The sequence below is a fragment of the Mustela nigripes genome, chromosome 3, assembly GCF_022355385.1.
Source record: "Mustela nigripes isolate SB6536 chromosome 3, MUSNIG.SB6536, whole genome shotgun sequence".
Lineage (NCBI taxonomy): Eukaryota > Metazoa > Chordata > Mammalia > Carnivora > Mustelidae > Mustela > Mustela nigripes.
In genome coordinates, this window is record NC_081559.1 from 181221790 (window position 1) to 181364998 (window position 143209).

The following is a 143209-nucleotide window of genomic DNA, read 5'->3' on the forward strand; positions in this document are numbered from 1 at the left end:
TTAAGTGAATAAACACATTTACTCTTCCTCGTCTGCACAGATAGCTAAGTTGGTTTTGATGTGGATCTTGAGTTCCTATCTAATAGTTCATCATGGCTCTCATATTTTCTCCAAGCAAAAACCAACTGCAATAGGTTATGGTTAAAATGCAGGTGAGAAATCAAGTGAATGCTGTCCTAAACATTAACAATGGAAGCTAAGTTCTTTAAAATCATAGGAGAAATTTTACCATTTTGGAGCCAGGATTGAAACAACCATGAACAAAAGCATTATGTGCTTTGTTGTTTTTAGTTTAAAGAAAAAGTCAGTAAACTTTGCCCCTCAGTGTCCTGGCTGAATCCTGCCTGCCACCTGTTTTGGTAAGTAAAGAATTATTGAAATACAGCCAAGTTTTTTTTTTTTTTTTTTTTAAATTGTCTGTGACTGCTTTTGTGCTCCAACGGCAGAATCGAGTAGTTGTGACAGACTACGTATCCTCTCAAAGTCTAAAATATTTACTATCTGGCCTTTCACAGAAAAAGTTTGCCAACCTACGGTGAAGGGCTTGTCTTGTTCCATTTGGTGCCATGAGAAAATACCATAAACTGGGTGACTAAAAAGCAACAAACATTTATTTCTCATAGTTCTGGAGTCTGGTATTTAGGTGCCAGTGTGGTTGGGTTTGGGCTATCTTCCAGGTTACCGATTCCCATTGTATCTATGGAAGATACAAGAAGACGGAAATTGGACGAGGGACTGATGTGGGGTCTCTTTTATAAGACAGTCCCATTCATGAAGGTTCCACACTAGGATCTTATCACCTCCCAAAGGCCTTGCTTTCCAGTATTATCACATTGGGCCTTAGAATTTCAACATGTGAATTCTGGAGGTGGGGGCAGGGACATTCAGACCACTGGAACCTTCAGACCTTTGTAGGTCTCTTCTTGATTCCCTTGATCTTGGATCTTGGTTATTTTACTTGGAAATGTTGAAGGAATCTTATCGCCACATTTCTATATTTCTAGATGTTTTTTTCCCAACCGAAAAGAACTCTTCCCCAGCTTGTCCATGGTGGGGTCTCCAGTGTTGCTGAACTTTTAGATAAAAACAAAGTAGAAGTTCTTTACTTGAGCAATTAATAAGAATAGATCTTAAACCAGCAAAAGGAGCAGAAGAATTTTAATCTAAGAGAATGGGTTTGGGACCCATCAAAGTAAGCCCTGTAGTAGACATTTATTATTATTTTTAAATATTTTATTTATTTATTTGACAGAGATCACAAGTGGGCAGAGAGGGAAGCAGAGAAAGGGGGAGGGAAGCAGGCTCCCTGCTGAGCAGAGAGCCCGATGCGGGGATCAATCCCAGGACCTGAGATCATGACCTGAGCTGAAGGCAGAGCTTAACCCATTAACCCACTGAGCCACCCAAGGGCCCCTGTAGTAGAAATTTATTGTTCTTTTGTTGTCTAGGTTGCATTCCTCTTTTCTTTGGGTAGTAGCAATTTACTGACTTCTGGGTAATTACTTCTTCCTACAAAGTGTTGTCTTGATTGACTCAAGGTAACTTGCCCTGCCCTACCCAAGGTTAGACATATGACTCAACCTAGGACTCTTTGACCCAAAGAGTGAACTGTCCAAAAATGGACAGAATGTCAAAATCGACTCATCCTAGTAATGGTGGCCTGCATGACTATCCTTCTCTTCCTGTTGCTGAAAGTCCTGGGGATGCTCTTGTCCCTGCCAGTTTACCAAACTTTCCTTTAATTCTCTGAGCCACCTGTATTTTTTCAATACTTCCCTCTCTAATCAAAATTAGTCAAATTCTCTTTCTTACAACAAAAGACTCTAAATAATATAAATGCATAATAATAAGCATATGAAAAAAAGAAATGTTCCAAGAAATACAAGTCAAAATAAATATTTATAGCCTGTAAAATTAAAAAGAGACTCAAACAATGATGATATCCAGTTGTATCAAGGATATAGTAAGACAGGAACACACAAATTTCTCTGAGATTGTAATTGATGTTAACTTTCTGGCAATTATTTTTTTACGATATGAGTCAAGAGAATTAAAAAAGTTTATACCTTTTGACCTAGCAATTCTGCCTCTTGGCATTTGTTCCAACAAAAGAACAAGAAACGGTGATATAGATTTATGTAGAAAGCATTCAGTGTTATTTTTAATAACAAAAGATGGGAATTTACTTAAATATTCAATATATTAGAATGGTCAAGTAAATGGAAGAGGTGGTAACATGTTGTAGTTGAAAGTATGGGCTCTGAAATTGGCCAACCTGGCCTTAAGTCTGGCTTTAAGTCTGTTAAGTTGTGCAGCCTTGGACAAATTATTTAGATTTTCATCCATAAAGTCTAAACAAAATGATATATCTAACTGTGGTAGCCAGCCTTCCAAGATGGTCCCCTTGATCGCTGCTTCCTGGTATTTGTATCCTTGTGTGGTTTCCTCTCGCACTGGAGAGGTTGGCTGGTATCAGCAGTAGGATATTGTGAAAATGATAGAATATGCTATCTGAGTCCAGGCCGTAAAAGCTACGTGGCTTCCATCTTTCTCTCTTTTGGATTACCTGCTATGGAGAAATTTAGTCACCATGTTGGGAGGGCATTGAAGCAACCCTATAGAAAGGTCCATGTGACAAGGATCTGGGGCCTCCTGCTGACAGTCATGTGAGTGAGCTGTCTTGGAAGTGGATTCTTCAGCCTTGTCAAACCTTCAGAAAAAATATGCTGGATAACTGGCTGACATCTTAATTGCAATTTCATGAGAGCCCTATAGCCAAAACCACTCGACTGAGTTACTTTCAAATCCCTGGCCCACAGAAACTGTGAAATAGCAAAAGTTTATTGTTTTAAACCACTAAATTTTGGCATAAATTGTTATCCAGCAATAAATAACAGTTAATTTTGCTGATCCTCAGTTTATTCATTTGATAACTGGGGACAATACTGCCTGCCCTAGATTTTTGTGCAGAATAAATATGATTCATGAAAAATTACAGGTCTACCATCATTACCTGAAATCTTAGGAGCAAGATATGTTTGGGTATTAAGAATTTTTCAGCTTCTATTAAAGTAATAAGATGCATAATATACTATATATTTTGAAACACTCCATTGGTATCTAATTCAGTACCTCATAATCAAACAGTAATACTCTGGTATGAAAATGTATGAATATGCACCTGAAATGGATAAATAAAGGCTAAAAATAGTCTCATGTCAGTTTTTCCTGTCAGGATTTGCTGCCAAATAAATTTGCTGCCAATATGCAAAAGGACCAAAGAGGCAAAATTGGCTTTCAGAGCTTTTTGGATTTCAGAATTATGGCCAGAGATTGTGGATTTTTTTTTTAAGATTTTATTTATTTATTTGACAGACAGAGATCACAAGTAGGCAGAGAGGCAGGCAGAGAGAGAAGAGGAAGGAGGCTCCCTGCAGAGCAGACAGCCCGATGCGGGGCTTGATCCCAGGACCCTGGGGTCATGACCCGAGCCGAAGGCAGAGGCTTTAACCCACTGAGCCACCCAGGCGCCCCGAGATTGTGGATTTATATGGATTTTATCATCCCAGGTTGAATTCTTTCCAAACACCAGCTCCTTATCTTATTTAGTTAGTCTCTGGTTATCTTTCTCCATTTATTTAGATTAATGAGGAAGAGACTAATGTGGCCTCCATTACTCTTTGGAAACCCAAAGAGTGTTGGTTGACACACTGAAAAAAGGATATTTCCCCTTATGAATTTAGTTCTCATTTCTGGGTGAACACCTGATAGTCATGACCCCAGAGGATACCAGTGAATCATCCAGTCATGGGGTTTAGAGATGATTCAGCAAGATTGAAGTGGTATCAGGAGTGCTTTTGGCTGAAGATCTGGAAGGTACTGATTACACATCCAATTATGCAACTGGTCCTGAGGCTCGCATTGTAGTAAAACTGATTCTCATCCAAACTAAGCATGAAACAGGGCCCTCACCTGGTAGGGCATGAGCTCCTGCCCTGGGAGATTTCAGGCCCTGGGAGTCTAGGGAAATTGTTCCTGCCAAGATGGGTCTTTTTCCTGTCTGCAGCAAATGGAAGACGGACTGAGAGCCAGCTCTGTGCATTTTTTATCTTCTCAATAACATCCTTTCTCTGAAGCAAAGGTCAGGGGTGCTTTGGGGGAACCAGAAACAATTCCCTTCTCTTATCTTCTTCAAGTGTTGTGTACTTTCATACTATAAGGGGGGTACTTCTCTGTGCCGAATCAATTCCTAATGTTCAACATTCAGTAATTAGGGTCTCATTCAAATGCAGTCAAACTTATCCCCTGCCTAGTTCTTGTAGGCAGAATAATGTACTTGAATTAGAAGCCATGAACTTGGGTTCAAACTGCATTTCTGCTACTGACCATGAGCCTGGCCAAGTAATTTTATCTTTCTGAGCTTTATTTTTATCAATCAAGTGGGGAATGAAAAGGAAGGGACTCCATTAGCTTTAATATTCTATAGTTATCTTTGAGAAGCCACCTGTGTACTCCTTCCATTAACTCTTCATTCATCCAATAAATATTTGCTGAATACTTACTGCATGTACTATTCTAGCCATTGAAGGTGCACTGCCTTTGCTGTTAGTTTACATGCTAATATGATAAGGCAGAAAACATATAATTCTTAAAAAAGGAAGTAGAGGTAGTGATAAGTGTTATGAGTAAAATAAAACTAGATAAAGGACTAGAGATGAATGTGGGGTGATATGGGAGAGTATCCATGACCATCCTAGACAGTGGCTGGGGAAGGATTCTTGAGGGAGGTTGCATTTGAGAAGAAACCTGATAATCACTTGATAGTATTTGTTGAATGAATGAATGAACAAGAAGGGGATAGTCATAAGAATATTTGGAGGAGAAACATTCTAGGCAGAAGAAACAGCCAATGTAAAGATCTTGAGTTGGAAATGACCTTAGCATATTTGCAGGCTAGAAAGGAGGTGGTGCTGACGTATAGTAAGGAGAGTGAGTGGACAGCAAGAAAGCCAGGGTAACTAGGGTCTTGTAGGTCAGGTTTAAAAGTTGGGTTTTATTCTGAGTGCAAAGGGAACCATTGGCAGAATAACATAACCTGATTTACACTTTAAAAATAATCATTCTGCAATGTGATACCACTTTCCACGTACCAGAATGGCATACAAAAAAGACAGACAATATTGAGTGTTGTTGAGGATATGTAGCAGCTGGAATCCTCATTCTCTGCTGGTGGAAGCAGAAATTGGTATGAATAGTTTGGAAACAGATTGGCCATATCTATAATGCTGAACATAGGCACACTCTGTGACTCAGCAATTTCATTCCCATTATATACTCCACAGATAGGTGTACATATATTCACCAACAGATATGCACAAGATAAGTTCATTACAGCTTCAAATGGGAAACTATACAAATGCCCATCAAGAGTAGAACAGAAACGTGAATTGTGGTATCATAGAGCTGAATACGATAAGCATCGAGCATGGGCAAACTATAACTACCCATAACCACATGGATGAATTTCACAAAGTTAATGTTGAGTAGAAGAAGCTGTATTGAAGAGTTCGAGCTGGGGCGCCTGGGTGGCTCAGTGGGTTAAGCCTCTGCCTTCGGCTCAGGTCATGATCTCAGGGTCCTGGGATCGAGCCCCGCATTGGGCTCTCTGCTCAGCAGGAAGCCAGCTTCCCCACTCTCTCCCTGCCTACTTGTGATCTCTCTCTCTCTCTGTCAAATAAATAAATAAAATATTAAAAAAAAAAAAAAGAGTTCAAGCTATCCAATCCCATTTATCTGGAAATCCAAGCAGTGGTTCTGTTGGAGAGTCTAAGGATGGGTAGAGGTGTGAAGGGGCCTTTGGGGTGCTATAATGTCCTGAAATGGATGTTGGTTATATGAGTATATTTGGTGTCTTTCTCCAGTCATCCCTTTACCCTTGCTTCCCTGGATAAATGGATCTTGAGCCCAGAGGGGTAGAATAAAGAATGTAGGAGGGTATTTATCAATGGCCACCTTCTTTTCCATCTACAGTTGCAATTTTCTCAGGAGTGTTGGGCAAATGAGATTCATGCATTTTAGAGGCAAGGCATTGCTGCTTAGTGACCTGCCCAAGAGTCCTCTCTATAGGGAGAACTGAACCTCAGATCCAGGACCTCAGGTGTTTTTCATAAGGCCTGCTGCTGTTTCTGGTTCTCCATGTTGCCTCTCCGGATTGGACCAACTGCCTCCTTCCAACTCCGTGACTCAGAAATGTTACATTTGCATTTGAGAATTTGAATCTAATCTAAGAAAGTACAGTGCTTCGACCATTCTCTTTATTTTTAGAGCCTTTTATCTAATTTTTTTTAAAGCAATGTTGTTGATTAAGGGGATAAAAATATTATAAGTGAAAAAAAAGGTGAAGATATCTGTTAAACTCTGAGGGAAGAAACGATAGTTTTCATTGTTAGATTTTTCTCGGTCCTACTGCATGGACATATGGAATTTTATGTGATACATTTTTGCCTAAACCACAAAATTTCATGAATTTTCAGTCATTGAATAATGAAATGAATCATCATTCTAGATGAAAAGGAGGCAATTTTGAGGGTAAAGTATTTCCCTGAAGACATTTTGAGAAACTAAGGCCTTGACCACATTCACTGCAACTGAGCTTTTCTGCGCTCATTTTCCTATGACTTTGGTATGGAAGAGCATGTCATGGTGTCCCCATAGGATGAGGAGCTAATGGCCATGTACCTCAGATCTACTTAGTCTTGTTTTCTATTTACCTACAGCTATAGGTAATAGCTAAACATTGCTAGTAGGCAAGTAAGAGAGTCTTCTTTCTGGCCAGTGGGGCAGCAAAGAGAATAGCATTTACTGAGTGCCTACTGGGTGGGCCCTCTGCTACCATTTTGTTATCTAGTCAAGTGGAGGCTGTTTATTCTTCCACATGTAAGGACCTCATAAATATGGAAGTGAAGCTTACATTTTTTGGTTGTGGGAAACCATTGAAAGGGTTTAAGCAAGAAAGAGATCTGGCCAGAATTATCTTTTGGAAACATAAATCGATCTATTGATTCCCCAACCCCTCTAGGATTACCTCTAGCAGGGGACAGTGAGTTAGACAAGGAGACTTTAGAGCCAGGAAGAGTGGTTAGGGGTCCTCTTCTATAGTCTGGTGAGAGATCATTGCATCCTCAGGCAATATACCTGTGAAGCTTTATCACCTCCTCCCTCTCATCCTTTCTTCTGTCATTGTCATTTACAATGCCATTGTAAATTTAAAGTGTCATTGACATTTAAAATGTCATTGTACATTTTGTTTCTACATCTGTTATTATCCCCACCATTCATGGTTGCTACTTTTGCTTTAGACATTTATATGGTTGTCTTGGGTGCTTCCCCCTCACTAAGCCCTGAGAAGGAGGAAAATATCATAATGCCTAAAATATAATTTGGCAACCATGTCTTAGTGGGGTTGAGTGACTTGCCTAGGATCTTCTTTCACGTGGGAAGATCTGGAGGGTGATTGCTCAGAATTCTGTGTCTCATCATGTCCACTGAGGAGATGGGTTAAGGGCAAATACCTCCCTCCCCCCACCCCGCTCCGTCCTCTAGGTTGGACACAGAGATGTGAAGACCTGGAAACTGGGGACATTGTCTGTCATGGGACCCTGGAGTGAGGGACAGAGGGGAGATGAGAGGTTAACCTGGTCCCAACCAGTCTTGTGAAAGAGTTGGATGGTGGAGGAACTGGCATGGGAAGCAAGACCTTGAACACCTTTATTTCTTCTAACATTCTCAATTTATGTGCAGGGCCATGAAGGACCAGAGAAAGGAAGTAGATGATAACAGTAATTGTTTATAAATTAGTGAGTGCTGGCTACTTTATGAACATGACCTCTTTCAGTCCTGTGGCAATCCTATGAGGGAGTATGTTAATTTCCTGGGGCCACTGTAATAAATCAACACCAACTTGGGGACCTAAAACACCAGAAACTCATTCCCTCTTAGTTCTGGAGGCCACAGCCACAGTGTTGATAGGGCTGCCCACCCTCGAGACTCTAGGGGAAATTCCTTCCCTGCCTCTTCCAGCTTCTGGCAACTTCCCATATTCCTTGGCTTGGGGGCTGCAGAATGTCATCCACTGCCCAGGGCTTCCCATAACCTTCTCCTCAACATCTCAAATCTCCTTCAGTCTTTCTCCTAGTCTGCCCAGATAATCAAGGATTATCTCATCTTGAGTTCCCCTGAGTAGCTACATTTGCAAGGACCATTTTTCCTGATAAAGCTATATCTTTAGGGAGTGAGGCATGATTCAACCCACTACAGAGTAACAGAATCATCATCTCTAGTTTACCAATAAGGACACAGAGAGGCTGGTTAATAAGGAACAGAAAGGTTGGTTAATTTTCCCTGGGCCACACAGCCAGTGAATTACAGAGCCAAGCTGAAACCCAGACATGTTGGCTCAGACTCTATTCTCATCCACTCACATCTGCCTCACAGACTCTTCTAGTGACATGAAAGGTCATGTAACAGCCTTTGTTAAATGTGTTTTCAATGGTGGCCTGGGAGTTTTAAAAGTGGTTCTGAAATATGGTTACCTAAGATCAGACTATAAGCAAGATCGTAGATTCCTGGTGCCTGTACAACCCCCCGGGGCAAGGAACAGTCATCTGTGACTCTGGAGGGTGGGAACCCTGGGGCAGTCTTCCCCTTCCTTTGGTTTTGTAATTTCTGCTGATGGCACAGGTGCCCTGTGGGTCAGCCAGGCTAGCAACCACTCTCTCTCTCTCTTCCTTGCTCCCCTCCTCACCTTTTTCCATGTCCGATTAGTGCCCGTGGCTTCCACCTCTTTGTTTCCTGTCCTTTCCTGTCCTCCCTTCCCTTCATACTTCACTGTTACGTTTGTGGTCATACCTCATCATCCCTCCTGGGGATGGGAATAGCTTCCCATCTGAACTCTCCAGACTACCCCAGCTTCTTCTGGTTGCCGGTAGAGTGATTTTCCTACAGCACTCACCTGGATAAGAGCCACTGTGCCCTCCCACGCCAGTCAACCCCTTCTCTATAATTCTCCCCTTCCCCCATGCCATTCCAGAAACTTACCTTCTCTCTCCTTTGTGCTCATCCTAAATGCCTGGATAGCCATTCATTCATTCATCCATCCATCCATCCATCCATCCATTCATTCAACAAGTCTTTGTTGATTGCCTTTTCTGTGTCCAGTGCCAGGGAAACAGATGTGAATGGGGCAGCCATGTTCTCTATTCTTGGGCAACCTCCATTTGGCTGGGAGTGTGAGCTAAATGAACTCAGGAAAGCAAATAAAACAATAAATAATTATTATAAAAGGTATGAAGGGAAGAAACAAAGAGCGCGAGAGAGAGCAATGCGGTGGGTGGGGTGGGAGGCCCATTAGGGTGGTCAGGAAGAGTGCTCAGGAGAAGCCAGAGGTTCCTGTGTTAACTGAACTAGGTAATGCCGCTGCAGTGCTTAGTAAACGGGCAAGTCCATTAGCACTCTCAGTTTTGCTCCTCAGATAAGTCAGTTAAATAAATCTATACTCCAAGTAGGGATGAATTACCTTTTTTCCTCAAATACTTGATTAAAGATGAATGTCTCAGAGACTCTGCTAATGAATTCTGTTGTTTTTCTCCTTGGTCTCATCTTGAGTGTAGGTATCTCCACATTGCTTCCCTTCCAACTCTCTTTGGAAGGTTCCGATATTTACAGTTGTCCTGAGATAGCCCTCTTGTCTCTGAATGTGTGCAGGGCTGATGGGACCATTGGTGACACTGCAAAGACAGCCCCTGAGTTGGAATAAGGGAGACCTTCCTGTCTCCATCTTTCTAACTTAGAAATGCCTCAGACTCCTGAATCCTTGGCTGTGTCCTCCAAGCATCATTTTTTCTGGACCGCTGGCTTGTTACTGGGAGTGTTACCGGGGAATTCTGGATTGCAGACCCTGGAATTCTAATGGAATCAAATCAATGAAATCGGGAGGAAGAGAGATTTGCGGGTATCTTCAGGGAAAACAAAACCCAAATTCCCCACATGAGGAGAATAACGTAGCATTTGAACAGGAACCTAGAATTCCTGTGAGACTGCATGAAAGCTGACATTCCAGAAACCAGACTCCCTTCCCCCCAGCATCCTCAGCTTTGGATTCACTCTCATGACGTCACCCAAAAGGCTTATGTTGGCAAGATCAAGAAGAGGACATTAGCGGCGACACTCTGTTAGCAGATGAGTTCTTACATAATTTCTTATGCCTGACCCGAATTCCTTCTTGATGGGCATTTGGCCAGTATCGTTCACCCTGGCCTTTTGGGAAGCTGCCCGGAAGCTGTGTCTTCTATACACTGGCCTTGGGGTCCTTTCAGTGTTTGCTAACCCTTGTGAAATGGTTGAGTCGAATTTAGTGCATATTTACTGAGTATCTTTGCAGTGCCCAGCCCTGTGGGGCTGGGGCTGGAGTTGGGATACAGAGATGAAACAGTCCCTGCCCAGGTGATGCCCCGGAGAAATGGGGAGAGGAGGAGGAGTCCGTGCCATGCGGCTCTGCTTGGGGCATGGGCGGGGTGGGGGAGATGCCTTCATGTGACGGCATCTGCAGTGGGCTAAATAATGCCTCCCCACAAATGCCTGACACCTGGAACCCAGACCTTATTTGTAAATAGGGTCTTTCAAGATGTAATTAAGGTGAGGATCAAGACGAGATGCTGCCAGTTTAGGGTAGGCCCTAAATTCAGTAAGAGACAGAAGAGGACACACTCGGAAGAAGGCCTTGTGATCCGAGAGGCAGATTCTGGGGTGATGGAGTTCCAAGGTAAAGAATGACAGTTTATCTGCTAATGAAGCCTTTCTTTGCATCCAGAACAGCCTGTATCCTCTGGTGACGTTTAGGGCCCATTCACTTGTGCACCTGCTCATTCATTCTGCAAACGCGTCAGTACCGTTTGTGTGCCAAGTATACTGACTGAGCTTGGCCAAGAGGTTCATAGGGACCTATGGGACTCTGTGGGCCCCCGTGAAGAGCTCCCCTTCTAGGTCTAGTAACAAGTCTCTACAGTGCTACAGTGTGGAAGGAGCTGGAATAAAGAGGTGGGGGGGGGGAGAGTGTTGGAGAAGTTTCCATGGAGGAGGTGAAGGTTGAGTAAGAGTTCAGTAGGCAGAGCAGGGAAAGGCATCCTGGCCGAGGGAATAGCATGTGCGGAGGCACAGAGGACAGCATGGCATGTTGGGGTGAGGCAGGGTTGTGTCGATATCCTGAGAAGGATGAAGTCTCTGAGTAAGACCTGTCGTAGTCCTCATCCTCTGGGACCCTACAGATTTTTGTTATAGGTGGCGAAGGTGAATTTAGCCACTTTCTTCTTCTGGATGCTAGTTTCTCTGCTGGTTCCTTTTCTGCTCACTGGTTTATGTTGGGACAGGGTTTTTGATATTTTTGTCAGTGTTTTCTAGCTTAGCTCTTATTCCATTTCATTTTTGCCCCTTCCCTTGTTGCCTGTTGAGATGATTAGTCAGACTATCTGACATTTTTTTACTTAATATGTTTCAGTCTAACTGCTGCCGGCTAAATATACTTTGACCTCAGCTCTGGGCTGTGACTCTCTCCTCAGCCAGTGAGACGAAGGAAGCCTCGTGCCAAAACTTTCTGTCGCTTTCTTTTTGGACTGGGATAGTCCTCAGCAGATTGGAAAGCATCCATTCTGGCCTGGGGGTGCGTTTCATAACCCAGTTCAGATGTGGGGTTTGGCCAGGGGGTGCCCAGGTGTATGAACACACCTGCCACGGAGCGTCTTACCTGATGCACGAAGCTGGCCTGCCACGGGGGTCCAAGTGTGTTCGGCCCTGGTGCCATCTTTCTTTATAAATTCCAGGGGACAATTGACTTTGCTTTTGTGGGCCCAGGGAGACTTGGATAGGCTCCGAGCAGCCACAGACTCGGACAGCTTAGTATATTTTGGATGAAGACGAAGGGGAAGGAAAGTGGATGCATTAGCAAGTCTCCGACAGAAGGAATTCTGGAGGCTGCTGAAGGAGTTCATAGATGGCGATACTCCCACTTCCAATTCCAGGCAAAAAGGGCCGTCTAGGATAAGCTCTCAGCCTCCAGGCCTGACCTAGGTGGGCCACGCTACTTCTCTCCCAGGGAGAGGGGAAGGGGGAGAGGGAAGGACACAGTGACCCCTTAGCAGAGGAGCTGAGGTGCTTACCCCAGCAATTATCCACAGGCACGTCTGAGTTTGAAATGGAGCTTCTAGAGACAGTGTGGATTCAGCAAATTCATTCTTTAATCCACTCATGCTACACTTACTGGGGATCTATAATACATACGGCGGACGGTGAGCCCAGCCCTGGGAATGTGGATGAGGATAGGGCCCATAGGAGCCTGGAGGGGAAGACAGTGATGAGGGTCTCAGAGGGGATGTGTAGGGACAGCGAGGACACTTAACGGGAGAGAGAGCCCCCCAGGCTAGGGTAGGGGGGCACGGAAGGCCTCTGATGCGGTGAATTTTAATCTGGCAGGTAAGGTATGAATTGAAATTAAGTCAAACACAGAGGTGAGAGAGGTGTGTGCCAGACAAGAGAGAGGCGGGGGTGACAAGGGGAAGTGAGGAAGGCTGGCTGGAGTTGGGGGGAGCAGTGGGGAGCAGGAAAAGGCCGGGCCAGAGACCGGCGGGTGCCGGTGGCAAAGGCCCTGGAGGGGAGAGAAAACACTGGGGCTCTATGCTAAGGTCTCTGGGAAGCGGTCAAGTCATTTTAAGCAGGTGAGGGATATGAACGGGGTTGTGTTTTAAAAAGATGAGCCTGGGGGCACCGGGGTGGCTCAGTGGGTTAAGGCCTCTGCCTTCGGCTCCGGTCATGATCCCAAGGTCCTGGGATCGAGCCCCACGTCGGGCTCTCTGCTCAGCGGGGAGCCTGCTTCCTCCTCTCTCTCTGCCTGCCTCTCTGCCTACTTGTGATCTCTGTCTGTCAAATAAATAAATAAAATCTTTAAAAAAAAAAAAAAAAAGATGAGCCTGGCTGTTGTTGGAGGAAGGGTCCGAGGTGGACAGGCGTGGAAGCAGCAAGGCCACTTAGGCTGGTCGACAGTGGAGACAGAGGGACTGAGGTGATGGCTGTCCCTGAGAGGAGGCGTGCACAGATTGGATCAGGGCACCGAGGAGAGGCATCTCTGAGCCGACCCCTGAGGAAAGGGAGGGAGGGAACCCTGTGGGTGTGGCATCCAGGCCAAGTCTGTTCTGGCGCAGGGCGGGGTGCATGCGAACACAGATGTGTGAGCCCGGAGGCCAGTGTGGCCGACACCGAGTGGGGGGACACGGTGAGAGCAGAAGGGGAAAGGTGTGAGGTGGGGGGACAATCTTGTGGGTCTCTGGAAGGCATCAGAGAAAGCTGGGAAGGCTTTGGAGAGGTTTTCTTTTTCTTTCTTTCTTTTTTTTTTTTAATTAAAATTTTTTTTTAACTTTCGTTCCAGTATAAGCTTTGGAGAGTTTTCAACAGGGGAATGACCTCTTCTGACTCATGTTTCATGTTTGTGAAAGATGCCCCCGGCTGCTGCGTGGAGAGAGATTTGGGGGTGAAGGCGGAAGCAGAGACACCAGTGATGGGTGTAGATGAGAGAAGATGGCGGCTTTGACCAGAGTAAGAGCGGTGGCTGGTGGGGCTGCTGGGCCCGGCGCTCCTGAACCAAACGGAGTGGGGTGTGAGGGAGAAGAGCCAAGAGCAGCATCCAGGTCTTTGGGCCTGAGAAGCTGGGAGACAGTTGTTTCCTTCTCTTAGGCTGGGGAGGCCTACCATGGGAGGAGTTGGTTTGGTGAGGAAAAAGTGAATGTGAACACATCGGCTTTGAGGTATTTGACATCCAAGTGGAAACATGGAGCGAGCCCTGGGGTCTGGAAGTGGAGAACAGTGGGAAGTCAGCAGCGCTCGGCGGGAAGGAAAAGCCATGCACGGAGGGGGCTCACTCCCCTGGGCCTGAGGGTAGAGGCGCGGAATGTGTAAGGGCTGAGCACTGGGGCGCACACCATTTACTAGTGGGGAAAGAAAGAGACAAGAAATTAAAGAGACAAGCATTAAGTGCATAGAGCAGGGAGAGAGGGTGAGTGGTGTCCCAGAGGCAGCGTGAGGAAGGCATTTCAAGATGGAGGGAGGGTCATCTGTGTGGTGCGCTGCTGATGGCTCCAGTCCGATGACAGATCAAAACGCACTGCCTGTGAGGTGCTGGAGGTGTCGCTGGTCACCTTTTCCAGGGAGAGGAGGGATCGAGAGCCTGAAAAGAGGGGTTCAAAGAGAATGGGTTGTAGTAAGAGGCCAGTTAACCGCTAAGGTGACAGCATCCAGGATGAGGAACAGGGGCTGACAACCTGGGCAGGGTGTCTAGACCACGGCCACATGGTCTGGGGAGCAGGGCAAAGCTTCAGATCCCAACAGGAGGAGCTGAAGTGCAGGAAGAAAGGAAAAGTCCAGAACATGAACCTGGAGAACAGGGTGGGGAGGAAGGTTCTGGCTTGAGGGCTCTCTGGTGCCCGGCTCAGGGAAGTGAGACCCATTCCAGATGCTTCCATAGCTGGGGAGAAGACTGCCAGGTGATTATAATGTGCTGTCATCTTCAGTTGATTCCGGAGCTTAAGACGGAGCCAGCTTGGGAGGCACTTTGAGACCAAGAACGTTGTTGGGGGGTATTTAGCTTTGGCATGGACAGGGCAGTAATTGCTGGGATCTCTGAAGGAATTTGTTGACTTTCTTAGAATAGTGATTCTCATAACATTTACCAAAATGAAAATCCTGATGAATTCTGCAGGTTTATAGCTCCCCAGAGGCTGGAGAAAAACATAATTTGGCACTAGAAAGAAACTTTATTCTGGCCGCATGGATAATTTTGCAAACACTAGATACTACGCTGCACACATGTTCCTCGAATTCCAATTTATTACATCCACAGAATGCAAAGAAACACAGTCATGGCCCATGTCTCACACTGCCACCTGGACCCTGTGCCAGGGACCCCTTTTGCTCTAGATTTCCATGATGCTCTGGGTAGATGTGGTTTTGGTCAGTGCAGCAGTTCTTTCTTTGGGAAACTGCTTCTGTCTCCTGCTGTGCAGTTTGGATGAGCTGTCAGTGGTAACAGTCAACATGACTTCTGCCTGTAGGGATGTGCTCTGGGATCACACAGTTACAGTAGCACAAGCCCCGGAAACAGTGATTGACTCAAGAAGAAGGCATGGAAATAAGAAACAGCCAATTCGGATTATTTTCAAGGTTAATGTATAGATAATGGTGAGGTTCTTTCTTGGAGATGCAACTTTAGAAAACACTGAGTTTATCAGTCGCCACTGTCTTCACACTTTGTGGATACAGAAGCTTGTTTGTAGCATGAAGTCTAACAGAGATGAGGTAGGAAGGAGAGGCAGTAGGGGGAGAAGGGGAGAGCGGGAGACGGGGTGGGGGTGTGGAGAACCAGAGAGGGCCAGAGCGTTCTACCAATAGGATGCCTGGTTCCAGGCCTCCAGGCTCTGGAACTTTTGGTCCTGTCAGGGGCACTCCCTGCATCCTTTTGGGGTTATACTCCTTTGAGTTGGGTTTCTGTCTCTTACAACAGAAAGCATCTTGACTAAGACCCACAGTTACTTGCCAACTTCACGGGAAGGTGGGGGTGTGGGGTATGCACTGGAGAGTGAGGCAGGCGTGGTCAAAGAGTTTGTGAGGAAGCTGTCCCTGGGACGTCCAGGTGTCTGTCTCAGGGTCGTAGCAGTCAAAGGAGGCCAAGTCCTCGATGCTGCAGTCTGTGGTCAGCCGCCGCCCGCCCGTCACGTAGAGCTTATTCCCCATCACCGTGGCCCCGTGGTGCATCCTCCGGTCTTTCATGTCCGCACACTTGACAAATTTGTTGGATTGAGGGTCATAAGCAAGAATCCTCCTTGTGTAACCTGAAAACCAATGGCATGTTGGCAAGCTCAACATTGTTCATTTGGGACAGGAAGTCTGCAGTCTGGAAACATATCTGTACTTTGCCATTGCCTAGTACCAAGGCTGGCATCTGAACTAAGGTATAGAATATTTTGATAAGCTGCCCAAGGTCCAGTGTGTGGCAGACCTGGGGTTTAGACTAAGATCTGTCTGATTCTGGCCCCTGTATCCTTAACCTCATGTTAAGGCAGCATTAGATTGGGAGCAGCTTCCTGATTCCAGACCTTTTTCTATCTTTTTTTTTTTTTTTAAAAGATTTTTTATTTATTAATTTGACAGACAGAGATCACAAGTAGGCAGAGAGGCAGGCAGAGAGAAAGGGGGAAGCAGGCTTCCTGCTGAGCAGAGAACCCGATGTGGGGTCTGATCCCAGGACCCTGGGACCACGACCTGAGCTGAAGGCAGGCTTTAACCCACTGAGCCACCCCGGTGCCCCGAGCTTTCTCTATATTATTGGCTTTTTCATCTCTCTCACATGTTCCCTTCCCCCCAAGAACCTTAATAATCCAGAGAAGGAGCCTTGGGAATTCAGGAACAGTTCTCACCACAGACCTATCTGGTCCCCACCACTCCCTACTTTTAGGATCCCCATTTTACAGATGTGCAAACAGAGGCACAGAAAAAGATTAACGACGTGCCAAAGAGTATACAGCCAGTGACAGTCAGGATTTGAACCCAGGTCTGACCCTAGAACTATTCCTCTTAACCAAGACACTCTACTGTAGTTGCAGAGAAATGATCCATTAGCGGCTAATTTTATTAACAGTAGCAAACATTTTTTGAGTATTTGCCATGTATCTGGGATAGTGCTAAGTGCTTTAGATATGCGAGCACATTTTATTGTCACAACAATTCCGTGAAGTGGGTATTATTTCATTCCTTGTTTATAGATGAAGACAGGGAGAAACTTCTGGATGAGAAAAGAACTTTGTCAAGTCATGCACACTCCCCTAGTTGGATGGATGTGCTTTTAAAAACACTGTTTTGTAGAACAACATCTGTCTATTTAGTGACCCTTTTTCCATGGGAGATGCCAAGTTTGTGTCCAGCCTAACTATCCTCTGTTCCAACTCACCTCCTACGATAATAATCTTCTCCCGAAGCACCACGGCAGGGGCACACACATTCTTGATCATCCTTGTCTCCATTTTGAACCATGTGTTTCTGGAAATGTGATAAACCTGAGGGAGAAATAGAATCACGGTGCTGCACTGTAAAGTGATATATATTTTCTAAAAGATAGAAGTAGTATTTAAGAGAGTGAAATAAGATTGTTTTTCTTTTCACTTTTTAAAATGTAGGTAGGTGTATTATTATCAACAAAATGTAATTAAATAACAGAAAGTATATATTACTAGAAATTGGTCTTTATGTGAGACCATGAGATCCTTGGCTATGTCTCCATAGAATGGACGGAGAGTTACGCATTGTGGTATGTGTTTGCTTACCTTACTTGGAACATTTTTTTCTTTTTAATGGGAAATGGAGCAACTTGGGTATTCATAAAACCAGTGATTTTTCAATCATTTCTATTTCCGGCTCATGTTTAAATTTCTAAATGTTCCCGTGTATCAGAGAGGGCCTGAGAGCCAAGAATGCATGTGGGGCTAAGTGAGGAAGGCTTTTGAACAGTTCATGCCTGAAAGTCATTAGAATGGTAGAGGAAGCATGAGAAAAAAGTAAAAGAGCAAGGAGGTGGGGCAGGGCTCCTTGGCCACGGTCTGAAATAGCATCACAAAGCATTATTCCCAGAACATGTCCCCTTCAGTTTAAATAAAGTTCAAATATTAAATATAAAGTAGTTCACGACTAGCAAAATTGAGCACAAAAGACTTAGGATGGATTTCATATAAGAAAAGAAGAGGCAAAACATTTATTTGCCAAAGAAAATGGCATTTTTTTCTATATAAAATTTAATTGCTACCATACGAAAGACTCTATTTTTTAGTATATTACCAAATTTGATCTTCACAAGCATCCTATGAATTAGGTACCATTACTTGCCCCCATTTTTCACATTAGGTCATTGAGGCTCAGAGAGGCTAAGTGACATGCTGGAAGTCACATGGCTAAGGAATGGAAGAGCTGGTCCGGTTGAGCCCAGCGTCCAAATTCTTCTTCTTCTTCTTCTTTTTTTTTTTTTAGGTTTTTATTTATTTATTTATTTGACAGACAGAGACCACAAGTAGGCAGAGAAGCAGGCAGAGAGAGAGGAGGAAGCAGGCTCCCTGCTGAGTAGAGAGTCCAACGTGGGGCTCCATCCCAGGGCCCTGAGATCATGACCTGAGCTGAAGGCAGAGGCTTTAACCCACTGAGCCACCCAGGCGCCCCCAGAGTCCAACTTCTTAACCACCACAGTCACGACTGGGCTTGGGGCCATATAGGTGTCGCCTTTCTTGATGACACATTTTGAGACTGAAGACCTCTCGAGGTCTTCCCATTCTTGAAGCTAATGAAGCCTAGATGAGGCCATGTGCTAGAGACAGCCTGTTAAGCCTCATGGTTTCATCTGAAAATACATAGATGACACTGGAAAGTGGGATCCTTGGAGTTAAAGTAAACACTGAGTGAGTAATTGCCTCCTGGCTCTCTGTTCTTTGTCAGCAAGTTTGGGGTATGGTTTCAAAGATAGATTAAACATCTGCTCACAATCCTCATCATACCCCCAGAGAGCTGGGAGCAAGGATAACAAAGTGTCAAACTGGTGTTTGACCAGTGGAGGAAGTGATATTTTGTTATAGTGAAGGATTTGCTCAGTGCCCTCCAGAAACAGAGGGAGAAAGGTGGCCAGGGAGAAAGGTATACATACGCACACAAATTACACAGTGATACCACTGTTCAATAGTTCCTAAAAGAATGCTTGTGTGCAGAAGAACCATCCTGTAAAGAAAACCGAATCTGTGCCAGAAAATCCAACCTACTTTATCAAGCAACCCCACTGATCTCATGCTATAGTTGAATGAGTAAAATTACCATTTCAAAGCTAAGGCTAAGTAGATGAGAAAAGCTGCCATGAATGCTTTTCCCCTTCTCACCCCTGCCATGTAAAAGGATTACTCACACGGTAGTGGGTTTTTTTCCCACCGGCCTTTGCAAGTGTCTTGTTCGATGGTACCATTCATTTTTTGATACGCCAGCTTGAAAGCTTTTCTGAGATTTGTATGTATTCTTAGGAAATCAGTAACAACTTTGCAATGTGACGTCATTAGCATTATTTGTTCACTTCATTTTGAAAAGCACTTTTGTAAAAGAGGGAGGGGTTCTACCTTTACCTAGAAGCCCTCTGTTCCGTCCACACTGTGTGGCCAGAGCTTGGTGGGGAGCGGACCATGTCTCTCTTGGCTCAAATATATGAGTGGGATTTGAACAGGCTCAACATCTGCCGAGGTGGTCAGAGAAGAACTGAAAATACGGGCTGGGAAAATGAAGCCAAGACAAAACAGGGATTAAACTGAAGCTTGATACTTTTCTCCATCTCCGCTGGCACCAGCTTAGCCCAAGCCACTGTCATCCTGGCTGGATCTCTAGAACAGTCCCCCGCTCTCCTCCCTTTGTCCACGCAGGACCCTCGAATCCCTTTGGCACAGGGCGTCCAGAGGGAGCTTCTAAAAATGCAAATTTGATGACTTCAGCCACCCTGTTAGTCTTCGGCTACAACCCCAATTCCTTGACAAGGCCTAGAAAGCCTACTGGGTCAGCCTAATGTCCACAAACACCTCTCCCTTGGGAATGTTCCAGAATTTCTATAGTAGGGGCTCAGGGGCAGCAGTCTGGGTGAAGGGGGTGGCCCTCAGGGCAGCTTGGGAAGGGGGCTGATGGAGAACATGTGAGAACTAATTCCTTCCCTCCCCACCCCAAGCTCCACTTAGATAGACTGCCTTTTTGCCTCCCGCTGTGTCCCAGCTACATGGTCAGTCTGTCAGTCCCTCCAGGTGTTGGGCTGTGCCCTTCTCTGCTCCAGAGCCTTTGGTTCAGCTGTTTCCTTACCTGGAAGTACCCCTCTCTCAACAGAGGACTCTGCCTCTGCTCAGAGAAGCTTCCTGCCCGTGTCTCCATCCCAGTCAGGTCCTTCTATCTTCCCGGTGATTCTCCCTCTTCATTTACTCGCCTTCCATCTTCTCTTGCCTCCCTGTTCACGTCAGCTCAAACCAACCTTGAAAGTTCACACCATCCCCAATTCCCTCTAGACTGGCTTAGGGCACGTCTCATGCTCTTATAGCACCCCTCCAGTCAGCACGTGAATTGTAATTTTCCTGAAGCTCCTGGAGGGTTAAGTGCATGTTCCTGCTTATGCCCTTGTCCCCAGGGCTCTTACAGGGGGCTTGGGCTCGAGATAGCTCTCATCGGGCAACATAGCAACTACCAGGGAGCTCCTTGATCATTGTTAAAGACAGGCTCATTATTCATTTTTTCATATCACGATGTGAACTGCAGAGATTAGAACTTGCATAAAAGACTTCATATTCTGAGATTTTGCTTTCTGTTGGTAACACTTCTCAGAGAGCTTGCTAGTGATGTTAGTGTCTGTCTGTCATTTAAGGCCAGGGTTCTCCAAACTGGCTGCTCCTTAGGACCTCCTGGAGATGTCTGTAACAGATATATGTCAGGACCCCCATAAAGAGATTTTGATTCAGCCTATCTGTGGTTGGGTTCCCAGGATTTGGTCACAGACTGTAGACCAATGCTTGGGACTCTTCTTCTAAGGCCTTTTTGATTTGGGTGAGAGGATCTGCAGATTTCCTACAGAACTTCACTTTCTGATATTCCATGTGTTCTAGCTTGAACTTTTTTCATTTTTTTTTTTTGAACTTTTAGAGATACTAATTTTATCTCTAATAAGATTAGAGATAAACTCTTCATGGACAGGGATTGTATCTAACATTCCTTTGTGTGTATTCATCTTACACAACCAGAATTCATAAATGGATAAAGTCTTACGGAATTTAAACTTCCTTCTTTCCTCCCTCCCTTCCAGCTTCCCTTTCCTCCCTCCTCTATGTTTTCTCTGCAAAGGATAGTGAGTATGTGGACTACAGGTATATGTGTATGCACTCATGCAAGCAGGTATCCATGAATGTGTATGTGCATGTATGCACGTGTGTTTGTATGTGTACACACACATATGGGTATGTGTGCATGGTGTGCACTCATGCACTCCCATGATGGGAAGGACCAGCCATTTACCTGGATAAGGCGTACAGGATTCTGCATGATGTCCTCTCCCCCAAAAAGGTAGAGTCTTTGGTCTTTCACAGCAACCGCAGGGTGGAGAACCCCCACAGGCATGCTGGCCATACTCTCCCAGATGTTGAAGATGCTGTTGTATCTCTCCATGGAGCCCATGACCTCCTGCCCTTCTCCGATGCCCCCAATGGAGAAGATGAAGTTCTTATGGGCAGTGCTTCTATGGGAGTAGCGGGCCACCAGCATGGGCTGCCCCAGCCTCCATTGGTTGAGCTTCAGGGAGTAGATGTAGACGTTGTGGCTGGGTACGTTCTTCCCTGAGCCAACAGCCATGCCTCCTAGCACATAGATGCTGCGGTGCAAGGTGACGGCTGAGGCCTTATATAGGCGGGTTGGGAGTTTAGCCAGGTTCTGCCACTGGTTGGTCTGTCTGTTGTACAGTAGAACATCCCTGGTGGTCTGCTGGTTGTCCTTCCTCCCACCCAAGACGATGAGAAAATCCTGGTAAGAGGTTCTTGGGGGGACGTGCCATGGAGGCTGGAGGTCTGGGGCACTGGAGGTGCTGTACGTGGCAAACATCTGCCTCTTGGCCATCTCCAGGATGGTCTGGCACGAGGGTGAGGACTGCAGGAGGGCATCGTTGGCGATGAAGTGGTGGAAGAAGGCCGGGTGGATATACTGAAGCCTGACCTGCTTGAATAGCTCCTGCACGTGTCGTTTCCGGGCCTGGAGGTCATGCTTGATCCAAACCATGAGGGCCTCGAACACCTTTTCCTCCTCTCCACAGAGCCCGTCGTCCCCCAGGTAGTCTCTCAATTCCAAAGCACAGAGCTCCTTCAGGTCGGCCGAGGCAGCCACCTCAGGGAAACATGTCAGGGCCACCTCCCTGGCTTTCTTCTTGAGGGTCTCACAACTCAAGATTTCGGAGAGTCGGATCATGCCCAGGCAGTTGCTGGGGGTCAGCTGGCTCTGGAGGTAGGAGGAGCAGGCCTCCAGTAGCTTGGGGTATTGCAGCATGGAGGCTGCCTCCATCAAAGGCAGGACGTTCTCAGCCGTGATGGGCACCTCCCCTGTGTACACATATGAGATGATCTGGTCCAGAGTCGTGGGGTCAATGCCTTTCAGCTGGACTTTGGCCTCGCTTCTCTCCCGAAAGTTGCTGCAGAACATGGCCCGGAAGTAGGGGCTGCTGGAGGCCAGCACACTTCGATGGCAGGGGACCTCCCAGGTCCCCGCACAGATGCTCACATCAGTCAGCAGCCTGTTTTGCCTCAAGCCATTGAGCTGCCTTAATAAGTCAGAGGAGAAGTCGTGGTCTTTGAAGAGCAGTCCATCTGGCGACTCCTCATCCATCCTAGAAGGAGGGGGAGAGGTCCCAAGGGGAGGTGTGTGCTGAAGGGTTTAGCTGTGTTGACTCCAAGACTTGGAGATTCCAAGACTCAGTGTCCATTCACTAAGGTGCTGTGGATATTGCCAAGAAGGTTGCTTAGTGAAGATTGGAAAGAGAGGCCACCTACACCCCACACCTCACAGCCAACACTCTCTTTTTGGTTATGGTTACTCCCAAAGGTGATAGGCAAAGAGCATCTTCAGATAATCTTAGGGAAAAAAACCCCAAAAAACCAAAAAACAACTACTGACATGGTTGGAAGTTACCTGATGGTCAGGGGCTGAAGCAAGGTGACAGTCCCTGCATTTGACCAGCCCAAACCTGTGAGCCCTGCTCTAGCTTCTCAGCATATCTGTTCCTCAGTAAACTCATGTAAGCATCTTTCTGGGTGTTAGTCATTCCCCGAGGAGTCAATCTGGCGGCGTGGCTCTCTGGCATCGAGAGAGCACTGAAGGATGAAAATGGGCCTTTGTGATTTATTTTTTAAAAACATGACTTCACAGAGTCTTTGGGGGTTTTGTTTTAGAATGTGATAAAGAGAAAGCAGAGACCAAACAACACTCTGGGCAGGGTTTCCGGGATGACACCTGGCAGTCTACCTGCGGAAGAATTAGGCATTAGAGATCTTTACCTTGGTTTGCAGCGGTGACGTCCCCCAGTGCCCAGTCCGCCTGGTCCCTCCGGAGACCTTCCACCTCTGGCTCCAAGTGAAACCATAAACCCAGGCCTTCCTTCAGTTGGCAAATGATTTGTCCTGGGAGAGTTCTGGATTTGTTTATGCAAACGGTGCTTTCGCAGTTTTCTAGAACTTCGGGAAAGAAGCACCGGGCAGGGAGACAGTGTATACATTCCAGGGCTAAGAATAGTTGCATATGTACTTTCCACTGTTATGACATGTGACTCTCCAGTTGCCTTTTGCAGCAACCCGAGGGCCTGCCGGGCCAGCGCATGCCCACATGCCTTGTTTCCTTGGCAAGTGTTTACATCGGCATAAATAGATCTGGAGGAACAGCTTCTCTTAGAGAAGACTTTGCTGCCCACTTGGACACATCTTGGGTCCCTTGTCCTAAAAGTGCCTGGGAATTCTAGATGTTTGTAAACAGGTTGCTGTGACCTGGGACAGTCACTGAAGATAGTTCTGGGCAAGTTGAAGGTGACGGATGGTCTTAGGGAGGCCGAAACGTGGGCCCGAGGATACTGTTCCGTGGGTCTTTATTTCCTGCTGTCTGCTGGCAGGATCGTTGAAGAGGGCTGTGCTTTCTGCCTGCAGCCTCCGAGGGGATGGAATGTATGACCCAAGTTGTTTTAAATATTTGTGGAGCACCCCAGAGTTCCCAGATGCAGGAAAGATCAAACCTTTGTTGGTTCTGCTGATGACAGGGGCTTCTGTTGTCAAGTGGCAAGGGTCGTACTCTTCCTGGTTATTCCTGCCTCTCACAGGCATATGCTGATCGCTCTTCAGGTCCTTTTTTTGTGAAAGATTTTATTATTTATTTGAGAGAGAAAGAAAAAACGAGTGGGGGGAGGGGCAGAGCAAGAGGGGAGAAGCAGGCTTCCTGCTGAGCTGGGGACCTGGGGCTGGATCTCAGGACCCTGGGATCATGACCTGAGCTGAAAGCAGCCACCCAGGAACCCCTCTCCGGTTGTTTTTTTTTTTTTTTTATGGTTCAGGCTGGCTTTTCTCTTTTACTTTTCCATTTTCTCCCATCAGGGAGGCTTGAGCTGGAGGCAGGAGGTAATGCGAGTCTCTCCAGGGTGTGCCAGAGAGAGGGAGAGGGGGAGGGAGAGGGAGAAAGCAGAAGAGGGGGAGGGAGAGAGAGATGGGGAACAAGCTGGGGGAGGAGGAAGGAGGCAGAGCAGGGGCGAGAGGGAAGGAGGGAGGAGAAGGAAAGAGAGGAGGAGGCAGCCCCCCAGGGTTAGAATCAGAGCCACGATGGAGAGCTGTGGAAACACAAGGCTGACTAAAAGGGACCCAGGCTCTGTGCTTTCCCTCCTCCCCCCCAGGAGATACTGACTGAGTGCCTCAGCAGTGAGTGCCTCAGCAGGGAGACCTGATTTTCTCCTCTTCTCACGTCTTGCTTGGACTTTTGCAGTGGCCTCCTGTGTTGATTTTTTCCCTTTGCTCCTAGTCTCTCTCCCTCTAATACAAGCACCCTGAGTAACCAGCAGAGTAACCCTAAGGAAGGCAAAGCGGACTCCACCAGCCCCAGCACCACGTCTTCCGGTGGCTCCCCAAGTCTGCAGGATTAAGCCCAGACTTCAGCAGGAATCCGATTGGTCTGCAGCCCACCTTGAGAACCGTCTCCTGCCCTGTCTCTCTCCCACTTACATTTTTCATTCTACCTCTAGGAGACAAGGTGCAGGTCCTTATATGGGTCTGATCTCTGGCTGGGCTGGCCTTGCTTTTAGAGTACCACAGAGCATGGTGGAGGGAGGAGCAGGAGGGTCTCTCGTTCATAGCTGCAGATCAAAGGGTGACTCATGACCCCAAGAGTCTAGGAGATCAAAGTCATGTAAGTAGAACCAAAACATGTCACTGGGGCTAGGGACTCAGAGGCCAGGATTAGGAGCAGAAGACCGGAGGAGAGGGGACCTGAGAGCCACGGGAAGTACCGGCGAGAAGCTAGAGAAAGGGACTGTGTAAGAGCCGTCGGACCTGCAGATTGTCCCTGCACTATGGACATCTGCTGATATGACAGCTGAGGAGCCAAATTCCATAAAAGGCCTGAGGCCCCGCTGTTTCTTGCTTCTCTGCCTTTGCCTGCTCTTTCTTCCCTTGGCCGAACTGCTGCTCATCCTTTGAAGCTTCCTTCAGAAGCTTCTCTGAAGGTCTTCCTTGACCCTCTCGGATAATTAGTATCTCAGTCCTCTGTACTATTTTCGTTTCTTCTGCATACTTTGTCTTCCCTTTTTTGTTTTTGTTTTTTTTTTTTTTAAGATTTATTTACTAACTTTAAACAGAGAGAAAGAGAGAGTGCTGGGGGAGGAGGAGAGGAATAGAGAGAATCTCAAGCGGACTCTCCACTGAGCATGGAGACCGATGCGGGGCTCGATCTCACAACCCTGAGATCATGACCTGAGCCAAAATCAAGAGTTGGATGCTTCACTGACTGAGCCACCCAGGTGCCCCCACTTCTGCATACATCTAATATATTGGCCTCATGTCCTCATTGTAGTTATATTTACCTGTCTGCATCCCCCTTATTAGAATGGAAGTGTCTGGACAGCAAGAACTTTGTCTCCGTTGTCTCTCTCTAGCCCTGGTGCCTGGCCAAATGGCTGGCATATAGTGAGTAAATTATGTATGGTTCTTGAACTGAGCATAGCAGAACTGAGGTTAGGAAAGGAGAAGGAGCACTGTTAGGTGAACTTCATACCCCCCCCACACACACACACTGCATAGGTTTAGCAACATGGCCATGTACCCCTTGGTTCACGTCCTTTAGACTACACTGCAAATGGTGCTCTGCAGTAACCTGGACATCTGTCCTTTCAATCAAATCCAATAACATGATAAAGAGAAAAGTAAAATACTACAGAGCAAGAGTTATTAAGTTCAAGGTTGGGAACAGATCTGAGGTCTTCCCAACCCCTATAGTGCTTTAGTCCTTGGCCTCAGAGTCAACACAAGGGAAGAATAATTTCCTTATTGCTCCGAAACGCCTATCTTTTTTTTTTTTAAATATTTTATTTATTTATTTGACAGAGATCACAGGCAGGCAGAGAGAGAGAGGAGGAAGCGGGCTCCCCCCTGAGCAGAGAGCCCGACGCGGGGCTTGATCCCAGGACCCTGGGATCATGACCTGAGCTGAAAGCAGAGGCTTTAACCCATTGAGCCACCCAGGTGCCCTGAAATACCTGTCTTATTGCTCCTCCAGCTAGTGAGCAAACTAAAGGTTTGTTAGGAGGACCATAGGTAGGGATTTCTCGGAGTGAACTAATATGGTGCCGTCCACTAGTGGGCATCTTGGACCTTCCCCTACGTTCTCTAACTAATTAGACCTTCTGGAATCCAGCCCTATCAAGTGTTCAAAGGAGCCCTGGTGTGCAGTATCAATGTCTGACCAACTTTAATAAATCCTCTGGCTTCTAAGTTTTAGAAAAAAAAACCAGACCCATTCCTTTGGCCTGATCTGCTAGGAAAACTTTGGCCCACATTAAATGTCAGAAAAAGACCAATCGAGTCTTGGTCTTTACTTCAAAGTTTACACAAATAACCCAACCCTAGTCCAAAACCCGTTATCTACCACCCATACGTAACCCCCACAAACCTACTTTCAATTCATGAATCTATTTGTCTTTGAGAATTCTACACTTTTTGTCTTAACTTTGTGTCCTGACTTTCTCTGGGAGATGTCTTAGTTTAGAGTCTGAACATATAGGAACCCAGAATAAATGGGGAATTCAGACCCTTAACCCTTTTTTTGATGAAAGTCAGTAGCCTAATGAGTCAGGACTTGGGCTTTGAGGGCAGAGAGACTCTGGAGAATTGACGTTTCTTCTCAGCATCCAGATAGTCTTAGGCAACTAATTTATATTCTTCCAGCCTTACTTTGTCCATCTGTTAAATGGGGACAACCAGCCTTGTCAAAAGAAATAATATCTGTGAAGCATCCAGGAAAGTGTCTAGCACAGTGCGGGTTCACAGTAAGCTATGGTTAGTATTATATTGTTACTCTGAAAATAATCTCATGAGATTTCTGTGGGTCTTGGTACTCAGTTTTCGGCCTCTGATTTGGTCTCCTACTCACTCTAGCTGTTTCCTAGGCCTTGAACAGTTTACTATGTTCCTCATTATCTACTCAGCCTCTGGAAGTCCTGGATTTGTTCCAGTCCAGCTTCTGCAAGGACTGTCTGTGTGTCTTTGGACAAGTCACTTAACCTCTCTGTACTTACTTTCTCTCCTGGCTGTGATGGTGTAGACCAGGTGACCTCTGAGCCCTGCCTCTTCTAGCTAACCCTATGGTTTGCGTCCTGAAGTGGCCAGAGAAGTGACTATTAAGAGGTTGATCCTCAGCAAAGGGACCTCCTCTGAGCTTGTATACATCTCTGGCCTGAAGCCAGAAGGTCTGGCCTCCATGCCAGTCAAGCTGCCAGCTGGTGTTCTTTACATTTTGCTGTTTCAAATAAATTCACAAAGCTGTAAGTTTCCTCATTGAGTTTTGCCATGCACACGACAGGGCACTTGGGCTCAGAAGGACTCTTTCCTGTCTGGGTACCCTTGGCCCAGATCCCCATGGAGAGGCAGGCTGGTTCAGGTCAGTAGAAGCTCTGACAGCTACAGGCTAAGAAGCCACAAAATGTGCCCTATTCTGCCTAGTCCACCTAACACCCTTTGGGGCAGACGTTGCTTTCAGCAACAAACCAGGGTTATGGTGGTGCCCAGGAGCTGGATTTCAAGAATGCAGAAACGTGCACTTAAAGGCTTTGGGACAGCTTCTTGGTGACTGGTAGGCTGCCTCTGCTGGCATCAGAGTATCTCCTGTTCCCACAGGTGAAGAGAAAAATTAGATTTCGGTGAACTGGATCATTAAAAGCTGTTGGAAGGAACTTGACTCCCACTCTATGATTAGAAACTTTTCTGTGTATGTGAGTGCCTGTCTATCGGTGTCTGTATCTATCTGGCTGGAGGTGTTTTTTTAAACCAGCTTGTAGAAAGCTGAACAGGGACTTTGTACTCGGACAATGGCTGAAAGAGGGTCTGCTCCTTGATCCCAGGGTTGCCATGACGACTGTCCTCTGGGAGCTAAAAGTCCAGGGCTACTTTTACTAGGCCACTAGTGCAAATGACTGCAACCCCAACTCTTCCTCCACTCTGCCCTCCTCACCAGAAAATATCTTTTTCCCCCATGGGAGAGAAAGAGAGAGAAAGAGCTGACAGAGACAACGTTAGGACTGTTGGTGGATTATTGGTGTATAACCCAGCTGTCTGCCCTGCCTTCTCCCCACAAGCTAAAGTCTGACCTCACACTTCATTTATGCTACTGATCAGCTTTCTGGGCTCTAAGTCAAATCGGGAAGAAAGAAATAATGTGATCAAGGATGCATTCATACTCTCCCATTTTAGCACTGTGAGTCACAAAGAATAATACATGGCTTTGGCCCCTCTGCTTCCCAGAGCAGTCACTCCCTGATGGTGAGACAGGCATTTAAGCAGGAACAACACTCCCTCCAATTTGCTGCTGTGATATAGAAGGTGGATAACCTACAGAGGAAGAGTGAATTTTCCTCCTTAGAGGTAGGATTAATTAGGATCCAGGGGAAATGCAAGTTGAGCAAGGTATGGGTCTAATTAAGTAAAGGTCCCTTCATCTATCTGTCTGTCCATGTATCCATCCATCCATCCATCATGTATCCATCCATCATCCATCCATCCATCCATCCATCCATCCATCCAATAGTCTATCCAGTAAGACACTAGGGACACAGAAAATGTCCCTACCTTTGTGGTGCTTAGAGTCTGTAGGAAGGACAGACATATAAATCATTTAAGTGTTCTAAATGTTCTGAAGGGAAGCCTTCCCCAACCTTCCTCCTTCCCACTTCACACCACAACCGCCATGAATTCCAGGACCCCATAAATGGAGAAATTAAACATACATCTTTGAAAAGCTCTCACATCAAGCAAAATGTGTTTCCATCTCTTTCCTGTCCTTTAGCTCCTTGGGAGCGGGTGAGTCTTACTCCGCATCCACTTATTAGGAAAGGTACAGAAGAATAATGGAATTGGTTGACAGAGACTGACATTGGAGACTGTTTGTTTACTTCTGCCTTTGGCAGACTGTTTATATTTTTACTAGTGGCTTTTTAAAGTTTTTCCAAAAAAAAAATTTAACCTGTGTTTTTCTAATGATCATAAGTAAAAATAAAATAATACTTTTTGACTCCCTGTTAGGTAAGAATCTGAAACATGTTTACTTCTTTCTTTCTGGCTTTTGTAAAGATGACCTGGAATTTAAGGTCCTGATTATTATCAAAAATTATTTTATATTCTATATATTTTATGAATGGCTTTGTTATTTGCTTTTGAATCCTATTTATAGACTAAGCTCTGTGCTTTGCTGATTTACATTTTTACTGCTAGTTCTTTTTAAAAAAATCTTAAATATTGGAGTTTTTAAAAAATTAAATTTAATTTTTTTCAGTATTCCAAAATTCATTGTTTATGCACCACATCCAATGCTGAATGCAATACGTGCCCACCACCAACCTTACCCCCTCCCCACTCCCCCCTCCAAAACCCTCAGTTTGTTTCTGAGTCCACAGTCTCATGATTTGTCTCCACCTTCGATTTCCCCCAACTCACTTCTCTTCTCCATCTCCCAATGTCTTCTGTATTATTCCTTATGCTCCACAAGTAAGTGATGTTATAGTTTCTTCATTTTTAAGTGCTTTTAATTCTGACTAATCTTTTGGCAAACTGGAGTTCATTGACTTGCAGTGTTTTTTAGGAACAATATGGGAGAGGTGTATTTTTCCAAATCCTTCCTTATCAAAGATTCTCTTTTCATTTCTTATCATCTGCACGCAACAACTTGGCTAGGTATATCACAGTTTAGGATCAAACATTTTTTTCTTCAAAACTTTCTGAAAACCACTCATTTTATTCTGGTAAGACTGTAGTGCTACAGAGAAGAAACTACATAATTAACTAATTTATATCCTTTTGTGTTTTTTAAACTTTTTTTTTCTTTATCCTTTTAATTAAAAAACTGCCAAGATGTATCTAGGGGTATGTTCTTTTTAAAACATAAAACATAGGTGTTGACTTGCCTATGAAACATGGCCATTGGCTTATATACTTGGGTCTTCACTCAGCATAGGAAAATTTTCTTTAGTTACATCTTTGATTATCACTTTAATTGCAATTTTGTTTTTTCATGTACAATACCTATATGTATATATGTATATTGTAACTTGGCCTCCTCATCTAAATTTGTATCTCTTTTTAAAATATTTACTTGCTTGTTCTTTCCCCCTACATTCTAGAACACCACTCCAAATTTACCCTTTGTACTATCGGCATAGGGTTACTTTTTCTCTGTATTCTGAAATATGTTATTGTATTTTTATTGTTCTGAAATAATCCTATAGCTCATCTAACTTTCTCTGTGGCTCAGTTTGATCTCTATGGATTTCTGCCTATTTTACAGAAAGAATCTCATTTTTTTTCCTATTGATCCTGAAGCTTTTGAAATAATTTCTTCTGGACATATGCTTGAGTCTTCAAAATGGTGTTTTTTCCTTGTTCTTCAACATTTTTGCATAGTTTGTCTCTTTTCTTTATTCATCTTTATTTGCTTAAAAGTATATAATCTTTTTATTTTATATTGCAATAAAAGTCATACACAATAGCCAAAATATGGAAAGAGCCCAGATATCCATTGACAGATGAATGGATAAAGAAGTTGTGATATATATATATGTATACATATATATATATATATATAATTTCAATATATACATGTTATACAATTATTATATTTTTATATAATATTTCGATATAGGTATTGTAATATTATTAAGCCATGAAAAAGAAAGAAATCTTGCCATTTGCAATGATGTGGATGGAACTAGAGGGTATTACGCTAAGTGAAATAAATCAGAGAAAGACAAATACCAGACGATTTCACTCATATCTGTCATTTAAGGTACAAAATAGATGAACATAAAGGAAGGGAAGGAAAAGTAAAATAAGATGAAAACAGAAAGGGAGACAAGCCCTAAGAGGCTCTTAAGTATAGGAATCAAACTGAGGGTTGCTGGAGGGGAGGGGGGTGGGGGATGGGGTCACTGGGGGATGGGCATTAAGGTGGGCACTTGATGTAATGAGACTGGGTGTTGTATGCAACTGATGAATCACTTAACTCTACCTCTGAAACTAATAATACAGTATACTAATATTAACTAATATTAACAGTATATGTTAATTAAAAAAAGAATAAGGATGCTGAGTAACAAAGATCAGGTCTTTTCTGCAATAAAAGAAATTAACATGACAGACATCAAAGACTGGAAAGGGAAATTGAAGAATTCCCCTTGAAGAAAAATTGACAATTTCCTGGGCTGAGAAAAGGCCAAAGTATACAAACCGATGGCTGTGTTTTATAGGCAAATGAACATCTTATCTAATCAGCTGTTTCATCAAGGCACATGATCCGTGTTGTAACGTAATGGAAAGGATGGCTATTGTGACTTATTTTACTTAACCATATATTAAGCAGACCCAGACATGAATGAAACTATTACTCTTAAACCCTATTTACATTGTATATCCCCAAAGATTAAGTTTTACTTAAAAAAATAAGTGTGAAATGTTACTTGCATGTACTATGGAAAAGTACAAATAGGTTAAAATTCCTGGACACTCAGAAGTAGTTTTACCTTAAGTAGTTTTACCTTTTTATTCATCTTTGAATGAGACTTATCCAGAACTCAGTGGTAGCTAACCAACAGACTATGTAACTTGCCCTTAGAACCACTATCCCTTTGGATGCTACTTGATTATCCATCTTTTTAAAAATATGTATATTTTATTTACTTATTTGAGAGACAGAGAGAGCATGAGAGAGCACAAGCAGGGAGAGTCGTAGAGGGAAAGGGAGAAGCTCTCTGGGGCTCTTTTCTAGGGTCCTGGGGTCATGACCTGAATGGAAGGCAGACGCTTAACCAACTGAGCCACCCAGGTGCCCCTCCCTCCCCTTTTTAAAACATCTATTTCCTCATTTTGGAGAGAGAGAGAGATATCAAGGGATAGGGGCAGAGGGAGAGGGAGAGAGAGACTCTTAAGCAGACTCCCCCACTAAGCACAGAGCCTGAGGTGGAGCCTAATGGCATGACCCTGGATCAAGACCTGAGCTGAAATCAGGAGTCAGATTCTCAACCGATTAAGCCACCCAAATGCCCCTCGAATATCCTTCTATGCCAACAGTTGGGGGGGGGGGATGGCTGATTGTTCTTATTCTCTTGTTTCATTCCCGGAGGTCTAGGAACATCCATGCAGTTTGGCGCTGCTGGATTGAGGTGTGATTCTATCCCTAATGCATGGGAAACTAAACCCCAGCTGCCCGACGAGTGTCTCCAGTAGGCTCATCCTGTTATCCCCACAGCTTTCGAAACGATTTATGCTGACTCCATTCCACCTTCAGGATCCACAGGGGCTCCTGGCACTGTTGCTTGCTTGAGAGTTGCCATCTCTGTTAGGGTATGGAAGGATTTCGTGGTGTGTGCGTCTGTCTGTGTCTGTGCATGTCAGTGTGCATGAGTGCATGTGAGTGTGTGTTTGTGTGTACATGCATACATGCACATGTGTGTATAAAACTGTACTGTGGCTGCTGCAAAAAAGTATCACCCAAACAGTTTTAAGATTAACCCATTCTCTGCATTTCTGAGCCAAGGAGCAGGAGTGTGGAAGGAATGAACTGTGTTCTTACTGACTTTCAGAGAATCGAATCTCTTCTTGTCCACAAAGTAAAGCATGAATAGGACAATCACTATTTCTCTCAAGCTAACTGCTCTGCTTCTGATATCAGATTGATTCTGATATTGGGTTGTAAGACAAGGTAAATTGCTCACCATTTCTTGTAAATAATTTTTGGTGAGCGAGAAAGGCTCTAAGAGAGAAACTGTTTTGTATTAGTTTCATACACTGTTCTTGGGGTTCAGTCCTCAGAATCTGCCAGAAATTCAGGAGCCCCTGAGGTAGAGGGCTCCCTGTCACCTCTTTACCTTCTTCTACACCTGAATAGTTAAAAGGTAGAAAAAGAGTGAGCAAAGACAAACATGGTTGATGTGGCAACCCCCATTCCCAGGAAAGCTTGCCCATGTCCCCAAGGCTCTGAGTAAGGAAGTAGAGAGTCTCTTGTGTTTTCCCTTCCAAAAGGCAGGCCAGCACAGGCCATGGAGTCTCAGACATGAGTTGGAGGTCAGAGAGCCTCCTATTTAAACTCTTCATAACACCTAGTTCATTGTCAGTTGCCCAAAAGCATTGCACAATGTTGGTAGTAAGAATAGCAATCAGAAACCTGTCGTTCCACCTGTGTTTATTCCTGTTGTCTTCTCCAGAATTCCCTTCCACACACGTGCCTGAAGGGGAACTTTCTCTCCTCGTGGCTCCCAAAGCAGATCATTATAGCATGGCTGTGGGGGGTGGTAACGGATGGCATGACTGAGGTTCACAGTTGCTGCACATGTTCCCCCACATACGCTTGCACAAGAACAGTACTGAGGATGACCTTTTCTGAAATCAGGAGAGCCACCAGCACAGGTTAATGGATTCTTTCATCACGACACAAAATTATTGAACACCTACTACACACCTGCTGTATTCCCTGCTTCTGGAATGCATTTGGAGAGACACACAAAGATCTCATTTTTACCAGGGCATACACTGGCCCTCTCTTCTAGTTGGAAAGCACTCCCTCTCCCACTTAGGGCCGATAACAAATTAGACAACAGTAAGAAGTAAAATGCAGGAGAGAACGGAAAAGGTCATTCTGAAAGGTGTTATCAAAATGTGTCTTCTCCCTGGAAAGAATGTTCCAGTCTTGTGATTAGTTTGTCAGATATGGTTGGGGTCTGAGAGGGGGTGCCTTGGACAGGAAAACAGAGCTATAATGATCCTGGAATGGGGTGAGTTAAGGCATTGCCTCTCTTGGAACAGTGTTTCTGCGGTGTTGGGGGTTTGCTTGACAGAAAGCTGGTCAGACTTGGTGTTAACCACTGAAAGGGCAGAGGGAACTCGTTTGCTTCCCAGCTGTGCCCGAGGTTGTCCGAGAGCCTTTAAAACAAATTCCCTCCTGTCAGTGCATCAGGCAAGATGCTCATATGCTCCTCACTTAGGAGGAACAGAATTTTCCCACTTGGCATTTTCTCGCAAGCTTCCTTCATGTGGTCTCCCTAGGCCCTCTTTCCCTGACCCCCACCATCTCCCCATCTAATGTTCCCCTCTTGCTCGTCAGAGTTATTTTTGTTTGCAAAACTGCTATCCTATTATTTCTTCTATTATCATGTCTCATGAGGAACTTTTCTGGACTTCACTGGTTTAGCCACTGGATTCCAGCCTGCTTTCTTTCTTTGCTTGGGCAAGGAGAGAGCAGAGAACCTCGCATGCTGAGAGTGGGGCATGGTTTCTCTAGGTAAGTTTTCTTAGGTCGCTGTGAGTCAGTGATCCACAATGGCCATTTTTCTAATCTGTGTAAGGATGTGGAGTTATTTATTCTCAACTGTTAGATAAAGGGAGAAAAACAGTCTTTGATCAGACCCAGAGCTACAACTTCAACCAAGGGCTGCCAGCTTGCTAGTTAGGTACCTATGAGCACTTTTTATTTGGTGAGTTGTTCATCCTCAGAATAGTCCTGGGAGGTAGGTTTCATTAAGCCAAGGTTGTAGTGTAAGTATGTCCCAAAGAGTCATAAGACATATTTATGCTAAAATGCTTTCTTGTTATCTGAAATTCAAAGTCAAGTATACATCTTATATTATTTGCTTATTTTTTATTGCTTTTTTGGGGGAGGTTTAGTGTATCCTGTATTTTTTATTTGGGAAAGCTGGCAGCCCTCCATGATATACTACAGATAAGGTCGTGTGGCCTGCTCAAGGTGTTTGATACGCGTTAACTTCATTCTCCTGTCCTCCCCCATCTCCACCATTTCAAAGAAAGAGAGTAAGGGAGGGAGGGAGAGATGGAGGAAGGAAGGAAGGAAAGAAACAAAGAAAGAACCAAGATGCCCTTCAACAGATGAATGGATAAAGAAGATACATATATACAAAGGAATATTATGCCTCCATCAGAAAGGATGAATACCCAACTTTTGCATCAACATGGATGGGACTGGAGATTATGCTGAGTGAAATAAGTCAAACGGAGAGAGTCAATTATCATATGGTTTCTATGGTTTCACTTACTTGTGGCGCATAAGGAATAACATGGAGGACATCGGGTGAAGGAAAGGAAAAGTGAATTGAGGGAAATCAAAGGGTGAGATGAGCCATGAGAGACTGCGGACTCTGAGAAACAAACTGAGAGTTTTGGAGGGGAGAGGGGTGGTGGGTTGGGTGAGCCTAGTGGTGGGTATTAAGGAGGGCATGTGCTGCATGGAGCGCTGGGTGTGGTGCATAAACAATGAATCTTGGAACACCGAAAAAATTAAATAAAAAAATTAAATAAATATGAGGAAAAAAAGACAAAGAAAAAGAAAGAAAGAAAGAAAGAAAGCGAGAGAGAAATAGAGGAAGAAAGAAAAAAATACGTTATTTGAAGTGAGTGACTGCGCTCCGGTCGGGGGCTCATTGGCCATTTCATTAGACATTTTCCCTTTTGTCAGGAGTTCCCTGGCAGTGCTAAATTCAGTAGAGGGCACAGCGGTGATCTGATGCTTTGGCTGAATCCTGACCAGAATTTTGACCTTTTTGAAAGGGACATGGCAAAGCAGAGAGCCCAGAGGCCTTGGCATCCAAGGCTGTGAGTATCTGCCCTAGCTCTGATGCCAACTCAGTCTATGGACCAGGCCACCTCTGTTAATTCTTTTGTGAGTTTCAGTTTCTTTATTGAAAAATCGAGAATGGGACTACTGATCTTCATGCTTTGTGACAGGTTATGTAGCTCAGGGTCCAGCATCTAATACCAACAGGCCTAGGTTCAAAACCCAGCTCTGCCACTTCCAGCTGTGTGACCTGGGGCAAATGGCCTGATCTCGCTGTACCTCGTCATCTCTATATTGGAGCTATCTCCAATGTTTCATCATCTGTATATTGGAGATAATACTAGTGTGGAATAGAGTGAAGTCTACATGGTTACTGACTAAGACTTTTATTCACATAAACTCTTAATTGACAAGTTAGTTGGCTTCTCGGATATACAGCTCCGATCAGGGGCTGTGAATGAATGCCTAGCTCTGTTCTAGAAGCAACTAGGGATAGCTGCAGAAAACTGGATCGATGCCCCGGAGAACCAGCGATCCCACAGGAGGAGACCAGATGTACCAGGTGAAACAATAAGACCGTAAACTCAAGGACGGATGATTCAGTGCCAGTTCAGGCCTGATGCTACGGAGGTATGAAGAGCAACAATCATGTCTTGTGCTTTTACACCCACTGCAGTTTACCAAGGGCATTCACCGACATTTGAGGTGAGGTAAAGAGTGGCCAGAATGAGGAGGAGATGGGTGTGGGAGCCTTCTTGGAGGAAGGGGTTCTTGAAGAAGTAATAGATTTGGGTGGGAAGATGGCACCTCTGATGGCACAAATCCAAAGTGAAGAGGCAGAGCAGGTGGTGACATCTCACAGGAGAGTAGAGGGGCTAAGGTGGAGCCACCACGAGACTGAGACTAGGACCTTTGCAGTTGCTGTTCCCTCTGCTGGAATGCCTTTCCCTTAGGCATTCATGTGCTGGCACCTTGATGTTCAGGACTCGGCTCAGATATTTTTTCATTGAACATACCTTCTCTGACCACTGAAAGTAACCTGCATTTCATTACCTGCCTTTCTAGGTTACATCACCTTGCTTTATTTTTTTTTTTATTATGCTTTTTGTTGTATGAAGTTATTCTATGATGTGATGTGTCATTATTTATTCTCAGTCTCCCTTAACAGAACACAAACCTCATAAGAACAAGACCATTGGGCCCATAACAGGTGCTACAGAAGGATCTAGTGGAGAGCACGACATGAGCAGGTAGATAGAGACCCCAGAATGCTAGCTAGCCTCAGGAATTAGGATTTTATAGAAAATGATGAGGTTCAATATAACCTATAGCAGCATTCTGTATGCCCCAGAAGGACCCTTTGGGACAAGAGTGGTCTTTTTCTTTCCTCTGTGCTTAAAATGAGTCCAGAAGGTGATGGGAGTTTCTGGGAGTGTCCACGGGTTTCAGAGCTTCCTCATCCTGTGTTAAGCCATGGAGCTCACCTGGCTTCACATTAAAGTCCCTGGGGAAATTTTTAAATGCCCGATTCCCAGGCTGCACCCTGGTCTAAGTCCAATAAAATCCTAATCTTCGGGGGTGGAGTCCAGGCTTCGGTATTCTGTAAGCTTGCCAGCCTCCACTGTGCCACCAAGGGTGGGAACCACTATGCTAGATGCTCTTCCCATCTCCTCTGGACTTCAGACCAATTCACTGGTCTATCTTCTTCCTTGGAAGAATAAAGTAGAAATCAACAACTTTCCTCCATCACACACACCCTGTCCCAAGGTGAAGTGCAGCTAGTTCTTGGGTGCATTTCTGTCTTTGACAACCTATTTGGAATTAGCCAGACCTTTCCCTCCACTGAGGTGGACCCATCTTGGCCAGGTCTCCATGCCATCCAGACGAAACTTTATTTTGGGGCTGGTTGCTGGCCACCCGGAGCTGGCCTCTGTTCTGTTGGCCCCACCAGGGGGCTCAGTCCCAGCCTCCACTTTCACTGGCCTTGTGGCTGTCACATTGCCCATGTCCTCAGCCATCCTGTGGACCTACAGTGACTTAACGTGGTTGGTATTATTTACAAGTCACATTGAAGATGCCAAGCTGACATCACCAGCAGATCTTATGCTCCTGCTCCCCAGCTGGCCCAGGTCAAGGGCCTGTAGAAGGCAGATGACCTGAGGTCTTCTTCTTGGAAAGGGGCTGCTGAAACTCCTTTACTCTTGGAACTTGCATTTATGACCTGTTTTGCTGAGTGTCATCCCTTCCCCCTCCTATCATCTATGCCAGTATCTGTGATAATCTTTGTGGGCTGCATATGCAATGCGACCTCTGATGAAATCAAACATCTGGGCAATTATCTCTGCACTGGTCTCTAATTGGACTAATTGGAATAGAATTACTAGAGAGACTTGCTGCTCCTGTCTGGGCTCTCAATGCCAAACAAAAGAAACAACCAAGTAGTAATTCAGATGGTGGATGCCCCGGGCAGTTCGAGACCCATTTTTCTCATTAGCCAAATCTCTATTGTCCTCTTTCCCCTCTCTCCTCAACATGTGCTTCCTAATGTGATTTAATTTTCATGAATCACGTCCTTGTGTCTTGTTTTGGAAACCATGAGTAACTGCTGTAAACATAGCATTGCATCTCCCTACTTTGAACACCCTGAGATTTATAGTGCTCATGGTGGCTAATCAGTTAACTAGGCTTTCATTTAACAAACATGTTGAATGAGTCCTTTGTAAACCAATCTTTAATTGAGAACCTACTATGTGTCAACCACTGTTCCGGTCACTAGGGTTATAGGTGGGAGACAGACAATAGATATGTGGAACAAACAAATCAATAAGTAGAGATGAGATGATTTGAGATAATGATAAGTGCTATAAAAGTGACCATGATTGAGAAGGGTTTGGAGGGAAAGACTATTTCATATCTAGCCATCGGGGCATCCAAGGCAGTTGGAAGTATAGAGAATTACTCTGTGTGTTGGGCTGGAGGACTGGTAAGATGTGGCCTCTGGTTTCAGAGCTCCTGGTATGGTTGGGGATATGATAAAGAAAATGATGAAGAATAATGTAGTAAGGGATGGAACTGTGTGACAGGGAGGGCACAGAGAGAATGGCTAACCATAGCAGGGAAGGGTTGGCAGGTCTAGGTGTGAGGTCTGAGCTATAACTGAAAGAGAAAGTGGAAGTCAAGGGCAAAGGGTGGCTGGAGAGGGGGAGGAAGGAAACTGTGTTGGGTGTTCATCTATTCAACCACTTTTATTGAACATCTACTATGTGTCTGGCATTGCTCTAGGTGTTGGGGTTACATAGTGAACAATAGAGAAACAGTTCCTGAGTTCCTAGAATTTATCTTCTATTGGTGGAAGTGGTGGGGTAGACAATGAATAGGTAAAGAAATAAGATACTTTCAGATGGTGACGATCCTACGGGATAATGTTGAAGAGAGAATTTGGGTATGTTTTGAGGACTGTGGTGGGGATGGGACTTGAAAGGTTGGCCAGCATAAGCCTCTGGAGGGGGTGACAAGTGTGATGACATTGGATCATGGGGCAGTCTGGAAGAAGGTTCTAGGCAGGGGGAACTACAGTGCAGAAGTCTGGAGGCTGGAACAAGCGTGACGAGTTTGAGGAACAGAAAAAAGCCCAGCATAGTCAGTGCCTGGTAAGTGGGGGGAAGGGCGTGCGAGGATTCAGAAGTGAAGCAGCTGGGGAAGGAGGAAACCAGTTCTGAAGCTATACTGTAGGGGCCCAGGCTGGAGAGGACAGATGGAGACTTGACCTGGATTGACAGCTATGGGGGTGGTGAATCATGGGAAATCTAAGACATTTGGAGGAAGGGAGCTAGCAGGACTTCTGATACATGGTCTTTGAGGATTGAGAGATACAAGGAATCAAAGATGACTGGCCTGACCAGCTGTCTGGCTGGGGGTGGTTAGTGAGGGAAAACCAAGAAAGGAACTGGTTTTGTGTGGGAAATGAAGATTTTTCTTTGGATGCATTTAGTATGAGATGCTAATTGGACATCCCAGTGGAGGGGAAGCAGTCCTGATAAAGGCTTGCGGTCTGAGTGGTGAACCCTTCGCCTGGGGACAGTGTGGGAGAGAGCTGCAGTTAGGGAAGGTAGTGCCAGCTGTGGGGTGGGAAATAGTCTGGAGGAGGATGTGACTGGAGGTGGGGGTGGGGGGTCTGTCGTGTTAGTCCAGGTGGGAAAGGGTGGGAGGCATGAATCCATTTGGCATCCACACCTTGGATTTGCCTCATCGTGCAGGAGACTGCTTCGTGATTCCATTTCAGGGTTGGCTACCCCAGCACAGATGGGGTGACTTGGTTAGACAACCAAACAGCCGGAGTGTAGGGAGCTCTTGGCATGGGTCCATCTTTGTGCTAAGGGCTTCTGGTACTTTATTTCATTTAATCTGCCCCAAGATCGTATGAGGTAGGCATGGCTCCTCCACTTATTTGTCAATAATTATTGTTTTTGGTAAGCTCAAAATGACTACATAAGTGACCGAGAAAAACATCTCTTATTAGCAGACAGAGTCGCCCTGATCGTCCTGAAGGTGCTTTTGCATTTGGTCCTTAAGTAGGGGAGCTTCTGAACTCTCACCACACCCATTTTACAGATGAAGAAGGTGGGTGTCAGGAGAGCAAAGTGGCTTCCCAAAGTGACAGGACCTGTGAGTGGAGCCACCTGAGGCCTCTCTCTGGTCTTTCCTTCTCCTATGAATCCCTGTGCAGAGGGTTAGGAGTTGGGTTTTGTGGGAGGTGATGACAGTGCCTTGGAGGTCTCTGATCAGGAAAAAAGCTGGTATGATCATCAAGATAAATCAGTGTTTCAGAAGGAAGCAGAAGTGTTTCAGAAGAAGAAAGGTGTCTCATTTGACACACTAGGGAAGGGCAATTGGTCATTTATGTTTAAGCTGAAAGCAGAGAATCCGTTTAATAAAACATATATAACTTAATTTTATTTCTCAAGGATTCAGATGTACATTGATTTATTGAGAACTTTTCTTTGTAAGTGAGTCACTCATTCTTTTTATTTTAGATGTAATACACCTTTAGTCTTTTCAAAGCATTGAATTTTGTGTTTATAGAAACAAGAAGTCCTTCTTTCTGTAATTATAGTTTATTAGCTTCTTTACCATCTAGTTAAATTATGTAATTAGAATAGCAAAAGCAATAGATATAAACAGCCTTGGGAACAAATACAAGGCACTCTTGCAAAATGCATGATCCACCAGAAGACAGAGGACTTCCTACCTAGTCCTTCATGAGCCGCCAGTCTTCACAGTCTCTAGGACATCCACCAACTGACTCCGTAGAAAGCATGGGACATGTTGGTTAATCTCGCAAATATGTTAAGTGAGATTCAGTTCAAAGAGCTGCTACTGATAGAAATACATATACGGTGCATATCTGTGTATGCAGACACTTGAATGAGATACATTTATGGAAATGATTTTGCTTTTCTGATTCTTTTTTTCTTCTAGTTCAAGATTTCCAAAGACTGGTTCTAATTTGAACTGGTCCAGTAGGATTTAAAAACAATAACTTTGATTTTGTTTTCATTGCAATAAAAAAAAAATCAATACTTGGATTGAATTCAGAGTTCAGCCAATTAGTGTGTCCCTTTTGGTTTCTGAGTCATATTATCCTGGCCCACATTACTCACAGTGAGGAATGATTCAAAACCAGTGCTTTTTGTCTTCTAGCTCAGAGTCTAAAAATGCCTCAGGCCTCTTTTGCCCTAAAACACCCTTGTTCTAAGCAATCCTGAAGTGATACTTACTGGGTGCCAAAAATCATTACCAGGAAGAGACTGGCACAGTCTCTTGATTCTGACACTGAAGACAGTCTTGCTTTCCCTTTCCCCTGTGTGGTATTAATGTTGGTTGAAAACCTTTTGAACTCACTGAAGGTTGGTTGCCTTAGGAACAAAAGATGTCTGAGTTTCTGGCTTACTCATGAAAGAGCCATGGAGCATCCTCTTCAAAGCCTAAGGACAATTCCTTGGGTACCTGGTATGGAGGAGTTCAGAGGACCACTTATCCATGGCCTCTCCTTTCTCCCCAGACCTGGGCATAAACCCCACCATTCAGAATGGAAATATAACCAGTAGCACATGCCAGGGCACCATATGGTTTGCTTTGATTCTCCCCATGGATCCTTTCTCTGGGAGCTTACCTCCCCCTATTTTGCCTCCTTACACTGTTTTTAAGATGTCAAGAATCCCCTTCTAGCATGAACCACATGGTACTGGATGAAAGTTGACATGGTATGAGCTCATGTCTAATTTAATACAGATTCAGATGGATCTATGTCTATGATTACACATATACTATGTCATCTATCTACATGTATGTATAAATATAGATATGTGTGTATATATGGCTTAATATACACACACTTTTTCCCTAGCTTTGTCCACTGAGTGGGCCTCGAAGCAATGACACCCCAGCAGCAATGAGCACACCTAGTACTCAGATCTTGGTTTCTAATATAATTCTCCCACAAAGAGAACCAGAGCTCCTTGGAGAAATGGCAGATTCTAGGGCTAGGGAAGGAACCATGCAAGATAAACTTGGAACATCTAGTAGTGTCAGGAATTAAAGAAGTACTCAAAAAGCAAAGTGAGTGGGTATGTCAGTGGGACACAAGAGCCAACTGAGAGAACTCCCCATAGAAAGATATGGAACAATTTTGAGCAATAAAATAAATAGTATAGTTTTGGGTTTGTACCCAAAGTACAAAATAAATATTCCTAACTCTATACTGATATAAACAAATTATTAAATAAATAAATAGGGAGAATAGACAAACCTTCTGAACAGAAGAATCCCAAATAACTTATGTAGATACTCCCCTACTCAAGGAGGTGGAGTATAATTTCCTACCCACTAAGTGTGTGTCATGCACAGTGACTTTCTCTTAATGAGCGCAGTAAAGATACCTGACAAACTAGCCAAGCCTGATGGTCAATGTCAACATCAACAGTGATAAGTCCTGTTGATAGCATGTACCTTTGATACGTTGTAGTGGGAACGGCACTTTCCCTTTGTGATCTTTCTCCACAAACTCCCAGTCTAATCAGAGAAAAACATCAGATGAATCCAAATTGAGAGACAGTCTACCCACCAAGTACACCTCAAAAGTCTCAAACTCAACAAAAACAAAGAAATTCTAAGGAACCATCACAGTTTAGAGGAGCCCAAACAGACATGAAGACTAAATGCAATGTGATATTCTCATGGGAACCCATAAATTATTTGGGGTTCTTCTGTTCAGGAGATTGTTCTCCTCATTTATTTATTTATTCAATATTTAATATCAATATTCAGTATTTATATCCGTATGGATTCAGGAATATTTATTTTGTATTTTGGATAACTAATTTGATACTACAAATAATAACTACAGAAATGTGAAGAAAGTATGGGCTTTACTCAGTCATAATTATCAATATCAGTTCATAATCATGACAAGTGTTCCATATTAACGTTAACAATGTGAGACACTAGGAGTGGGGTATTTGGGAATTCTGTAATACAGTCACAACTTTTTCTGTAAGTCTGAAATTTACAGAACATCAAATCAAATCAAATTGAAAGTTTATTTTGAACCACCCCCCCAACCCCCGCCCCCACCCCTGGGTACTTCTTTTCTCTCTTCTGACCCTTTGTCTCCCAACATACTGGTCTGCACCACCCTGGTCATGGGAGACGTTGCAGTGGCACAAACAGGCAGCCTTGACATCTCTCTCTCCGAATTCAATGTGGTAGATCCTGCTTGTTGGCATGAAGAGTTGAATACCATTTCTGATTTTCTGGCACCCTTATTTCTTGGCTTATCTAGTTCCTGGGGGCTTATCTAAGGCATTTTTATTGGCTGTAAATTGTCTGAGAAATAGTTTGTTTGCAGCCTGGAGGAGTCTTGTGCATTGGTGTCTTGCTGTTGGAAGAGAGTCAGACTCTGCCCTACTGGGGCAGGGACACATTGCCCTCTGCGTAAGGATGGCTGAGTCTAACAGGGGCTGTCATGTGTAATTTTGATGGGGCTTATGTCTTCCTGAAGGCAACCTGGGAGCCCTCCTCTGCTTGCTTGTGTTTCTTCACCACCTATCTCCTTCAAAGTGATAAAACCTCTGGCTCATCTTATGGACCATGATTCCCATCTCTTTCTCCGTCTAATCTTCACTTTCAAATACTCTCCCAAGGATAGATTTGCAAGCATTGATTATATGCTCTATGGGGTGCCTAGCGGAGCTGCACTTAAAATGTTTAGAATAAGAAGCTGCTAACAAGGTGTTTTCTTCCTCGAAGAGTCTCTTCAACAGCCCCTCATATCTAATGAATATCTAATAAATCTAAGCGGTTACTTAGATTTCCAGGACCAGCCTATACGGTAGCTCTGTGCAGATTAGCAGAAGGCGCCCTCTCTAGGCAGCAGCAAGCTGCCTCTCTAGCTACTGTCCTGCAGGCAAAATCTGATGGGGAACTTGGGGCTGTATTTAAAGTCTCAAACATCCCCTCAGCCAGGCAGCCTTGTGCAGTAGACAATATACACAACTATTCACTGTGACCCTGAAATGTACTCTATCCCACTGGGTGGAAGAGTGTTCAGGATAATCACTTCTTATGTGAGTATCTGGAGACAGGGTGCAAATTGTCTTGGAGTCCTCTGGAAGAAACGAGTTAAGATCCTCCCCAAGTGGAGTGCTGGACTTGGCTCCTATCGGTTCATGAGATTCAATTGTTAATTTTTCAAGAATTTTGTGAGTTTTATTAAATGCAGTGGTTATTAAAAATCAAAGTATGCAAACTTACAATTAAATTATATTGATAACAAATGTACCGAAAACTCCAAATTCATTACTTCCTAATTGTTAAATTTTCCTATGGTCTGCTCGTGAAGTTATCTATTGTGTCTGTATGGTGGAGCTACCATATGCTGGTGTACCTTTGCTCATCTTTTCCCGACTCTGTCTTCAGTGACATCATGTCAACACCTTGAAACTGACCATGTGAGAGTATTTATACCATGGAAAGCAGCAAATGCTACAGATCAGCTCCCACTCCCCCAGGAAAGGGAAAAGCAGGGGAGATGGGCTGCGACACACAAATGTTTGGGCTGGGCCTGCATGAAGAGAACCATTTGGGACTCCCAGAGCTCCTGAGAGGAATGAGGAGGAGGCTGGAGCTCCCACAGCTGGCCGGGCACTCTCTTTGCTCCACGGGGGAACATCAGCTTCTGTTGTGGTTCAGTTGGGCAAGCACCCCAAGGTCTATGTGACTCACCTGTCCAGGTGGTGAGCGGTGGGTGAGCGGTGTTATGTAACCCAAACAGGGACCAGCACTGAATTTCATGCGGAAACCAAATGCACCCATGGGAATGGCTCCCTCTAATGTAGCCTTGTGGGCAGGGTTCAGACCCCTCCCCATCTACCTGAATATCTGGGGAGGAGCTGTGGCCCAGGCTCTTCCTTTTAACTTTGTCTTCTCTTTCTCCCCTGGGCGCCCTCCATAGGCAGGCCCTACCCTCTGGTAGGGCTTGGGGAACAGGGGGCTTGGGGAATGGTGAGGTGGGACCTGTGCAGGGCAGGGGCGTGTGGAGAGGAAAAGGAGAAAATTCCTGGCCTGCCATGGGGCGGGACATTCCTGGGACAGACCAGACAGGTGCTCTCCTGAGTCAGCCCCCAGTCAAGCACACGGTGAGCAGTAAGCAGTATTCTGCAGCCACAGATGGAGGAACCTGCTGCCTTGCTCAGTAAAGTTTTGGAGAAAGGCCTGTGGACCCGAGCTTGCATGGCAAAGGGCATTAGAGTCGGAAGAACGTGGGTTTGAGTTCCCGCATTTCCCATGGGAGACCTTGACCAGACAAATGACTTTGCTTCTTGGTTGGCTCAGCCTGTTTCTGAGCACGTGAAATAACCTTGCTGCTCTTCTCGGCATGAGGGGTGGCCTTCAACAATCTCAAAAACAGCGGCTGCTGCTAACGGATCTCCTTTCCTTCTGTTGGTTTGTTTCTCTGTGCTTACTGGGAGCTCAGATCCCGAGAACTGGTTGTCTTGTTTCTGTTTTTAAAAGCAAAGGCCAGCTTTGGCAACAAGTCAGTCAACATAGTGATCTGTCACTAAGCTTGGCTCTAGAAAACCTTTTTATGTGCTGAAGCTCATAATGACCGCGATGACTGATAGATAAACCAGTGTGTGGAGGACACAGATGTTAACGTCTCGATGTGTCAGTCATCATTTTATTGCCACTAGAAAGACATCCCATGACCTGACCGTTGATACTGAGAGTTTGGCTTATTTGCTCTATGTTGGTTACACCACCAAGTCCATTGCCAAGGCCCAAATCTGATCATGTTTCTCCCTCACTTAAACATCTCCAGTGACCCCCCATTGCCCAAAGGCCTGAGCCCACGCTTGGCAGGCAAACCCACTGCTAATGTGATCCAAACATACTTTTCAACGGCTTCACGGCCTGCCTCCCCAACCCTCCTTCCTTTTACCGCATCGATGCCCGGGAGAATGGATTTCACCACTTCCTGAACACATCCTGCTTCCCCATGCTTGAACCTCTGCTTTTGCCCTTCTACTTTGTTTCTCTGGACGATTTTCATACATTCTTCAAAACCCAGCACACATGCATCTCTGTGAAGCATTTTCCTGTTCCTTCAGGCAGAGCTGTGGGTGCCCTCTTTTTGCTCATGGGCAGAGAGCTGTGCCTGTATTCATCTACTTAGAGCATTCTGTTGAACATGGAGGCCTGAGTCTCCATTACCAGCCTGGTAACCAACTCTTCAGTTTCCTCTACTGATAAATGGGAGTAATATTAACCTCATAGGGCTGTCGAGAGGATTAAACACGAGAGTGTGCTACTGAGCCATGCCAGACACAAGTAATCACACAAGTAAATGATAACCGTAACGATCAGATCAAAGTGTCCATGTTCTCTTGACAGTCCCCTCTATGTCTAGTAACACATGGCTGGGAGACTAACATTTTGAACAGAGATTCTATAAGTGTGGGACCAATCTGTTTGAGAGTCAGCTCCCTGACCTTGATCTTGTTGGCACTGTGCCCAGCCCAATTGCATCTGAAGACCAGATCTGAGGACCAAGTGGCTTAAATGTCTAGGGCGGCAAGAACCATTTATACCGGGCGGCAGATTAGTGTGTTTTACCCCTAGTTACTTTCCACATGGACACCTCAACTGTTTCCTTGCTGCTAGCCCTGATTGTTGTCTTTGGTGATTATTAATAAAGGTTATTGTTTGCATTTCCCATCTATGTTTGAATTTCACAAGTCTTGTGTTTCCAGGACAAGAGCCAAACTAATCAACAGAGTCTTTGGAAAAGCAGTCAATGGGTGCATAACCCACTTTAATTACCACTGAGGATTTGACATTGAACACACTGAAGGAAAAACATTTTTTAAAGATTTTATTTATTTATTTATTTATTAGAGAGAGAGCACACGCACAAGCTAGGGGTGGGGAGGGGCAGAAGGAGAGTGAGAAACAGACTCCCCACTGAGCAGGGATCCAGACATGGAGCTCGGTCCTAGGACCGCAAGATCATGACCTGAGCCCAAGACAGATGCTTAACTGACTGAGCCACCCAGGTGCCCCCACAGAAGGGCTGTCCTTTAACCATTCAGTCCTCACCCACCTCTGTGTGATACATATTCTTCTGAATGTTTTATTACAAGTGTACTTCCTTTCATCAACGGCTAATTTCATTTGTGTTCAGAGAGCATTCAGTTCACCAGGCTACAGGGAAGCCGAAAGGCAGCTCGGGTACCTGCTAAGCCAGCATTCGGGGTGACCGGTCCAAGCGTTTGGAGGCTGCTGCCCTTCACCTAAACAGCTTGGCTGGGCTACGGTATTCAAGCTGCCAAGAAAATAAGCCAGGACTCTTCAGTACTTTATGTGCTGGAGTCACATTTACAGATCTGGTTTGAAATGGGCTCTCAACAAGGGTGGCTCCTCCCCGGGCTCCCGCTCTTCTGGCTTGGTTCAGTGCAAGAGGGCCACCAGCAGCTTTTGGAAGTCCCCAGAGGTGTCGGAGCGAACCATGTCAATGAGAGACTTCTGATACTTCTCTTGGAACTTTGCTTTTATCCCCTGAAGGTCCGCCTGGAGGAGACATGACAACAGCTATGAGGACAAGAACATTTATAGCCTGTTCCCTGTGAATGCAGGCAGGTCCTGTTCTGAATAAATTGTCCTCATTTGCTCATTTATGCCACGAAACAACCCTTCGCAATAAGGACTACTGTTATTTTGTTTTATGAATGGGGAATGGAAAACAGAGTCTATATCTCTAAAGGTTGAATATATGTATTTATTTATATATGTAAAATATATATTAAAAATATATATTAAAATATATATATTATATATAAAATATAAATATATATGTAAAATATATATATATATGGGAATGGAAAGCAGAGTCTATATCTCTAAAGGTTGAATATATGTATTTATTTATATATGTAAAATATATATTAAAAATATATATTATATATATATAATATAAATATATATGTAAAATATATATATATCTCCACCTCTGCAACTTTAAGGATATACTTATATCCCAATATAATTTTATTATGTATCTATATCCCAATATAAAATTTATGAGTACCAAAACTTGAATTTCATATGATTTTTATGTATTACGAAGTATTTTTCCTTTGAGTTTTTTATAGTCATTTAAAAAATGAATCATTATTAAGTAGCAAGCCTGGTCTACAGGCCACAATTTGCTGACCCTTCGTAAAGGGTTAAGAAAATTATCAACAGAGATTTGAAATGAAGCTTTTTTTTTTTGGCTGTTGTACCCTGTTCAGCAAGGCTATCAGTGCCAATCAACAAAATTCAAATCAGTATCAATGTGTAGGGGTTATTTTGAATTCATTGATAACTTGAAAAGCCTGGGTGCTGGAGATGGGCAGAAGACTCAGAAGGAAAATAAATAAAAAGGTTGTTAGCTCCAAACACTCTTAGAACCTAGTGAGGGAGACCATACTTGCACCAAAAAAAATGGAAGTACAGAGAGAAATGTCTCATACAAGCAGCACAGAGCTTTCTTTAACAGGGACTTGGGTTCTTTTTTTAATTTTTAAGACTGTAGACTCTCTTGTGCATTCTAGACAGATTCATAAACTGTCCCTTGGGTTTCTGGTTCTTCTTCCTCCTGCCTCCATCGGAGGGATGAACTAAGAGGGAAAGAAGGTGCGGGATTGTGCAAATGAGGGATTGTGCGAAGTGGGCGCTGAGCAGGAGGGAGACTCCAGCAGGATGCGGCTCTCCTCTCTGGTCCCCCACTTGGCTCGGGGAGCAGTTGGGGTGGTGGGAGTCAGTGTGGGGAGTGGGATGGGCGACACTGGGGCTCCGTTCTGGTACCAGGCAGCTTTAGAAGATTAGGGGATCCGGCCAGTACATTTCACTGGGCCTGAAGAATTCCGAGGGAATGACCCGTATGTGGAAATGACCCAGGATATGTGGCCAACCCCAAGATGGGACAGAGCATTTTGGAATGACCATTCCATGGCTCACGTTGCAGTGAACGTGGAGTCCCCACAAGCCCCAGGGAGCCCCCCAGAACCATCCAATCCCCTGGAGGCTTTCAGAAGCCCCGCCCTGCTCCACTGCACACCTGCTTCTTTGAGCCTCAGGATCTCAGAGAATTTTCAGGGTGGGTCGGAGGGTGAGTTGCCAAGGGACAGAGAGACAGAGAGGACGGGACATCTGGGGAGGGGAGGAGAAAGGGAGACTCCGGAGAGTGGCAGAGAGACTAGAGAAGGGAAGGAGTGGGTGGGTAGCCAGAGTAATAGGCTGGAAGCGAGAAGAAAACCATGAATAGTGGAGGAGGAGGGGAAATTCCAGGAATAGAAATTAAAAACGAAAGAGAGATCTTGTTGCTAAGTTATATTTTAAAACGGTGTCAGATGTTAAGTATTATTTGTCAAAAGCCACGGGCCAGGATTTGGGTTGGGATCTATCCCCCTTCAATTAACAATTTTTGGAGGGAAGATGTCTGTGTTTTTTCAAGGGCTCAGTTAGACTTCATTCTGCGACGCTTCTCCTACTACGGACGAGATGCCACGTCCCCTTCATTTTGTCTCGCCTTCACTCTGCGGCCCCTTGATTCAAAGCATCCACTGAGAATCTTGACGGCTGATCCCAAGCTTTGGGCTACTCATCTCCCTCTTTGTTACACGTGGGCACTCTCAAAGTAGGGCCACATCGTTTGCTACTCCCAACAGGGCAAAAGTACATTCTTAAGAGGGCGAAAAGAACCTTAATCCTTTTATGTGAAAGTACACACACACACACACACAAACATACATAGAGAGAACATAACAGAATTAAAGAGGGCACTTGATGGAAGGAGCACTGGGTGTTCTACGCAACGATGAATCACTCAACTCTGCCTCCCAAACTAAGAATACAGTATGTGTTAATTAATTGATTTTAAATTTTAAAAAGAACATACGTGTATTTACAGAGTGCAATATATACATACAGAACATAAACAGATACACAGTCTATCTGTGGTATTTTGAGGGGAGTGGTGATGAGGAAAAACACTGGGTCCCAAAGGCTCCTTAGTAGGATGATTGATAATTAAAAAAAAAAAAGGTTGAGAAATATTGTCTCTTGTGCAAAACTGGGCTCCTGTGCTGTGTTCAACAGTGGGCCCAGCTCTTGGCTCCCCTGCTGGGTGACCTGTCTGCCATCAACCTTCCAGTGTCTGTTTCGTCTTCCTTAAAATGGAACTGAGCATGGCTGTGCTCCCCAGAGCGGCCCCGCCAGGTCCCCTCTGCACAGGCCACCAGCTCTCCGGAGCCACAGATGGCAAAAATAGAAGCAACTATCATTATTGTATTTTTATAAAAAGAAACAGATTGGAGCACGGCACAGTGTCTTCCACAAAGTCTGGGCAGGCAAGGGCTGTCTGTGTGTTACTTTTTCTGTAAATAGACCCTGAAGAAAAACTATTTGTGGATGACATCAGCGGTGGCCAGAAGAGAAGTGGCCGCCCGCGTCCTTGGAGTCGAGCGTGTCTTACCTCAGCCCTGGCCACGATGATGTGAATGAGTGTCTCCTCATCGGTGCCCGCGCCCTTCATGGACTTGTACAGACGGTCAGCGAAATAGCCCTCCTGGTCCCGGGCGCACCTCACTGGGCAGGACAAAGGACCAGAGAAGGAGAGGCTTTTAGCATGGAGACCCTCTGAAGACACAGTTGACGCAGAGTGTCACCTGGCTGCCCTTGGAGCTGACTCAATGGTGAGATGTATGTTTGAAAGGAGCCAGATCACACTCTAACGGGATCTGGAAGATTCCCCTGGCTCAGGGCGTCTGGGGTCTTCAACTAAGACCTGAGTCAAAAACCCCTTCAGCATCACCTGTGCTGATCCCTGAAGGCCCTTCAGAGGGGGAAGAACGCTGGGCACACCCTCAGGCCTTCTCTGCCAAGTTCATGATTCTTACGAGCAGAAGTAATTTTTCTTATCTATAGGAAATCTCGGATGCTGGCGTTCGGTTCAGAGGGGAAACACGCACTGGCCGGTGACACTATGTAATAAAGCTTCATAATCGTGAGCTCACTCTGCTGGACCGTGGCCTACTTTCCTGCGCGAAACCACCTTCCCATCCTTTATTTTTCCTCACGGGGTTTGCTTTGCGAGTCTCATCTCGGAATCTTTTCCAAGTGCCCCACATTCTTCTTAGTTCTCCATCTGGAATGCGGCCGGATGGAATGTCTGACGCGGTCTACGGACCACCTTCCTGTGTTCCTGCTCGTTTGCTCTTTTCTGGTCCTCCCCCTGCCTGCCAGCTTTGAGCTAATCCCCAGAGAAGTGAAGCGCAGTCCGGTTCACCGCTCAGGCTCTGCTCCTGCGGGGAAGTCACAGCTCCGCTCCCCACCTCCCAGGGTCATGGGGACCCATCGTGACAAACATTTTGGGGGAATGAACCACTTACTCTTTAGATGTTGACATTTACCTAGAACACCACATTTTTGATGTTAGTAATTAATAACAAGTAACCCGTTTAGCATAAATGCGGAATGTGCGTCCTTAGTATGTCCTGAAATGGGAACTCTTGTTTTCTGGGTAATTGCCTGGATGACGGATCCTTATGAGCACTGGAGAGGAAGAGGGTTAGGGAAGCAGGGCCTAGGTTGGGGGAGAGGGTCTGTTTCTTGCTTTTATAGGCCATGTGGACTCCCCAAAACTTTCAGTGGAGAAGAGCCCAGCCTCAGGTGTCTGACCTCTTTATTCAGAAAATAATCCAAAAGCTGTTGTACTGGTGACCGTTGTGGGGAGAACCTGTCAATTTGGGGAGTAGCATATTTGAGACTCATTTAAGACCCTCCCCAGTGCAGGACTCACGGATGCTCAATTGTCTGCCTAATGTCAGGATGTTCCAACCCTTCATTGGTGTCTTCTCTCCTGACATTCCTGGTTCCTGATATTCTGGGAAGAGAATCCTCAACTTTCCTATTGCACACAGTCTACACCTGGTGAATAACGTCATTATTAACAGCAGCAGGAATCCCTTAAGAGTGTGGAAGGGGCTAGCCAGGAAAATGTGGGGCTAGAGCTGTGGCATGTAGCCAGCCACTCTGAGGACAAGACAGTCCCTCGGGGGAGCTTGGAGAAGCGTGGCTTCTGGGCCCCATTCTTGGAGATTCTATTAGGTAACCTGGAGTGGGGCCCAGGAAACTGTATTTTCTCACACCTCCCCATAGAAGATTCTGATGCCAGTGGTCCGTGGAGCCCACTGGAGGAGTGCTGCCCCAGAGGCTGCAAGAGGTGGGAGTCACTGGGTCTCAAATTTAGCCATAAACTGGCATCTTTATGAGTCCGGTATGAGGAGAGAACTGTGAAGTTTACAAAAGGGAACTGTGAAATCATGTTCTACAACTTGTGTGCTTTATTCTTAAGGTTGTTTATTTTCTTTTCTTTTCTTTTCTTTTCTTTTCTTTTCTTTTCTTTTCTTTTCCTTCCTTCCTTCCTTCCTTCCTTCCTTCCTTCCTTCCTTCCTTCCTTTCTTTCTTCCTTTCTTTTTTTGTTGAGGTAGTTTCTAATCACTTCTAAGTTTGCTACCACTGGAGTACAATGAAGTCCTGCATTTCATGATGCCCATCTCCAGGGACATAGTCTGTCCTTCCCCTGTGCTCTCTTCACACTGGTTCTTTTTATCTTTACTGTAACCTAATCTGTTGGTTTGTGGGTATCCACCATGGACTTTAAGCTTCTTAAGAGCAGGAACGAGACCCACTTGCCTCTGATTGCTGCACCTGGGTTAGGTGCTAACTAACTGTTAAAGAATGGAATGACTTTTTTATTATTATTAATAATAATTTTGATAGTGGTTTGCCAGCAATAATTAATATTAATGAAGATTAATATAATCTTCTGACTGAATTCCGGTATTTTCCTGATTTCATGGGTTGCAAGCACAGAAAGGATTCGGAGCCTCTGAGTCAGGCTGTGAGTGGATCTCTCCATCCACTTAAAAGACTCATCTTCGAAGCCCTAAGGACAGTCGTCCATGTATGTCAGGGTGGGTCAGGAACGGCACCAGGGATGTTTAAGCCTCTGTACATCATAGTAGAGGTCCTGCTAATTTGAATGCAAAATGAGGATGGATTAAAAAAAATCAATTGCTGACATTGTTCAAAAAATTTTTTTAGAACCCCCACAATAAAGCAAAACAAGAAGTTTGGCAGATAGAGCACATTTTTTAACTTTCAGGGCTGCTTTTTCAGTTCTCCCTCTGAGAACTGAACTGAACTGTCAGGATCTATCTTTCCATTTCTTGTGCTATTTGGGACGGTGCCGTCAACTCCTCACCATAGGAGCATGGACAATGGACAATGCCTTCATTCCCGGGCTTGTAGAAAGGAAAAAGGAGCCTGCCAGACACACTGCCATGCCCATCTTTCTGCTATTTCCTGCCTATAGGCAACACCTGGAGAGAAGGTCGTGATGTTCGCTTGGCATAAGAAAGGTCTGGTGTCCCTCCCCAGTCTTGCTAAAGAGACCTCATTCATTCTAACTATTGAAGGGAACCATGGAAAAGAACACCCTCGAGCCATCAGGCATGGGCAAAAACTTGTTCATGGATTGGAAACCTGGCGGAAACACTTCACGCTCTCTGAGTCTAGACAATGGTCCCAGACTGTTGACAGATGCTTTTGTGGACCCACCATCTTAATGGGGCTGTCATGGAGGCTGTGGTGCATCCTACCCAGATGCCCTCTTCAGGAGCAAGGCACTCATTCCAACTGCTGCCTACTGGCTGCTCATGGGTGAGTCCCTCCCCAGGAATGCTGCTCCCCCTGCCCAACCCCACCAAGGAGCTGCCTTACCCAGGGTTGCAAATGCTCCCAGGGTGCAGCCATTGTCTCTTGGTTGCTCCCTCTGGGCTCCAGGGCTCCATGGGGGTGGGGCAGCAAATCTCCTACCGCATCACACTCGCTCTCTCCCTTACCCAATGCTGCTTCGAGGTGTGGTTTCCAAGCTACTCCCTAAAGTCTTCCAACATGCCAACCTCTGACTCCATGTCTGGTTGGGACTGGCAGCCCAATCTAAGGCAGGGACTCCCCATGGTCTACTTTACCGAGAGTTAAGTAGACCTTCTGCAGATCTCCCGATGTTTCTTCTTCAATGGCCTCTTCGATGTCTTTGTTGATGAGCTGGAGAGACAACCAAAGGCCAGCTGTTATTCCAGGCTTTGCTTTTGGCTTTGATACTCGTGGGGTCATTTCTCTACAAAAAGCACTGAACTCTTCCAGATTTGGTCATGCGGCTTTAAGGAACCTATCTGGCCCTGTGCCTTACATGGCTGGGGATGGTGGCCCCCATGTGAGTGGGGGTTCTCATGGCTGATGACTTTTGACCTCTAGGGGGTCAGATTTGACCCAGTGAGGACCACTCCTTTGGCCTGTATGCTCATCTGTGAAATTGGGAGTGCGAAAACAATGAATCTGTACTGTTACAATAATTCTTTACATCTTGGTAATAGTTAAGTTTCCAGGGTCGTTCTTAAAATTCTTTTCGCTTCCCATTTCCTAGGAGGCTGTCTGTGGTGGCAATCCTCTTACGTGTACTGTTCTCATCTTCCGTGTCCTGGGACTGGGGACTCAGCCACCCACAGTCTGGGCAAAATAAGCAGTGGGGACTCTGAAGTTCATGATAAGAACTTGGTCTGATGTTTCTGATAGAATGGTGCTGCCTGGGCTGGGAGCCAGAGGGCTGACCACATCAAAATGCCACTTTCCTTCACTCAGGGGTGATTCCAAATGATCCTGTATTCACCATCGGCCCACCTATCACTCTGCACACCATTCCACATTAGGTTTCTTTCCAAATATTTACAGAAGCTGAAGTTCAGAGTAAATGGTGACTGTGTTTCAGGCGAGGACCACCGGGGCCAAACTCAGGGTAGGCCAATGAAGAGAAAGGAGGGCTCTTGGTTGGGTCTGGGGACATGCAGTTAAGCATTAAGAATACTGAAACTTCTTTCATAGAAATTTTTTTTGAGGGTGTGACACAATTGTGGTTCCGTAAATAATCGGGGTCCTTGGGGACACACTGGTGTGTGTGGTTTATTCCGAAAACACAAGTGGACAAAATATTCTTTGCAAAGCGAGCAAAGTAGAGGTAGGGGAGGGGAGGAGGGTTGAGATTTAATGAGACCCTGGTGCTTGATCTCCTTGTCAGGGTTCGACATCTAGAGGGCCGGTGTGGGTGATGGACCTCGACGGTGGGGACTGGCTTGGGGGGCTTTCAGTTCTGTCCCTTCCTTAGCTGTCCCCAGCCTCTCTTCGGTTTGCTGCAGGAGCTGGTATTTTGAAAGGGACTGGTTTCACTTTCCCACGAACAGGGTTCTCGTTCTGCAGACTGAGATTGCATTTCAAGAGGACATCTTGTTCACACAGGTCTGCATTTACTAAAAAAATAATCCTCACATTAAACCGCTTTCTGTTTCCATTGTTAACACTGGGCCAGAAGAGTGCATTACATTTTCTGCAGACTCTCAGTCGTACAACAGATCAAAGCAGGAAAGGAGCTGTTCTGGAGAGGTGGGAGAGAGCTTCTGTACCCCAGCCCTGGGCTATATTGCCGGGTTTCTGCTTTCTTCCAGCCTCTTCATCACACAACTCCAGGGGGGCACTGCTCACCTTACACCCTCTTGTCTCCCTCTCTCCTGCCCACATCCCCCTCCTGGGAGCTACCAAGGCACCCCCAGGGGCTCCACGGAACACAAATGGAAAACAATGGACTGGCCCAGGCTATTATGAATCTCTTTTGCACATGGCGGCCTTTTCACTGTAGTTACTGGAACACTTAATTGTTAGGGGGCTCTTTAGACAGATCGGGTTTTCCGATCTTCGTACAAAACACAGAGCCCAGGTTGGATTCCAGACAAGCCTCTGAGGCCTCTAGTTACCAGGTAGTGTGTCTGTTGGAAGATTGTTAGAAGAATAGAGGAGACATTTCTTTTCAAGCCGATTCACCCAAAGAGACAGCATTCCCACAGCAGAACTCTGGGCCCTCTGGCTTTGGCCCAAGTGGTTAGAGCTAGAGGCTCTGGAACAAGCTTCAGAACACAGAGAGGTGAGGGGAGAAGTGGTGACAGGCGTGGTGGGGACACAGTGTGCCTGGGTCTGGGTATGTGGACCTACAATTTATACTGAGCTCTGTGTAGGGAACACACCTCGGCTTCTTCTTCTTCTTCTTTTTTAAAGATTTTATTTATTTATATGAGAGAGAGAGTATGAGAGGCAGAGTGAGCAAGTACACAAGCAGCGGGGGGAGCAGAGTAAGAGGGAGAAGCAGACTCCCCGTTGAGCAGGAAGCCTGATGTAGGATTTGATCCCAGGACCTGAGATCGTGACCTGGGCTAAAGGCAGACCCTCAACCAACTGAGCCACCCAGGGGCCCATGACTTCAGCTTTCTAACTATACAGTTAGAAAAATATCTAAATTGAACTATAGATTTCTAACTATACAGGCCTTTTGTGGTTGGTCACCTTTGGGACTGTGATGTTCTGGTGTGGTGTCTCAGAGAGGGGGAAGCTCTGTTAAATGGCGGGGCTTTCTGAGAGTGTCAGTAGTTAAGGCTCACAGTTGGAGGGCAAAGAAAGGGTAAAACGCTAAGTTTTCATGCCAAAATAAAAATTCAACTCTATGCCAGGAACGACCTTTGCCACATAACATACTCCCGTGATCTCATGCTAGCAGCTTACTGATTTTAGCCAGAGACCCATGGGAAGAATTATGAACCAGGGTCTTAAGATCAGGGGAAACTCACAAAAATCAATGAGAAAGATCAAGATGGATGTTGTTCTGGGAAGGCTTTTGGAATGATGAATAGGTAATATGTTAGAGCTAGTTTCACGTAAAGAATCATTAAATCAGTAAATTATCTTATTGTCCATTTGAACTTTATTGGACTACTGACAGTTGCTAGTGTTTATTGAGCACCTACTGCATGCCCTACTACTATGCTCTTTACTACTATTAACTCATTAGTTAATTACCAACCCTATGAAGTAGGCACCATTATCATCCCTGTTTTACAGTTGGGGAAACCGAGGCACAAAATCCTTAAAAACTTGCCCGAGGTCATATGGCTAGTAGTCTAGAGCAGACCTTTTAAATTTTAACACGCACCAGAATCACCTGGAAATAGGACCCAAACTCCAGAGAATCTGACTTAGTAGGTCGAAGGTGGGGGCTGAGAATTCTCTCTCTCTCTTTTTATTTTAATTAATTAATTAATTAATTATTTCCTCTCTTTTTAAATAAGAGAATTCTCATTTTTAACATGTTCTCAAGTGAAACTGATGCTGCCGTGTGGGGATTGATTTTGAGAACAACTGGCCTGGAGGGTATCCTTGCAGGTGGCTCATAGTTCAAGTACACACACACATACACACACTCCCATGTATGTGCGTTTCCAGAGTGATCACCAATGGCAGCCATCCCCCGGAACTCCATGGCCCCAGCCATGTGGGAAGAGGGTGTAGGTCATGGAGAAGTCTTCTAGCTCAGAGTCTACATAGTTCCAGGAGCAGAGGCCAAGGGAGTGCAGGGTCAGCTGGCTTTGATCATGACTCTGGGCACGATTTGAAAGCAGAGGGCCCTCAAGGCTTATATACAGTAATGATAAAATTCCTAAGCTTTATTGTCTTTTCATCTGCTGGCAACACACAGGAAACACTATTTCGAGTGAGGAGCGGCCAGCTCCAGCCGAGGTAGAGGCTGGGGCTGGGGAATCTTGCAGTTCTCGTCCACTCTCTGCTACTGGCTTGCTGTGTGGTCCTGATAAGTTACAGATGGCGCCTTACTCGTAACAGACTTTCCTTGTCCGACAGTTGTAGGTAACACTGGCTGCTCAGCCTACATTACGTAGCACTATTGTTGTGACACTGAAATGAGATATGGGGCACAGAAGTGCTTGGGATGGTTAAAAGCACTCTCCAAGTAGGTGGCTCAGTGGGTTAAAGCCTCTGCCTTCGGCTCAGGACATGATCTCAGGGTCCTGGGATCGAGCCCCGCATCGGGCTCTCTGCTCACTAGGGAGCCTGCTTCTTTCTGGCTGCCTCTCTGCCTACTTGTGACCTCTGTCTGTCAAATAAATAAAATCTTTTAAAAAAATTAAAAAATAAATAAATAAATAAATAAAATGAGAGACAGAAAATCTGACATTCCACAAGAAGGCTTCTTGCAATTTAAGACTGATTTTCAGGGTAGGACTCAGCACTAAATGCCTTGAGATAACGAACTCCTCTTCTTGGCTTAAAATTATCATTAGATTAAAAAAAATAATTGTTATGAAAGTCATTTATGCACGTCTTTTCAGGAGCCTGTCTCTGAGGTAGATGCCATCTGTCGTGGGAGTGGCAGGCACGTCGTCAGCTCAGCTGTAAATTGGAATAATGAGAGAGAACGTTTGTGTGCCTACCACCTGCCACGTACTATTCTGAGCCTTTTCCCCGTATCTTATTTAACTCCCGAAAGAATCCTGGATGATAAGGATTGTAAGTCAAGTCAGGGTGTAAGTACAGTAAGGATGATAAGGATTGTGGTCCCTGTTTTACAAATGAGTACAGAGAGGTCGGGTCACCTGCCAGTGATAGGACCAGGATTTGAACCTGGATGCTGACTCGAAGGCTTTGCTCCTCAACGTGGCTCTCCTCTGCTTGCCTAGTCTAGGTTGGAAAATGGGTTTCCCAACCTTGGCACTGCATTTGGGCTGGATAATTCTTTGCTGAGCTGCCCTGGGGGTGTTTAGTGGCATCCCTGGCCTCAATCTACTAGATGCTATTAGCACAGTCTCCCCACCACCCAAGCGACACCCTGGAATGTTTCCAGACGTTCTCAAATATCCCTTGAGGTGGGGGAGAAGCCAAATCACTTCCGATTAAGCATGACTGTTGTCAGAGACCCCCCCCCCCCCGCAGTTCCTGATCCCTGATCTTCTTCCAGAGATAAGAAGTTTTAGTGGAATCCCGCCTGTTACCCTAGGACTTGTTTACTTACCATCTGGTAGGCTAGAAAGGTGGCCCGTAATTGCTTGTGGCTCCTCTTGGCCAGGACTTCAGTGAAGGCGAGCTCGTCAGTGCCCCAGCGGCCTTCCCCTGCCTTGTGGGCCAAAAGCAAACATTCTGAAAAAAGCCTTTTGCAGAAAGACTGAGTATCCTGTTCTGTGACCAGGCCTCATTGGCAGGAAATCATAAAATATACACCGAATAGAAGTCAAGTTGATCGAAGAAGCATGTGAGGCTTTCACCTCGAGTAGACTTCACATATTTATGTATATTATTCATGTCCTCCCTTGTTCCAAAGTGGATCTGATGTGGTCAACTCTGGAGTGCAGGAGTAGGAACAATTCTTAGGGTTTCACGAAGACTGTGTATATGAAGAACTATTTTAAAGATCATACTTATTTCTTAAGTAACTCCCGCTTTCATGACATAAAGAGATGTTTGCGTAAAACAGCGCTAATAAATTTTTGAAAAGAGAAAGAATGAGCTGAGGCCCGCTGGCCAGCCCACTTACATCATACAGATTTTTGGCATCCTGACCAGCTAGATCTTTGTCCACATCATCTCCTTCATCGCGATCAGCCTAGAGAAATTGACACGTTGTTATTAACTTGAGCTCCTGCTTGACCACAGAAGACAGAAAGAGAAAGTCCTGGAAAGCTGGGGGCCATCTCAGAGGGGTGGCGTGGAGGAGGTGGGAGCCCGGCAGAGCCACAGTGTTGCTCTTTGCTGCCATCTTTAGGGCACAACTGATAAACAGAGTAACTTCTGAGACAACACTTGGGTTTTCTTTCTTGTAGGAACAAGGGTCCCTCCAAACCCCAGGACCTTGAAGCAGGCTGAAAGCAACCTCATAATGTCCCCTAGAGTGACTTCATTGGAAAGTTAATAGTGTTCCTTTAGAAGTATCGCTTTTCACCCCTCGGAGGTTCCTGGTATGGAAGAACCCTGAGACTTGGTCCTGGAAGGTCCTGGAAGTCTAAGCTAAGTAAGCCCTTTGTGGCAGGCAGAATTCTAGGTTGACCCTGAGCAGCCCAGCCTTGCATGATCCCCTGCCCTTGAATGGGGCTATTAAGACCTGTGAATGTAAGCTGTCACTCCTATGATTGTGTTACATTACTACACAAAGGAAGTTTTACAGATATTATTCAGGTCTGTAATCAGTTGAGTTGATCAAAAGAGAAGTTCCTCTTAGTGGGGCTGATCTTACCTGTAGCAGGGACACCAGAATCTTTTTTAGGTTTCCACTGGTATCAGCTTTGACATCTGATTCAAGGCTCCTGTCAAATACTTTCAAAGACGAAAAAGGGAGGGGGAGAAAGCAGATGATTTCTTTCCCAGAGGTATTTTAAAAGGAATGTTCTGTAAAATTTATTTATTTTTAAGTTTTTATTTATTTATTTATCTGAGAGAGAGCGAGCGACTGAGTGTACAAGCAGCGGGAGCAGCAGAGGTCAGAGGGAGAAGCTGACTCCCTGCTGAGCCGGGCCCGATGCAGGGCTCCCATCCTAGGATTCTGGGATTATGACCTGGGCTGAAGGCAGACGCCTCACTGACTGAGCCACCCAGCTGCCCCAAAAGGAACATTCTTTACCCAAAGTCAGAACAAAAAGTCACTTACACCTTTGATAGGCTTCCTTAATGGCGATGATCTCCTAGGAAGAGTAGTAAAAGAAAAATCATTACTCCAAAGTGGGATGATCAGTAGGAACCACATAGAGGGAAGCGGCTGGAGCCAGACTCTGGACTCAGGATGCCTCTAGAACTTCCTCCAGAGAGAACCACGCCTGGTTCCCTGGAGGTGTGAAGAAGCCCCTTGTGCAAACTTTCCAAGCCACACAAGTGACATGCGCACACTCCTTAGTTAAAAGCAAAACTACTAGTGCCAAGCTAACATCTGACCGCCCACCGCCTCACCCCATCTCATGTCCCCATCCCCACTCTGTTCGTCAATGCCACAAGCTCAGTGAGTATCTGCCCAAGGATCCGTCTTCCCCTCTGTACAGGGATGGATGGGCTACTGCAAATATATAGCATTGTTCCGTGAATGCATTAGGAAAGTGCCATACTGTATATGTTGTTCTTTGACTTATTTTTTCACTAAGACGCCTTGGAGATCCAGCTCTGTTGATGCGTAGTCACCGGGTGTTTTTTCAGGGATACAAAATGTTCCATCCCATAATAAGCCACCGCTTATTCAGCCAACCTCCCGATGGCTGGACATTTAGGTTGTTTCCAGTTTCTCTCTACCTGAAACAGGCTTCGTTCAGTCCACGGGATGCTGTGTGCAGGAGGGCAGGCCTCTCTCTAGAGTGTGGAGTGGGAAGATGTGCTTTTTGTATTTCAATGACTCGCGCTGAGTGGCCCCTTCGGGAGCTGCCTCAGTTTACATTTAAGCCAGCCGGGTCTGAGAGCAGGCGTTTCCCCAAAGCTTCACCGGGAAGCTGTTTAAGAGAGTCAGCAGGCAACCGGGGGTGGGGGGGAGGTGGTGGGGGCAGGGGAGGTGGTGGGGGCAGGGGAGGTGGTGGGGGCAGGTGGTGGGGACAGGGGAAGGTGAGGAGCCTGCGGGGACGTGAGGGGACACAGGGGCTGGTGGCCACTGACCACTTGTGGCCATGCAGCTCTTTCCACTCTCCGCCTTCCAACCCGCTGCCGGGATCTGTCTGAACCTGAGGGCTGCTCTCTCCCTACTTTTCTTCTCTCTATTGGCACCTCTACTTGATCTGGAGGGAAAAAGAGCTTGTTTGTTGTTTGAGAGCAGGGCTTGAAGGAAACTAGATTGAGGAGGAACCACATGTGGTCAAATAACAGAATAATAATGACTGGAACCTTGCCAAGGCAGGCTGCCGACTGACCCCATATTGGATGCCTCCTGGCTGGGACTACGGTGTTTCCAGAAGGTGGGGGATGTTGAGTCGGGAACGCTGTGTATCTACTAGACCAAACTGACAGCATCCTCCTTTGCTGACCCTTCCCCATGGTCCGGTCCTGAGTGGAAACTCCCTGAAATGGAGGGGTTTTATTCTCTTGTGGAAAGAAGAGAAGTCCAGGGATGCTTAGGAAGGGGGTTTTGGGGTTGAGGCTGTAGCTTGGAGCATGGTCGTGCTTCAAGAAATATGCTGGACAGCACAGGCTGAGCAGAAGGAACCAACCCAGGGTCGTCCGCACTCAAGGCTTTGAAAACAACATTTCAGCATCAGAGCTCTGTTGAAGCTTTTCCTTGCTGTCTGCTCCAGACGCTGCTTCTGTTTCCTACCTGGAGGCTTCAAAGAATGTTTGGACTTTCTGCCGTTTTCCTTGCTGGACTTCCCCATCCGACATGGCGCGTGGTTGTGGAAGACGGAAGGGGTCTCTGAATGATGATTTGTGGACCCAGTCTGCCCTTGATGAGTTCCCTGGGCCTAACGGCTTCTGGAACCAACAATGAGGCTTCTACCAAAACCTTCACAAAGGCTCTTTCCAGCTCCTGAAAGGTCAGCGTGTGCCCAAGGGACAGGGGGTAAGGTCTGCTGAGAGAGGCAGAGGGAAACCTCCAGGAAGGTGCCGGAAGCCAGGAAGGGTGTCGCTGGGATCCCCGTCTGCACCACCTGCCTCTGTGCCTCTTTGCAGTCCTACTGGTACTCTAGGCTAGACGACAACCGCGGACAAGGCAGCTGCACAAGCGCGCGTCGACCATGCATTGCGTTATTTGTGCCAGAAGACCTGCAAACCCAGGCTGGGAAGAGCAAAGTAGAATCTTGCCTCCTGCATATAAAACTCTGCATTCCTTTAAGAGAAACAAAAGCTACGTCAACACAGCTGTTCTGGAAGGATCTAGTCTGTCAAGCCAAGGGCAGCAACACCAAAACTGACAGCCGGAAGATTGGGAGAGAGAGCTCTCCTGCACAGGACAAGCAGACGCATTTCTGTCCGGACGCTGGTTCAGCCCCCGAGTAGAATGCAGAGAATCGTTTTCCTTCTGGCCGCTGCTACCGTCTCTGACGGGCGTATGAATGCTCCCTCAGGGGCTGGGGCTGAAGGCTTGGCTGGAACTAACCTTATTGCTTCTTGTGCACAGGATCTCGATGAGCACCGCCTCATCTGTGCCCAGACCTTTCATGGCCTTTTGCAGTTGCCGGGCATCATACTCGCTGGGGCGGTCCAGGAGGGCCAAGGCTGTCTTCTCAAAGTTCCCACTCAGTTCACTCTTGAACACCTCCTCCAGGTCCTGTAGGAAGACAGCAAGAGCCCTGACTGGGGAGGGGCCCAAAGCAGAGGGACAGGTGTGGCTCTCCCCTCTGCATGGCCTCAGGGTCAACAGGAAAACTTCCAAGGACACTTAGGGAGGGGAGTGAGGGGACAGAGCTCTACCGGCATGAGTGACCTGCTCTGGAGGACACTGGTGGCAGTCACCTTCCTAGCCAGAGACTTCCTCTCCATCTTGTCCTTGGGCTGGCAGATAGGCAGAGAAGATTCCTTGCTTAAGGCTGAAGACCCCAAAGATGAAGGACAGTAATAGCCAGCATTTGCTGGACATTTTAGGGTTCAGAAAGCCTTCTCCCTGATCTTCAGAACAGCCCCAGCAGGAGAAGGATTGGCATGATTCCCATTTACTGACCCAAAAACTTGCCCCCAAACACTTGTTCGACTAGAAAGGACTGAACTATGGGTTTGTTATCTCTAAGAGGGGGTCAGATCCTTTGTCATCCAAATGGGAATGGGTTTGAGAGCGCAGGGGCAACAATAAAGTAGCAATCCTTGCAGGCACACAGCAGGAATAACGGACCGTCCTGAGCTCACCACGTGTAGTTGTTTTGGTTAACTTGTTAAACCTGAATAGGAGACACGTGGGAGCACTCAGGGAGAAGAAACGAAGTATGTGAAATGCCCACTGGCACCTGTTTTTAGCAAGTGTCCATCATCATGGGTATTTTCTGGCAAGTGCCTCTTATTATAGGTAAACTGCCTGCTCCTACCAGTGTCTCTCTGACATGATGGGTTAATGATGAAAGGGACAAGAATTGGTATTCAGTCTAACTAGAGTCGCCAGTGCCCCCAACGTCAGTCAAGGACCTCAAAGCAGGACCTTCCTATCCAGATGGCCCCCAGTGGGTCAGACCAGCGGGGTGGGGGAACCCCCGGAGCAGCTAGCATCTTGGGAACCCAAATCACAGCACTTAGTGGGTCTGGCCACTTGGCAACGCGACATGATGGCTAACGACATGGTCCCAGCAGCCGTGTGACTTTGGAAATGTATTTTTGCCAAATGTCAGTTTCCTGCTCTGGAACATGCGGGGTGGGTAATAAGACTCCCTCCTTAGGGTTTTTGGGAGAAATAGCAGAGACAATCCGTATAAAACCCAAGCACAGTGCCTGGCACCCTTTACATGTTCAGTGAGTGAGTATTATTATTATTCTGTGCTGCAAGGAACTTTTGAAGAATGGACTCATCAGCCCTTTCTCACATGAACTTCTGAGCTCTGAGCCTGGGAGAAAAACTTCGAAGACTTTGTCTTATGGGATCTGCAGTCTCAAGTGGGGGCCGTGGTATTACTGTATTACTGCTATTACTGTCTCCGTCTTAAGTCTCTGTCTAATGCTGCATCCCGGGAAGGCAGGCCTGCGGTCAGTGCCCCACAGTGTGGATCCACCCGAAGACTGGACCTGACTTTTCAGGCCAGACAGCCATTGTATAGAACTTGAGGGGAGAGAAATCCCAGCTGCCTACTCTTTCAAGCCACAAGCATGAAAACAAATTCCTGTGTGTTTAGATTCTGTTTGGACACAGAAGCTGGCTCGAGATCTCTCTGCTCTAATACTGGTTTTCCTGCTCACTAGCTGTGTCACCTTAAGGTGCGTGTTCTCTTTGGAACTCCGTTGATGGGGGGACCTAGATTGGTCCCTTGCCAGGGTCTTTGAGCTTCAGATGTGATTCCAGACCACCTCCTTGGCAGTCCCGGCTGTCTGAAGCATCCATGAACTGGTGTGTAAGTAAATGATGGGCACATGTTGGTGTTGCAAACTTTGAAGCTGGAAATGCCCAAGTGACCTTTAGCAAAGCCCCTAAGTCCTCACCTCGAGCTCATTTACTCTGCTTTACCCTCAGGCTTAAGAAGCCTGATCTGACTTTCCACGAGGGCAGGGTGGGGGGTAGGTAGATGGGGCACATGAGAGGCTGCTATGGTTAGGCACGCCGACGAGGATTAAAGTTCAATGTCGTTCAACTCCATTCCATGCAGCTGAACTGCAGATTCACCTACTTTGGTCAATGTCTTCAAGGAATGACATTGACCAGTCCGACCGAGAAAAGAGTTGCAGAGAAACTGTAAAAGCACAGCCATCTGGGCCACGTAGTGTGGAAAGAAACAGCTCCTCTCGTGGCAATGGGTTCTTTAGGAGTGGACGCTGGCCCCGGACTCAAAAGAGTGGGATTGGAGTGTTGGCTATTTTCCTTACTAAACATGTGATTTTGCATGAGTCATGTATGCAGGGGAGCTGCAAGTTTCCTCTCTGTAAAATGGAAACAGTCAAACCTAGAATAGCTTCCTTTTACTGACAGGTGCTATCAGGAGGCTGGCTGATTCTCTCAGCAACCTGGGAAGAAAGGTAAATCACCACTTTCATTCTGTGTGTGAGGACACCAGGGTCTAAAGAGATCATTGCCTGCCCAGAGTCAAGTAAGTAAGAAAACCCATTTCTCTACCTATTTATACATAGACGGATTGAAACTGTAAAGGTTTTATAAATATGGATTCGAATATAGCATAATGATCATATGCTGTATTTGATTATTTTTGATTATTTGATTATTATATATGATTATTCATATATTTGATTATATATGATTATTCATTTTGTATGCTAATAATTCTAATGACATTAAGAAAAGGTTAAATTGTGTCCATCCCATATTAATAAAGAAAATAGAAACCCTAATGCACACTTAAAGATTTCTATATGTAACACCATCAGCAACAACAAAAAGAAGAAAAGAAACATGAAGAAAGAAAACACGTGTTCATGTTTAATGAAATGGAGGTTTGTGTTTTGTTTGCCTTTTTTTTTTTTTTAGTTTTCTGTCATAATCACTTACGGAGAATGCATCATTCTTGAAGCCTAGTGAATAGATGAAGAATTCTTGTATGAAGACCCACCTGTGAAAACCAGGTCCCAAGTCCCTGGCCTATCTGTATGGTAATAGGTAGAAATGGTCCAAATGAGTGGGGAAATGACAGGGGGATTATAGAGTAAGGAAGTCGATTTTCAGAAAGGGTTTAGGAGTACTGATTTTGTAGGCTATTAAGTTAACAACACGATTTCAGTTTTTCTGTAATCAGTTAAAATTGTAAAGAGTAGTTTCACCTTGTTTTCTCTTGAGCTAACTCGGTAAAGCTTTAAAGATATTCTGTGCTGCCTTGGGAGTGTAGAGCAAGCAGAGACTGCCTAGGCCAAGGCTGTGTGTGCCTGCTTGCAAGGACCCTTGGAATCACCTTGCCATACGTTGCCTTGTACTTCTGCTTGATTTGTTGCCTCTCATCAGATGTCCTGCTTGATAATATCTCAATGATGGCTGGTTCATCGGTTCCTAAAGTGCAAGAGAAAGACACAAGGCCAAGAGTGAGTAAGAAAGAAGATGGAGGGGCGCCTGGGTGGCTCAGTGGGTTAAAGCCTCTGCCTTCAGCTCAGGTCATGATCCCAGGGTCCTGGGTTCGAGCCCCGCATTGGGCTCTCTGCTCAGTGGGGAGCCTGCTTCCCCATCTTTCTCTGCCTGCCTCTCTGCCTACTTGTGATTTCTGTCTGTCAAATGAATAGATGAAATCTTAAAAAAAAAGAAAAAAAAAAAGAAAGAAAGAAGATGGAGGTTGATTTTGGTTAATTCTCAGGAAGCTAGGGCCATGGTCAGAAGTTCTGGGGGGAACTTAGATGGACCCTTTAGCATTAAAATCTTGTGGAAAAGTGTACTCTTTTCACTCACTTGAGAGATATCCATGGGGGCCTCACATTGTGTGAAGCACGGTGCTGGGCATTTTAGGAGAAAGAGGAATGGGTATGGCCTTAATTTCACTCAAGAGAAAAGAGAACAAATGTCCACACAGAAACTTGCACAGGAATGTTCACTGCTGCATCATTCATAAATGGCTAAAAGGTGGAAACATCCTGAATGCCCATCAGTAGACAAATGGATGAACAAATGTGGTATGTCTAAACAACAGAGCATTATTTGGCCCGAAAAAGGAATAAAGTAGTGATACATGCTTCAGTTCGAATGAACCTTGAAACATCCTGCTAAGTGAAAGAAGGCAGTCAGGGAAGACCACACATTACGTTATTCCATCCCTAGGAAGTGCGGAATAGGGAAATCTGTAGAGACGGAAAGTGGTGTGGGGGGGGGGGGGGGGGTGGGCAGGGGGTAATGACGAAAGAGCAGGAGGTTTCTTTTTCAGTGATGAAAATGTTCGAAATTGACCGTGGAGATGCTTTCACATATCTGTAAATATATTAAAAACCAGTGAATTGTATACTTTAAATGGGTGAATTGCATGGTATGTGAATTTATACCTCAGTAAAACTGAACAATCCCCCCCCCCCAAAAAAAAGGTGTGGTTTGTTCCTTGGTCTCCATGTACTTCAAACTGAATGGAAAAGATCAAAATATAAGCCCCTGGGGCGCCTGGGTGGCTCAGTGGGTTAAGCCTCTGCCTTCGGCTCAGGTCATGATCTCAGGGTCCTGGGATCGAGCCCCGCATTGGGCTCTCTGCTCAGCAGGGGGCCTGCTTCCTCCTCTCTCTCTGTGATCTCTGTCAAATAAATAAATTAAAAATAAAATAAAATAAAATATAGGCCCCGATTGCTACAAGATCAAGTCCACCTATAACCCTGTCCATCTCAAGAAAGAAGTCCTAATGAAAGTTTGTCCCGCTCTGGGGGTTTTGCACGGCATCATGGGTAGTTGCCTCTTTAAACTTCTGACTGTTACATCTTTAAATTACACTTTTTCTAAAAAGTTTTTTTTTTCCTGATGCTCAAAGCAGTGCATACTCATTGTGGGCAACTTAATCAGTACCCAAACCTTAATGAATAAGAAAGAAGAGGAGACTATCCTTTTTAGAATCTCCGTAGAGACAGGGTTGGAAAAATGCTCCAGGTACTGAAGGTATGGGAATGAGAAAATGGCAAACCCTGAATTACGTTCTTCAGCCCGGATTCACAGAAGTCCTCTTCCTTTACTGACTGTGTGATATATACATGTGTATATACATATACATACACATATATACATACATGCATACAGACACACCACTGACGTTGAATAATGCAGGGATTGGGGTACCAATTCCCCTTGCAGTAGAAAATTCATGTATAACTTGTGAGTCTCCAAAAACATAAGGATTTAAGTAATAGTCTACTGTTGAACAGAAGGCCTACTGATAACATAAACAGCCCATTGACATTTTTTTGTATGTTTTGTGTATCATATATTATATTCCTACAATAAACTAGAGAAAAGTAAATGTTGCTGAGAAAATCATAGAGAAAACACAGTTATAGTACTATAAAAAATCTGCATATAAGTGGACCCATTCAGTTCCAACCTGTGTTGCTCAAGGGTCAACCATATATGAAGATCTCACTAAGACATTAAACACATGATGTTGTTGACATTTTGCAAAGGACAGGGGCTGAATGAGTTGATTAAAAGAAAAATGTTATGTTTCTATTACTCAGATTGATCAAAATCATGGGAGGTGGTAGCTGAATGATCAAGGCTTGAAAGCCTGTTACAGAATGTCGACTCTGGCCACAAAGAGTCAGTGAGAGGGCCACATGAGGACGGAGGAGAGGAGAGGTGTGTCTCTAAACCCAGAAACAGCTGAGGCCACCAGAAGCAGAGCAGAAGCCTGGGGCAGGTCCTTCCTAGTGCCTTCAGTGGGGAGGACAGCCTGCCATCTCCTTGACCTCAAGACTCTGGCTTCCAGGACTGGGAGACTGTAGGTCTCTGCTGTTTGAAGCCACGTGGTTACTGGGGTTCTCGTTATAGCAGCTCTAGGAAACTCATACACCCGCTACCCTCCACAGCATCTTGAGATTTCAAGAAAGCAGCCCCAAACCCTCTCTTCACAACCGGAGTCTGGAGAGTCCTACATTGGCCTGTTCCCACTCCTTCTTCTGATGACTGCTCCCTATGACCTGCATGGGTTTGGTCACTTTTGAAGGGACCTGAATTAGTTGAACTTGCGTGATTGCTCCTAACCAGCTGAGCGATCAGGATCCATAAGGAACAAGGGTGGTAGATGCCTTTGATGCCTTTTGGTGAAAGGAGTAGGGGGAAGGCAAATCTGGGCCATGCGTGCGGGAAGGTGCAGAAGTGGGGGCATCACTGTAGAGAGGGGGAAGGGACTAAAAAGACTGTCCTCTGTCTTTGCTGGCAGAGGCTGAGGTGTTCTACCCATGTCTCGCCTCGGGCACCGTCCCCCTCAGCAGCACTTGGGGTGACGGGGATAGGAGAGCCGCGGGCCGGTCCTGGCAAGCCACTAGCTTTGTGTCCTCAGACTGTTCACGTAGTCTCAGGGATTAGTTCCACCGGCACAATTCTGGGAAGACCTAGCTGTTTGATTCCAGCTGGAGAAACAGAAAATTCTAGGATGAGCTCACCTATGAGAGAGCGGTGATTAATCGCCGCCTAGTTCTGGGTCAGTTGGAGCGCTGTTACTGATGTTGTTCCTCTGAATTTTTTCCTGCAGCTCCACCTTGGTCACGGGTGTCCAATTACTTGCTCTGTAACTTTTCTTTTTTAAACTTCTGAGGGCCAGAAATCCACTTCAGAAGGGATTTCTTTTTCTCACAAAGAAAATTCTCTCCTGAATCAGCCCCCCCTTTTTTTTTCTACGAGGACAGCTCCTGCCCGGGTCGAGGACCTGCGCATCTCAGACTCGGCTCCCTGCCGGTGTCGCCCCGGAAGGAACCCTCCTACTCCCACCTGAGAAGGTGGCCTTTTCTACTTCCCAGGTGGCCCATCACCAGCCTGTGCCAGCCAGGAATCTGGGGCTTCTCCCTGGCTCCCTCTTTCCCCTCACCCCATATCCAACTAGTTACCATTAAGATCTCACGATTCCACGTCCTTGGTATCTCTCAGACCCACTCATTTCTCTTCACGTTGACCTCTGTCGCATTGCTTAGCACGATCACGGATACCCAAAGGGGGTTCCTGCGTTATACACACCTTTTCCAACCAGCATTCACTATCCCCAGAACATGCTTCCTTAGGAGCAGCTTGCCTGCTCATTCTTCTGTATCAAAGTTATAATATCAGGCCCTTGAAATCCAGAATAGAGTCTCAACGCTTTCGTAGGGCATATGAGGCCTTTTGGAGTTGCTTCTACTTGCCTTTCAAAGTCATGTGCCTCCCGTCCGCCCTCTCCCAGCTTTTCCATAAACCATGGGCAGCTCTGAGAACAAGCAACACTTCCTTTCTCACCTCTGGGTCTTCGCATGGCATCTTCCCTCTACCTGGGACACCTCTTTGACCCTCACCTTTGCTCCCACTCCTCCTTTAGGATTCAACTCAATGCACTTACTCAGAACAGATGAAACGTTCCGCCTTCTGTGTCCCTCATGTGGCTATGGGACAGGGTGGTTCGCTCACTGCTGAATCCACATAGAAACCTCTCAGTATTCATCAGACAACTTGTTGAATGCGTGGGTATTTAAATGCATGCATATATGGGTGAATGAATGAATGAATGAATGAATGAGTGAATAAATACTTTTGGGTAGCCTTCTGAAGGACCTTGTCTCTGCATTGGTGTAAGCTGCATGGGCCACTTGGGTGGGCTCTTTGGAGCAAAGACCAACTAGAAATCTTCTACTCTGATGTCAGAGTCAACCCCTATCTGGATAATTCAGGAAAGTCAAACTTTTTAAAATAATGTTTTTCAGATTTTCCTTCCTGGAATGCTTTAGAAAGTGAGACCAGGGACCAAAGCCGTTCTGGGATGGCTCAGCAGGAGCCTGGAGCTTGGGGGAAAGCCTGGAAATGACCAGATTTCCCTCAAGCCCTTTGAATCTGGGTCTCAGGTTTATCCTGGGAGCCTTTCCCACTACCCGACCAAGGAGTGATTTACTGAACAATGACCTCATTTTACATTTCACAATATGTGTGTCATATAAGCAGTCTGTGCTGCTGAACAATTTCCTGTAAACATTTACAATGGTTTGAGGCACTGGGGCCAGGCCCCAGTGGTTCTGGGAAAGACTTCTTAAAAACAAGAAGGAACCTCAGCCCTGCCTGTGCATCGGACACTGAAGGGTAATTAAACAGTAGAGGTCAGGCCCAGGGTGATCGGCCTCCTCGATTTTGCTCTCCCAGCAATTTTCTGGGAGGAAACTGAGCTGAGTTCCAGCAGGAGGGAGGCCGTTGGGTTTGAAGTGCCCTCTGCTTCACACCCGGGGCCCCTGTGCCACAGGAGGGATCTGGGAGGCATGCTGTGGGCGGGGGCTCGGCTTCCCAGTCCCCTGGTGTCTCTTTTGCAAATGGGGGTGTAGGGAAGGTAGAGGAAGCCATGAGTGGGAGAACCTTGTCTGCCAGGAAGGTCACTGCTTTTCACTTGTCCACTGTATTCATTTCCTGAGACTCCCATAACAATTACCACAAACTCTGTGGCTTAAAACAGCAATGTATTAATACCCTCACGACTCAGAGACTAGAAGTCTGAAATCATGTTGTCAGCACGGCCACACTCCCACCAGAGACTCTGGGGTTAAATCTGTTCCTCGCTTCTTCCAACTTCCAGAGGCTGATGGCAACCTTTAGCTCTCAGCTTCTGGAATATTACTCCATGCTCTGCTTTGGCTCCGCATGGCCTCTCCCTGACTGTCTGCTTCTCTTCTGCCTCTTTCTCTCATTCTTCTTTTTTTTTAAATTTATTTATTTATTTAAGTAATCTCTGCATCCAACACGGGACTCGAACTCACAACGCTCACCATCAAAATTGCATGCTCTGAAAGACTGAGCCAGTCTTTCTCTTTTAAAGACATCTGTCAATGGATTTAGGGCCCACCCAGGTAATCCAGAAGGGCCTTTTCAAGGTCCTTAACTTAATTACATCTGCAAAGACCTTTTTCCCAATTAAGATCACATTCATGGGTTCTGGGTGCACATATCTTTGGGGGGAGCATCAATCCACCGAGTCCACCCACAGTGATGCAGAACAAAGGCCGCTCAAGGGCAGGCCTCCTCGCTGCTCATACTGATCTACTGGGCTTTATGGGGATTTGGGGTCTGGATTTATTGTTCGAAAGGAGCAGACCAGCATGTGATGAGGCCCAAAGACGGGCTGAGCACAGTGCTGTCTCCTTATCCTCAGCTGCTCTCTGTAGCGAGGCATGATTAGCCCCATTCTGCAGTTGAGAAAACTAAGGTCATGGCATCAGTAGGCACCCGGGCAGGGCCTCAAACCCAGGTCCGAAGTTCATTCCCATGCCTGGTGAGAGAAAGAGAATTGGGCTTGGGATCACAAGATCTGAGTTCTAGACCTAGCTCCCCTCCAGGGTGGCTTGAGCAATGTTAACTGGATTACGGATGGACTTTGTTCCCCAAAGCGAGGTCCTGGGACTCGTAGGACAAGCAACACCTGGGAACTTACTAGAAATGCAGGATCTCAGAAACTGCTTGGAACTACCAGTTTGAATCTGCATGTGAACACCCAGTGAGAAGTGAGAAGTGTGAACTAGAACTAGGGTAATCTCCATAGCAGCTTTTCCTTCTGGAGCCTCTTTCTGTATTTCTTTGAGGGAGAATGACAAGCATCCTGTTACATTTCAGAAAGGATAATGGGTGCAGGGTCCACACTCTTTCAGGTTTAAGTCATTCTCCTCAGAAGGGCCAGCAGAGGGGCACAGAGTTCCAAGAGGAAGGCCCGACAAAGAGTATCAGTGTAGGAAGGAGGGTAAAAGGCTGCTCTGGGTTAACCAAGACCCAGACCACACACATTGTCAGGACCTAGGAAAGGAGGGGCACCAAAGAAACACGGAAATCTGTAAGTTTTATGTGATTTGGAAAAATCAAATATTATTTTAGGATATAGCATCTTATTTTGAATCCTGTTGGATTAGTGGGTGGGGAGTGCACAAAATCTTTTCGATTGAGTAGGGCCCCTAGATCCACTCTGCCTGTGGCTATGGGAGACATGAAGTATGGCTGGATCAAGTTGAAATGTTTTTTAAGTGTAGAATCCACACCATCTTTTGAAGACTTAATGCGAAAAAAAAAAGTTGTCAAATATTAATAATTTTTAGATTGTTGAGATTATATTTTTGATACAGAATTGACTTAGCTAGTGTATATTCTTAAAACTAATTTCACCTGCTTTTTAAAATTTGGCTTCTCAAAAATTTAAAATGACTTATATCATTCACCTTTGTGGCTATGGGACAGTATGACCCTAGACATGTGAAGCCAGCCCTGGCAGGTCTGGGATATCAATGAGATGGTTGCATGGTCCTGCAGAAAAATCTTTCCAATGATGCAATTTTGCTTTGGCTTGGCACTTTTGGGGGTGGGGGGGATGGGTGAGCCTGGTGGTGGTTATTAAGGAGGCATGTATTGCATGGAGCACTGGGTGTGATGCATAATCAATGAATCTTAGAACACTGAAAAAATTAAATTAAATTAAAAAAAAAAGATTGATTTGTTTGAGGCAGAGAGAGAGAACGGAGGGGCAGAGGAAGAGAGAGAATCTCACGCAGACTCCCCGCTGAGCGCAGAGCCTAACATGGTGCTTGAGCTCATGACCTGAGCCAAAACCAAGAGTCAGATGCTCAACTGATTGAGCCACCCAGGTGCCCCTGGCTTGTACTTTTTATAGAGGTTGGAATTCTAGAATTCCAGACCTTCAATCAAATCATAGCTTTCCAAGATGGCCCTAGTTTCCAATCACCCTATCCCCATTTCCCAACTCTGTGGCTGTGGGCAAGATATTTAACCTTTGAGTGTCAGCATTCTCATCTGTTAGATCACTAGAAGACAGCTTTACAGAGTTGTTGAGAAGGTTACACAAGACGACCTGTGTGCAGTGCCCAGCTTAGCACGTGGCACGTGGAAGGTGCTCTACAACAGTAATCAGCACAACAGTAGTCCCCCCTTGAAGCCACATCCAAAAAGGAGAAGAAAACTCTGATTTTGGCATTTCAGCAGGTGCTCCATCTGTGCTTTTTGAAATAACTCACTATGTGGCGAAGAATGTGGAGATGTATCATTGAGTGCAGCTGAGTTATGTCCACACCCACTTCACTCCTGTCTCCAACCCACATCCAGGTGTCAGGACCTCACTTGAGAAGCAGCAGGGAAGCACCTGTGAGTCTAGCTCAGCCACTCAGCAAGACTCAGAACTATAAACATCCTGCCATTTCCAGGCAAACATGGCTCCCGGCAGCTGTTGTCCAAATACAACATAAGCCAGGTCAGGATATGAGCAAGAAGCAGATCCTCTCTGCTGAGCTTTCTTCTTCTCCTTTTTTTTTTTTTTTAAATTTAATTTAATTTTATTTATTTTGACAGACAGAGATCACAAGTAGGCAGAGAGGCAGGCAGAGAGAGAGGAAGGGAAGCAGGCTCCCTGCCGAGCAGAAAGCCCAACTTGGGGCTCCATCCCAGGACCCTGAGATCATGACCTGAGCTGAAGGCAGAGGCTTTAACCCACTAAGCCACCCAGGCGCCCCTGCTGAGCTTTCTTCTGGTGCCCTCCCCTCCCAAACCAAGCAAGCTAGTTGTCATCCTTCATTTCCAGCTCCCTCTCCCTCTGATTTACTCAAGAACCCTTACTATGTAGAAATCCCTTTTCCACTTTCGTACTAGACCTTCTCCAACCCCAACTCGCTTGGAACTTCTCCAGCATTTCTTGGGCAAGACAGATTATTTTATATTCATGTAGTTCCTTATATTGAAGCAAAATATCTCTTTTTAGAACTTCTGCTATGGATCCCGGTTCTTTCTCTGGAGTCACACAAAGAATTTATGGCCATATTTGTTCTACCACAATACTCATTCTTAGGGAAGTAAATCTTCACTGATTTACTTCTAAGTAAAAAATCTAGCACTTGTTTTTGCAAAAACAATATGCCAAGTGAAAGAAGCCAGATGCAAAAGGTCACACTTGGCATGATTCCATTTATATGAAATGTCCAGAATAGGCAAATCTATGAGACAGAAAGTGGACTATGATTGCCTAGGACTGAAGGGAGGAGGGGGTGGGGAGTCACTGCTAATAGAAATGGGTTTTTTGGGGGGGCCACTGGAAATGTTCTGGAATTAAAAATGATGTTTACCGATCCTGTGAATATACTAAAACCCAGGTTTCTGGGATTAGAAACACACCTGCTCCTTGGGTCTCAAAGTCTCTCCGCATGGCCATATTTCAAGATGCTCTCCCCTTCATCTCACCTTCTCACTGGGGTTCCCTTCTTCTTGATCTCTTTCTTCGTCTCTTAGTCTTAGTCATGCACTTACCTTAGGCGTCAATGTAAATGGCTTCTCTGGTCTTGACCTTGGCCACAGTTTTATGTTTACTTGGTCTATGTCTAGATGCAGTTCCCAGATCCCTGATCCAGATTTCATCAGTCCCTATTTCCCACCACCTCTCATGAAAGAGATCAGAGGGGCTTGGATGACATTAAGATTGCATGCTTACACTTCCCATGAAGTTTCTTCGACCTCAAGGTCAAATTCAATGTCCTAGTGTCCAATTTTTAACTATCATGTTGAATCTTGAAAAGAATTAGGATCTGGTTATAGTTTGGAGATCTTTTACAAAGAAAACGCTAGAAGTAATTAACTTGGGTTGCTTGGAATGCACAAGGTCATCTTTCTAAGATCATGGGAAAGTTAGACATGAGATCAAATTTAATCAACATCTAAAATAAGTTAAAAAGCAAAATATATTTCATACCCATTCCTTTGCAGGCTTTGTTGAGCTTTTTGGCATCCCGATCCACATCAAAACCCTGATGACTCCTTGCTTTGGCCTGGAGAAAATAATTGAAAAGGTGAGTGGACAATGTAGGCATTCCTGAATTATCTCTGAATGACACTGGTAGCTATTTGGAAGATGAAGAAGTCATCGAAATGAGGAACCAGCTGCCACTTTACACATGGTGCATGTGGAAATCAGCTGGGAAAACTCTGGCCTCAGAGAGATGACTGGTACTCCTTGGAGCCAGCTGGCCTTGGATGACCACAGAGAATGGGTCCCTCTGTTTGTAAGGACAATCAGCCCGAGATGAGATGTTTTGACATCAATTCTACCTTTGTGTGACTGCCTCTGAGACAGAGAATAATAAAGTGGGTCAATGTCCTAGAATGCTAGTTCTTTTTTTGCCATGAAACACAAGTAAGTCTAGGGAATAGTGTTGCCAGGCAGAAGCTGGGGTTCTAGATCTTATCACAGAAGCATCTGGTGACCTGGACTAAAGCTTTGCCATCCACCCAGTGAGAGACCCAATATTTAGTTTGCCAGAGATACCTACGGGCTGGCAATAGCAGAGTTACCGGTTTTTACTGTTCTTTGGGGAGAGAATGTTCTGTTTATACACTAAGCTAGTGTTTCTCAGACTTTGGTCATTGGTATGATACATGCACAAATTTGTCCACAGCTATCAAAGTCTTCATTATTATTATTTGGTTATTATTTTTCTTTCAGCTGACCTACTTGGTTTTTACTGAAAGTTATTTTAAAAAGGAAATCTATTAGCACTAAAATGGAAAAACAGTATTGGTTGCCCAAATGAAAATCAACATAAAAATAAATGTGTCACATTATCATATGATCTCCCTGATATGAAGAAGTTGGGAGGCAACGTGAGGGGTTTGGGGGCTAGGGAAGGAAAAAATTGAAACAAGATGGGATCGGGAGAGAGGCAAACCATAAGAGACTCTTAATCTCACAAAACAAACCGAGGGTTGCTGGGGGGAGGCGGGTAAGGAGAGGGTGGTTGGGTTATGGACGCTGGGGAGGGTATGTACTATGGTGAGTGCTGTGAAGTGTGTAAGCCTGATGATTCACAGACCTGTACCCCTGGGGCTAATAATACATTATATGTTTATAAAAAATTAAAAAAAATAAATGTGTCACTATTAAAAATGTAAAGGTGTGAGGTTAATTGCAGTGACACAACTTGCAGCTTTGAACAGACCCTGTGTTTTCTTAGTTCTTGGCCTTCCCCCACAGAGATTCTCTTTGATGACGTATGTCCCTTTCCTCCCGTCCTCTGATGAAGGCTGGGGTAAGTGCCACTGTCTGCACTGCCCACCTGACCCTGCCTTTCGTTTCCTTTGGCACCTCTGGGGAAGGAGTAGGAAACCACATAAGGCCCAGTAGACATGTTGTGTTTGTTTGGCACTGCTGTTCCTTTGGGGGGCTTTCCTGTCCCCCATTTTATGTGTTTTCTTTTTTTTTTTTTTTCAGGGTTAAGATATTTATTAGTGTTTATACAAACAAGCTGCAACTACTACTTCAAAAATAGGAGGGTTTTTCCTCAGTAAAGAGTACATTCTTTAATAGGACTCTATTTGAATAAGAATTCCATACAAATAGAATATATACTTAACACAAGAAAGCAAGGGAGGATTTTACATTACACAGAACAGACATTCCGTTGGTTCAATCATGGGTGAGTTACCCTTCCAATCAAATACTTATTTTTTATATTTATTACAAATATTGCATTCAGTTCAGTATATGCCAACAATCACACAGTTTTAACATTTAGTAGCATGAAGCCCACTTAACTGTTTCCTTCCAAAGGGATATAGGATGTAGTCTTCATTTCACAAGGGTAGAAGTGACTGAACTACTGTCTGCTCTTTAATGTTTCAACTAACCATTCCATTGCCTCATCAAGGCCAGTGCCTTTGGTTGCTGAAGTTTTGAATATTTGCCATTTTCGGTCCTTCAGTGCGGGTAACCAAGTGAATTTGCCATCTCTGAGGGAGTCATGGCCTGTTCCATGTCCTGCTTATTTGCAAACACCACTAAAATGGCTTTTCTCAGCTCTTCTTCCTCCAACATAGCAACTAACTCTGATTTGGAAATGCCAATTCGATCTCGGTCACAACTGTCTACCACATAAATGACTGCATCTGTGTTTGAATAATAACATCTCCAGTATGGCCTGATACTTGTCTGTCCTCCTAAATCCCAAACTTGGAATTTAAGGTTCTTGTATGTTACCGTCTCAACATTGAATCCAATAGTAGGAATAGTAGTAACGACTTCTCCAACCTGTAATCTGTATAAAATTGTAGTTTTTCCTGCTCCATCTAATCCCAAAATTAAAATCCTCATTTCCCGGGTTCCAAACAGACTGGAAAAAATACTTGAGAAAAACCCACCCATGGTGAACCGCCTGTCCGCCCTTGTCGGTGGTCAGAGACAGGCCCCGGCCTCGGCAGCTACTCCTATTCGGGCCTCGGCGCCTCCACCTCTGCTCGCCTTGGCCTCCGGGTCCGGCTTCGGCTCCCAAGCGAATCCCTTGGAAGTCCGGTCAGCCAGCAACTTCCACGTCGGACTCCCGGCGGGGGCGGGAGCGGGAGCGAAGGGCCGCAGCCCCATTTTATGTGTTTTCATTGGGGCCATGAGTCATGAGGGTTAAGCCCTCTTGTGCTGCCCTTGGGTGGACACAGACCTTGTCTGGCAGTTGTGACTGGCTCAGGAGTGGGAGTATAACCCAAGCCAGATCAGAGTCTTGTCTTTGGTTGATATGGAGATGTTGACAGAGAGAGAGAGAGAGAGAGAGAGAGAGAGAGCGAGCGCTCTTCTGACTGGGCTTGTCCAGCTGAGAGAATGAATCTAGAGCAAAGCAAGGCAGAGACAAAAAGCAGAAATAGGGAGAAAGAGAGAGAGAGATTGAATAGCACTCTATAAATCCTCAGACAGCAATGCCTGTTTCCTAACACGTCCCAGTTTTGTTAGTGAACTACCACTTTCTCGAAGTTGATGAGCTGGATTTCTGCCCTTGCACCAAGTATTCTGACTCCTATCCGCGGACTAGAGGAGGGCTGGCTTCGAGGCCTTGGTTAATTGAGAATCCTGTAATCCTAGAGCCAACGGGGTCTTTTAGGGCCACTGATCCCCTCTCAGCTCGATGGAATCACTCCACGGTCAGGCCCATCTTGAAGTCTCCATTTCTGAAGCATGTGGACAAGGCGACTCGCATTTGTTGAACGCCTGCCACATGCCCAACAGTTTCTTCACTCACAGACCTTTCTTCATTATTTACCCAGAAGAGAGCCATTAGGACTCTGAGTTACAGAGAAGGAAGTCTGGGTTCAGGCAGGTTAGGGAATGTGTGTGAAGCCTCGTGGGCTGTACTCAGCTCAGACTGCCTCCTCACACGCATGCTGAGTCCTGTGCACCATCGTTCCTCGCACTCCAAGTATGACCAGGACCATCTTGTTCAACTGAAGGACAACTTCTCCCATTTCTCTTTCCAAATCACCTGTGTGGTGTGAGAAAGCTATCTGGTACTGAGGAAGGCTTGTTGGAAGGGTGAGCGACATCATTTTCAGGGTTCAGTGTAAAATGAAAACGAAGGACCTGGGTTTGAAACGGATTTAGAACTTTAAGATGGTGATATCAGAGCATTAGAGTGAGTGCAAGGCCTCTCTGGGTGTGGGGCCTGTGTGACTGCCCAGGCTACACACCAGAGAGGCTGTCCTGCCTGTCGATGGAATTCTCTGAGTGTGGGAGCGTGGGGTTGGCAATCTCAGACTCAGAAGAGCCAATGGTGTCTTGGCTGTTCGTTAGGAGTATTTTCTGGAGGGTTCTGATAGTCAGAATTGAACCGGAACAGCAGACACCTCTTTGTAACAGGCTGATTCATAAACTGTTCTTTCAGCCTCTTTGGTGCTGAGAAGTTGGTGGGACTTCACAGAAATCGAGACAGAGACACAGGGCTCCGTGAACAGCTAAGCCGGTGATGCCCCGGCTGAGGGCAGAGGGGATGGAGTTCAGCTGGGGTTACGTTTGCTCAGTCCCAGGCTGGCAGGGCTGCTGCTCCCCCAGAGAGACACATTCCTTCCTCCTTTGCACAAAGATGAGCCCAGGACTTGCAGAAGCCATGTGGAAACTTGCTCAAGATCACTGGGCCAGGTGATGGCTGACTTGGAGCCAGGGCCAGACTGGCTCTGTCAAGTCTAAAAGGACATTCCCATCCTTCCTCCCCTAACTGTTTCAGGAAGGTGGTTCCATGATACACGTCACAGAGTTATAGGAGCAGAAAGAAGGGGAAACTGTGCCTCAGAGCTTGACCCAGTCCTAGTCAATACCAAGTGTTGTTTGAAATTTTAAAAAATTAATGTAAATTTCTATTAAGAAAGAAAGAAAGGAAAAAAACCTTCTGAAAGTCTAGTTCATCCAAGGCTAAAAAACAAAGAAGTATCTTTTGGTCCAAAATAATTGTGCTGTGGGGGGTGGGGGCAGTGGGAGAATGTTGAACCTCATTTTAGGAATAAAGATAACATTGAGACAACTTTTTCCTTTTTTGCTTGATTGAAAGTGCAGCATTTAGTCTCTCTAGGAGACCTCCGTTGGACTTTTTTTTTTCTTTTCTTTTTTTTTTTTTTTTTAAGTTTTTTTTTTTTTTTCGGGGGGGGGGGAAGAGAGCGAGCACAGGCAGACAGAATGGCAGGCAGAGGCAGAGGGAGAAGCAGACTCCCTGCCGAGCAAGGAGCCCGATGTGGGACTCATCCCAGGATGCTGGGATCATGACCTGAGCCGAAGGCAGCCGCTTAACCAACTGAGACACCCAGGCGTCCCCTCTGTTGGACTTCTAACCTATAGAAGTGCAGGATAATAAATGTATGTTGTCTTCAAAAAATGCAGTTTAAAAGTCTCTATCAGATGCACAACCATCGGCAGGGCAGGTGGAAATTAATCTTTCCTAGGTTCCTTCTAAGAACCACTCTTCGCCATGTTGGTTATCTTTCCTAATCCAAAGAGAATTCAGTCTTGTTCCTCATAACAGCGGGCTATTTGGTGCCATGATTCCGGAGTCAGAATCATGTGAGGGACTTAGTTAAAAGGGGGAGGGAGGCGAGAAAACAGCGTGTTAGGAATTTCCCCTCGTGGCTGGGACAGCCTCCACAATGGACACATTCATCAGTGCCGCCCAGTGTTGATGCAAGGGGTGTCCTTGGCCTGTTCTGATGAGCTGGGGAACCACCTTCTCTGGAATGTATGTGGAGCGGACATTCCACCTCCATTGTTCATTGTTAGCAAGCCAGGCAGCTGCCTTTGGGGCTTTTGAAACCTGAGGCCACTGAGCAGAACTTCCATTGGAAGCCAGTCTGCAGGAATGCGGGTCAGACACAAAAGGGGGGTGCAGGGAACTCGGGCCTGAGGACAGACCCCACCGTGAGGATCTAGGCAAATACACAATATTCCATCTGCTTTCTCAGCAACACAGAGGCAGAACAGCAGTCCTTTTTTGTTTTCTTTCAATTTCTTCCCAGCATTTGCGCTGACACTCATGAGACGCATTAAAAAGACACGATGTTAAATGCTAAGAAAAATGATTTCAGAAGTCTGGGCTGTGAGCCCACGAAAATCCAAGTTTGAATGTGGTTCTGTCCCTTAGCAGCCATGTGAACTTGGGTCATTAACCTCTAAGCCCTCATTTTCTCACCTATAAAATGGGGTCAATGTCTCCCTTGTTAAGATTTGAGGCTTACGCAAGATAACATTTCCAAGGCTAGATAGATAGGGACCCACAGAACTGCTATGGTTTTCTCTGCTTCTTTGGGTCAGCTCTTGGTTTTGGGGCATATTTTGATTAGACAAGTTTGGAAGATGATCTATCTATCATCTATCTATGTGGGAGGTATCTTCCAAACTTGATATTGTGAGATATAGGTATATCTCTAATGCCCCAGACTGGATTTGAATCCCAGTGTAGCTGCTCATTACTAACGTGCCCTTGGGCAAGTTCAAGAACCTCTCTGTGCTGTGGTTTCCTCATGCAAAATGTGGATAATAATAGTGTCTACTCACAGGAATCTTATGAAAATTTAGATGAAGTCCTTCATACAAAGCATCTAAAATAAAGCCTAGCAGAGACTGTGTGCTTAAAAAATGTAAATGGAAAAAAAAATGTAAACGATATCTACTGAAGGCAGATCAGCAACGAACCTTGCAGAATATTTTAAACCCTTGCAGTTTGGATCTGGAGTTCCAGACACATTTTTTCCACACCAGGCAGTAAAGTGGCTCACAATTCAGGCTGTGCGCAGACCAGGTGACCCAGGATGACACCCCAACACCACATTTTATTAACTGCCTCATTTGACTAGCATGATAATTAGCACCTCATGGCGTGTGAGGATCTCCCTGAGATACAACCCTGGTGAGGTGCTTGCCGGTGCAGTCAGGCCAGTGCAGTCTGGCTCACAATGGAAACAGATACCATTAATTCAATGAAAAGCACTGCCTGGTGCATGGATAAGCCGGTATCTTTCAGTCTTCCTTTTGCTTCCTTCTAGTGTGTCTGCATGGCACTTCTCTGTGTCTCCATGTTCCTGCATCTTATTTTTTTAAAGATTTTTTGTATCTACTTGAGAGACAGAGAGAGAGAGAGAGAGGGAGAGCTCCAGGTGGGTGAAGGGCAGAGGGAGAAGCAGACTCTCTGCTGAGCAGACAGCCTGATTGTGGGGCTCGATCCCAGGACCCTGAGATCATGACCTGAGCTGAAGGCAGATACATAACCGACTGAGCCACCCAGGTGCCCCCTCACTCCTGCATCTTAAATGAGGAAATGAATGATCCATTTTAACGGAAGGGGGAGGCATACGAAATAAACGGAGATACTGTGAGCCTAGAAGCAGTGTCACATGGGCAGAAAGAATGCTGAAAACACTCTGTGAAATGACTCAGAGATGTGCCAGCTTCAGCACACCAACTGCCCAGGAGGGAGGCTGGCTTTTGTATCAAGTTTTGATACTGTCCCCTGCCCACAGCCTTGCCAACCAGAAGGGTCAAAGTGGAGAAACAGACACCTGACCAAAGGCTTCTACCCCAGCGCAGTTCGAGGAAAGCCGAACTCTCAGGATCCAAGAGAACGTCTTGAGAAAACCTTCCTCCAGCTTGCACTGAGCTCTGGGGACAGTGTGTGAAAAAGCTGGCTGAGGGCTATGACTGGCAGACAGTTGCTTTGTATTATATGGTAACCAGAATGTTCCAGGACCCAGCCTTAAGGGTACTCCTATTTAAGGACACTCCCACTCATCTGTCCTGGTGACCTCATCTATCTGGAGAGCATCAAGACTGGAAAATAAGGATATATTTCTCAGGAGAGACCTGTGAATTTAATTAAAGAGCAATGCACAGCGGGCAAATTAGCCTCTCCTGGGAACGGTTCCTCCTCTCTCCCTGCTTCCTTCTCTTTTTTCTCTTCCTTCTTTTTTCTATCCTCCTCCCCTTTTCCTCCCTCCCCTTCCTTCGGCAGACAAGTAGGGAAGCTCTGCCCCAGGGGAGGAGGACTTGACCAATGAAGTGCCGTCCTTCCCCCGGGGAAATTCACAGGGAAGCAGATCAGCGACCAGAGCATTAATGACAGGGCGCACTCTTTGGGTGCAAATAGCTGGGAGGAGGAAGAGGAATTTTTAGGGAGAAGCTGATATTCATGCTGGTTCTTGAAAGAGGAATAGAAGTTAGGAAGGCAAAATACAGACATACATGTAGATGTACATGCATGTATACCTATGGAGTGATGAAGGTGGGGAAGAACATTGCGGGGAGAGACCACAGCATGATGCGTTCTGGGTCTATGTATGTGTGTGCCTACCTATGACCTGCCATTGAACTACGGCAGAACAGACATGATTGATTTAAACATGACATAATGACATCACATGGACTTGGGAGTAGGACCTACTGTACTCAGTTATGCTCTGACCCTTGCTGGTGGTTAGGAATCTCCTGGGCAAGCTGACCCGTATCTCTGAGCCATTGCTGTCTCAGGTTTAAAGTGGTCGTGCACCTGCTCACGGACAGCACGCGGTCTGGATGCAGTCGTGTGCGGGAAGCCATGCAGAAGCATGGCGATCACTTGGTCGCTGGCACGTAGGAGGTGCTCAGTGACGTAAGGATGCAGGGGTCACTTGAAGCATTATCAAAATGTCATAGGACTGGTATTTGCATTGTTTGCTCTTTCCAGTGCAGTTCCCCAGAAGGCCCGGCTTGCTGCAATTCGCTCGGTAAATATTTGAAAGCCGTTGCTTGGTACCCAGGATCTGAGATAGGAGGCCTCTGAGGAAGTGCCGGAGAGCACAGGGCAGAGGGCTCGCTGTACACGGATCGAAATGGGGCTGCTGCCCGAGCCGACAGGAAATCGGGAGCAGGCTGAGGAGATTTAAAATGAGGACCAGGATTAAAACCGGGTGGTGGCCCGGGCTTTTTAAGCAGGGTCCAGGAAGGGAAAGGCAGGCAAGGGTTGTGCTGGGGAGAGCTTCCGACACGGCTGAATTCTCCCCCTTGTAAGCAATGACCATGACCGCTGCTAGGTCCTGGTACCTCGAGCCAGCGTCGGCGATCAGGGCCAATCTTGCTCTGCATAGACTTTAAAGTAATTAGAGACTTGGGGAAACTGAGTTCCAGTCTGGGAGGGACTTCTTTGTGGCCACACAGGTATCTACTCTCCCAAAGAGATTTACCCTTAAACCTGGCATGATGCTATCTTTCTCTCCTTTCTAAGTCTCTGTTTCCCATCTGAAAGATAACAATGTCTTGTGGGTTGTTGCAGGGATATGCATCAAACACGCGTGGCAGGAAGCTTGGCCCACGGTGAGTGCTTAGTGTTATTTTTATTCCTTCCATCTTGACCTGCTTCCTATGGGGGGTCAGGTGAGCCCCTGATATATTGCTTTGTGTGGCACCTTTAAAATAACCCATTACATAATTTTGTCCTAAATCATAAACTATTTTTTACTTATAGATAAGTAGTAAGCTGGGCTTGAGAGTTAAAGGGAAATGTAAGGAATGACCCCTGAAAACTGAGGATGACAGCAAAATACAAAGTACTTACTATGTGCCAGGCACTGGCCAAAACAATTCACATAGAGTACTCACTTAATCCTCACAAACACCTTATAAATAAGTTGAGAAAACCAAGACACAGGAAGGTTAATAAGCTGTCTGAAACCCCACAGTTCCTAAGGGATGGAATTCAAACCTACAGAGTCTGGATCTAGAACCTCTACCATTGACTTCTTACTAACCACATTTTTTGGTCCCTTTCAAAATTATTGTTTTTTAATTTGGTGGTAGAAATTCTCAGTTCAGCTCTTAGAACGTTAGTATTTTACAGAAACACCAGCTGAGACCTGTGAGTTGTCCGCTGACCAGGCAAGCCAAGGTTCCCTTGCATCGCGTGAGATCAAGAAATGCCCTTGACCATGAGGTAGGAGGAAGTGAAATGAAAATGAAGGCCAGTTACCATGATTTGCAAGGCAAAATGGACAGTCTCTTCCCGTGGGCAAAGTATATGTTCAGGAAAGGCGCTGTCGTCAGTTCTGCTGTCAGTATCCTTTTGAATCTGATGGAATCGTGTTTTCTGCTTCTCATCTGTGAACTAGGACTAATACCTGCCCTACATAATACCTGCAGAATCTTGGGACGATGAAATAAGACACTGTGATTCATTACTGCATGATTCACAATAAGCAATATAGGGCAATGTAAGTGTCCATCAACACATGAATGGATATAGAAGCTGTGGTACACACACACACACACACACACATTTACACACAAAACTGAAATATTACTTAGCCATGAGAAAGAAGGAAATACTATTGGGGTGCCTGGGTGTCTCAGTCAATTAAACACCTGACTCCTGATTTCAGCTCAAGTTATGATCTCAGGATCGTGAGAGCCCCATATTGGGCTCTGCGCTGGGCATGGAGCCTGCTTAGGATTCTCTTCCTCTGCCCCTTCACACCTCTCTCCCTCTCAAAAAAAAAAAAAAAAAAAAAAAAAAGAGGAGGAGGAAATCCTGTCATTTGTAAGAACATGGATGGACCTTGAGGGCATAATGCTAAGTGAAATAAATCAGATAGAGAAAGAAGTACTGTATGATATTGATGTATGATAATATATATGATATATGATATCACATATAGGTGGAATTAAAAAATACAAACTTGGGGCACCTGGGTGGCTCAGAGGGTTGGGACTCTGCCTTTGGCTCGGGTCATGGTCTCAGGGTCCTGGGATCGAGCCCCGAGTTGGGCTCTCTGCTCGGCGGGAAGCCTGCTTCCCCCTCTCTCTCTGCCTGCCTCTCTGCCTACTTGTGATCTCTCTCTCTGTGTCAAATACATAAATAAAATATTTAAAAAAATAAAAAAATACAAACAATAGAACAGAGACTAGAATGGGGGTGGGGAGAAAGAGATGTTGATCAAAGGATACAAACTTCTAGTTATGAGACAAATAAGTTCTGGGGATCTAATGTGGTTATAGTTAATAATACTGTATTGCATACTTGAAAGTTGCTAAGAGAGTAGATCTTAAATGTTCTTACCAAAAAAGAGAAACTGTAAATGCATTTATGCCTAATGCAGGTGTGAGCTAGGTTATAGTGGCAATCACTTTGTAATATGCAAGTGTATCACATCAACACATTGTCCAGCTTATACTTACATAATGTTATATGTCAACTATACCTCAGCAAAGCCATATGAAAAGATAATATGAGAGTTCTGGGCAGGGAGATTTCAGGATGATGATCCAGAACAGGCAGGGGAGAAACTGGCTTCTTTTGTCTTTCTCCAACAGGCTGTCAGGGTGCTTCCTCCTCCTCCTCTTCCCCACCTCACCCCAAACCTTCCTGTTTCCTCTTTACTAAAACATCTTGCCCTCTGAGTAGTGGAGGGATCCTAGCTAAGGGACTGCAGAGGCCATCTGAAAGCTGAAAAGCAGGCAGCCAGCAGGATGACCAAGGTTTCCCATATGTTTATTCTTCTGGGTGACAGCTTTCCAGCCTGATAAACTGTCTAACATTTTCATAGGTAAAATCTCATTTCTCCCTACCTCATGGACTCTAGACTGATTTGTCTTATTAGAAAGGGTCAATCAGTGTTCAATGGGGGAAAGAAGAGGGAGATACTGCCAACAGATTCTTTACCACACCAGCAGGCAGAGAGGGAAGTGGGGGGTTGGCGGGAAGCAGGCTCCCGGCCAAGCAGAGAGCCCAATGCAGGGCTCAATCCCAGGACCCTGGGATCATGACCTAAACTGAAGGCAGAGGCTTTAACCCATTGAGCCACCCAGGCGCCCCTTGCTCCTCCATTTCTTAAACACCTGGTTGCCCACCATTGGGTCCACTGGCAGCAGTGGAGAATCTGTCTACTTAAGGGAATTTGCTGAAGCCGCATCTCCCCTCTGGAACCATTCCTGACCCTCTTGGGAAAGACTGAGGACTTTCTGCCAGCTGGGTGTGGGACCTAAGGCAGCCAGCTGTTTGATTGTCCAAGACGGAGGGTTTCCTAGGATGTGAGGTTTTCAGTGCTGAAATGTCCTGAGTAAACCAGGATGGTTGCCACCCAAGCTGAAGCTGACTTTACAGGCTTTCAAGGGCCAACTGTGTGCCTCTCTTCCCAACTCTGTATTCAATGAGCTCCTGTTAGTGACTTGAAATCAGCTGGGATTTCACATTTATGCTATGGAAATTGGCCTCTGGCACAAATTGGGTTTTTGTCCCCCATCCCCCACCAAGAGCTGGTTGTGAGACATGATCTAGCATACCAGTTTCTCCTTTGAACTTATACTCCACTCCAGAGATTTCTATCAGATCTCCTTAAGATACATTATTATACTTATTCACTAGTTTATCTCCCTCCTTGGACTGTAAACCACTTGGGACCAAGAACCATGTCCTATTCCCTGTCCTATCTCCAGCACCTTTAGCATAATGCCTGGCACATTATAGGTAATTGGTAAATGTTTTACATATTAATGGAAGCTGGTCTGAAGTCTCTGCAGCCGTGAGGCATTTCTCATCCCTCTAGAGGATGTAGAATCTTTTTCCTTTGTATGTGACAGAATATGCCACAAGCTTTTTCCTTTGCATTCTGCCTGGCCTTATTCCACTTTGTATCAATGTCAGAGAACAGAGGAGGGGGAGAGCAAAGTTATCCGTTTGGATATCTAGAACTGATAATGATGTCAAGCCTTCTAGGGTAATGAAGAAGAGAATGAAAAAAGGATAGTAAACTTAGGACACCTCAGAGAGCCATTCAGACCCCACCTGGAGGCTCAACAGGAAACACAAATGGAAAGTGAATACCTAAGATTTTCAGGTCTGGAATCGTTTGAACAAACCATAGTTTGGGGGCTCTCAGAATTGAAACTTATGGAAGAAATTGTGGACTCTGAGTGAGATGCTCTGAGCAAAACACAGATGAATACCTTTTTGACCACAGATGCACATTAGAATCATCTGAGATGTTTTAAAATAAACAAATGTCTGAGTTTCATGCTGGTCCTATTAAATCAGAATCTCTGATAGAGGTATATACTAGGTATAAGTACTTTCAAATCTTACCAGGTAATCCAATGTGCAGCCAGGTGCTGGTCTGACAAAGATCAGAAACTTTCTCATTGGCAGCCCAATGAATCAGAAAGAAAACTTAAAAATGTGCTGAGGGTTGACACAGGTAAGAAATCCTAGACTTTATCCAAGGAGCAGAAGATAAAGGAAAGAGGCTTATCATAGATTCTTAGGGTAGAAATTCAACCTAGGGTTTTCAAAATGGGTGGCATGGAACACTGAATATATTAAAACCCTTTGGACTTTTAACTGAAAAGGGAATTTGTTTTTAAATTCTCTCTCAGTTCTTCTGATTGAATCATTCTTTGCTTGGTGACAGTATGTCTTTCACACTCTTTCAACCCAGGGATTGGCAAACTACAGACTATGGTCAAATTCTGGCCTGTCCACTGTTTTTATAAATAAAGTTTTATTGGAACACAGCCAACCCACTCATACACATTTAATCAATGGCTGCTTTTATACTTCAGTGGCAGAGCTCAATAGTGGTAACAGAGGTTGTGTGGCCCACAAAGCCTGAAATAATTATTTTGCCAACCCCTTCCATACTTTATGCCAGTAGATCTTTTTATCAGAAAACAGATGGCAGAACCTGAGCCTTCAGCTGGCAATAGTATTTAGTTAGAATTTAATATAGTCTTTTTTGCTTTCATTTAGTTATCTATACTTATATCAACTGATAATGATTTTCCACTTATGGTATTGATATAAATTTTCTTTTTAAGATAAATTTTTGTGTGTCAACAAGATGAGTGAGTTTAAAGAAAATAGTTAACAGAACTATTAGTAGAATAGGTGGCATGTGTATTTGGCAACATTCACGAAGTTCTTACTTAAGTCTGAAGTTTGGGAAACAGTGAATGTATTCAGTCCCCTCATTTTATAGGTAAACTGAGGTCTAGTTATTAAGTCATTTTGCCCAGGATCACTTACTTGCTTTAGGGAGATATCTGGGCCCCTCCCTGAGGACAAAGCTCTTTTACCTCTAAGTGGTTACTTGTTTGTACTTTGAAACCGGTTAGTGTGAATGCAACATATTGTACTACTAAAGTTCATAAATTCAAAGCCAGAAATACCCTGGCAACATTTCCACAGACATGTTTAGTAGACACTGATGGGCAATTTGAAACACAACGGAGTGGCCATTCACCTCTTTAAACATGACTCTTGGGTGAGTAGTGGCATATAGTTTCATTAAGTTGATAGTTTCTAGGGCATGGTTTCCTTGGAACAGCACATGTGTTTGTTTGTTTGTTTTTAAGTCTTGATTTTTGTGTTTTAAATCAAAATCTGCTTAAATGCTTGTCAGAGCAAGAAGCAAAACTACTAATTAGATAAAGAAGATGTGGTACATATACACAATGGAATATTACTCAGCCATCAGAAATGATGAATACCCACCATTTGTACTGATATGGATGCAACTGGAGAGGATTATGTTAAGTGAAGTAAGCCAAGGAGAGAAAGACAATTATCGTATGGTTTCACTCATATGTGGAACATTAGCAATAGCATGGGGAACCATGGGGGAAGGGAGGGAAATCCAAAGGGGGAGAAATCAGAGAGGGAGATGAACCATGAGAAACCACGGACCCCAAGAAACAATCTGGGTTTCAGAGGGGATGAGGGTTGGGGGAGGGGGTAACAGGGTGATGGGTATTGAGGAGGGCACTTGCTGTGTTGAGCACTGGGTTATACTTAACTAATGAATCACTGAACACTGCATTAAGGACTAATATACTATATAAGGACTTCTATACTATGCAGTGGCTAACAGAACATAATAAAAAAACTTGATAGGTAAAAAAAAAAAAAAGAAAAAATATGTACCATATTGTATTTGTTGGGTCTATTTTTAAACACAGTTTCAATCTTATAAGACTATTTGGTATTTCACCATGTAATTACTGTTCCATTAGGATTCTCCACAGTCACACCGACTAACAGCAAAGCTGATTCTTCTATTCTTAGATCTTTTTCCCACTTGGGCCTTTCCAGAGGTCTGTTAATCAAGGAGGTCAACCAGATAGCTAGGCAGTGTGTCAGGAGGTCTGAATTCTAGCTAACTTTTGAAGAGTGATGAGTACACAGAACTATTTGGCTGTTGATCTATGCTTTCAGAGATGCAATTGTAAGGTGACATATATGAAGTATGTGTTTGGCCATTACTCTAAATGGGTGGGAATGGTCGCATCATTTGGAAAAAAAGGCTGAAAAGAAGAAAAACATCCACTTGATTCAGATCTTGATATGTGTTCTTAAAAAACGAGTGAAACTTTTTAGATTAAAAAAAAAATGACCTTCCTTCTAAATTTGGGATTATTAGTATGTTGGCACTTTGAGAATACCTTTTAATGAAGACTGCTATAATTAGGTCATTTTCCAGAAAGACAAATTTTTCAGGCTATGTCCTCTGGGTTCCACATTAAGTTGGTGTGATGTTTACCTATCAAAGGTTGGGACCTGTCCTTAAGGAGATCTAACATTAAGACCCTCCAATATCTAATGCCTTAAAGTGGTGGATACCATCATTTCTGAAGATACTGACAATATTATCAGAAATACAATGTGACTGACCCACTATGCACTAAGCTCTGTTATAGGGAGACTAAAGGGGGCAGTCCTTTTGGGGGATACACCCAAACAGAAGGGATATGAGCAAATGGACTCATGACTGTTCAATTAGTGACTTTCCAGTTGAGCTCTGCTCATCTAGGCAGGAAAACCAGCAGCTCAGCAGCCTCAGTACAGGGTGTTTCTGTAGGGAAGCCCTTCTCACTCCAGCCATCAGAAGTTTCTAATTGGCTAACAGCCTTTCAGGGGAAACCGCTGCATCTCAGCTGCTGTTGTCACCAACAGGAGGACAAGGGTCGGTCTTGAAAAAGAGCTGGCTCTACCCTGTGATAAGAAAGGGCAATCAGGGGGCGCTTGGGTGGCTCAGTGGGTTAGGGCCTCTGCTTTCGGCTCAGGTCATGATCCCAGAGTCCTGAGATCGAGCCCCGCGTCGGGCTCTCTGCTCTGCAGGGAGCCTGCTTTCCTTCCTCTCTCTCTGCCTGCCTCTCTGCCTACTTGTGATCTCTGTCAAATAAATTTTAAAAATGATTAAAAAAAAAAAAAGAAAGGGCAATCAGGGGGCACTTGGGTGGCTCAGTTGGTTAAGCAACTGCCTTCTGCTCAGGTCATGATCCTGGAGTCCTGGGATCAAGTCCCACGTCAGGTTCCCAGCTCCATAGGGCGTCTGCTTCTCCCTCTGACCTCCCCTCTCATGCTCTCTCACTCTGTCCCTCTCTCTCTCTCTCTTAAATAAATAAATAAAATCTTAAAAAAGAAAAGAAAAGAAAAGAAAAGAAAAGAAAGGCAATCGGTGTGAGGGACTATCTCGGCCAGAGGGACGGGAATGCATGGTTCCTGACAGAAATTCAGTCAGATAAAGACAGTATGGGGGCATCTCCTGCCCTATAGCCTTGCTTGTACTAAGGTCTGTGTCTCATGAAGTGGTTCTCAACCAACCAGGGGCAATTTTGTCTCTCTGGGGACATTTGGCCATGTCTAGAAACACTGTCATAAACAGGGGAGTGCTAGTAGAATCTGGTCGTAAAGATCAGGGATTCTGCTAAATGTCCTACAAGGCACAGAACAGCCCCTCACAACAGAATTATTTGGTTCTAATGTCATTGTTGTGAGGATCTAACAGGATGAGGGTCTACCACCCTGGCCTAATGGTTGTAACAATCGTATAAACATGTTTCTTCCAAAGGTGTTGAGAAGGCTGGGGTGCTAGTGCAAATGGCATACACGCACTGACTCAGACAAGGTCCCCAGTGACAAAGAGCGAGTTATATAAAGTTATATAAAAGGGAGGATTAGACACGGAGGTTGGTGTCTTTTTCCCTTAGTTTTATTTTAAAGAAACTCAGATGGCAAATCTGAAAGATGAGTACTGGGACAAGGTAACTAGGAAGAAGAATCTGGGTTAAAGTTGGTCCAAAGTAAGAAGCTTATCATCACCCCCTGCTACTTTGTCTGCCTCACAATTACAGGCATCATGGCCTCCGCTGGCAGAAGGCTCAACCAGCAGTCTCTGCTGACTCATTCTTGGGGGCCCTTTAGTACTGTGCTCGGCTGGACAACTTGAAGTTTCTCCTGGAGGTGGAATTATATGTATTGCCTGGAAACAAGATTGTGTCCTGGGGAAAGTGACTGCCTTGATGTTGTCCACAGATGGTTTTGGGAGTCAGAAACCTCTGAAGAGTGTTAGACCTCCAGATATCCAATTACTGCTGTATTGCTTCAACGAAAGTGAACTTGGAGGATAAGGTGGTCGTGGGGAGATGACAGCCATTCCTCAGCTGTGACAAGAACCATGCCTTCAGGAGTTATGAAAAATGAAGCACTTTTCTCATTAGAAAAGAATTATCCATTTCCTTCTACTATCGCCAAAGGCTATTTTTCTGCCAATTCAATGAGAGTGTAAACTTGGGATTCATTGCTTGCAGGGAAAAAAAGAAGCAAGTGTACTCTGGGATCCTCAAGAGTCAATGATAAGTGGGTAAATGGAATTGAAAAGACTAAGTGCTGGGGGCTGAGCTGGGCTCACTGAATGGTACTGTGAACAGGGCATAACCAACAGTATGTGAACAAGTTCTGATTTGCTAAAAAGGAAACAAGGTGAAATAGCTAAATTTGCTTTGAGCAAATTTCTTTCTCCATCAGAATCAAAACAATGGATGCTATTCTCTCCCCTGGTAAGAGTTTAAAAATGCATTGGATCCAAGCCTATTAATTGTTTTTTTAAAATTCTTTTAAACATTTTTATCTTCTTCATCATTCCCACCACAACCATTCAAACCCCCATTCTAGGAAGGGTGAGCTATCTCGCTGCCTTTCTATCTGATCTTTGAGTCTTCATTCTCTATTTTAGTCCATCCAATAGTAGCAGCAGCAGCTGTAGTAATCTTAATAAAAATAATAGTTATAAGAAAGCAATAATGATAAAGCAGTAGCCTCAAACCTCAAGGGTTGGTAAGGCCAGCCTCTGCCACAGTGACAGTCCAAGGAGTACGTATATGACCAAGTCAGTCAGAACTTTTCCCTGACACATTATAGATGCTTAGTGAAAGAAACTCTTTACCTTGATATTGTTAATCTGGAGGTACATGAGGCCATGGACCTCTCTGTATGTGTGGCCATGCCTCCCTCTCACAAAAAAGCTTTTGCTTTTCACACGACTGGGCAATAGAAAAAGTTCATTTTCAGTAGGAGAGAATGAGGCCAACTTATGGAAAGAAGGAAAGTGAGCAAGAGGGTGAGAATGAGAGATAGATGCTAGGTGGCAAGATGATTTCCCTAGCCCCAGGGATGAATCATGGTTCATGGCTGTCCTCTTCTCCTTGACCAGTGATTCGTCTAGGAATGGACTTTTGACCAACTCTGGCCAATAAGATTGAATGGGATGCCTGCTTGGGGCTTTCCAAAAGGATTTTTCTCAGTGATGGGAGTGGTACATAAGAAGAAAGGCACTTTTTTCTCTATCCCCTTCCTTCTTACTTGTGATCCTATTGTGTGAGATCATGAACTTAAACCCAGACCACTGTCTAGTACCCATTAGGGGAGTTATGGCCAGCCCCTCGAGCATGGCAGAACAGAAGAGCAGACGTGGCCTTAATGGTGTGACTGAACAGCTAAACCAACATGGAGTCTTCTCCTTTCAGCTTCGTTTGAGGGTGAGTAATTAAATGTCTCTGTTATTGAAGCCACTGTTAATCCTGTAGTCTGCTACTTGTAGTCAAATGCATACTGACTTGAAAGCAAGATAAAACAGAAGAACTAGGAGTTCATATTCTCCAAATTACCTCCAGCCCAGATTCCTCTCTCGAATTTCAGATCCAGCTACCTGCTAGGCATTGTACTCAGGAGTCCCATGGAATTTCACACTCAACAGATCCCCAAACCAAACTCATCCTCATACTGTGTGAACCTCCACTTCACCCTGTCCCCAGGATCTACACCGTTCACCTGGGCACACAAGCCAGGTACCTGGGAATCACTCTATACTTTTCCTTGTCCCTCACCTACCTGTCCAGTTAGTTACATCGATTTGACCTTTTAATCTGCCCTCTTCTCTCCAATCCCATTGCCACTGTTTTAGCTGGGGGCAGGGGTTCATCATCTTTCTCCAGGGCCGCCACCTCTCAAGTGTTTTACTTGTCTTTGATCATGTTTCTCTCGAAAACTTCTACCAGCTTCCAGCACAGTCCATCCAAAGTGCAGCTCTGACCGTGTCATTGCCTTGCCTGAGACCCCTGAGGGACTCTCTATTGCCTGAGACACTGACTCTTAAGTGTGGTCCCTGGATCAGCAGCATCAACATAACTAGGTAACTTGTGAGAAAACAAATTCTCGGGCCCCACTAAAGAGTATCTACTGAATCAGACACTCTGGGGGTAGGGCCCAGCTCTCTGTTTAAACAAGCCTTCTGACGGAATCTGATGTACAAGGTTTAAAAGCCACTATGGGCTTAAAACCATAAACAAACGAACAAACAAATAAATAAATAAATAAATAAATTCATTCCTTGGTGTGGTAGGTTGAATAGTATCGCCCAGATTCTTGTCTACTTGGAACCTCAGAATGACCTTACTCGGAAACAGAATCTTTTGCTGATATAATTAGTAAAGGATCATGGATGATATCATCCTGGATTAGAATGGGTCCTAAATCCAGTGGCTGGAGTCCTTTTATGAAGAAGAGAAACAGAGACACACACCGAGGAGAAAACGATGTGAAGAAGGAGGCAGAGACTGGGGTTCCTCTGCCCTGCACCAAGAAATGCAATGCCTGGGGCTCATCAGAGGCTGAAAGAGGCAAGAAAGAAATCTTTTCCTGTACCTTCCCAGGAACACCCACCCTGCTAACACCTTGATTCCAAATCCCAAGACTCCAGAACTTTGAGAGAATGTATTTCCATTTTTTTTTTTTTAAGATTTTATTTATTTATTTGACAGACGAGATCACAAGTAGGCAGAGAGGCAGGCAGAGAGAGGAGGAAGCAGGCTCCCTGCTGAGCAGAGAGCCCGATCATGACCCGAACCAAAGGCAGAGGCTTTAACCCACTGAGCCACCCAGGCACCCTGTATATTTCCATTGTTTTAAGCCACCTAATCTGTGGGGTGCCTGGGTGGCTCAGATGGTCAAGCGTCTGCCTTCAGCTCAGGTCTTGATTGGGGGTCCCAGGAGAATTAATGTTCCGTGTAGGGCTCTGCACTCAGTGGGGAGTCTGCTTGTCCCTCTCCCTCTGCCCCTCCTCCCACTCATGCTCTCTTGCTCACTCACTCTTTCTCTCTCTCTCTCTCAGATAAATAAATAAAATCTTTTTAAGAAGCCACTCAGATTGTGATACTTTGCATATTAGCCCTAGGGTACTAATACACTTTGCATAGCAAACAAGGGCCTTTGGGTCTCACCCCTTCACATCTGTGTCACTGTTTCCTGTCCAGTGATCTATAAAGTATGTATGGCACACCAGTTAGGTGTCAAGCCCTGGAAACAGAGCCCTGAGTGAGACGCAGTGTCTACCCTGCAGGAGCTCCCAGCTGAGAGGGAGGGGCTAGCAGCTGCGCAGGCAGGTGATGCTTAATGGATTAAGTGCGTTGGTGAGTGGAGAGTTGTACTTCCGGTAGCATTACCCTTCTTGTACATCTCTGTGAAAACTCCAGCACTGTAAAGAACGCCCTTCTCCATGTCAGGAAGCCTGTTCTATTTCTTCCTCCCACACAGCATCACTCCCTCCTCCGTCCAAGTTTTGGACATGTTTCTCTTAGTGCAGCCATCACACATCATTATAATTATTTGTTCGCCTCCCTTGCTAGACTGTGGGCTATTTAAAGGGCATGGATTGTGGTCTTTTATTTCTCTTTTTATCTGTAGAGCCCCAAACAGTATCTGGCTCATAGGAGTTCCTTTTTTTCTTCCTTCCTCCCTCCCTCCCTCCCTCCCTTCCTTATCTTAGAGAGGGGAGAGAGAGAAAGATGGAAAGAGAAAAAGAGAGAGCATGAGCACAGGTAGGGGCAGAAGGAGAGGGAGAAGCAGACTCCCTGCTGATCAGAAAGCCTGACATAGGGCTTGATCCCAAGACCCAGGGATCATTACCTGAGCTGAAGGCAGACCCTTAACCAACTTCAGCACCCAGGCACCCTCATAAGAGTTTCTTTCAAAGAATACGTTGAACCGATGGGAAGGATGAAGAGTAGCTTCCTTCCTCTGCTGGTGGAGGGACCGTTGAGCTACCTTTTCTCTATGCATGCGGGATGTGTGGTGGGAGAATGCAGTCTGCGGTCAGGTGGACATCAGAATGGGGCAGTTTCCTGGGTTGCATTTGGTGTGAGAGCCTTGGAGGAGGATTCGGGGCTAAGCTGGCTTAGGAGGATATGGACAGCTCTGCAGGCTCAATGATGAGAGTGGTTCTTAGGCAAAGCTGGGCTGTAGCTCCATACCAGGCCTGTGAGATACTTTTGCTTCAATATTCATTCTCACACTTGAACAAACATCAGAATCAACTGGAGGGGTTTATTCAGCAGCAGCTGCTAGGCCCTAGGCCTTGAATTTCTGATTCTGTAGATCTGGAGTGGGGCCTGATGATCTGCTTTCCTAACAAGATCCTAGGTTATTCCGATGATGGTCTGGGGGCCACATTTGGGCACATTCCTGCACTAGAGGAACACCTGACATTAGATCCATGGCTCTCAACTTCGGGTACATTAGAATCACTTGGGGAGTTTCTAAAAATACAAATATAAGGACCTTACTCACACATTGGTTTGGGGGAGTACCTGGTCATTGGGATTTGGATTCCAACTGAACAAAACATTGGTTTGAGTAAGGTTTATCTATAAAATGTAATGAATTCATCAAATTTTATCGAGCAGTTGCTGTGTGTCAGGTTTTGTGTCATTATAATGGGGACAATGTAATAGGGTTTTGTAATGGGGATACAAAGATGAACAAGTGAGTTATCAGTCCAGTGTTGGGGAGATGTGTGAACAGATAGTTCTAAAATCACATGGGAGAGGAATGATGGCATTATATGTAGAGTAGCATAAAAGCACTAAGGAAGAGCACTTGAATCTAGCTGGGGGGCTGGGGGCGAGGAAGAAAGCTCAGGGATGGGGTATAGAGAAGATAATGATCCAGTTCAGTAGTTTAGAAATCCTGGTAAGTTAGCTTCTGATTAGTATAATGTGAGCCCAAGGCACTATGTGAAGAACTTCTACCTAAATCCCAATCTGTGCTTCAACCCTCACTAGACAAATTATTTAATCTTTCTTTGCTTCACTCTCCCCATATTTCAAAGGGGGATAATAATACTACCTCCCTCCCAGAGTTGTGTGAGGACTAAAGGACACATGAGTGTGGAGTGCTTGGTAGGGTGAAGGACTCAAACTTTACCCCATGTCCCCAGAACAGCTCATGGTCTAGCAAGAACTTGAGAAATGTCAGTAATCATCAGCATCCTTTCAAAAGGCTGCCTGGAAACCTCCAGTTATGTCCACCATCACTGGGAATCTTGGTTGTTTCTGCTGTGAGCAGAGCAGATATATGCTGGGTTCCATCCCCTACACCAAGAGGCTCCAGGCTCCTATATCTTTAAAGCTCTTGTGTCAGTTTTTTGATTTGTATGATCTTCCTTCTGTTAGTGTATTTGTCCTTGACAGCATTTTTTCCACCTCTTTAAAATGACTGCTTTTTAGCTACCATAGACAAGAAACCCTGCAAAGCCAGGACTGTGTGATTGTGTCTAATATACTGCTAACTTGTTTGTTGGGGGATTTTTTATTACTGCTTCAGTTTCCTTGCTGATTATGGGTCTGTTCAGGTTTTCTATTTCTTCCTGTTTCAGTTTTGGTAGTTTATATGTTTGTAGGAATGGGTCCATTTCTTCCAGATTGCCTAATTTGTCAATACCTATGAGTCAATATAGTTGCTCATAATATGTTCTTATAATTGTTTGTATTTCTTGGTGTTGGTTGTAATCTCTCCTCTTTCATTCACAATTTTATTAATTTGGTTCCTTTCTCTTTTCTTTTTGGTAAGCCTGGCCAGGGGTTTGTTGACCTTAATTCTTTCAGAGTACAGGGCAGGATGGCTTCCCAGGGGCAATTCTATCAAACACTTAAAGAAGAATTAATACCTATTCTTCTGAAGCTATTTCAAAAAATAGAAATGCAGGGCACCTGGGTGGCTCAGTGGGTTAAAGCCTCTGCCTTCAGCTTAGGTCATGATCTCAGGGTCCTGGGATAGAGCCCCATGTCTGGCTCTCTGCTCAGCAGGGAGCCTGCTTCCTCCTCTCTCTCTGCCTGCCTCTCTGCCTACTTGTGATCTCTGTCTGTCAAATAAATAAACTAAAAAAAAAAAAAAAAAAAAAGAAAGAAATGGAAGGAAAACTTCCAAACTCATTCTATGAGGTCAGCATCACTTTGATCCCCAAACCAGACAAAGACCCCACCAAAAAGGACAAGTACAGATAAATATCCCTGATGAACATGGATGCCAAAATTCTCACCAAGATATCAGCCAATAGGGTCCAACAGTACATTAAAAATATTATTCACCACGACCAAGTGGGATTTATTCCTGTGCTACAAGATTGGTTCAACATCTGCAAATCAATGTGATAAATCACATTAATAAAAGAAAGGACAAGAACCACTGATGCAGAAAAAGCACTTGATAAAACACAGCATCTTTTTTTTTTAGGAGTAGAACTTATTAAAGTGAAATTAAATCAGCATAGGATAATTTTAATGATCTTGATGATGATGATGATGATTCAGACACCTCAGAGGTGCACACAGTGCTTTTTATACAGTAGAGGCTCAGTAAATAGCATATGAATTTGCATTTTAATCTACAGGGCTGCCATCCTGGTCAACTACAGGTAACTCTATTCATACAGAAAAGCATAAGAAATAGCATCCTTTCTTGATTAAAACTCTCCACAGTGTAGGAATAAGAGGGAACATACCTCGATATCATAAAATCCATCTACAAAAAGCCCACAGTGAATATTATTCTCAGTGGGGAGAAACTGAGAGCTTTTCCCCTAAGGTCAGAAACATGACAAGAATGTCCACTCTTATCACCATTGTTTAACATAGTACCAGAAGTCCTAGCCTCAGCAATCAGACAACAAAAAGAAATAAAAGGCATTCAAATTGGCAAAGAAGTCAAACTCTCACTCTTCACAGATGACATGATACTTTATTTGGAAAACCTGAAAGACTCCACCCCAAAATTGCTAGAATTCATACAGGTGTTCAGCAAAGTGGTAGGATGTAAAATCAATGCACAGAAATCAGTCGCATTTCTATACACTAACAATGAGACAGAAGAAAGAGAAATTAAGGAGTCAATCCCATTTACAACTGCACCCAAAACTGTAAGATACCTAGGAATAAATCTAACCAAAGAGGTAAAGGATCTGTACCCTAAAAACTATAGAACACTTATGAAAGAAATTGAGGAAGACACAAAGAAATGGGAAAACATTCCATGTTCATGGATTGGAAGAACAAATATTCTTAAAATGTCTATGCTGGGGCACCTGGGTGGCTCAGTGGGTTAGGGCCTCTGCCTTCAGCTTGGGTTGTGATTCCGGGGTCCCGGGGTCGAGCCCCGCATCAGGCTCTCTGCTCGTCGGGGAGCCTGCTTCCTCCTCTCTCTGCCTGCCTCTCTGCCTGCTTGTGATCTCTGTCTGTCAAATAAATAAATAAAATCTTTTAAAAAAATAAATAAAATGTCCATGCTACCCAGAACAATCTATACATTCAATGCAATCCCTATCAAAATACTGTTGACATTTTTCACAGAGCTGGAACAAATAATCCTAACATTTGTACAGAACTAGAAAAGACCCTTAATAGCCAGAGGAATATCAAAAAAGAAGACCAAAACTGATGGCATCACAATTTTGGACTTCAAGCTATGTTACAAAGCTGTAATCATCAAGACAGTATGGTACTGTCACAAAAGCAGACACATAAATCAATGGAACAGAACAGAGAACCCAGAAATGAACTCTCAGTTCTATGGCCAAAAATCTTTGACAAAATAGGAAAGAATATCCGATGAAGGGTTGCCTGGGTACCTGAGTTGGTTAAGTATCTGCCTTCAGCTCAGGTCATGATCCCAGGGTCCTGGAATTGAGCCCTGAATTGGCCTTGTTGCTCAGCAGGGAGGCTGCTTCTCCCTTTCCCCCCTACCTCTCACCCCTGCATGTGCTCTCTCTCTTGCTATCTCTCTCTGTCGAATAAAAAAAAAAAAATAGCCAATGGAAAAAAGACAGTCTCTTCAACAAATGATATTGGGAAAGTTGGACAGTCTCATGTAGAAGAATGAAATTGGACCATTTACTTACGCTATATACAAAGATAAACTCGAAATTGATGAAAGACCCAAATGTCAGACAGGAATTCATCAAAATTCTATAGGAGAACACACAACCTCTTTGACCTTGGCCACAGCAATTTCTTGCTAGACATTCCTCCAAAGGCAAGGGAAACAAAAGCATAAATGAACTATTGGTACCTCATTAAGATTAAAAAGCTTTTACTAAGGAAATAGTCAACAAAACTGTTGGCAACCTACAAATGGGAGAAGATATTTGCAAATGACATATCAGATAAAAGGCTAGTATCTAAGATCTATAAAGAACTTATCAAACTCAACACCCAAAAAACAAATACTTCAGTTAGGAAATGGGCAGAAGACATGAACAGACATTTCTCTAAAGAAGACATAAAAATGGCCAACAGAGACATGAAAAATGCTCCACATCCTTTGGCATCAGGGAAATACAAATCGAAACCACAATGAGATACCACCTCATACCAGTCAGAATGGTTAAAATAAATGTCAGGCAGCAACAAATGTTGGTGAGGATACAGAGAAAGGGGAAACCTCTTACACTGTTGGTGGGAATGCAGCCTAATGCAGCCACTCTGGAAAAGAGTATGAAGGCTCCTCAAGAAGCTAAAAATAGAGCTACCCTATGACCCAGCAACTGCACTGCTAGGTATTTACCCCAAAGATACAAATGTAGTGATCTGAAGGGGCACGTGCATTCCAATGTTTATAGCAGCAATGTTCACAGTAGCCAAACTGTGGAAAGAGCCAAGATGTCCATTCACAGATAAATGGACAAAGATGTGGTTTATTTATTTATTTTTTAAAAAGAGTTTATTTATTTGTTTATTTGACAGAGAGAGAGATCACAAGTAGGCAGAGAGGCAGGCAGAGAGAGAGGGGGAAGCAGGCTTCCCACTGAACAGAGAGCCCGACATGGGGCTCAATCCCAGGACCCTGAGACCATGACCTGAGCTGAAGGCAGAGACTTAACCCATGGAGCTGCCCAGGAGCCTCGAAGATGTGGTTTATATATACAATGGAATATTACTCAGCCATCAAAAGGATGGAATCTTACCATTTACATTGATGTGGACAGAACTGGAGGGTATTAGACTGAGCAAAATAAGTCAGACAGAGAAAGACAGTTATCATACGGTTTCATTCATATGTGGAGTATAAGCAACAGTGCAGAGGATCATAGGGGAAGGGAGGGAAAATGGAATGGGAGGAATTCAGAGAGGGAGACTCTTAACTTTAGGAAACAAATGGAGGGTTGCTGGGGGGAGGTTGATGGGGGGATGGGCTAACTGAATCATGGGCATGAAGGAGGGCACGTGATGTGACAAGCCGAGCACTGGGTGTCACACTGATGAACCACAAGTCTACATCTGAAGCTGGCTAACTGAATTTAAATAAAAAATAAAATAAAATACAGCCAACTCTGAATGGGCGGCTTGTTTTTAAATGAAGAAGGGATGCTTTAGTGCAAGTCCTATTTTGACATCAGAGGCCCATTTTGGTTCCTCCTATAGTCATTGTGGTGTTCTGAAGGACTAATTTTCTGGGGTAAATGATTTCCTGATGTAGAGGTAGGACTGCATGATCTAGGCTGGATTCTGCTTGGTTTCTTTCACTAATTATCTGGGGTTTGGGATACACTTTAAGGCCAGCTCTCAGTTAAAACCATACTTACTTTATCCCACATTCCCAGTCACATTTTACTTGCCTCCAGAGCCTCCCTTCTCTTCTCGGGCATCTGGACCGATTCCCACCTGTTGTTTGGCTCCTGGGTGTTCCTAATCCACCTGCGTCTGAGCTTGCCTGTTCCCCTCCCATAAGTCCCAAACTGTTTTCCATTTTAGACAAGATTTATGTTGGCTAAATATTGGTACAAGCAAGTCATAAATGTGGCATGTTCCCAAACACCGTGGCAGATCGCTGAGCAGATGTTCTAACATTGACAAGTTGTTTTTCACTTATGGGCACTTCCAAGGACACCTGCTTTCATCGGTGGTATGCTGATCTGCTCTTGGAAGAACAGTGTTATGCTCTAGTTCAGCGTTTCTCAAACTCAGCTGCACCTTTAGCACCACCTGGGGATCATCTGCAAATCCCAGTGCCCAGGCCAACCACCAGACCAGTTAATTCAGACTTGCTGGCTTCAGTGGTTTTTAAAACTCCGCAGGTGATTCCGATGTGCAGTCAAGTGTGAGAACTTGTTCCCTAGTTGCTTCTCAGACCGTCCTACGCTAAGAATCCCTGCAGGATCTTGCTAAAATGCAGATCCTTCGTGGGCCTGGGATTCTGCATTTCTAACAAACACCCAGGTAATACAGATGCTGTCTCTATTCCAGAAACCACACTTTGAAGGGCCAGGCGAGTTATTCCTAGTGCCTGTTTATCAGCCTTACAAATGATTTTCCAGAAACCAAAAGTCCTCTTGAGTTTGTGATTATTTCAACATTTGTCCATGGCTCCCCTGAATCTTGCTTTCTCCCTATTGCTCTGCCCATACTCTGTAGCCATACCCTAGCAGCAAAGAGATTTCACTATTGATCTCAATTCTGGATTTTCCTCCAGATAGCGATTCTCCTGAAAACAACCCACGCAAGAGAACAGAGGAGCCCTTTCACTAAACCAAAGCAGATTTTCCCATGGAAAACCTTATTTTTAAATAATGTGATTTTCCAGAATCTTCCAAAAATAAGAGTTGGAAATCGTATTTTTCTGTTGATGCACAAAGCTCATTGAGCACACGTCCTCTAGGCTAAGCAAACTCTGGACATTGTGTGATTTAGCAAATGATAGGAACCCCTTATCCGGGTTAATACTGCTCCAAATAAGTTAGTCATAAGCACTATGTCTTCAGTTGAAAGAAACTATTAATGATAGCAACAGGACTGGGGGAAAGCACAAAATAAAAAAGTAATTTCCAGTTTTCCGAATTGGCTAGGAAAGCCTCTATACCACAGTTCCTTGGGAAATGTAGTTTCCTGACCAATATCCAACTGGCTTTGGAGTACTATCTGTCAAGAAATTGTCTGTGGATCCCAGTCCATGGACATATCCTTGGGAATTCATAACTTTCCTAGTAGGCTTTTAAGATCCATGTTTAGGTATGCCTGGGTGGCTCAGTGGGTTAAGCCTCCACCTTCGGCCCAGGTCATGGTCTCAGAGTCCTGGGATCGAGCTCTGCATTGGACTTTCTGCTCAGCAGGGAGCCTGCTTCCCCCCCTCCCCCCCACCCCCACCTGCCTCTCTGCTTACTTGTGATCTCTCTTTGCATGTCAGATAAATAAGTTAAGATTTAAAAAAAAAAGACCTTATTAAAAAAATAAAATCTGTGTTTACTGCTAGCTGGTAATAACTTAAAAACTAATGTAAAGCATATTAAACGATCAGGATGACCAAGAGCAAGCACACAATTTCAACACTTATATTTGTGTTTCTATTTATGATTGTATATATGCCAGATAGCCGTAGTTTAATTGTTGCAAGCCAATGATGAAAGATTAGAGAACAGAGAGAGGTAGGTTTAATATAAAAATCATGCATGTTAGCCAAGAGAAGTCCCGATTGTTTTATAGGGAGTCTTACAAACACAAGCTTCTCAGTTTTGGATAGGGAAACATTACAGTAGAACTAAAAAGTCACACATCACATCCTATTTTAGACATGCTGTAACGCAAAAGAAACCATATGATAGCCATTAGGGCCATTTTTTACACTGACTGTGGCCATTTAATCCCAGCAAGATAATATTATCTATTATGCTAAATCAATGGCATGCATTTATTTGCACCTTCTCAACTCGGATTCTACTAGTATTTAGTTTTATATATTTGTTTTGGTTGTGCAAAACAAACTTCAAAACCAGAAACATTAGAGGTCGAATTTTGTACATATTCAAGTTGTTTTCTAATGTAAATAACTGAAATCATTACCAGGATGATTTTTTGTTCTTTTAAGAAGATTTTGCATTTACTTATGTAGAAACACAGTCTTAGAACATATTCATTCCTTGTGCTATGTTAAATTCCATTCGCATTTTCTAAAATATCCTAGTGGCCATCTGTAGCATCACGCTCTCGTAAGGCATGATTAAGGGGACACTGCTGGGAATGGAAGCAGAGCTCCTAGACCACCTTTCTACTGCAGCTGCAAACACTGTAACAGACATTTTCCAGGGAAAGATTTCCCTGCTTGGGAGCTGTTGTCTGCTGATGACATCTGTGGGCTGCAGGATGGTGGAGGGTCCGATGGGACAAGTCATTGGTGAGTAAATACTGGGACGATGAGAGAGCCCAGTCATGCCTATGATTTGGAGGGAAAATAAGTGCTTACAGGCTGTTGGGCCTCTGGCTGTCCATGCCCTGATGGGTGGCTGAGAGGCTGCACGGCTGCCGAGGGTTGGCTGTCCCCTTTGGGCAACTGGTGACTGCTTTCTGAGAGGGAGTAAGACTGGCTCTGAGGATTCAAAAAAGAAATACATAAAAATGCTAGACCACTCACACAAGCCAGCTGCCCCATGGAGATGACACTCCAAAGATAAAAATCTCTTCCTAAACTGCTATGGCAGGGACCCTCTGCAGCTATCAGAAGTATCTTAAAAATAGGTTTTAGTACGTCTGAAAGATACCGAATGGCAGGCTCTTGGCTAGCAAAACAAGAAAAAAGAAAAAAAGAAATGTTATCTACAAAAGGTTTGAAATATGACACTCCCTGAAGAAGTTATTTGTAGGCTTGCAACCACCAAGTGCAGGTTTAATTTGTAGCAAAGGGAAAAAAGCTTATAAACAAAGTTTAAGTTTACAGAACATTCTGGAGTTTCATTCTCTTTGGTCCTAGTTTATATAGAATAAATCATTCTTGCCATGGGGAGCTAGAGTAGGTGCAGCCAGACCGTATTAAAATGCTTACTGCAACAGCTTTAGACACATATTTTTCAATATTAAAAAAAAAATCAAGATTTTTTTTTTTATCCTTAAATATACCACGATTTATATATATATATTTTTTTTTTCTGATAAACTTCCACCAAAGTATCCTGGTTAAACTGTTCCCTAGACTTCCACTGCAAGTCAACAAACTTATTTCCTTTTATTTCTTTTTTTTCCTTTAAATTATTTTTATTAACATATAATGTATTATTAGCCCCAGGGGTACAGGTCTGTGAATCATCAGGCTTACACGTTTCACAGCACTCACCATAGCCCATACCCTCCCCAATGTCCATCACCTCCTCCCCTCTCAAAAATTAAGATTTAAATCTGCCCTGCCTTGTGCCTAGTCCAAATGGTAAGTCTTCTAGTCAGTTTTTAGTCATTCATAGTTTATAGACACAGTATTCCACATGGGCCTAGACATTTCAGGAAAAAACCCCAAACCCCAAAGATTAAGTCCATTCCCCGGATATCTGCAAATATCCGAATGTTTGATGCTTCTTAGAATACTGGAACATGTTCATCTTTCAGCCCACATTATATACAGCTTTGTAGGGATACTTTTACCTTGGCCTATGGCTGTTTACAACATGAACTGTCTTCCCCACAAAACTTAGGTGGGCATAGCTACGAGATTTTGTGTGACTTTGCCACAACTAACAGCTTTAGTCATATGGCCCACAAATCCATATTAACCATTTGCTCTGCGCCGGGTCCTGTTTACTGTCTCATTTTAAATACTTCTCTTTAGCCCCTTCTAAAAGATTTTTGACTAACGGAGAGAAAGTATATTGTAAGTGCATTTTAAAAGCATGGTATGCTGTTGTGAAAACCATCACACAATAAGGATTAATCACAATGATCAAGTATAGAAGTATCAATCATGATTTCTCAGTTTAAACTTCTCCACATGCTAACTACAACGAAAACTTTTTTGACTTCCAAAGGCAATAAATACTTACATGACGATTGCCCATTTTCGTTTTTCTAACACAGTTGTTCTGTATTTCATTAAGAGATGGGCTCTCATACAGGCCAAGTTTATAATAGTTTCAGTAATAGCTCTTGAGTTTAATGAGTAACTTTTGGCACGGAATTTGAATACGTCGTTGGGGATGGGTAGGGAGTGGCGAGTAGCTAAAAATGAGCTTAACCTTCCTAAGCTGACTTTCTAGGCTGTCTTTTCAAAATAAAGTATTTGTTAATACATCAAGGATAGACTTTTTAAAGTGAATAGTTTATTCTGAACTAAACCTGTCTCACTTCTGGATTCCTGAGTCACTATATTTTAATTTTAGGTATTTATTTAAAATTTTATACCTTGTAGTAATAAAGGCATTCCCTAAACAAGACTGAAAATGATGTTTTACTAACATTGCTGTTAACTATTACACAGAATCCTTCTGAGGATGACTTTGAGTGATGCCAACACCATATTTATAATCTGGCTAATTTTTTTTTTAAAGATTTTATTTATTTAACAGAGAGAGAGATCACAAGTAGGCAGAGAGACAGGCAGAGAGAGAGGAGGAAGCAGGCTCCCTGCTGAGCAAAGAGCCTGATGCGGGGCAGGGGTTTGATCCCAGGACCCTGGGATCATGACCTGAGCTGAAGGCAGAGGCTTTAACCCACTGAGCCACCCAGGTGCCCCTATAATCTAGCTAATTTTTAATTGAAAAAGTAATATGTGTAGTTGGTAGTTTTTTGCTAATAGTGAAAAAGGGTACTGTGAAAAGTAAGCCTACTGACCTCTCCGGCCCCTCTCCCAGTGTTGTTGTTTTAAGATTTTATTTATTTATTTGAGGGAGAGAGAGAGTGAGAGAGAGCATGAGAGCAGAGAAGGTCAGAAGGAGAAGCAGACTCCCCGTGGAGTTGGGAGCCTGATGCAGGACTCAAGCCCAGGACTCCATGGTCATGACCTGAGTTGAAGGTAGTTGCTTAACCAACTGAGTCACCCAGGCGCCCCGCTCGCTCTCAGAGGTTTTTGATGGTTTGCATAGAGAGCCATGTCGGCCTGTCTCTCTTTCTCTGGCTCTGTTTGTCTCTTTCTCTCCCTTCCCTCCCTCCTTCTCTTCTTTCTCTGGCCTGGACTTTTTGTTTGTTTTGTTTTGTTTTATTATCAACAAATGGGTTTGTGCAATACATCCTAAGCTTTTATGCTTCATATACTAAAGAGATATATGACACTGGCACATTGCTTTTCCAGTGGCCACATAGTAGTCTGCTATGAGTATGAGCCAAACCTTCTATCATTAGTCCACGGTTCAAGGTCATTTAGGGTTTTGTTTTGGGGTTTTGTTTTTTTTTTTTTTGGCTTTTGTGGGACTATCTTCATTTATACATCTTTGCCTGCATGTGCATGTTTATCTGCAAAATTAAAGTCTCAGGATGTAATTGCTGATCAAAGAGTATATGGTATGTGTTGTAAAGAGCACTGGGTGTCATGTAAGACTGATGAATCATAGTCCTGTACCCCTGAAACAAATAATACATTACAAGTTTATTAATTGAATTTAAATTTAAAAAATTTTAAAAAAGAATATATGCATTTAAAAGTCTGATAGCTGCACCTGCGTGGTTCAGTCAGTTAGGTTTTGCTCAGGTCATAATCCCAGAACCCTGAGATGGAGCCCCAGGTCAGGCTCCCTGCTGAGCAGCGAGCCTGCTTCTCCCTCTCCCTCTGTCTCTCCCCTTGCTCATGCACATGCACGCTCTCTCTCAAATAAAGGAATAAAATCTTAAAAAAAAAAATCTGATCGATCTTGCCCAGTGTTCTCTGCACAGACATCGAAATGCAGAACTAGTCCAAGTCCAGCTAACCCATGAGCCTGAATTTCTTTTCCTATTTATTTTTTTTCTGAGCCTGGCTTTCAAAAGGCGGAATGTATATCCCCCTACAACAATAGACAGGGCTCATTTTTCTACATACTGGCCACGCTAAATACTATGAGGGTTTTTCATTTCTGTCAATTTCAAAGATGAAAAATGGTTATCTCAATGTTTAATTTACATTTCTTTCCTTTGTTATTCTTAAAATTATATATCACATCCCTTAAAGGTCATTTGCATGAGTCTTTCTGGGGTCTGCTTATGTCCTTTATTTTTAATTTGAGTTATTAGTCTCTTCATTGTTTATTTGTAACAACACTTTATAATAAGATCTATGCCTTTGTCAAATGTAACAATTATTCCCTCCCCCCCAATTTGTTGTTTGTCTTTAGCTTCTGTTTGAGTGTGTTCTGAGCTAGTATGTGTGAGTACAGAAAGTGTCAGTTTTTATGGATATATTGGCTTGCTTAGAAAAACATCTCTGGGGGCACCTGGGTAGCTCAGTGGGTTAAAGCCTCTGCCTTCCGCTCAGATCATGATCCCGGAGTCCTAGGATCGAGCCCCACATTGGGCTCTCTGATCATCAGGGAGCCTGCTTTCCTCCCTCTCTCTGCGTACTTGTGATCTCTGTCTGTCAAATAAATAAAATCTTTAAAACAAACAAACAAAAAACCCCATCTCTGTATTAAGATGATTAAGACTTCTTGTACATTTTCTTCAGGTTTTTTAATGGCTTCTTTTTTATTTTCATATTTTTAATTTTTTTTTTTTAATTTTTAAAGTGGGCTCTATGCCCAGCCTGGAACACTGTGCAAGGCTTAAACTCACAAAACTGAGATCAAGAGCCCTGAGAACAAGAGTTGATGTTGAATGGACTGAGCAACCCAGGTGCCCCACAATGGCATATTAAAGGCATATCTCTTTGATCCATTTGGAATTGATTTGATGTAGAATAAGGAAGCAATGGTTTCAGCTTTAGTTTTGGTTATTCCATAGATCCTAGATAGTTAGTAAATAATTCATCTTTCCACATCTGGTCCAAGAATCCATCTTTATTTGCACTAATTCCCATGCAACAGAGTACTAAAATTCTCATGGGTTTATTAAATTCTGATTGCATATATTGCTTCTTTTGTTCTTTAACCTTTACCTGTTGAGTGCCTTGGGTTTGCTAATTGCTAGGACTACAACAATGAATAAGATAGATTCAAATGTCCTCTTCCTAGAATGTAGTCAAGTATGCCAGAAACAAACCAATGCAAATTGCTATATACCCTGTGAAGAAAACCAGCAGGGTGCTATGATAGAGACGAGTGTGTGTGTGTGTGTGTGTGTGTGTGTGTGTGTGTGTGTAATTTACTTTAAGCAGTGGTAAAACTCTTCAAGGAGATAACATTGAAGCTAGGAACTGAAGGATGAGAAAGAGCCCATCATTTCAAAAAATGAAGTGTTCCAAATCCAATGCTCTTAGTTTGTCCTGAGGTTCAGAAATTGGAAACAACTTTGCTAACTGGAGGAAAGGGAAGATAGTTGAAGAGGTCGGAATATATTGTGTGCCAGGTGGGAGGATGGGTGCGGGGAGTCAACAAGACAAAACTCTCCTCCAGGAATTTGCAGTGGAATGGGGCTTGGGGGATAACAAGAAGACATAAATTAACAATTAATGCTTCGGCCACGCTCTATGATTTTGGCCTTTAACATCAAATTTGGGCTCTATAGGTCTCCACCACCTTCTCCCAGCCCCAGACTGCTCAGGGCCAAGTTCTCCTGCCCCACATCTGTGCTGGTTTGAATCCACCCTCTGTGTCAGTAACCCTCCCTAAAAGCCTTTATCAGGGATGTCTTCCTTCCTTTCCTACCCCAGGCTGTTGAAGCTCAAGGTTCAAGAGGATCAGGGCAATTCGATATGCAGTGATCCAAGTAGAGATAAGTTCTGTTCAAGGTTCACTGGAAATGCATACAGAAAAGATATAACTTATGGCTCCAGGGAGATGAGATAGAAAGCTTAGAAGCCAAGGGAGAAGTTGACATTCCTTTCTGTTTTTCTGGATCACCACCCCTATAAGTACCTCTTGGTAATTTCACTTTGCGTGTGATCAAGTTTGGCTCTGACTGGAACAGAGCTGTTTCTACTGTCCCTCCTTTCTGCTTCCCCAGCTGGATGGATCCATAGGAAAGGGGCTACAATAATTTCAAGCAATAGCAGTAAGAGGAAGGAAGGGGAATTCCTGGGACCCCAGGTCATTTCTGGGAGGCTGTCATGGTGGGGGGAAAGGAGAGGTAAGAAGAGGAAGCAGACATTTTAGGGGAGGGAGGACACAGAACAGTGAGAGGGGAGGGGGGTTTGTTATTATCATCTTAAATATTTAGTGATTCTAAATTTTTACAGGTGTTGCCTCATATTTTTCTCTACTAGGCTGGGCCTGTTTATTTATATCTCTTGGACTTTATGGTTCTCAAAGTGGTGATGGCAGCCAGAGTTCCAATTTCCTTCTAACCTTATGAGTCTCAAAAGCAAGTCATAACTTGATCTTGCTGAAGAGTCTCTTCCTTCTATACCACCCACCAACGTGAAGTTTCTAACACTTCTGAAAAATGTCACTTATACATCTTTTATGGCTTGAATTGTATCCCCCAAAGGACAAGGACATGAGGTCCTAATCCTCAGTACCTGTAACTTGATTTGGAAATAGAGTCTTGGCTGATAACCAAGTTGAGTTGAGATCACTAAGATGGGCCAGAACCTATTATAACTGGTGTCCTTCTAAGAAGAGGAAAACAGCATGAGAAGACATTGGCTCACGGGGAGAAGGCCATGTGATGATGGAGGTTAATAACTCTTTCAAGGGCAGAGGCAGGCTTATTGCTTGAGAAGTCCCCACAGTGCTTTCATACCATGGCTACTTAATAAAAGTTGTTCCTCGACTAAGACAAAAAGATTGACATCTACAGGAAATGATTACAGTTGCTAACAACAGCTATATACCTATACTCCTATATGTTTCCAATAGTAAAAACCCTGAGAGTAACACATCATCTTACAAGCATAAAAAACAAAAAACAAAAAACAACTCAGAGTCCAAAAAGCTTTCTTAACCCAGTGATTGGTTAACCAGTAGCTGTATGTTTGTCACACATAAGATACCATGCTGGGCTCAGGGCATGTAAAAAATCTAGGACATCACTCCTACCCTGCCCTGCTAGGTGTTTATGTTCCAGTTGGGGGAAAAAATCCATAGAAGACAAAACACTTTGATTTAATATAACATTTCGTGGCAGAAAAACCATAGCACTGGGAAAGCAAAGACCTGGGTTTTAGGCTGGTCTCTGCTACAACTTAGGAGTATGCTCATATTAGAAACACATTCTCTCCAGTTCTTGGGTTTCTGTTATGAAAAGGTAAGAGTTGAACTTCATCTCTACATTTACTTCCAGACATAAATACTATGAATAACTTGGATTTCGGAAGACATATTGGGTTCTAACAACCTGACCCCTAATCACTTAATCAAACAAGAAATTTATTGGCTTACATAATTGGAAGAGATGGTTAGCTTCAGGCATAGCAGGATCTAGCTACTCAAAATATATCTGCAGAATCCATGGTCTCTCTTAGTTCTTAGCTCTGCTTTCCCCCATCTCAAAGGTATCCCCCTTCTTAAGGGCAAGATGGCTGCTGGTGATTCCACATTTTCATCCTTACAATTCCAAAACTTGTGAAAAGAAAATGAGAGCTTTCCTTTCCTCCAAATCCAAATATACATCCTGATCTGAATCTCTGGTGGCAGTTGGGACTCATACTTTCTCTGAACTGGCCACTGTAGCTGGGGAAACATAGTGAAGACTGGATTTCATGTCACCTCTAGAGCTGAAAGGAGTCAAGTCCACCCAAACCATGTGGATGGTCTGAGAATGGGGGAAGGGGGACACCCAGAGAAAACTGGGATGCTTTTTTTTAAAGATTTTATTTATTTATTTAACAGAGAGAGAGAGAGAGAGAGAGATCACAAGTAGACAGAGAGGCAGGCAGAGAGAGAGGGAGGCAGGCTCCCTGCTGAGCAGAGAGCCCGATGCAGGGCTCGATCCCAGGACCCTGAGATCATGACCTGAGCTGAAGGCAGAAGCTTTAACCCACTGAGCCACCCAAGCACTCTTGGGATGCTTTTAATAAAAGAAGGGTGAGTGGATGGTAGGGTGGCCAAATAAGACATGTCCACTGCAGAGGGCAAAAGGAGCAGAATATGGGAAGTAAAAGGAGCGAATGAAAGGAAAAGGGGAGAAAGGTCCTGAGAATGGGAGGAGGAGGTGGAAGCAGGAGTCCAGATTATTTTGAACCCACTAAGAGGATGAGAACTGACTTTGGAGCCACCAAAAAGAGAAGCAAAGTGCCCTTCCTCGGAGCTTTCCCTTCCGGTCCAGCTGGCTGTGCATCGCTGGGGGCCCCCTTCCTGTGGTTGGCCACTGCCACGGACACATTCAACCGCAGCTCATGCACCTGTGTAGCAGCCTCTTTCCAGTGGCTCCTTCCTGTGGGCTCTGTCCCAGGAGCTGTCCCAGTGCCGGCTGGTGGGTAGGGCTTCACTGTCCACACTTCTGGGAAGATGAACCACCACTTTTGGCCTACACTGCAGGGTTCCAGATCCCAGCCGTCATCCATTAACACACGTATCATTTGCTACATTCGGAGTGTTTTAACTCTGTGTTGAGCACCATGGGGCTGAAGAAAGGAAGATAAAAAATTGGGTGTTTGCCCTCCAAGAATGTAATGTTTCTTTGTAGGGAATAAGATATTAAAAAGAACAGTTGTCAGCCAGGATAAAATTGCTGTATGAAATGGCTGCTATAGACTACATTATGGACTATTATAGACAAATACAGACTATGATAGGCTATTCTGTAACTAGGATGTTACAGAAGTTGGGAAAGAAGAAATGGTGGCCCAAAGGAACGAGGGAGGCTTCATGAGGGCCTGTGCCTAACTCTGGCAAGAATTGGAAGGGCAGTTAGGGGAAGGACACAGAGGAATTGGCACTGGAAGTGGTGACTGCCTTTAGGGAATGGACAGGGGAGAATGTATTGTGTTGAGCAGTGAGTGCAAGCTGAGGAGACCTGAAAAGGTAACTTAGATGGGGATGCCTGCTCTGGAATAGTGGCAAAGGGGAAGCTATGGAACAGAACTCAGGGTTTCAGGCGGGGGTGGCTGGCATCTTCAGCTACGGAGCGGTCTAGGCAGGAGCTACTCTAGGAGGGAATGTGGATGTTGAAGTGCCAGATCAGTCACAAATGAAGAGTTTAAAGGGCAGGAGAGGGAAGAGGTGCTGGGCTTCGCTGAGAAGTCAGGGATGGAGCCCTTCGGAGATCCATCCATGCAGAAGGATGACAGAGTCTTGAGATGTGTGCAGACAGAGGGAACAGAAAAAGACCATCCAGTAAGTCAAAAGGTTCCTCAGACAAAGTGATAAGTGGGGCACCTGGGTAGCTCAGTGGGTTAAAGCCTCTGTCTTCGGCTCAGGTCATGATCTCAGGGTCTTGGGATCAAGCCCTGCATTGGGCTCTCTGCTCAGCAGGGAGCCTGCTTTCTTTTCTCTCTCTCTTTCTCTCTCTCTCTCTCTCTCTCTGCCTGCCTCTCTGCCTACTTGTGATCTCTGACTGTCAAATAAATAAATAAATAAGTAATCTTAAAAAAGAAAAGAAAATGCACACGAGATACAACAAATGAGTGTGTGGCATCGCTGGACGCAGGCTACCTTGCGTGGGTCAGCCCTGACCTTACTGCTTCCCTGCTTACACCTTCTCACCCCAGAATTGGACCTCCTGTGGACACCGAACGCCTCCTCTTCACCTCTGTCCCTCCGAGTCTTGTGTGGCACTTGTCCCAGGGGAATCACCGCAGCTGACTTACAATGTGTCTTTGTTGAGTGAGTGGCCAAGATCAATGAATTCTTTAGAAAGCTGCTTGTCATAGGCCAGATTTTGTGGTGACCATCTCCAAGGGATACAAAAATTTCTTGAGCAGGAATTTCGTTCATGTGACTTTTGGGTAAATAAATAATCTGGCTGGAAAATAGGTGTGTGCGTGCGCGTGTGTGTGTACACAGGTTTTTCTCACTTTCAGTCAATTCAGGGTAGGAAAGCTGAGATTCCCATCCAAAGATGAGCAAGGATGTGTACGTGAGTGATCCTGCAATTCTTAGATTGTTTCCCATTACCATTCTTTTAAGAAGATTCATTAGCATGTTTTAATCCACTATTTACTTACTTGTTGAATATCTATGTGCCAGGTGCTCTGCTGGACACTGGGGAGTGGTGGTGACAGGACAAGCGTGGGCCCTGATGGAACTTACCTTCCACTGGAGAAACAGAAACAAGAACACAAAGACACAGACAACAGAGTGACAGGTTGCCAGGAGTGTGGTGCTGTGATGGGAATAAAGGGGGTGATAGGAAGGTAAGCGGGGGAGAGAGGCCAGAGGTGATGGGGCAGGAAGGGGCAGTCTGCGTGAGTGGGGGACCGAGGTGAAGCATTCGAAGAACTAGAGGAGGCAGTTTAGGGAGAGAAAGGAGGCCCCCAGGTAGGGAGTCTGTAGTACATTTGAATGGCAGAAAAGATGACTGCTGAAGGGTGGGGGAGAGTGGGAAGCTAGTCGGGGCGGAAGCCGATTCAGCTGAGCCTTGGAGGCTATCAGGGGAGGGGGTGAGGGTGGGGTCCGGAGGATATTTGTAGCGAACTGTAAAATCACCAAAGAATTTTAGATGACAGCATGTCAGGCTCTGAGTTAGTATTTCAAAGATCACCTAACCGTGTGGGCTATGACGGACTTGACCGGACAGAGCAGAAGAAAAGAAATGGCTGAGAGTCTTTCCCAGTGGAGCAGGTGGTGGGGGGCAGGTGGCTTGGATGCAAATGTGGGGTTTAGAGATTGGGAAGTAGAGCCTAGAGGACTTGTTGGCAGGGTGACTTGTGGTTGGAGTGCAAAAGAGAATCAGGGGTGTCTCTTTCAGACTTGAGACTCGAACTCTTGGGTGGGGCGCCAATCACTAAAGGAGCAGGAGGCGATCTGGGAGCGGCGGGAGCAGGAGTTTTGGCTCGGATCTTGTTAGTATGTGGTGCTTATTAGCTGCCCGCATGGAGCAGTTGGGTGTGTATGCATGATGCCTGCGTTAGAGGCACCTTTGGAGTCATGCGCACACATGTAAGTCATGAGCCCGGTGGAGATTCCCAGGAGAGAGTGTGAGGATGGAGAAGGGAGGAGAAGAGCAGGCTCAGGACGGAGGCTCAGGTGACCAACACTTACCTACCGGGCAGAGAAAGGGAGGGGAGACAGCAAGGGAGACAGAAGGAGCCGAGAGTAAGAGCAGAGCAAAGTGGGAAGAACGGGATGTCTAGAAAAGCAAGAGGGTGTTTCAAGAAGGAAAGTGCTTAACTATGCTGACTGCGCCTGAGAGAAATATGAAGCAAACCAAGTGTCTAAAATGTATTTTACTTGTACAGCTTAACCATACAGGTTTTCAGGAATATACAAACCACATGAACAGAAGCAATCTTTTCTTGGATAGTTTTATTTTTTGATGACCAATTAAGGATAAATTCCCTCTTTTTAAAAAAAGATTTTATTTATTTTTTTGACACAGAGAGAGATCACAAATAGGCAGAGAGGGCAGGCACAGAGAGAGGGGGGGAAGCAGGCTCCCTGCTGAGCAGAGCCCGATGTGGGGTTCCATCCCAGAATCCTGAGATCATGACCTTAGCTGAAGGCAGAGGCTTGTTCCACTGAGCCACCAGGTGCCCCAATGATAAATTCTTTAAAAAAAAAATTCTTATTTAATTAAATTTTTAAAAGATTAGTGGGGCGCCTGGGTGGCTCCATGGGTTGGAGCCTCTGCCTTTGGCTCAGGTCGTGATCCCAGGGTACTGGGATCAAGCCCCACGTCGGGCTCTCTGCTCAGTGGGGAGCCTTCTTCCTCCTCTCTCTCTGCCTACTTCTCTGCCTACTTGTGATTTCTGTCTGTCAAATAAATAAATAAAATCTTTTAAAAAATTAATTTTTTAAAGATTAGCAAATTTAATTTGATTTGTGTAAAGAGATTTGATTCTAATCAGAGTTGGCCTGGTTGGGTTGAGGTACAGCTGGTAGATGCTCACAATGTCACTCCAAAAACACCGAGGTCTCCTTGGCCACATCACCCACAAGGCACCGGACCCTGTCCTTCTTCTCTGTAATGAGCTGATGACCGGAAAGTCCTTTTGTCTTTCTGGGCTTCCATTTTTGTAGTTGTGAAGCAAGGGGGTCAGACCAGTACCTTGTGAAGTCCTTCCATCTTCAGTCTACTTGGATTCTGAGATTCTAATCAGGCCCATTCATTTAGTCCTTTCTTACTAAAACGAATGAACCTCAACAAAAATTGTTTTGTTGCTGTTCCCAAAATTTGCTAATTTGCTAGCATCGCCAGTGTTAATGAGCAAAAGAGTATTTTTATTTCTGACTTTTTATTTCATGATTCTGAGCAAAGCCATATCCGTAGCAAGATGCAAGATCTACATTTTCAGAGTCTTGTTGCTTTATGGCATCTTAAAGCCTGTTCCATGTTAGAAATCAGATTTGACTTTATAAGGTCAATGACTAAGATACCCAAGATAAGAACTCCTTGCCTTCCACACTCCTGCCCCCATTTTGGCTCTAGTTTGCTGGGTGACTTCAAGACCTGAACTTCTTATAAAGAATGTGCATATGGAAAGTTATTTGTTCTGAGACCCTTTGCTCTCTCACGGGGCACAACATGGGTGGGCTCCCCCCAGGAGTTTTATAAACTTTATTTGATGACATACACATGGCAAAAGGTAGACTACTGCAGTTCCATAAAGAATCATTTTTTAGCCCACGTTTCAGATCTCCTGAATATTTCTGAATTATCTTTAAATAAAGGCTGTAGAAAATTGTGATATAAGTCATATATAACGATAATGGATAAATAATTAATAGAACAGGAAGCTAATAATTCACTTGCTGACTAATATGCCATAGAAAACGTCATTGCCAAAGGGTGAAATGATAAAGGTTATGCTTCACTTTTTAATGGATAACTAAGGCTTCCTAACTGTTCCTGAGAGTCAAGACTACTTTTAGAGATAGAATTCTCAAAGTAACAAAGGAGTCAAGACATTTTATTTACTTACCATAATTTATTTTTTTTTAAAAGATCTTTTAAAAAAAGCTTTTATTTATTTATTTATTTGTCAGAGAGAGAGAGAGAGAGAGAAAGAACACAAGCAGGCAGAATGGCAGGTAGAGACAGAGAGAGAAGCAGGCTCCCCGCCGAGCAAGGAGTCCGATGTGGGACTCGATCCCAGGATCGTGGGATCATGACTTGAGCCAAAGGCACTGGCTTAACCAACTGGGCCACCCAGGTGTTCCATAGCATAATTTATTTTTTTAAATTCCCCCTTTTCATTCTACTCATGTTTATTAGCCCCCTGAGAAGAGCGAGTTGAAATTTTGCATTTCACTTCTGGGGTACATGTTAAGTGGCTAGAAAACATGAAACCTTTTAAGCGATCAGTGAGTAAAGATATCTAGCCGGGTGCTATGTATCCAAGAGATGTTTAACAGCTAGCTGAGAAAACAAACACACAGACACAATAATTATGTGCTAAGTAGATGCACAAAATTAACAGTGGTAAGAATTGAAAAGGACACTTTTTTTCCTCCTGCTAGCACATATAAAAATACCATATGGATTTTTTTCTAATCTTTGTCTATGTCATAATATTCTTTTGTCTTTAATTCAGTGTCATCTGGGAAATTTGGTGGGTTGGAGGAAGCCCTGAGTCAAGTATTTAAGTAAGTCAAGTATTTATACTGAGTCAAGTATTTAAAACTAATTACTACAATAAAGACTATTAAAAAGAACACACACACATATAAAAAAAGAACACTTATTTGTCTGAAAAGATACCCAAAAACCTTGTAGAAAAACCAACTACATTGTATAGACATGTGGACATCACTCAATGTTGACAATAGTGAAACTCCAAGTGCCTAATTATAGATATCGTATACGATGCAGATATTTTAAATTTGATCGAATTTTGTCTACCGCAACCAGCCAAGGTGAGACTGTACTGTGGTACCTGAGGACAGTCTAGGCGCCCAAGACGCCTGCGGAACCTGGAATGGAGAGGGAGGCTGGAAGTCAGCACACGTTGGGTTGGAAAGTGTGCTGATTCATTTGTTGTGTCAGCTGGCCTGGGCTAATGGATGCCCAGATGGCTAGCAAAACATTATTTCTGGGTGTGTCTGGGTGGGTGTTTCCGGAAGAGATGAGAGTTTGATTTGGTAGACTTGAGTAAAAATTTGCCCGCATTGATGTGAGGGGACATCGTCTTTTCTGTTGAGCGAAGAATAGGAAAAGAAAAGGAAGGGCCAATTTCTGCTCTATCTTCCTGAGTTGGGATGTCCATCTCCTCCTGCCCTTGGATAGGGCACTCCCGCTTCTCAGGTCTTTAGATTTGGACTGATCGCATCACTGCTATTGTTGAGTTTCCAGCTTGCAGAGGGGAGACTGTGGGACAACTTGGCTTTCATAACTGTGTGACCCAGATAGTACCTGAAATCAATCAATCAATCAATCCATCACTCTAATTGTGATATGCATACCTTCCATGAGTTCTGCTTTTCTGGAGAACTCTGACTAAGATGTCAGGGTTTTGTTAAAGCTACAGTACGGAGTCAAATCATGGTTTTGGTATTTAAAGGTATCACCAGCCACCCCTGTGTTTCATTCCACTGAACACCACCAGATCTGTCTGTAAATGTCTGCTGAACCAAAGCAAACTCACCTCCCTCCCTACGAGGTGCTGAGCACTGTGCAAATGCTGAAGATGAAGGTGGTGAGGATGTTGCTGGTGTCGCTAAGTGCACAATTGTGGAAGAGACACTAAGCATCATCTGAGACAGTGAGGAAAGTGCTCTGGGAAGGCTGTCCCAGGTACATATTGGACACTCCATCTTTTTCATTTTGAGGGGTGATACAAAGCTTATGGGATCTCATTTTTCTCTTTACAATAGAGCTCACATCTACATGCTATTTTGCTAGTCTGTGTGGGTACCTTAAACCTAAAAGTCTAAACCCCTTTCTATGAATGGGCTCAAACTAAAACACATTCGCCCTCACACTAATTGTCTTTAAACAGTCGTGCAAGCATGATATTCTTCCTGTAGAGTCAACGTTGATTGAAAACCACTACTTTCAAAGATTGGTCTGATTTTGAAGGTGAACCAAGATATATACCATATGACTCTACAATCCATTTTAGCCATTTTGTACGGTTGTTATGGGACTACAGTGTATGTTTCTTAAAAGGACACTGATGAGGGGCACCATCTGGTGTTAACTTTAACCACAGCTGGTTGGAATCTGTGAATGACACAAAAAGTTTATAGGTGAAGCATGACAATTCAGAAAAAAAAAATCTCAAGAAAATAGTAATTTAGATGATACTTGGAAATAATAAAATTATTATTTAAATGACTACTTTTGGACATTGGTCTAGATAAATGCAAATTTTTAATTCCTCTTTGTGCTAAGTATTATTAGTAATAAGGCAAAAATACATTTATTTAGGGACACCTGGGTGGCTCAGTCAGTTAAGCGTATGCCTTCAGCTCAGGTCATGATCCCAGGGGTTCTAGCCCTGAGTGGGGTTCTGTGCTCAGTGGGGCGTCTGCTTCTCCCTCTCCCTCTGCCTGCTGCTCCCCCTGCTGACGCACTCTCTCTTTCTCTCTATCTCTGTCAAATAAATAAATAAGATCTTAAAAAAATACATTTTTTAGTGCTGTTGGCCAGACCCTATTCTAAGCACTTTGTATTTTTTTGTTTACTTAAGTATTGCATCAACTTTAGGAGCTAGTTACTATTATTTTCCCCAATTTTACAGATGGGGAACCGAAGGCACAAAGTAGTTAAACAACTAGAGGTCGCTCAGTAAATAATCAAATGAGAATTTGACTCTCTCTCCCTGGCGACTGTATCATTAAAGTGGTTATGGATTTCTGTACAACGATTGCACTGAAAATCTTCAGAACTGACTTGGGATTTACAATCTGAAATTGCGGGTGAATGCTTTTAGAGCATTGCTTTTGTGCCAAATGGCTTGTTGTCTAGGGGACAGTTCTCAGCTTTGGTATTATTGACATTTTGGGCCACATAATTCTTTCTGTGTGTGTATGTGTATGTGTAAGCATGTGGTGGGGACTGTCCTATGCATATTAGGACAGCATTCCTCGCCTCTACCCACTAGAAACCAGTAGTATCTTCCCTAGTCATGACAACCAAAAACATCTCCAGAAATTGCCAGATGTCCCCTGCAGACAAAGTTGCCCCTGGTTGAGAACTTCTGGTCTAGAGAATTCTGAACTCTCTCAGTGAGGAACCCAGAAACAATTTCCAGCAGGAGGCAATGAGATGACTAAGCAGTTCTGGTATGTTCTTTTGCGAATTCTTGCACAGTATTCATGTCATTCCTTCTCAATAGCAGGTGTGTCTCGTTTGTCATATCGGAAATAAATACCCAGTGCCAGCTTGTACCAGTTACTGTTTTTTTAATGCCATGTGTGATAAACCTTTGTGTTCTCCTTACAAAATGCACAGCCAGCTTCTTATTTTTCTAGAATCCAGTGGCTATATATTTGGCAGGAAACTGCAAGTGATCTCAATCTCTTTAAACATTTCTTTCCTTGACTTGGTGTGTAGAATTCTTTGAGGGGGGTTCTCTGTGAAAATAGGACAGATTATAAACTAGGTCCATTTGTTTATTTATATTTTATTGATTTACTTTCTGGGTTTTTTTTGTTTACCTTTTTTGTTTTTTAGTATTTTAAATACAAAGATCAATATTATGATCGTGATATATTAATATATCATAAAACACTGAAGAGCTAAAGAAGGACAACTCTTCTTAAATGGGGTTTCCAGTCATTAAATCACTGACATCAGGGTTTAGCAAGAGTGTCATGCAATCCTTTTTATTTTAATGTGCTCTGGCCTCCAACAGTATCTTCCATATCATCTCTTGCCAGCCAAAACACCTTCCCCTCCAATCCCTTAGGATCTACTTAGGCAAAAACTACCTCCTCTGTGATTGCCTCCAGAATCCTTAATCAGAAGAGCCACTTCCTTCCACTAGACCTTTTATTATTTTATACCCATCATTGTATTCTCCTTTATGTCCTGTCAAATTAAGTGCCTGGATTCTCACCCCTACAAGATGGCAAATCATTTAAGGGAAAGGATCATGCTTTATCTGTCTCTATCCCAAGTACTTAGCATAGTTCTTTACACATAGAAAGCACTTAGCATATTTTTCTTTAAAGACTGTATCCTTTTATTAAATTAGTATTTCTCTAGAATTGGAAATCAATATTTGGCAGTGAGACAAAATCAATTGCTAACTCTATTTCTGTTGTCAGGCGTCAAGAATCAGGAGAGTGGTTAAGATCTGGGTGTGGAGTTTTCCCATCTCTTCCCCTTATGTACAGAGTGAGAGATCTTCCTTTGGGATTTTATTTAATCCCAATTGTTACCTGTTCTATGTTTCTTTCACATTTGGGAATTAATTGCAATCTTTCATATTAATTTCATTGATCAAATCCATGAAGCAATCTTGCCCCCTCTCCTCTGTTAGCTTGGATCAGGGTTGTCTGCCTAAAAGAATCCCACAGAAACTTAATCCTTCAAAGGATTCTCCTAGTTCCCTCTAGATCCAGGCCCTTGGTAGGTCATGGTTTGGGTTTTCTTAGTTATTCCACTTTCCCAATGACCCATGGAAACCTGCCATGCTTCTCCTTGTGACAGGCCCTGCTGTTGCTTGTTACACAAGGATCTCAACCTGTAGATAATGGCACTATCTTGGAAGGCAGATAGATAGTGAGGGGCGATCCCTCCAGCTCAGTCTTGCTCCTTCTTATGTTCCATGTGCAGAAAAATAATAGTGGCTGGGGCGTCCGGGTGGCTCAGTTGGTTGAGCAGCTGCCTTCGGATCAGGTCAGGATTCCAGGGTCCTGGGATCGAGCCCCGAATTGGGCTCCCTGCTCAGAGGAGAGCCTGCTTCTCTCTCCCTCTGCCTGCCTCTCAGCCTACTTGTGATCTCTCTCTATCTCTCTGTCAAAATAAATAAATAAATAAAAATATTAAAAAATAAATCATGGCTCAGATTAAAGCTGGCAATTGTTTGGACAAAGAAAATGTGGCTATTTGGGTTTCAAAGTTATACTTAATCATCCTCATACCCTCCCCCACACTGGGTAGTGTTGGGGGAGGGGAGTGGGGCTTTAAATCTACTAATAAATATGCTCTTAATTCAGCCTCTTCCTGATTAAGTACAGCCATTTCACAGGAGGACTGGATTCTCTTCAGCAGATACTCTACCTTGAAGATTTTATCTTCCCCCTCTGTTTCTCCTCAAGACATGCCAGTGGGAACTAAAATAATTCAGAAAATGTTTCACAACCAAACCTGGATTTTTTTTTTTTTTTTTTAGATTTTTATTATTATTATTTTTTTTAAGATCACAAGTAGGCAGAGAGGCAGGCAGAGAGAGAGAGAAGAGGAAGCAGGCTTCCCGCAGAGCAGACAGCCCAACGTGGGGCTCGATCCCAGGACCCCGGGATCATGACCCGGGCCAAAGGCAGCGGCTTAACCCACTGAGCCATCCAGGCACCCCCCCAAACCTGGCTTTTAAGACTACTAACTTTCTCAGACTCAAAAATCCCATTTTTTAATTTCCAATGGTGAACCTTGACTTAATCTTTGCCTTTCTTTGTAATAGTCCTTATCTTCTCAAAGACAAATGGATGATGTTGGCTTTTTAATTAAATTTTTCATGGCTTTTGCTTTCCTGGGCCTACCTTTTACTGGGTTACATGGTTCATTTGGCTCCCTATTTAAAAGAAAAAAAGGAAAGAAAAGCTACTTAAAGAAAAAAACAGTCACTGTGCATTAAAGCTTACACCAAGTCTAAGAAGACATGTCACTAACCACATTAAACTCTATCTTCAGAAATTCTCAAAGAAAGAGAATTCCGCATCTCTGCAAAGTGAGTGAACAAATGTTTACAAAGACCTGAGCCAACAAATAGCTGATTTTACACTGTTCTGCGATCAGTTTTAGTTGTAGCCAAGAAAGTATCCTATCTCTCACTCAAATATCATTAATAGAGATCATGAAGCAATCCCACTATACGTGAATTTAATCCCTGATCACAGTTTACACTAGTACATAAGCTCATATTTCTTGTTAGACCATCAAGAGATTACGTGTTGCTAAAGGTGTAAAGTTTGGATGACATAATATAGAAGGAAACAAAAAAATATTTCATTTCAGCTAAGTTCTAAACCACTGAGACAATACACCCAAAGAAGCTGAAAAGATCTGTGATGGGCCGATGTCCTATGTGTAACATGAACTCAGATCATTTCCACTAGTCCGATAGTGTGTGATTCTTTATTTCTCTCAGGGTTCTTCCAATAGTTATCAAGGGGTAGAGAAATGATTTCCTTGATCTACATGAATGTGGGATAGTTATTTGCATACTTCTTTAAAAAAGAGCCTAGGGCAGGGGTGCCTGGGTGGCTCAGTCAGTTACATGACTAACTCTTGTTCCAGCACAGGTCATGATCTCTGGGTCCTGAGATCAAGCCCCAGATCAGCCTCCATGCTCAGTGAGGAGTCGGCTTAAGATTCTCTCTCTCTCCCTGTCTCTCTCCTCCTCTGCCTCTCCCCAAACTTGCATGCTCTTTCTTTCTCAAATAAATAAATAAATCTTTTAAAAAAAGAAAAAAGCCTAGGACATACTGGGGGAGTTATTTTGCGTATGCAAAAGATTATTTTAGTTGGGCATGGCATTATTGTGTTGTAGAGTTAGAAAGGACATTAGAAATTATCTTTGTTCAATCTCCTCATTTTACAAATTAAGCAAAGGCTTATTGAGTACCTGAGGCCCAAAGATACCTGATGAGTAGTTATCAACCCCTGCTGTGCATTCAGTCACCTGGGCTCCAACTGAGGACTTCTGATGTCATTGATCTGGTGTGAGGCCCAGGCACTGGTCATCTTAAATACTTCTCAGGTCATTCTCATGCTCCTAAAACTATCCTCTTCCCTCGTGTGTGTGTGTGTGTGTGTGTGTGTGTGTGTGTGTGTGTGAAGATTTTATTTATTTAGTTGACAGAGAGAAAAGGGGTGAGAGTGCAAGCAAGGGGAGTGGCAGAGGGAGAGGGAGAAGCAGACTCCCAGCTGAGCGGGGAGCCTGATGTTGGACTCGATCCTAGAACCCTGGGATCATGACCTGAGCTGAAGGCAGACACTTAACTGACTGAGCCACCCAGATGACTTTCTTTCCTCTGTTAAAAAAAAAAAAATCTGCCATTGAAATCTTTTCTTCTGTATCTAATCCACATACTTAAATGAAGTTATCTGTGAGAAGAGCTCTCCAGATGCCTCCTCACTTCCATAGGCTTTCGTAATCTCCTCCCTTTGTCCTCTTTATTTTCCCAACCTCTTTTACAAAATAGAATTGAATAGCAACCATGGAAGTCACAAATCCCATTCACCCAAAATGCGATTTTACTCCTCATCATGGATGCTATGAAAACAGTTTCGATTAGGGATAAACTATGCTTTGCAGCTGATGGACTTCCTGTTTACCTGGTCTACTAAGAAGCAGACAACATTAGGCTCAATGGTGACCTTGAGATTGTGCAAACCTCAGACAGACTACTGTCCCACAGTCCTCACTGCATCAGTTTCCAAGGAAGAAATGACAATATTTGGTGCCATCAGATATGGGAGACAAAGCTCCGATAAAGAATTTCAAGGACTTTATGGCCTGAGAGATTGGTTTGGATAATGAAGGGACGCCTGCACCCCAATGTTTATAGCAGCGATGTCCACAATAGCCAAACTATGGGAAGAGCCCACATGTCCATCAGCTGATGAGTGGATAAAGACATGGTCTCTCTCTCTCTCTATATATATATATTCCATTATAATATTAATATTCCATTATAGATTTAATATTCCCTACTATATACACAATGAAATATTACTCAGCTATCAGAAAGAACAAAATCTTGCCATTTGCAATGACATGGATGGAACTAGAGGGTATTATGTTAAACAAAATAAGTCAGTCAGAGAAAGACAAATACCATATGACTTTACTCATATGTGGGATTTAAGAAATAAAACAGATGAATATGGGGAAGGGAAATAAAGTAAAATAAGATAAAAACAGAGCAGGAAGCAAACCATAAGAGATGCTGGACTCCAGGAAACAAACTGAGGGAGGAGGATGGGGTAGATGATGGGTGTTAAGGAGGGCACAGTTGTGACGAGCACTGGGTGTGACATGCAACTGATGAATCGCTACATTCTGTCTCTGAAACTAATAATACAGTATATGTTAATTAAATTAAAATTAAACTTAAAAATTTTTAAAAAGTCAATAGAAATGAGGAAGCAAAGATTTTGCAGGTTTTAGGTACAGAAATGTTGTGTGAGATCAGCCTCTAGTGGGCACTTTAACCATCACAATGGCTCAGCATTTCAGTCATGTGGCTTGATTTTGGAATGTTCATTTCCACACCAGATAAGTTCTAAACACAGCCTGACTTCAGATGACAGAAATAGATTATTTTTGATATTGAGATAAATATTATAATATCAATTTTTTGCAGGCTCTATGGAGAGGATCCCTCTGCCTCTCTACAACAGACTTGTGACTCTCAGTTGCTATTCATCTTTGCAGAGGAAAATCCTAGAAACTCTCTAACATAGAGAAAAATGGTCCCTCATGTTTTTTGGCCCTTCCTGCTTCTCAATCCTTATCTCCTGATTCTGGAGTGTTCCAGGCACAGTGTCTGGATGAGAAGGTTTCCAGGTAGAGAAGCAGAGGAAAGCATTCAAGAGAGGATGTCTTCTATGTGGCGTATTTATCCCTAAATTGCAAATGTCTTAATATTTCTGAAGTGTATAATTCAAGAAAGGATGGACAGCTGGGTTTTTCAGTCTCTCTTTTTTTTTCTTTTTAACTTTCACCATAGAAGAATACAGAAATATTTGTCCACTCTGAAATAAAGGAAGTGCAGGCGGGATGGTTTTCATCACGGACAGTCTCCATAACAGAGGTGGAAGGAGGAATGAGGAATGTGGCCTGTGGGAGAGCCCACATGCTCTCTAAGCCAGATTACCTGTCCTCTGCTTCACTGACTGGTGGGGGAAAGGGGGTCTAATGCTGTCAGATTTTTCACATTTTTATTTTTAAATAGGTAACAGATCTGAGTTTATTTCAAAGTAAATGTTTTATTTTGGAACTCTTTCTTTATTTTTAAAAATATTTGATTTATTTGTTTGACAGATAGAAGGAGAGAGAGAGAGAGAGCACAAGCAGGGGGAGTGGGAGATGGAGAAGCGAACTCCCTAATGAGCAGGGAGCCTGCAGCGGGGCTTGACCCCAGGACTCTGGGATCATGACCTGAGCTGAAGGCAGATGCTTAACCGACAGAATCATCCAGGCACCCCCTGAACTCTTACTTTCTTTCTTTCTTTCTTTTTTTTTTTTTTTTAAAGATTTTTATTTATTTATTTGACAGAGAGAAAGGGATCACAAGTAGGCAGAGAGAGAGGGGGAAGCAGGCTCCCCACTGAGCAGAGAACCCGATGTGGGGCTCGATCCCAGTATCCTGAGATCATGACCTGAGCCGAAGGCAGAGGCTTAACCCACCGAGCCACACAGGCGCCCCGCTTTCTTAAAGTATTTTTCCATGGATTCCAAGAGGTCAGATTCTCAGGAGACTTAAATAAGTTTTATATCACTTAAAAATTGATTACATGTGCTGTGGTATAATTTAATTGTTTATACTTAAAGAAAATATGGGGAATTATATTTAGCATTACTTGTCATACCCATGAGGAGTTCCCAATAATAAGCAAAAGAAGAAATCTGGACATTTTAAAAGACTTTAAAAACAGTTTCTCTCTCGCTCTCTTTTTTTGCTTATTTATAACAATAGATGTGAGCTGTAAGAATAGAAAGTTAAGAAATTTTAATGCAATTATAATTAGATTGTTTTTTTCTTTAATAAAGATTTTATTTATTTATTTGAGGGAGAGAGGGAGAAAGAGAGAAAGGAAGCACACAGAGAGAGAGTGAGAGGGAGAAGTAGACTTCCCACTGAGCAGAAAGCCTAATTCAGGATTCAGTCCCAGGACACTGAAATCATGACCTGAGCAGAAGGCAGATGCTCAACAAACTCAGCCACACAGATGCCCCTAGATTAAGTTTTTTCTATTGAGGTACAATTGATGTATAATAGCTTATTAGTTTCCAGTGTATATCACAGTGACTCAATATTTTTATACATTAAAAAATGATCCCCACCATATAAGTCTAGTTACCATTTGTTACAATATTGTTGACTATGTTCCCTATGCTGTACGTTACAGTCCCACTGACTTACTTATTTTAATGACTGCAACTTTGTACCTCTTAATCCTCATCATCTGTTTTGTCCGCCCCCTCCCCCACTCGGCAAAACTTCCTCCCTCTGGTAACCAACAGTTGGGGACCTGTATCTATGAGTCTGTTTCTATTTTGTCTTGTTCATTTGCTTTGATTTTTAGATTCCACATATAAGTGAAATCATATGGTATTTATCGTTCTCTAACTTATTTCATAAATGCTAAAGCATAATATTCTCTAGCTCAATCTGTGTGGTCACAGATGGTAAAATTTCAGTCTTTTTATGGCCAAGTAATATTCCATATACTGGCTGTTGTAAATAATACTACAATAAACATTGGAGTGTATGTATCTCTTTGAATTAGTGTTGTTATTTTCTTCAGATAAATACCCAAAAGTGGAATTGCTGGATTGCATGGTAGTTCTGTATTTAGTTTTTTGAGGAACCTCCATACTGTTTTCCACAGTGGCTGCACCAATTTACATTCCCACCAACAGTGCCCAAGGGTTCCCTTTTCTGCACATCCTCACCAACACTTGTTGTTTTTTGTATTTTTGATATGCACCCATCCGACAGGTGGGAGGTGATATCTCACTGTGGCTTTGATTTGCATTTCCCTGATGGCGGGTGGTGGAGAGCCTTTTTTCATATGTGTGTTGGCCATCTGTAGGTCTTCTCTGGAAAAATGTCTATTCACATCCTCTGTCCATTTTTTAATCAAAATTCAAAAATTTTATAAGAATTTTTATTATTTTTCCATAGGTAAAATAAAACAATTTTAAAAGGTAACATATTCCAAGATACTTAAGATATAGTTCCAAGAGAAAAACAAAAGCTCTGCAATGAAAGTTTGTGCTCCCTTAAGATCAGATTTCACCACTCAGGCAATTCAAAATTAACACCACGTAGTCCCCAATCTGATTAAGAAATGTTCACCAACAATTTAGAGCATCTGAAGAAGCCAAATGGGAAGAGAAAACTTTGCGGGTTTGCATGTATTTCTACCAGTAAGATAATGAGAATGATTTCTGATTAGATAACCGAAAAAGGCCATGGTAGCTATAACACACAGAACCAGTCATTCAGTAATGCAGGGTTTAATGGCGTTTTTTTTTTTTTCCTCTCTTAGGCTTCTGCTTAAAATATAACTAATGAATCATCGAACACTACATCAAAAACTAATGATGAAAAAAAAAACTAATGATGTACTACTATAGGCTGGCTCATTAAACATAATAAACAAACAAACAAATAAATAAAAGCATAATTTGGGGGGAAAAAAAAACTCCAAACAGTATTCTTGATTTCTGCCCTAAAGCTGATCCTGTCTAAATATCATGCCACTCTTACTTCTAAGAAAAAGGCACAGAAAGTGGATACATGTTTTTCAAGAGGCTTAATTTGGAGGAAGAAGAACTAGCCTCCCTAGAGAAACTTCAAATGGTGATGAAAAGTCCCCCAACAGAGTAGAAAATAGACTTGTAAAATATGTTAGGAATTTTCACTGTGTGCTGTGCCTGGGTTGCTCAATCGGTTAAGCATGTGAGTTTGCTTTTGGCTCAGGTCATGATCTCAGGGTTGTGAGCTCGAGTCCTGCGTCATTGCGCTCTACACTCAACAGTGTGCGTGGGATTCTCTCTCCTTTCTCCCTCTGCTCCTCCCCGCTCACCATGCTTTCTGTCTCTCTTTCTCTAAAATAAATAAATAAATCTTAAAAAAATAAAATATGAGTCCTCACTTATTCCAAATACTTTTTTACTAAAATCTAAAATAAAAAAAATTACATAAGAACTAAAATTCAGTTGAGCTGGCCATGATTTTAAAAACTCAGCAGTAAAAAAAACAAAACAAAACTGGAAGTTCATTGAGACTCAGGCACTAAAGATAGATTAACTTCAACTGTGACTGCTCCTATTTACCCACTGCCTTTGAGAGACTTTAAATACAAGCATGTCATGTTCACAAGGATTTGACTGCAAATCACAGTCTATAGAGACCAATTTCTATGTAACACTATTTTGGAGTGCTAAAAATTTTTCAACTCAGCTGCTCAACTTCACAGGTATCTGCTCATCTGAAATGTCTAAAGCATCCTTTGAACTTCTTTGCCCTGATGTTCCTTTTAGATCACAACACAAGGAAACCATTGGCAAAGGTTTCCTGAAATAAGCAAACATTTCCCCTATGCCCAGGTATCCCATGCCCCTGGGTCTCCCTAACGCTTAGGATCTACCCGGTCTAGCAGGCAGGGTGCAAACTCATTTACCTTCTCCCCAATCCACTAGATGTGTTTAAAAATTACTTCCTAATGGATGCCTTATAATGCAGTGTGCCTGGAATGTTAACACTGGTCTTTCTGTTTAGGCTTTTGTACTTCGGGAGCAGCAGGTTCCCTCCTGATGTCTTTGACATCATTGGTTGTGCCCATCAAATAGAATTCTTTGTTGGGAACAAGACTGACAAAATGAGTGAGGCGGTTGGACATGGAAAAAAAAAAGCTGAAACGGCAGCGATATCCCAGGTATCTTCTCTGCTGAAGCTCTGCCACTTGAGAGCTTTTTGAAATGGTCATCTGTTATGTCATCAGCTTGGAAAACGGCAAGTGCAGACTCCAGCAGAGAGGTCAGACATCTCCAGTTCACACACACCTGGTCAGGGAGCTCTGGGTTCTTCAAGTAGACTCCATACCTGGCACTGTGGACAACCCCACTGCATGGGCTCTTGTTGGCCAGGCTGGTCACTACGATGACCAGTTCCCTGTCAGATCGGCTGAGCTGGCCTGTTTCTTTGTTGCAGATGACACTGTAATAAGCAAAGGCAGCTCTGAGTTCTAATGGCTGGTGAGACAACAATTTACATTTGGTAAAAGTCCTGTCAGCGGTGACAGGACTCTGAGGAAGCGAAGCATAGACCTGCTGGCACCCTGTTCCAAGCCAGGAGGACTTCCTGCAGGTGCCTGCCCTCTCACAGCTTTTTTTTTTTTTTCCAATACAAAGTCGTAGAATTTCATTCTACATTTTGGATATTAACCCTTTATTGGATATATGATTCGCAAATGTCTTCTCCCATTCAGTAGGCTGCCTCTTCGTTTTGTTGATGGTTTCCTTTGCCGTGCAGAAGCTTTTAGTTTGATGTAATCCCATTTATTTATTTTAGCTTTTGTTGCCCTTGCCTGAAGAGGCTGGTCCAAAAAAATTCTGCTGAGACTAATGTCAAAGACCTTACTGCCTATATTTTTGGTTTCAGGGGTTTTTGGTTTCAGGGGCTACAGTTTTCAATCAGTTTTGAATTTATTTTTGTGTATGGTGTAAGATAGTGGTCCAACCCCATTGACTGGAGATACTCTTCAGTGCTGGCTTTGCTTTTCCGCTATTTAAAGCAATCTATGACTTCCTCCCCAAGGAGGAATTCTTAGACATTCTTAGACAACTTACTCCAGTGCCTGAAACTGGAGAAAAGTGGGACATCCGACAATGGCAATGCAGACCCAAGAATTTATCTTTATTCATCCAGACACTGACCTGTGGAGCCAAACACGTGGGCAGGGGCGGTTAACCCGGACTTGGCCTCACCACCTCCTTGCCCCGCCCCCTACAGTCTGGGGGCGGGACAGGAGGCCAGTCAGTGCCCCGCCCCTCAAGCCTCGCGCCAGAGGGCGGAAGTGACGCAAGCCCAAAGCCATTTCCGGCGGGCCGAAACTAGGAAGAAACTTGGAGCTGCCTAGGCGCTCCTGCCAGGGTCTCCGTTCCTCCTGTACCCCGTGGCCCGGCAGCGCGGAGCTGTCGGGATCCCTGGCCATGGGGCAGCCCCGGCCCTCCGCAGTGTGAGGCGCGGGGCCTCCCGCGGGCTCCCCGATAGGCCGAGGGCGGGCAAGCGGGAGGCGTCGTTCCAGCTGCGGTCACGGCCGCTGCCGGCCGGGCTCCCGGCACCATGAACATAGACGTGGAGTTTCACATCCGGCACAACTACCCCTGGAGCAAGTTGCCGGCCAACGTGAGGCAGGTACGGCCGGAATCTGGGGTCGGGGCCCCGCCCTGCCGTCACCTGCTCACCTTGCCGGCGGGGCCGGGGCTGCCCCTCGCGGCGGACTCCCGCCCTTCCCCCGCCGCGGTCTCGGGGCGGTCGTCCCGCAGGTTAGGGGTTCGGAGGGGACAGCTGTGTGGGGCCACGGCGGCAGCATGGGGCGGTTGGTAAGCGGGATGGACTCGCTTGGCACCTTTGCCTGTAGTCTCGTTTAAACCGGGCGCTGGGTCAGGCGCTTGCGACATCTGTTTAACGCGGCCCTTGACCTCCAGAACTTCAGGATGGTGGGGAATAGACGAGAAACAAATGACTGCGTTACAGGAGGATAGCCGCGCACTCATCCTGGCGTTGTAGTGCACGTGGGCACACGGAGGAGTAAGAGATTGTCCAGGGAGTGTCTGGAGCCCGTGTGGAGGAGGCACTGAAATTGGGCCGTAGAGGACGAATGAGAGAGAAGAGGGAGGAAGGTTTTCCGGTTGTTTGAAGAACTTGGACGAGTGAAGGAGCGTGTTGAGAGTAGTTAGCTGGAGATGTGGGTATACTGGTGTTTGGAGGTGGGATTTTGTGAGTGAGTGGAGGTTGGTTGGTAGCAGATAAGGCTGGAAAAGCAGGCAGGGCCAGATTTTGAAGGGGTTTTCCTACTCTGATGGTTGGACTGTGTCCTCTAGACAGGATAGGCTTACTAGTGATGTTTGAACAAGAGAGTGTCAGGAGGTTTTTTGGGTTTTTTTTTGAGGGTTAATTCTCAACTGCTTGAATGACATTTTTACCAGTTGCTCAGCAAATGTTAACTGAACACCTGATTGCTATGCCTTGTTCCAGTCAACAAGATAGAGACCCTGCCTTCATGGAGCTTACATTTTAGTCAAGAAAGACAGTAAACAATTAAACGAAGAAGTACTGAACATGGCAGGTGGTGTTGAATCTTAGGAAGATAGTGATAGATGCTGCATATAAGGCGTTGTTTCTCTGGCCATGGATTGAGCTTCAAGTTCCTCCCTTTCTGCTTGGTTCAGAGTGAAATTCTGTTTTCCACTGGCGCTGGGCAGTTGTATTTGGAACGTTTGGGATGGTGGTGGTGATGGTATAGGATTATTAGTTTGCTTCCTCACTCAGCATGGGGGCGTAGTATTGGGAAACAAATAATTTTAAGGTTCTGGCAGTGCATCACGTGGTGGGGAAAGTGCTTTCAACGGAAGATACCCAAGGAGAAAGTAGCAAGATAAAGGAACTAAGATTTCTTGGTTTTCTGTGGCTGCCCATGTGGCATTTATCTTGATTTGGAGGAACAAAGCTCTAAGCTCGAAAGAGTGTTTCTCTTGTTAAGCTTGAATGAGGGCTTTGGTAGTTTTGTTCTTTAGGGTTTTGTGGCGTATCCAGAGACAGCTGGAAGAACCAAGAGTGCTTTTCTTTGTTTCCATCTTTACTTTTCCTTTCACGAATATAAATGTAGCATAATGGAAGAAAGATGGATGATTCAGTTACATTTAGCATGAATAATGGATCTCAATTAGTATTGGCAAAAGCATATCTAATACTTAGGACTATTAAAAATAATCACAAATCAGTATTATCATTAGGTAGAAGTGTGACATTAAATTAAAATTTAATAAGATCACTTAAAAAATAGCTGTCTTAGCTTAGGATAAACTTCCACTTGGAGCCGGTGTTGGAAAATCCATCTGTACTAGTTACTTCCTTGGACTTTATCTAGCCTTACTACTGTTCACCTAGGTCACGCTCCACCTTGAATTGCTACATCAGCTTTCTGTCTGGTCTCTCTTCCTCAGTGAAGGGCTCCCTCACATTCATTCCTCACACTACACTGGGGTGAGATTTCTGAAAGGCCCATTCAGTCCTGTACTGCCTGTCTCCTGTAGATTATTTGTAACTTCTTGAATGTCAGAACTCCTCCAGGAAGGATTTCCCTGACCTACATCTGGAAAAGTTGACCCTCCCCGGCACAGTTTCTCATCTATACCACTCAACCCCACTGTGTTGCATTTGCTGCTTACATTACCTGTTTTTGCTTTTGTATTTTGAGCACATGTCACATGGTTAGCTTTTAGTAAATATTTTTGGAGCAAGTGAGTGATGGTATCAGTCAGAGGTATTTTTCCAGGACTAAAGCTCAGTCACTTTAACAGCGGGAAATGGTCCTTGTATGGAAAGATTTTTTTTTTTTTTTTTTTTTGCCATTATAGATACTAAACACTTTGATAGAGTTTCCAGTAAGCTTTAATGACTTTAATTTAGAAATAACTCATTTCCCACTTCTTGAAAGCTGTGAGAAGGTGATTTCAGATTTTTCTTAAAAGCACATGTCTAATGGTAAGGGGATTCCAGATTTTTACAAACTGTACGTAAAGCTTTTCTGGATGGGATGGACTTTAAAAAATACAGTAAAAGTTGTAGATAAGGCCATTATTTCAAGGTTTTTTGTAGCTTATTAGTATCTTTTATTCATTATTCAAAAACAGTTTGTAGTTATTTTAAGGAAAGTCTGATGATGTTCTGTATCATCTAAGAAAGGTCAGTTAAAAAATTGTGCGTATCTTTATTGTGGGGGGCCGTGATTGGGGTTTGTGGGAGCAGAGTCTTTAGAAAAAAATTCCTTCTGCTATTAGCAGAAGGAATGTGCAGTGGTTGTCTGATAGCCAGCGGCTATGTCTCTCTGAATCTGTTACAGTGCCTTTTATATGCTGCTGTACTTCATCTGTCAGACCTGGTCAGTATTTCTGCAGGGTCAGTGGGTCTCAGAGTAAAATGACCCTTCTTTTAGTTTGCTTCCTGTGGTGGTAACAGTGTTTCAGAATGTGAATGGTGGGAAATTTGGGGGAGGGGTGGAGAGAAGCCACGGAATCTTTGCGAACAGATCAGTTTTATTTTATGTATCTGGGTAGTGAAGAACAAAGTCAATGTCTAACATAGTTTTTAGGTATTTGTGGGCACACATATGTATTGATCGATCAGGGTCAGTTGTTAACTTAATTCCTGGCACGAAGGCTTAGATGATGAAATGTCGCATTCTCTAACTGGCTTATAATTAACAGGCCCTTATGTTTTGTATGAGTGGCTTGATTACACTTTTTGTTCTGGCGTTCCCAGGAATGAAGTTAGGAAGGCGGAACCTGGTTGTAAGTTGGGATAAATTAAGAGATTTATTTTAAAACAGAAGAGCAAACCTCAAATGCAGAAGATGCTCTAGGTTCTACCAAAATCGTGTGCTGTGTGCGACCGTGTTTTGTGTTCTTTGGGAAAGAGGCTTACTTCTCTGGCAACAAAGCTAGAGAAAACCCTTTACAAGTTTTGTAGCAAACCCAGCATTTGAATTCTCCTCAACATCTTTATTACCCAGGTTTTGGTGCTGCATAGAGGATGTGGAGTAGTTTCTCTGTGATAACTTTGCTCCTAACCTCTGCAGATGTTAAGACGGATGAATAAAATAAAAGCACATATATTCTGTCATAGTATGGGTCATTATTTAGCCTGTGAAAACTAATTAACATAGGTTCAGGAAGAAAGATTTCCATTTTCTCACATCCTCACTTTTTTGTTAAAGTACATCCCTCCAGTGGTCCAGTTATGGGCCAGTTTATTCTATGTCTTAACCTGTCTTGTGAAGATTGCCTTCTATGGAGGTATGTGTAGAAACATTTACCTTGGCTTTCAGATCTGTGGGTAGGAAGTATAATAACTGAATCCTCTGATCTTTCTGCCATTAGTTTCTCAGATGCCTGATTTTATATTACAGCGTGTTGGAAAGATCATACCTAGTAATTAAAAAGAGGGAGAGCAGTCATGTTAAATTGAGTTTGTGGTTGCACATTGAATGTAATGTTGACTGTAATCAGACATACTTGTTCCTTGCTTTCATGAGAGCCCAATTTTGAACTTAAAACACCAAAAGCACAGCTAGAAAGGTTTTGCCCATTAAAAAGTGTATCAGAATTTTAAAATTGTCTAAAATTTTTTTTTTTTTTAACAAAACCATAAGGAGAAGGTGTTTTTTAGAAGTCATCTTATTGGGGCACCTGGGTGGCTCAGTCGGGTAAGCATTGGACTCTTGATGTCCACTCACGTCATGATCTCAGGGTCCTGAGGTTGAACCCCTGCATCTGGCTCTGTGCTCAGTGGGCAGCCCACTTGAGATTCCTTTTCTCCCTCTCCCTTTGCTCTTCCCCACACTTGCATGCGTGCACACACTCTCTCTCTCAAATAAATAAATCTTATAAAGAAAAGAAAAAAGAAGTCATCTTATCATTTAGAGGTACATTTAAAATGTACATTCTCCAGAGACATTAATTTTTAATAATCATAGCCTTCAAATGTAAATAATTATCAGACAGGGATCTGTCTTTAGTTGCCACTCTTAAATTAAAAAGATAAGTAGGTGCAAGAAAGCATCCATTCATCCATCTAGCCATCCGTCCACTTATTCAACACAAATTAGGAATGGTCAAGAAAGAAATCTTTTTAAGTAGAGTTTAGTTTTTTGTTAGTTTAATGAAGTTATGCTCTTGGACTGTTATTTGATATTAAATACTTTAGGTAGTTTCAGTAAGTCCTTTTAGAAAGGCAAACTGAAAATAAACACATCAAATTTTTGTTTAATATTATAGAATGAAAATTAGTATAATAGCACTTAAGAAAATATTCTTCGTCCTGGAAATTAGAGGTAGTAGGATAAAATTAAGGGGCATGGTTTTGAAACTGTATGAGGAAAAAGTATTGTTGTTTAGTTCAGAAGCTATTTTTAAAACTATCTGAATTTTTTTTTTTTTTTAGAGTCTTGGAAATTCACAGAGAGAATATGAAAAGCAGGTTGTTCTTTACAGTATCCGTAATCAATTACGATATAGAAACAACTTAGGTAAGTAGAGACATTTTTATATCACGGTGGAAACACCTGTTGCTATTTACCATTTTCATTAATCTATTCTGTCTTTTCAATGCATTTTTTATAATTTTATTCCATATAGACATTTAAGAAGCTCTGTACTGACCCATCCCACCCAACAACAATTTGTATGAGCAAGTAAATTTTTCTTTCTAAATCGGATTCAAATTATTATTTTTTTTAAAGAGTATCCATTGTAGATTCATTTTACCTATAAAATATTAATCTCAATTCAGTTGTAGTTTTTTCACTTTAGGTGAAAAAATAAGCCAGAAGAGAAGTACATTCATTCTTAATAGTTTCTGATTTTGGATTTTGTGGCTTTTTTTTCCCATAAATTTTCAAAATATAAATTTAATGAAATCTCTGTAATTTTAAGCATAGTTGGGTGTGTGTGTGTGTGTGTGTGTGTGTGTGTATGTATGTGTGTATGTGTTTTAACTTTTTCTTTAAATGTTTGGTTTTTGTCAGATGACTCATTAGTCTGTTCTATTGCCCTGCTAATCTTTCTGTGCATGTATTTACTCTCAGATTAAGCACTGTAGTTCAGAGATAGTTTTGTTTTATTTAAATGTATTTCATGGGAGTCAGGGGTCTTTTTCCATTTAAAGAACAAAACTATCAAATAATTTTTTGAAATAGACTTGATGCATTGAAAACTACTGTTCAGTTTGGCTCTCTTGTGGTATAGTAAGGGATTTGATGAATTCTAGCTTGCGTTTTGCATCTTTTAGAGAGAACATTCCATGATTGCTTTCTTGGCTTTCTGACTTGGTAAGAATTCTTTCTCTATTTATCTGTCCTGTTGCAGATTCCACTTGTGTACTCTGAAGTCTGTTTCTTTGTGGCTTGTTTCTTTGTTCCAACTTAGTTTCGTTTGTTCTCTTCCAACTACTGTGCTTTTATTTTTAGTTAATGTTGGTTTGTAAAGTAGTTCTTATTGCATTTATAATTATAGATAACCGTAAGACACCTGAAAATTGAAAATTTCTCGCTTTCCGCAGTTAAACATGTCAAGAAAGATGAACGCAAATACTACGAGGAGCTGCTAAAGTACAGTCGTGATCACCTCATGCTGTACCCTTACCATCTGTCAGATATAATGGTAAAGGGCCTGAGGATAACACCGTTTTCATACTATACTGGGATCATGGAGGTGAGTTCACGGTGTATGTGGGGCATTAGGAATGCGATGGGAGTGCTCGCTTCGGCAGCACATATACTAAAAATAGGAATGCGATGGGACTCTGTGTCGTCAGTAGCGATGCCAGTAATGACTGGCTGTGCTCTTCTCAGCCCCAGTGGGCATTGTTTCTGAGTTTACAGTGGAAAAAAAAGAGAGTTGGTTATGAGTTAACTATGTCATCCACACTGTACAAGGAGTTGTTGTCCAGGCTCTCATAATGGAAAGGTACCTGTTTTTGTGCCATGTTTTTGAGGGCATTGTTGACCCTCTGTGCTATTGTAGCATTAGTCACTCATTTATGTTAGCAGAGTCTCTATAAAACTGACTGCTTTGAACACGTGATTAAGGTTGAAAATGTGGGTGACAGAACTGAGCATTGAGTTCAGAGAAACTTAATGCGTTTAACGATTCTCTGACTAGAGAAAGAATAAGTGATTATAAACCCAACATGCAATACACGTGTTAGAAAAAGAAAAGTATTTGTAGTTCTGGCTGTTAATGTCTTGCCATTTTTATTAATTTTTGGATGTTAGCTTTTTTGCAAAGTCAGTATTTAGACCTTTGTCAAGTAACTTTAAATATCCTGTTTTTAAGTGAGCTGCATGCAAAGATTGGCAATGTTTGTCTAGTATTCAGTGGCTACTTAGTTTTATCAGAGTGCCGCTGTTTTGGGCCCACTAGCTGCCTCCAGAGCAGGGGGAGGCCTTGAACTGAAGGAGCTGGGAACGTGCAGGACCAGTGAGGTCACGTTCCCATGTGGCTTCCTCTGCGAGAGCTCCCTTTGCTTTTCTCCCTGAGCCGCTTCTTCACAAGCGCTTAGGCCGTCCTGCGTCTCCCATGTGTCTGTGTCCCTGTTCGGGAGGAAATATTAGTGCCAAGCTTGAGGCCTGACAGCCCCGGTTTCTGTCGATCCCCTTTCCTGAGAGCCAGGGCGGCAGAACGAAGGTGGCCGGTAATCAGGACGGAGAATGATTCGGACTGCCTCTTTGTTGTGCTGGCACTGACTATGAGGTTTAGGAGAGATGATAGGGGAGGGCTTTTCCCCCCTTTACCAACTTTCAGTTGTGTCCAGGTGCTCGCTGCTCTCTGCTTTCTGTTCTTACACCATTGGGTGTAGGTCCTAGGTTGAAAATGGGCCCTATCCCCACGGTAGACAGTTGGTTTATTATTGGAGTAACAGAAGGGCATTGGAAGAAGCTGGATGCTGAGGTTACTGTGCTGCTGCTTGGGTCTCGTAGGAGCCAAGATGACTGAGCGGTCACAGTCTTTGTTGGTAGTGCGCGTCTCAGATGTGTGTTGATGGAAGCATGACACATCAGGAGACCTCTCTCGGTTCACGGATCTGGGATGAGGTGTGAGGCGTGGAGAGGCAGGAACCAGGAGCTCTGAAAGCGGTGTTCCCTGTGTAGCTTCCACAGAGCGCAAGTTGCAGGGCAGATGTTTGGGATTCAGGAACGCTGTGGGAAAGCCAGACCGGAAGGGCTGATCTGTGGTGACTCGGTTGGGCCCAGGTGGCCCACAGGGAGGCCTGCATGCTTTAGGTCACACACTCTCAACTCAGTGCTTCAGGCAACAATTCTGATTATCCTGTTTGGCTCTCTTAATAGGTATTTATTCACATGTTTTTATCTAAGGATATTTTGCATTTAGAATTTTTAATTGTTTTCTTTTTGAAAGGACATTATGAACAGTGAGAAGAGTTATGATTCATTGCCCAATTTTACTGCCGCTGACTGTAAGTATGTAATGACGCTGAAGGTAACGATTAGTCTGTTGTTGTGTATGCGTGCTGTTGTCTGTGTTGTCATGTGTGTTTTAACCTGAAACATTTGAAGCATGGGAACAGCAAGCAACAGTGTTGGTAGGAATTTTTATCAGGTGAGGCAAGTCAAGTATAAGGTTTAGTCTACATGTCTAAGGGAGAGATATATTAGAGGGTAAAATGAGAAGTCTGTATTTCTAGAAAATGAATTCTGATACTTGGGCTGTGTTGTGTTCCACATGAGGGAAGAAAATTTAAAATTTGTACATGATAGTTTTGCAGCATGATACCCAGTTGTTACTAATAAAATTTGCTTTATTATGCTTATTTTAAGGAAGTATATATTTGACATGGGACACCGTTCTCTTGAGTAAGGAGAAACTTTTGCTGAGAAGTACACTTTGACTTCCTGATATTGGAAGGGTTTCTGCTTTTTAAAGATTTTCCATGGGACATTGTCAGAGATGTCAGCTTGAGTTCATCTTTCCCAGTTTGGTTTTCTTTTGTTATTTTGTTTGAAGAATTTCTTTTAATTTGATGTTGATTGTTAATCAGTCATCAGGGATGAACAAAAGCTAAGGGTTTTTTCCTAAAAGACCTGGGTGTACTGATATTTTAAGATACATTAAGTGTTTTTAAAATAAAGCCTCTTAATTTCAGGTCTAAGGCTTCTTGGCATAGGAAGAAATCAGTACATTGATCTGATGAATCAGTGTCGGTCGTCAAAAGTAAGTTAGTTGTTTCCTTCCCTTTCTTGTTTCATCCCTGTTATCACACATTCTCATTGTTTTAAGTAGTAGAAATACGGAATTGAAATTTCTTTGATCAAGAAAATAGGCTTCATACAAAATACCAAAACAACTCTTCCATATTTTCTAGGTTATGCTTATGCGATTATTGAATTAAAATGTTTAAGGAATAAAATATTTATTTTTAAAAATTAATTTTTGCTCTGCTGATTTTTTACTTGCTCATTCCTCTCCCAGCATGGTGGGTGAAGTAAGGACACGTTCTCCAAATTCATTTTTACCTCCTGGATTTCCTTTGGGTTTCTGGATTTAGATCCAGACTTGATGTTTAGTGTTTTGAAGTAATTTAGTTTGAAATAATTGAAGAATGACTTTCTCTATGTTATATTTCTCTCCAGTATATCTAAAATTCTTCAGATTTTAAAGCAGGAGGATTTAAAAAGATTTGTTTATTGGACTGTGAGAAACAGTCTTATACTATGATCAGTAAAAAAGAAAGCATGGATTTCAGGCTGATTGCAAATTCTCACATTTGTACCATTGAAGAAATTTTTCAGAAGGAAAACAGCTCGTGATCTTCTACCAGTGAAGCCGGTGGAGATCGCCATAGAGGCGTGGTGGGTGGTGCAGGCTGGATATATCACAGAAGATGACATAAAGGTAGATCCCTTTGGAATTAAACATTGGATTTTTATTTTTTAAATTATAACTTTTAATCAGAGCTCTAATTTTTCTAAAAAGTAACACTGGTTTTCTGGAGGAAAGTTAAGTGTAAGTTCAAAGTTGTAAATGACTGTGGTAGGCTAGAATATTGGTGGTTTTCAAAGACACTTTTTAGTAATGAGGGGGGTGCACTTGGGTGGCTCCATCGGTTAAGTGTCCAGCTCTTGATTTCTGCTCAGGTCGTGATCTCAGGGTCATGCGATCGAGCCCCACATCAGGCTCCACGCTCTGCACAGAGCCTGCTTGAGATCCTCTCTCCCTCTGTCCCCTCCCCGCTTACATGTGCTGCATGCATGTTCTCTCTCTCAAATCAGTACATTTTAAAAAATCCAGTAATGAGGGAGACTTGACTTGGTTTGTGTTCAGTAACCTGGGGACTCGGATTAGACAGAAACTTCATCTCAAGTGATGTGATGCTGCAGCTAGCCGCCACGATAGCAGTCAGCGCTTCCTGAGCACTTGCTGTGCGCTAGAGGCGTGGGGCTCTCTTCCCAGCACCTTTTGTATTGTCTCAGATGCTATTAACAACCCGCTGGGTGTGTCTGCCTTGTGCTCCATTTCATGTATGAGGAAAGTGAGCACAGAGACATGAAGTAATGGTTCAAGTCACCCTGGGGGTGAAGGTGCAGGATTTTACTTCAGCCATTTTGCTGTGGGAGTGGTGCTCCTCGTGGCTCTGCTGAAGTGTCCTCTGGAAGAGGGAGGCGCTTTGATTGGGGGTGGGGAGGACCTGGATCAAGGGCAGTGATGTTCCCAGTGGTCAGACCATGTTGCAGATGAGCCCGTGTCTGGTAGAAGAAAATGCTGAATTGGAGGAAAAGGGGCAGGGCCACGGACCAGAGGGCCTAGAGACCAGGTCACGCCTCTCTGTGGTTGAAGGAATAAAAGTGAGTGTGAGGTTTTTTTTAAGTTTGCATTTTATTTTACTTCAGAGGATGGATTAAATCTCATGAGCGGAACAGTGTAGGAACTTTCTAACAGCTGTCAGACTGTCATAAGATAGTGAACTTCCTGTAATTGATAAATCCACATGGAGGCTGAATAAACTTCCGATTTGAGAGGTTCA

General features: G+C 44.0%; 4 protein-coding genes and 1 long non-coding RNA gene across 8 annotated transcripts in view; 2 read left to right on the forward strand and 3 right to left on the reverse strand.

The window, feature by feature from the left end:
- Positions 1 to 14954: 14954 nt before the first annotated feature.
- Positions 14955 to 23304, reverse strand: KLHL38 (kelch like family member 38). The gene is made up of 4 exons (XM_059392963.1): positions 23172 to 23304; positions 21151 to 22611; positions 17042 to 17147; positions 14955 to 15926 (listed from the first exon to the last, which is right to left on the reverse strand). Exons 2-4 carry the CDS (start codon positions 22501 to 22503, stop codon positions 15637 to 15639), a joined length of 1749 nt encoding a protein of 582 aa, XP_059248946.1. The 5' UTR covers positions 22504 to 22611; positions 23172 to 23304; the 3' UTR covers positions 14955 to 15636.
- Positions 23305 to 47400: 24096 nt separating this feature from the next.
- Positions 47401 to 107510, reverse strand: ANXA13 (annexin A13). 2 transcript variants are annotated; one of them, XM_059395118.1, is made up of 12 exons: positions 107417 to 107496; positions 105856 to 105978; positions 76458 to 76533; positions 67005 to 67099; positions 63572 to 63742; positions 61157 to 61190; positions 60746 to 60825; positions 60050 to 60118; positions 59531 to 59632; positions 54600 to 54675; positions 51038 to 51150; positions 47401 to 48090 (listed from the first exon to the last, which is right to left on the reverse strand). In XM_059395118.1, the coding sequence occupies exons 1-12, from the start codon at positions 107429 to 107431 to the stop codon at positions 47971 to 47973; spliced, it is 1074 nt and encodes a 357-aa protein (XP_059251101.1). In that variant the 5' UTR covers positions 107432 to 107496; the 3' UTR covers positions 47401 to 47970. The 2 variants fall into 2 exon arrangements, with proteins under 2 accessions (XP_059251101.1, XP_059251102.1); XM_059395119.1 differs by lacking the exon at positions 105856 to 105978 and having other exon boundaries at positions 107417 to 107510.
- LOC132014281 (ADP-ribosylation factor-like protein 1) lies at positions 78365 to 79107 on the reverse strand. The gene has a single exon (XM_059395120.1). The coding sequence runs from the start codon at positions 78900 to 78902 to the stop codon at positions 78459 to 78461; it is 444 nt and encodes a 147-aa protein (XP_059251103.1). The 5' UTR covers positions 78903 to 79107; the 3' UTR covers positions 78365 to 78458.
- On the forward strand, positions 84828 to 95642 carry LOC132013265 (uncharacterized). Of its 3 annotated transcripts, XR_009402943.1 has the most exons (6): positions 84828 to 85187; positions 85303 to 85343; positions 85867 to 85959; positions 93150 to 93854; positions 94708 to 94832; positions 94993 to 95642. It is a non-coding gene; the product is annotated as an uncharacterized LOC132013265 (long non-coding RNA). The 3 variants fall into 3 exon arrangements; XR_009402944.1 differs by having other exon boundaries at positions 85857 to 85959; positions 93150 to 94832; XR_009402942.1 differs by having other exon boundaries at positions 93150 to 94832.
- Positions 107511 to 132483: 24973 nt separating the features above from the next.
- FAM91A1 (family with sequence similarity 91 member A1) overlaps positions 132484 to 143209 on the forward strand; it is a 43596-nt gene continuing 32870 nt past the window's right edge. The window contains exons 1-6 of the mRNA XM_059395121.1: positions 132484 to 132802; positions 137612 to 137696; positions 138728 to 138879; positions 140587 to 140644; positions 141332 to 141399; positions 141967 to 142080. Of these exons, the coding sequence (XP_059251104.1) occupies positions 132731 to 132802; positions 137612 to 137696; positions 138728 to 138879; positions 140587 to 140644; positions 141332 to 141399; positions 141967 to 142080 (549 nt within the window). The 5' untranslated portion in view covers positions 132484 to 132730. The remainder of the gene's footprint in view (positions 132803 to 137611; positions 137697 to 138727; positions 138880 to 140586; positions 140645 to 141331; positions 141400 to 141966; positions 142081 to 143209) is intronic.

What these genes read in the sequence shown, in the direction of transcription:
- KLHL38 (XM_059392963.1), bottom strand. Translation starts at nt 22,503, where the DNA reads ATGGATGAGGAGTCGCCAGATGGACTGCTCTTCAAAGACCACGACTTC. An exon ending in ATCCTGTACGCCTTATCCAG is followed by an intron (nt 17,148 to 21,150) that starts GTAAATGGCTGG and finishes TTTCTCCCTCAG; the next exon opens with GTTTATCACATTTCCAGAAA. An exon ending in GAAGATTATTATCGTAGGAG is followed by an intron (nt 15,927 to 17,041) that starts GTGAGTTGGAAC and finishes ATTGGTTTTCAG; the next exon opens with GTTACACAAGGAGGATTCTT.
- LOC132014281 (XM_059395120.1), bottom strand. Translation starts at nt 78,902, where the DNA reads ATGGGTGGGTTTTTCTCAAGTATTTTTTCCAGTCTGTTTGGAACCCGG.
- ANXA13 (XM_059395118.1), bottom strand. An exon ending in TGTGCACAAGAAGCAATAAG is followed by an intron (nt 61,191 to 63,571) that starts GTTAGTTCCAGC and finishes TACTCTTCCTAG; the next exon opens with GAGATCATCGCCATTAAGGA. An exon ending in ATGCCAAAAATCTGTATGAT is followed by an intron (nt 59,633 to 60,049) that starts GTAAGTGGGCTG and finishes TTGGCCCACAAG; the next exon opens with GCAGGGGAAGGCCGCTGGGG.